Raw genomic sequence first — 139,739 nt, 5'->3', positions numbered from 1 at the left:
CTGAGCTAAGACATATCCCTATAGCCTCCCGCCTCCCTCCGGAACTCAGAGGAGTCCCAGAACGGGACTCCAAACCACACACCTTCCCTCTCACCCCTTTCTGACTCAGGAAAGGGAAGGTGTCCACCTTCACCTCCCAAATAGGAGGATTCCCCTTCTTAGCACGCTGCGCCCCTGGGGCGGAAGGGAAGCATTCATTACTTTGAGCTGTCTCTGACAAGCCTGCACAATAATTCTGAGGTGTCACTAGAAACCCAAATAAACTCGACTACGTTTTCATTCTGAATTTCTAATTGACTGTGAGGCTGTGAGGCGCTCCACCCACCTTCCCTCTGGGACGCCAAAATGAGCTCCAGATTTGTAATTCTTCCTGTAAGACTAGTCCTCTGTTCAGACACAAACAACAGCCTAGGAAGCTGTAACATAGAACAGAGGACATTTTTTTTCCACAGAACCTTTTAAGGAGAAAACTATTTTCTGTATGATTTGAACATGGAATGAAATAAACCTTGGTAGCAGGAATCAAAACCAGCCTCTAGTATTGGCTTGTAAATTACTTTTACCTACCTGTGAAGACTTCCCTCCTGAGCTGTAGAGGGGCAGGGTGGGAGTGTTGGAGCAGGGATCCCAGGCCTGCCCTATTCCTTTCTTGGCTAGGACACTTACTTGAGTGTCAGTTAACCTTTCTGAAACTCCATTTCTTCATTTATAGAATGGAAATAATATCTACCTCCAAAGGTTAGTGAGAGAATATGAGATATGGGGGTTCTGCCCTTTCAAGTTCTTGTTCTAGGCTCTCTCTCCAGACCCCTGATCTGCTCCTCTCTTCTCAACGAGGTAAGGGCCTGGTGTACACTGAGCAACTTAACAAGGGATGCAGCTACTGCTAAAACCAAGGACCGCCTGCTTTCTGGGGCTGCTGGAGACTACCAGCAGCAAGCTCTCCTCTTGCTCCCTGCAGCAGGCAAAGCAAACCTGGAGACACTGCTTCTGGCAGGCTCTAGTCCCAAGCTGCTGTTTCATTTCCAGTTTTTTCAATGGACACTTGGTGGGTAAGTCAGGGCCTTGTGAAACCTGAGGTCGCTAGACTGCTTTTTCGCTGCTCTATTCTCAGTGCCTTACATAAGAGATATTGATTGAATGAGTGAATGATTCAGCTCAGACAAGTGACTGTTTTTCTCTCATCATTAGGTTTTTCATCTCTAAAATGGAAATATAATAGTACCGATCCCATTTATAAATAAAAGGGATTGGACCACTTAAGTGACATAAGGAGTCTGGAACAGTATCTGGAATAGCAACATTCAGTTAATGTCATTTCCTTTGCCCATCCCCTTCCAGCTCTGTATGATTCTTTTTTTTTTTTTTCCTGTATGATTCTAACCAGCGTTCATGTTCATGATAATCTGTGCCTTTGCCTTACAGAACCTCAATTAATCAGTGTTAGGATATCTCCTATGACACACTTTCAGTTCCTTAACATTTTCCATGGAATTGAGTGTCTTTATTAGGAAACCAAGGAACAGGAAAAAGAAACAAACTATTTTTAAATTTTATTTTCCTAATATTAGGAGGAAATTTCCATGAGCCACAGCTCCATAAGTAAACTACACTAAAATGCAAGGAAAAATTATTAAGTTTTAAATCATGGTTCTCAAACTTTAAAATTTCTTCCCATTCTCTGGGAAGCTTTCAAAAATGCAGATTCATGGGTGTCAGCCCTAGATAGTTTGCTTCAGCTCATCTGAAGCAGGTCCAGGAGTCTGCATTTGTAATAAATACCCCAGGTGATCCTGCTGCCGATGCTACCGGGCCACACTTTGAAAGGCACAGTTTAGAAAGTGTGACCTTAAAATTCAATAAATAAACACGCATGTGCTTACTTCACTGTTGAGAAAGGGTGGGCAATGGAAGAAGCTTTTGACTTTGGAGGCCTGCAGACCCCAGTTGAAATTCTGCCATTTACTAGATCTAGGATATGTGCACACTACTTGATCTTTCTGAAATTTCACATTCCCTTGTGTAAAGTGGGATAATGGCTCATATATTTGTTATAAGAACTAAATGAGCTATTGCACATGAAGAATCTATAATAATAAAAGCGTAATATGCTAATTAGACCAGATGACCTTCCCGATGAAGCCGGGGCTTCGAGGGAAGCCTGGGTCCCAGGTGCCGGAGGGAAGCTGGTGCCGGCAGGCGGGGCGGGGGGGGGGGGGGGGGGGGGAGGAGAGTTGGGGGGGGAGGGGAGTTGGGGGGGGAGGAAGGCCTACTCTTGCACGAATTTCTTGCATTGGGCCTCTAGTCTATCATAAATGTTAATTCCCTTCACAGTCTCTACGGGCTCTCTAAAATGCTTACAGGTGTTTACTCCAACATCTTGATTTAAAGGAGAAAAGAAGTGAGAACCAGTCCCCAGCTTATCAGCTGCAGAGCCCAGATTTAGGAGGCTCTCATGCCAGTGCCTTGCTCCCTGCACCATACTGCTTCTCAGTCTTTATGCCGAGTACATTGATTCCTTTTCCTTTTGGATTATTCCTTTGAGTAAGAAGGTTTTATTTTCCAAATAGAGAGCAGAGAATGACTGCTAGTTGCCTAACTTATATCCATTCCTACATTCACTTTATAACAGAATTCTTATTTCCTTTGGGAAAGCAGTTCACCTAGCTAAAAAAAATCTCAATTTTCCAGGCTCCAGGCACCTAGGTATGGCCATGTGACAGAGTTCTGGTTAGTGAAATAAAAATAGAAATCTACCAGAGCTTGTGGGAAAGACATCATTTCCCCATAAAGAAGAGAGTCTCATCACCTTCTCACCTTCTTTCTGCCTGGAACACAGTTGCAATGCCTGGAGATGCAGCAGCTAACTTGTGAACTTAAGGATAATGAGGACCATAACTAGAAACAGCAGAAATAAAAACGGAGAGAGCCTGGGTCCTTGATAAACACCATGAACAGCTGTACCAGCTCTCAAGGTCTTACTCCTGGAGTTCTTACTATATGAGAAAAATAAATGTGGGTTGTTTTTTTTTTAACTTTAGACACTTCAATTCTAGTCATATGCTAACTATTGTAAATTTCATTTCTATCTTATTTTTTAACCCACAATATATCATTGATTTACACCATTATTATCTATTGCTAACTCTTGGTGCTCCTAACTGAATGCCAAATCACCTCAGAATTTAGTGGCTTAGAATAAAGACCATGTATTATTGCTCATGAGACTGTGGTAGGCTGGGCAGTTTTTCCTGGTCTAGGGTAATTTAAGTTTATCTCAGCTGAGTTCACATATGAGTCTGCAGTCAGGTGGCAGATCAACTGGGAGCTGAACAGATCTCTAACGGCCTAGAGCACTTCCTCTGTGTAGTTTTTCATTCTCAACAGGCTAATCTGGGCTTGTTAAAGTGATAGCTTGGGGTGGAGGGGCAAGATAATGAATGGAAGTTTACAACTGGCACAACATCATTTCTGCCACATCCCATTTGTTTGGGCATGAATTGGGTCAAGGCCAAATTCAAAGAGTGGGGAAATAACCCTAGCCGGTTTGGCTCAGTGGATAGAGCATTGGCCTGCGGACTGAATGATCTCAGGTTCAATTCCGGTCAAGGGCACATGCCTGGGTTATGATCCCTATCCCCAGTAGGGGGTGTGCAGTAGACAGCCGATCAATGATTCTCTTTCATCATTGGTGTTTCTATCTCTCTCTCTCCCTCTCCCTTCCTCTCTGAAATCAATAAAAATATATTTTTAAAAAAAAAGATTAGGGAAATAGACTCCATCTCTTGACAAAAAACACATTGCAAAGGGGAGTGGAGACCAAGAGAGTTACTAAATGTGGCCATTTTTGCAAACAATTTTTACTACTTTTTTTTTTTTTTAACCTCTGGACATTACATCTCAAATCACTTTCATTCTGCCTGAATATCTTTTTAAAAATGTTTTTATTGACTTTTAGAGAGAGAGGGGTAGAGATATAAACATTGATGAGAGGGAAACATCTTTGATTGGCTGCCTCCTGCACGCTCCCTACTGGGGATCAAGCCCAAAACTCAGGCATGTGCCCCCACCAGAGTCTTGAACTTTTTCTGGCAGTGAGTTAGGTACTGCAGATTAATTCAATCCTTTTGAGGCTTATTTTTAAAATCCTTTAGGGAAAGTCTAAAGTAGCCATTATTCTAAGACTAATTTTGCCTCACTTGTAAGGTATGGCCTTTCTGGTATCTCTGCTATCTCTGCTAAATGCTCTATATATTCAACAAGGTCTCTCTACTCTGGCTGAAGAGAATTCAGATGATTCCTGACCTAGTCTGAACTCTGAGAATTGTCTATTTTATACCTTCTCAGTTACTATTCTTTCCTCCAAAGTTGTGCTTGCTGGCTTTATGGGGTTTCACTCTAAGCATGCATAGATTAGTATTCAGCCAAAGACTCAAAAGGACTCCTATGCAGATTTATAAAACTCGGCATAGCTCCTTTTTCTCTAGAACTCTGCTTTCCAAATTCTAGCAGTTGCAGGCTCCCTGAGCACTAACCTCTACCTTCTTAACTCAGAAGAAATATTGAGCATTGTTATTCATTTGCATATCATCTTTTGTGAATGTCCATCAAAGTATTTTACTCTAGTCTCTTATTAATGATTTATAGGAATTATCTATTTAATCTGGACATGAGTTCTTTGCAGATGTGTGTATAGTAAATATTTTTGTTCTGTTACTTTATTATGTTATTTCCAAAGAACAGTACTTTTAAAAATATATTTTTATTGGTTTCAGAAAGGAGAGAGGGAGAGAGATATAGAAATAAAATGATGAGAGAGAATCATTGATCAGCTGCCTCCTGCATGCCCCACACTGGGGATCAAGCCCACAACTTGGGCATGTGCCCTGACCGGGAATTGAACTGTGACTTCCTGGTTTATAAGAAGATGCTCAAACACTGAGCCCTGCCAGCTGACCAAAGAACAGTAGTTTTATGTTTTATTTTATAGTTAGTTCTTTTTGTGTTCTGTCCAGAAAATATTTGTCTACTCTCAATCACAAAGATATCCTCCTACATAGTCTTCTAGCTGCTCTATAGTTTTAGCTTTTTCATTTAATTCTTAAAGCCGTCTTGAATTAACTCTTGTGTAAGATGTGAGGTATGAATCAGGGTTCAATTTTTTCCATACTGATATTCACTTGATCTAGCATGATTTGTTGAAAATCTTTTCTTTCTCCATTAAACTACATTGGTATCTTTGTCAAAAATGATTGACTCTATACTTGTAGGTTTATTTCTGGACTCTCTTTTCCTTTACATTGGTCTATGTATCTTAATGCCAATATCACTGACCTGATTACTATACTTTATGGTAAGTCTTAAAATCAGGTAGAGTAAGCCCTCCAACTTTGTTCTTCTTCTTTGCCTAGTCCATGACCCTTACCATTCTCAGTAAATTTTACTGATAGTTTGTCAATATCTATAAGAATTTTGGGAAAATTGAAAACATTATAACATTGATTATTCTAATCCATGAGCATGATCTATTTCTCCATCTATTCAGGTCTTTCATTTCTCTCAACAATGCTTTGTAGTTTTTAATTGGCAGAAGTCTTTCATAACGCTTGTTAATTTATATCTGGGTAAGTTTTTATGTTATTGTAATTGGAATTAATTTTCAAATTTTATTTTCTCATTGTTTGTTGTTTCCATTATGCTTTAATTTCAATTATTTTATTTTTCATTTGTAGAAGTTCTATTTGGATCTTTTCCAAATCTGCTTGGTCTCCCTTTATAGCTTATTTTTTTCCAACCTGTGTATTTTAATTGGTCCTTTTTTAAAAAAAACAACAACAACATAGCAATCAGTTATTTCATAGTCATGTTTGTATATAAAAATTCCAGCACTTCAATCCCTGTGGGTCTATTTCTGCTCTCTATTGTTTGTCATTTACAGCCCCTCTGTGTAAGTTCAGTTACTTCTTATTTAAAGCTGTGCATTTTCCTTGAGATTTTATTTGTGGAAATTTTTTAAGGTCTGAGACAAAGGTAGGGTTCTCTATCAATGATTTGCATTTATTCTTGTAACCTGTACCACCGCCCATCTCAGATTACTCTAACTTAAATTATCGGCTTGAGTTTTTTGGTTTTTAATTTGTTTATTGTTTAGAACACACAGGTAACATGATTTTGGGCTTCAAACTACATGAGGATAGATTGTGATTCCTGATTCGTAATGATGATATTATTCTCGCTTTCTTACTCAACACCTAGGTTTTTGAAATTCCCTGGTGGGTGATGGGATTAGTACTTACCTTGTTCACCATTTTACTGGAAATGCAGACCTTTGGAGTCTTATCCTTATGGAGGAGGTGTCCCTGATCTTTGTACTCTGTGGTTCTCTGTACTCTGTGAGGCCAGGCAACAGAAGCTCAAATTCATCTGGTTCAATAAATGTCCCCAGAGCCAACAGCCAACTGTGGAACTCCAGTTACCCTGCTGAGTTTCTTCTTTCACTTAGTATTTTGGCCTGAGAATCTCTTACTTTCTTGCCAGCTTATAAGTGCATTTAGAAAGATATATTTCCCCAGCAATTTTTAGATTTTTTTTCAATGGGAGTGTCAATCCACCAATTATGAAGAATGGCACTCCTACTACCTAACCTCCTCCATTCCCAGCCATCTTAAAAATCACTATCACACTGTCTGTGACAGCAGAATACCATTGTAACTGCGATAGGTATCAAATGGAACTAAAACAAAAGCTATTTGCCAAGAGAAATTCAGCTTCTGGCATTGTCTCTGCTGCTTTTCCAACATTAAGAACAACTCACAAGCTGTCTACCCCCGCTTGCCTCTGTCAAGCTGGTTTTCCCAAATGCTTGGGCTGCTTTAAGAAAATGTTTTGTTTTGTGTTTTGTATTGTTTTTGTTTTCTCTTAGACTTTTGTTATGAATGTCTCATTTTAAACACACTATGTATAAATACTCTATCTGCTTTGGGGACTTTATTTACTAATTTTTGATTAATTTTACAAATGCCTCATGGCTACTAGAAAGCAGATGTAGACTCCTTTTTGTACATGCAAACTTGTGGGTGTGTGTATGTGTAGGTATATTTAATCCTGGGAGTTAATCTTGGCTTAATTTTGACTGCTTGATGGCAAAGACAGACAGAGGTGCATTAAACTCTCCTCACAGCTTTCCGTGGAGACACATCCTGTGGCCTTTACCACCCTCCTCACATCATCATAGAACTAAAAAGTAATGCTGGCTTCCTTGGCCCTCTCAGCGCTGAGGGCTAGTAGGCTTGAGCCATCTTCTCTCTGACCCTGAAAAGTAGTCCCGCAGCTATAGGCTGTGGCTCTGTTTGCACTAGTCCTGCCCTCAGACAGTTGACCTTGACCCAGTCCCAGCCTTGCTCTCTGGGACTCATCCTCCAGTGGGCTGACAACTAGGTTCCTGCGGTGTTCCCCTATCTAGGCTGCGGCACTTGTGTCGGTGTTGTCTACAATTCCTCCATCTGGCCCAGCCTTCTTCTTATCATTCCCTTTCCCCCTTGCAAGACTGAATCTCTGGCCCAAACTGAGCCCAGTGGATGAGTGTTTGGTCTGTGCAGACCAGCCTCCTAAGGTGGTTGTTTCTGCTTTGGAAGCACCCTTGGCTGTTCTCTGTCTGTCTCAACGTCTTGTTCCTTGTTAGAATCTCCGGAGCTGACTGCCTGCGTGTCATCTGTCACTCTTTCTTTGGTTGCAGCCTGACTAGTCTCATTGTCTCACTATGGTCCTATACCCCTTCTCCTGTTGGTCTGCCCTATCCAGTTGCATTAGAGCCTAGCTTCCCCCTGGTCAGCCAGGAAGATTCCCTGTGGTCAAGGCAAATTGATGGTGTTCAATAGGTTGCCACTACCCTTTCCCCTTGGTTCAAATTTTTCTTTAATCACATGTTTTGAAAAAGTACAAATTAAAAAAAAAAAGGCCAGAAGACATGAAATGCATGCCCATTTGGCTTCTTTGTAGGAGACCTGCATAAGTTTAATTTTACACACACACACACACACACACACACACACACACACACACACACACTTCACATGCACATTTAGAACTATACATCCAAACATCTAAAACAACAGCATCCACATTTGATGAGAGCATTAAAACGAAACAAAGCAGCAGCACTGGGGAGAGCTTAATACAACTCTATATGGCAGACCCAGCAGTTAAAAAACAAGCAAGGATAACTACCAGAATTAAGCATGCACACACGCAGATACACACACACTCACTCACAGGTTCACATGCATGAACAGCAGAGCCTAGTTCTGTTTTCCAGTATCCATGGGGCATTTGCAAAACTGACCATAAATTAAGAAACCTGAAGAAATGATCCAAAGCAGAAACAGGAGAGGATAAGTCCTGTGTCCCTCATGTGTTTAAAGTTGGACATTCCTAACAAAAGTTCAAATGAAAACAAAACAAAAGAAAATATTCAAAAACACTTTTTAAAATTTCCTAAACAACCCAAGCATTTGGAAAAAATCAGCTTGAAAGAGGGAGGGAGAGAGACAGCCTGCGAGCATATTCTCACAGTTGGAGAAGTTGAGATAACACCAGAAGCTGCATTTCTCTTGTATTGTATTTCCAATAGCTTTTGTTTGAAATCCCTTTGATATTTATAGTGATTAGGACTGCAGGAAACTGCAAGGAAGAACTGACAGTGACTTTCAGTCTGTCTGTGTAGCAGGTGTGAAGGTGGAGATTGGGAAGGTGGAGGGGTCAGGGTGGATAGTGGGCGTTCCAGAGGATCAGGTCTCCCAACAGCTCTGGATCAAGGCTAGCAGGTAAAGCGAGCAGGCTCCCCACCGCCCCCAGTGCAGCCTCCACCCACCGAAATCAGGCAAGCACCAGCCTTGCATAAATCCTTCCCACCTACAGAGGAGGGGCAGAGGATCCCATCTCCATTTAATTATAGTGTCTTGGCCACAAGGAGCCTCTAAAAATTCTCTGGACCAAAGAGAGATGCCGACGGTCTCCTAATGGTCTTTTGCGGAGGAAATGGGAGCTCCTAGAGCACCGTCACATTACCGGAACTGGAAGTAGGAAAGAGTATGAACCTTAGCAGGCGTGGCATTCGCTGCCCCTTAGCTTGGTTGCCTGTGTCCCAGTTCCATCTGCATATCCGCTTTTTATTTTATTTTTTAAATATATTTTTATTGATTTCAGAGAGGAAGGGAGAGGGAAGGAGAGAGAGAGAGAGATAGAGAAACATCAATGAAGAGAAACAATCATTGATTGGCTGCTTCCTGCATGTCTCACATGAAGGGAGCCTGCAACCCGGGTATGTGCCCTGACTGGGAATAGAACCATGACCTCCTGGTTCATAGGTCGACCCTCAACCATTGAGCCATGCTGGCTGGGCTTCATATCCCACTTTTTAAACCAAATCTACAGGATCCAGGACAGCCCCACCCAGCTTGAAAGTTCCCAGAGGACCTGGGCCTCCCCTTTTCGTATCTCAGCATCCCCCTATGTGCCCAATGTTGTATTAAGGACATAATTGCACCCCCACCTCAAGGACAAGAACTTACATTTGATCTTATTAATTGAGAGTAGGCTGTTCATTCTGAGCTCCAAGGCAGGAGACCTGACTTCTAGTCTGGTCTCTGTCACTAAGTTGCTCTGTGGACCTTCTCTGGGCCTGTTTCCTTATTTTTAGCAAACATGGAGGGGTGTTTGGGAAGAACAGAGAGAGAGTTAAAGCTGCTTTCTAAATCTAATCCCCTATGTTGGTTGCCAGGGAGGAGGAACATTGCTTCTTGAAGCCTTAGGGTGATTGGAATTTTGAGGTTATAAGAGAAAGGAACCCAATTCAAAAGAACTTAAGCAAAAAAGAAAAAAAGAAAAGAAAAGTTGTGGTACATTTACACAGTGGAATACTATGCAGCTGTAAAAAAAGAAAGAACTCCTATCATTTGCAACAGCCTTGTATGGACCTGGAGAGTATTATGCTAAACAAAATAAGCCAATCAGAGAAAGATAAGTACCACATGACCTCATTCATATGTGGAATCTAATGAACAAAATAAACTGGTGAATAAAATAGAACCAGAGATATAGAAGCATGGAACAGACTGACGAAACTCAGAGGGAAGGTAGAGATCAGGGGTGGAAGGGAAGTAGTTAATCAGGAAACTTATATGCATTATGTGCATAACCTAAGGACACAGACAATAGAGTGGCAAAGGTCTGGGAGGGGCCGGTTTGGGGTGGAGAGGGTCAATGGGAAAGAAAATACAAACAAACAAAGGGGACATCTGTAATATTTTCAACAACAAAGATACATTTTTTAAAAAAGAAAGAAAGGAAGGAAGGAAAAGAAAAAGAAAGTAAGAAAGGAAATCGGCTGTCATAACAGAATAGGATGATGTCATTAGCTCTCTTACATATCTCTCTTCATCTCATCCTTTTCTCTATGTAACCCTGTTTTCTCCTTTAGACATCTTCTTGCATATGTTAGGGGATAGAGGGAATGGCCAGTGCCTTCTCCTGCCAGACATTCTTAAACAAAATCCTAGGGGTAGACTCTGATTGGGGTCAGGTGCCCATCCTTTGGGTCAGGGGTTCTCAACCGAGAAGCCACTGGCCTTTTGAGGAGGACAATTCAAACATCAGGGCATTGCTGATGTTTGAGACCCTTGGACATTAACTGCCAGAAGGGTTCCCCAATCATTGTGATTCAACAACAAAACTGCAGCTGACCCCCCATTTCAAGCACAAGGGCATGGGGTGCAATACCACCTTACGTGGAGAACCACTGCCTTGTATCACTTGTTGAAGCCAGGGTCCTGGGGCACTGGGACTAGCTAACCCTTGATCACCTGCGTTCTCCTGTGGTGCAGATCAGGATGGATAGAGCACTGTGTTTGGCAACCCCACCACACCCATATGGCACCAGTGGTTGAGGAGGAGTCATTTCCCAGAGGAACTATCACCAGGTTCCCATCACCAGAAGGGATGCTGCACCAACAAAGACCAACAGCTGTTGGTTGCAGTCCTCTACTTTCATCCCTGAGCAGATCATTGAGTGCTCCCTCCTCCCACCACCCAGCCTCCAGGCCTCAGCCACTCAGCATCCTAAATCTCAGGACTTCAGTTCAATAAACAATCCTCTTTAAGCTGGCATCAAGGCCCTCCTGATTCCTTGTGTTTTTTACCTCTCCACATGCACTCTGAACTTTGACAACCAAGAAGGCCAAGGTTTCCTACGTCCCCAGTCAGCACCAACAGTCATCTGGACTAAACTTGCTAGACAGAAGGAGAACCCTGGAGGGAGGTTTTGTGAACTGATTCTACCCAGGACAAGTGCTGTTTCCCACTCATGAGCTCATTGGAACTAGGTCACATGGTGCTTCCAGGAAAGAATAGAGGCCAAGAGCCCAGCCATCTTTGGAGTTCTGAGAAAGAGGGAAGGCAGGGCTGTTTCTTGAACAATCTCAATGCTTTCATAGCTCCATTTGCTGAGCTGAGCTGAGCTGATGAAGCATGAAGCTGCAGGAGTCTGGTTCTGGGAAACATCTCAGATGAGTCAAAAGCAAAGGCCAGGACACATTTTTAGGAGAGATTTCAGAGAACCTGAGCACTGAGTGAGTACTGCTCAGATAGGGACAGACCTGCCCCCCAAGTCATCACACCCAGCTCCCCAGAGGACAGTGCTAGACTCCTCCTTCAGGCCCCAGAATGTAACTCAAACTCCTTTTTCATTTCCAGTAAAATAGTACTTTTCAAAGAAATTTAACTGTGAAGCTAAAGTGAAGGGGAACAAAAATGCTGAAAGTCTACCAAACTTATAGAATCTGTGTGTCTCAGCTTCTGGAAGATTCTGCTCCACACTCTATATGAGAGTTCCATATTATTTTTGAGGTGGGTTCCTTGCTCTCAATTCCAACGAAAAGCCAGTGTGCAGTCGGGTCCCCTGTATACAATGCTTTCCCTCTCCTTGCTCTCATGGGCAGGGTTGCATAAGGAAGGGGAGGTGCCCAGGGAGGGGAAAACTATAGCATGAGATCTTTCCACTCAACTGTTCTTTCCTTCTTCAAACATGGGTAGGTCATTATGTCTCAGCTCAGCCCTTTTTCTTCTAGTTGCTCATAGTTTAGTGAGGGAGATGACCACATACAACGAATTACCTCTCATAGCATTGTAATCCCAATATAGCTGGACCATCTCCAAACCCCCTTATTATAATGTTTCATCAAAACAAACAATCGTCTAACTACCCCCCCCCCAAACACACACACAAAAAACCCCACAGAAAACAAAAAAAGTCTTTTTTAAAAATATATTTTATTGATTTTATTACAGAGAGGAAGGGAGAGGGATAGAGAGTTAGAAACATCTATTTGAGAGAAACATCCATCAGCTGCCTCCTGCATGCCCCCTACTGGGGATTTGCCCGCAACCAAGGTACATGCCCTTGGCCGGAATCGAACCCGGGACCCCTCAGTCCACAGGCCAACGCTCTATCCACTGAGCCAAACTGGTCAGGGCACAAAAAAAGTCTTAAAAGTTTTTATTGCAAAGAAAATGTTTAATGGTGCAGCAAGGACTACCCTTAAATCTCTCAAAATAAGACTCGTGCCACTCCATCCTCTTCCATCCTACTGAGGGCCCTCTGTCCTTTCTCACATATACCCAGCTAGCCTTCTCCCTCCGCTTCTCCCACTACCCAGGTCTCTAACCCCAAAGCCCTGAGGGTCTGGTGGGAGAATGCCAGGGCTTGGCAGGTTGCCAGACACGGCAGGAGGGCCCACTGCTCCTGTTTGTATGATCACGATGCAACAGAACAAGTGAGGTGGCGGTGGTTTTCCCTCTTACCACTCTGTCCATCCCCAAGCACTATTGTTCCTTGGGGTCTGTCCCAGATCTTCTCACTCTGACTCAATTCATACCTCTTTCTGGACAACCTCAAATGTTCCCCTGGCTTCCCCTGCCACAGACATGCTGAGGACTCCCAAATCCCTGTTTCCCCAGGAATTCAGCCTCCTAAGTGCCCAGGTCTTCCAATATGTAAACTACTTCTTGGGGGACCTAGAGCTTGAGAGGGACCTGTGGTCACCTACAAAGCTCTCTTTACGGCAGCAAAACCATGACTTTTATAAGTAGGTTATTGATGATGTAACTTGGAAATTACCCAGTGTCTTATTTGTTTGTTCTTTTTTGGTCTTTTCCTCTTCCTCTCCAGCAAGCTCCGGTCTGGTGGGGGTGGGGTGGATAGTGAATAGTCTTTTTGTGTTTCATAGGAGTGAGCAAGTGAGCTTGGGGTTCTCCAAAGCATTAATTTGTAAAGTTTGCAGACCCATTAAAGGATTTGGTTGAATTTTCTAAGAGACAGAGTTCTAGGTTAATTGGGTCACATTCCCCCCACATGTTCTTCCTGGTTGGCTAGGCCAAGGATTACTGCCCATTTCTGAACCAATCATAGTGTTAACTGAGTTGGAATTATGATAATTAATTTAGATCAATCATGGGCACTCCTAGGGCCCATCCAAACCATGAGTTTATCCCACCACAAGGGGACAGAGAGAATAGATCTTGAGTAGTGGCTTGCTTGCAAACATTTTTGGAACATGATCCATAGTAGGAAATTCATTTTATACTGTGACCCAGTATACACACACACACACACACACACACACACACACACACACACAGCTAGAACAAAACTTTCACAAAATAATATTTACCCCTTGCTCCTGATATTTACCCCAAACTCTGATATTTTGTAATCTTGGCTTCTTGACCAGGTAAAGCCCAATTCTATTTAAATTCTTTAAAATCCTGGACTGAATTCACTAGACGACTTCAAAACTGTGGGTCATGGCCCACAGCTTTAAAAATGCCACTCTTAAAGCCTGCATGAACTGCTTGTATTGTTTAAATAGTTGGTAAAATGTGTCATAAATTCTCCAGGAATTTAAAAGGGAAGTGTAGAAGGAAGTGGAACTGGGTTAATGGAGGGCAGAGGGTCGTTAAGAACATAGGGGTGGTGCTTGCCACTTGTGATTTAGAAGGAAGGCCCTGAGAGAAGAGATTTTTGAACTCCAAGGTGGGACTTCAGCTTCCAGCAGTAAGGCAGTCCTCAGAATTTGCCCCTGAATAGATCAGATTTGTGGCTATTAAGGACTTCCCTGGAGCGTCAGCATGGGCATGGGAACCAGCTGGGTGCCCGGAGATGTGTTGCTTTGTGGTTTTGGAGACCTAGAACTCAACTGCAACCTCTGACTAGACTTTTTAAACCCTTTATCAATCACAGTGAGCAGACAGATGCTTTTTGGTCATGCTAAGGCCAGGCTAGCCCAAGCACCTACTGTGTTCAGGACACATGTGTATGTGGAAGGTGTGTATGGGAGGAGTGAGGATGTGTATGTGGAAGGTGTGTGTGTGAGGAGTGGGGATAAATAGACCATGTGTCCGTTTATATGACATACACAGTTAAATAACATACACAAGTAAATAATATATTTTTGAGGCTACAGCCATATGATAAACACAAAATTCAGAGTAGTGGTTAGGGGGAGAGAGAGAAAGTTACAGGGAAGACACAGTTATGGGAACATTTTATTCTCTAATCTAAGGGGTGGCCAAACGGCTGTTTAATTATTCATTAAACATTAAAGAAGCAGTATATGCACACATATGCATCTACACACACCTATTGGTATGTATGACAAAAATATAATAAGGCATGGACTGTACGCTTAATGAGCTCACATACTCAAGTGGAAGACAGACATAATTACAACGAATATATTGTACAATGAGATCATAAGACATGTAAAGAAGCAACTTATTTGCTAGTTATATGACCTTGGGTAAGTCATTTTCTTTCTTGAAGCCCCAGGCTCTTCAGATACATTTTAGATGGCAGATAGAAAGATAAACACACACATATAGCACAGGTTTACTGTGAGAATCGATTGATATGAAATGCATGAGAAAATGTCTGATAAACTGTGAAACACTGTAAAAATGTGAGATATTGCTATCATTTTGGTTATCTTTGCAACTGTCTCTTTCTCCTGTGAAACTGCTGTCCCACACAGTTTTGTGCTCAAGTGGCAGTCTGAAGGAAGCAGGTTGCAAGTGACTGTAAATTATTCTCAGTCTAACATATTTTGTGTCTAGCACAATGAAGGAAAGAAATAAAGACAACGGCAACTACTGAGTCGCTTGTGATTGTCAGAATTGGGGGTGGGGAGGAGGACTGTGAACTAATGGGCTGTTGGTGGGGGGGGTGAGGGTTGTTAGAGCGGAGAGGAGAGTAACATGCTTCACCTTCCCTAGGGGCTCCTGGCAGGGGCTGCACCTCCCTAGTGTTCTGGCCTAAGTGGACACACATCCCTTCCCCCAGCTCTTGCCAGCCTAGGAAAGCACAGGGACACTCTGGCTTCTGATGCCGCCAGAGTAGGCTCTCCTTCAGGATTGCCATTCCCTGTGGGACACCTGACTCCAGCCCAGTTCTGCAGGCTCCTTGCTCAAGGTCCTGATTTCTGGTGCCTTGCCATCTCCATGTGACCAGTCCCACCTTAAGGTCTTGGAGGCTTATTCTCAGGAATAAGGTGAGAATTCGTTGTTAGGGCTTAGGGGTCCAGGTTAAAGGACCCTCTACATAAACTGACTTCTGAACTTCGGCTCTAAATATTGTCTCTCTGGGAGAGAGTATGTCCCTGAGCTGAGGGCAGATTGAGACAGGTTGGAGCCAAGTAGTTCATCAGTCAGAGTCCCAGCTGAACACCGAAATGGAGTAATTTGAAGAGCCTTTAGTAAAGTGATTGTTTTTAAAGGGATGCAGGATCTGGAGATACCACAAGAGAGAATGGAGAATCCCAAAGGGCGCATGCTGTTACCAGCCCAGGCCTGAACTACAGGGAGAGTTATGTGAAGGGAGCTGATTGACAGGAGATGAGCTTTTAAATGGAGGAATGTAGCCAGTCCTTGGAGATCCCACAGATAGGAACCCCAGCAAACAGGTACCCTGCCCCCACTCTCCTCCCTCCCTCCCATTCAGCCAGGTGGCCTCACCTAATTTGGAGCCAAAGGGCAAAGGAACCAACTGCTGTATCCAGGCTGATCAGGTGGCAGGGCACAGAGGCAGGTGCATCTGAAGGAGCAATTGAGCCACACAGCCTCATTGTGAAGGTGAGGGCCAGGCCGACAGGGACCAGCCTTGAGCAGCACAGCCTAACAGCCAAATGGGGAATCTCAGAGGTACCAGAGATGATACACAGTCAAGCAGTCCATTCAGGAAGACAACCTTCACACCACAGGAATTCAGAGACAGCCATTGGGAGGGAAGATCACGTCCCTGAGGGCTGAATTCAAATGTGTCTACACCAGGACAAGTCACATCTTTGCAGAGATACTTTTGGCATGCAAGCATCGAATTCATTTAGCAATTCCACTTGCAGCAGCAGGTTGAAATTTCACATCAACTACTTGCAAGGACATTTAGAAGTAAATCTGTAGCAGGCACTCCCTTATTTACTTTATTAAGCATCCTTGAGTGACCTCATGGAAAGATGGTTGTGCAACAATCAGAAGACCTCAGTGTTAGACTTCACTCGGCCTCTAACGCATTGGGTCCTTCAAACAACTCCCTTCCCCTCTCTGGGCCTTGATTTCCTTCTTGGTAATATGGGAGAGTTGGTTGTGATCTCTAAGATCCCTTCTGATTCTGTCATGCTAAGGCTTTAATATAAACTATCAGAACAAGTTTTGACAAATTGCTCTTGGCAATGACTTTTTTTGGTGGGTAGGAAACCAGACAACAAAGCAAAAATAAACAAGTGGGACAGCATCAAACTAAAAAAAAACATCTGCACAGCCAACAAAATGAAAATGCAACTACAGAATAGGAGAAAATATTTGCAAACCACGTATCTGATAAGGGGCTAATATCCACAATATATAAGGAACTCAAAGAACTCAATAGCAAAAAAAAAAAAAAGGAAAAGAAAAACCCAAATTTTAAAATAGGCAAAGGAGAATAGGTCTTTTTCCAAAGAAGATATAGAAATGGATAACAGGTACATGAAAAGATGTTCAACATTACCAATCATCAAGGAAATGCAAATTAAAAACCACAATGAGAATTCACCTTATCCCTATTAGAATGGTTATTATACAAAAGACAACTAGTATTGGAGAGGATGTAAAGAAAAGGGAAGCCTTGTACACTGTTGGCGGGAATGTAAATTGGTACAATCATTATGGAAAACAGTATGGAGGTTCCTTAAAAATTAAAAACAACTACCGTATGATCCAAAATAATGGGTCCATATCCAAAATAAATGAAATCAGTACCTTCAAGAGAGAGCTGCGCTCCCATATTGACTTCAGCATTATTCACAATAGCCAAGGCAGGGAAACAACCTAAGTGTCTGTTGATGGGTGAATGGATAAAGAAATTATGTTTACACAATGGAATATTATTCAGTCTTTAAAAAGAAGGTGATCCTGCAATTTGCAACAACATGGATGAACTTGAAGAACATTATGCTAAGTGGAAAAAGCCAAACAGAAAGAAAAATACTGTGTGATCTCATTCATATTGGGAATCTAAAGAAGTTGAATTCATAAAAATCATAGAATAGAATGATGGTTACCAGGGCAGACAGTGGGGAAAATGGGGACATGCTGGTCAAGGGTACAAAGTTGCAGTTATGTAGCATGAATAGTTCTAGAGATCTAATGTACAGCATGGTGATTATCATCGTACATAATAAAAAGGTAATATGCAAATTGCATCACTCCGCTACGCCCACGATTGGGCCGGCTGGAGGCGCGGGGGGGGGGGGGGGGGGGTGGGACTCAGGGTGGCCGATTGGCTGACGGGAGGAGCGGGGGGGGGGAGCGGGGACTCACCGGCCTAAACGGCCAGCGCTGCGGGAGGACCCATGGGGCCGGTGGAAGGTGCCGGTGGCGGAACTCGGGGTGGCCGATTGCGTGGCTGCCAGCATCAGTTTTCCACCACTACCAGTTTTCCTCTAGCCACCTGCCGATAGGAGCGCCTCCAGCCAGCGCCATCGGTCACCCCAAGTCCCGCCCCCAGCCTTCGGGAGGCGCTCCGATCGGCGGGTGGCCAGAGGCCAGAGATCGCGCTGGCGGGAGGCGCTCCTATCGGCAGGTGGCTAGAGGAAAACTGGTAGTGGCGGAAAACTGATGCTGGCAGCCAGGTGAAGGAAAGTCTATTGCACAAAACTTTGTGCAACGGGCTTCTAGTATATAATAAAAGGGTAAAATGCAAATCGACCGAATGATGGAACGACCAGCCCCTGCCCCACAGGGAGGGGGCCTAAGCCGTCAGTCAGACATCCCCTGAGGGCTCCTGGACTGCAAAAGGGTGCAGGCTGGGCTGAGGGACCCCCCGCACCCCCAGTGCACGAATGCCATTCAACGGTCCTCTAGTAGTTAATAATAGTGTATACTGGAAATTTGCTAAGAGAGTATATCTCAGGTGCTCTTACCACACACACACACACACACACACACACACACACACACACAAATGCCAATTATGTAGAGATGATGTTAAATTAGATTGACTGCAGTAATCATTTCACTATGTATATCAAAACATGTGTAGTGCTTGCTTCGGCAGCACATATACTAAAATTGGAACAATACAGAGAAGATTAGCATGGCCCCTGTGCAAGGATGACATGCAAATTCGTGAAGTGTTCCATATTTTTTACTCCGAGACCATGTGGATTCCAGCAACAGAGAGGAATCGACAGGACTACTCCAGCCATGGAGACAGAAGAGAAGCAGTCCAGAGATGGAAGACGCTGACTTGGTCTTCCCATACTAGCAGTTAGCAGCTGTGCATCACTGCAGGTTGCCCAGGACCAAACCAGAGAGAGTCCGACCTGCATTACCACCATTTGTCCACCATCCAGAACTGTAATGTCAGTGTTGACATGCACACATAAGAAACTGTTGGACATTGTAATTGGGTCTCAAAAGAACTGTTGGCCCAGAGAGAAACTCACTACAGACTGATTCATTTCCTGTCACCATAACCATTATTGCTTGTCTCATTTTCGGTCCTTAGAAGTGTATTTCTAATAGCACATGATCTCACTCATCTAGTGGAAATAATGAACAACATAGACTGATGAACAAGAACAGACCCAGAAACAAGGAGGCACGGATCAGACTGTCGGGCCTCAGAGGGAGGGTGGGGGGGTGGTAAAGGGGAGAGATCAACCAAAGAACTTGTGTGCAGGCATATGCGCCTAACCAGTGGTTGGGGACAACAGGGGGGTGGGGGCATGTGTGGGGAGGGGTGTGGGATGGGAATGGGGGCATGAGGACAAATATGTGATACCTTAATCAACAAAGAAATTTAAAAAAATAATAAAAAAACAATAAAAAACAACAAAAAACAAAACATGTGTATACCTTAAATATATACAATTTTTATGTTAAAAAAGAACCAGTCATGACATAATAGCACAGTCAAGTTGGCAGCCACTCTGTGATTCCATTTTGTAAGCTACAAAATTGTTTCTTTGAATTCTTTTTTAAATGGCTCCATTTCTCTGATGCAGCAAAGAGGCAAGAGAAAATCATTGCTTTCCAGTGGACTCGTGCCCAGGAAAACAAATCCAAGTGTACTGCTGCTAAAAAGAACCCAGGCTGCCACACTTCCTATTTATTTGGCTTTGGAGAATTGGACAGAGCAGAGCTGAGGAAGGTGTGCCACGGGGCACTGACTCATCACCTGAGAGGCTTACTTCTTCACGAGCCCTCTACAGGCCGGCAGTGGGTGTCTGTGTTTGGGGCGGGGGTGGGGTGGGGGGGTGGTGTGCCTACTCTCACACTTCCCCTTTAGTACATTTCCCCACAGAGGAAGGCGGCGTGATCACTTCCTCCTTACAACTCCTGCCCACAAAGTTCATTTCTTGTTTAGGTTAGAAGAGAAAACAAAACCAGCCTCTGAATGCACAGCCCTTGTTTGATTCCTGGCCTTAAATCTGACTTCTCCTAAAAGGAATGTTTTGTTTGCCTGTCCAACTCCTCCTTCTTCCTTTCTTAACTGGGACAGCCCCTTATACCTTCTTCCTTTAGAGATCTGCTCCCCACCTTCTATAGGAGTTGATTGGGGGGGGGGGGGGCGGGGGGAGAGGGGCGGGGCGGGGAGGGGGAATAGGCCGCCAATCACAGATTCCTGACCCCTGGCCACAAAGATGACGTAGGACCTCAGTCTGACCAATTGTAGACCCCACCCCCCAGCCTTGGAGACTGAATGAGGAACTGATAAAAGCTGGGCCCATCAGCTGAGACTTAAATCCAGTGAAGCAGGGGGAGGAGAGAGAAGCCTTCTCATTGCTCTGCTCAGCTGAGCTAAATGACATAAGCCAGGAGCTTCTGGTGGCCCTGCCTCATGGCGGCCACTAGGAGGACGGAGGAATTTGCTGCTCTGCCAGAGAAGTGAGTTTTTGCTGTCCCTGTCCAGTCATCTGTGGCAAGAACATGAGTATGTTCATTAGGCATGATCAGACTATTGCTTTTCCAATAATTCAACACAGGTTTATTGAGCACCTACAAAGTGACAGGTACTCTTCTAGATCCTGGGGATACAATAATGAAGAAAACCAACAACCAAAAATGACTTGTGACTTATAGAGTCATTCCCATACCAGGAAAATAGGACCACCATCCAGGCAACTGGCCAGGCCCCAAATCCCAGGAATCATTCTCTCACAACTGAGGCCTTTCAGCAGGGCTCCTCCTAAAGTCTCTCCAGGTCCCTGCCTCAGCCATAGCCCAGGATATCAGCCCTTCTCAGCTAAATCCCCACAATCCTGCACTAGCTGGTCCATGCGCCGCCAGCATTGCCACCACAGTCCATTTAGCCCACGGAAGTCACAGTGTTCTTTCCAAAACAATAATTAGTTCATATACCTTTTATCCTAACAGATCTGGCGAGAACAAAAATATAGACATTTGTACCTGTCCCAGTAATAAAATGAACGTTAGCTGCAGGAGGCGAGTTATGTGTTTGTGAGGCTCTCATTGTGTATATGAAGAGTTAATGCTGGTTTTCTGTTTTCTGACAGTGAAAAATGTCATAATGATATATCCAATTATATAATTTGCTGCCTCAAAAATAAAACTAAACCAAAAATAGTTCATGTTTCTCTCCTGCTTAAAATCCCCCAGTGGCTTCTCAGAACAACCAGACATAAAATTCCAGCCCCTTACTGTGGTCTACAAGAGGCCGGGTGGTAAGCAGCTCTGCCCAGCCTTCCTGGTTTTATCTCTTCACCCATTTACTCTTGCTCCAGCTCCTTTCTGCCACTTACACACACCAAGCAGCTTTGCACCTTGAGGCCTTTACATTTGCTGTTCCTCCTGCCTGGGATACTTTTCCCAGACCTGTGCAAGCCTCCCTGATTTAAAGAAAAAAAAAAAAAAAATGCATTTTTATTGATTTCAGAGAGGAAGGGAGAGGGGGAGGAGAGAGAGAGAAACATCAAAGATAAGAGAGAATCATTGATTGTCTGCCTCCTGCCCACCCTACACTGGGGCTCGAACCCACAATCTGGGCATGTGCCCTTGACCGGAATCGAACCTGGGACCCTTCAGTCTGCAGGCCGACACTCTATCCATTGAGAGAAACCGGCTACGGCGGCCTGCCTGATTTTCATTGTTCACAGGTAACAGGATGTTCAGTGGGGCTCTTCCTTGTTTGTGAATTCCAGCTAAAGCATGAGAGTTGTCCACCATGACACCAGAGTCCGCTCCTGGGGCCAATAAAAAAGTGTCAAAATGTCCCTACCAGCCTCCCCTACCCCTTCTTCCTAATTTTCATGAGATGACTAAGAAAAAGGGGAAGGGGGAGTTAGTCAAAATCATTTGCCTGGTGGGGAGTGCAGTGTTCATGGTGAGAGGTGACCTTCCCCTTAAGTCAACTAGTGGGGAGGTTCTGAAGATTCAGACATAGAGAGGTGGGTCCCTGAGGGAAGGGGAATTTGGCATGCTGTCCCCAAGTTGGGTATCACTTTCCAACTTGTCTTGGACTTATCTGACTAAGGTAGAGGAGGATTGACATCGTTATAAGATGGGGATAGAGCTAGGTAAGTAAATTCCTCCCGTTGCGTTGGCAAGAATGGGAGAATTTCTAGTTGGGCTACGTGGACATTACTGAAAGTAGTTGGGCTTGGGCCCACAGGTCCTCCAGAGGACTCACCAGCATTAGAATGCCTGCACAGAGAAGGTATCAGTGGCCAATATTAGCCAGAGAAGTAGTAACAGCCAACCTAGAAAGGATGACAGCCTTGGCCAGGTGAGTAAAGAAATGCTTGTCCAGTTTTTTCTCCTTCTGCCCACCCCAAAACACCAAATGGGCTGGGCCTTGAAGAAGGAAGGGGCGGGACGGGTATGTCAGAGCCTGATCACACTCCTTCCCCATCTGCATTTTTAACAGTCAGGGTCCCAGCTCAAGAATGTTCTGTGTGAGGACAGGGGAACAGGAAAAGAGACTTGGACAGTTTGAGATCGAGGTCTAAAACTAGGCTGGACTTTTAGTAACCAGGAACTCACAGAATCTTCTGGTGTCTGGCTGGGTGCGTGTGCTCTCGGAGTACCTTTCTCACCCTTTCCCCATCCTGCCCCAGAGTGCAGGTGGGCATCTGATCCCTGCAGGTCCTGCTGCCCAGGCTGCTGGGTCAGCTGCCTTCTGCTGCCTTTGGCAGATGAGGGGTTGGGAAGCAGGAGGAATAAATGAATCAAGACATTTTTCTTTCACCTTCTCGGCCTCCAGGGCAGCTTCTGGCTGTGGGCTCTTCCTCCTTTATGTCTTCAGGTCCAGCACAGTCTAATTGTTGTGGTTTGATCCCAGTCCCCGGGCTCTGGTAACACATCCTCTTCCATTTGCCCCTCTTTAGATACTATCTGGAGAGTCTTATTGTGCTCTGTTCAGTTTCTCAGCTTTCCCATCCCTGTGTAACTAATAGTCTGCATCCAATTCCCTCTGTTTGAAATACTCACAGTGCTTTTTGTCTTTTATATGCATCTTAACTAACATGCTTCCTCACAGGATGATAAGGGTCTATGTTCTTAAGGGACTATGCTATAAATATAAGTATAGCATAGTCAGGGATAGTATTTGTAAGAAATCAAATTGGTTTATATTTATATTACATTAGTATATTAATATTAATCAAGACATCTCAGTACAACAGTTTCAAACATCTCATTCCAAATGTCATCTCTTCAGGAGGGTAGGTCAGCATTTCCCTCCCCCAATCAAACCCCTTATTTTATTTTTGCCTTCTTTTAGCAATTTTCAATATCCGAATTCACCTTACCTATTTATGTGTTTGCATGTTTATTATCTATTTCCCCTTCCACTGGAATATAAGATCATTGAGAGCATTTACTCTGTCTTTTTTTGGTACCCCTCTGTGCTCAATAAATAACGACTGACTGACTGACCAGCATCAGGCCCGTGAGGAATGGAATGCACACCATCCAGCAGCTGGATGTCCCTTTGGTTGTCTAAGCGATGAGTGCACTTTTTCTGATTTCTGGGAAAATATAAGCAACCCTGGAATATGTGAAGGTGGAATTATTGAAGAATATTTGAGGAAGAGAAGGACTGGATTTAGTGCTAATTTCACATCCAGGAGATCAGGCTTGTAATTTAGGTTTAAAAAAACAACAACCATGTGAACCTATTTTATCATCATAAGTTGGAAAAGTCTGGAACATATTTTACAACCACATTATCAACAATTATTTAGTCAAATGTTCTCCCAAACTCATTTGCCTACTATCTTAACCACATGCCATTTATATAATTAGTTATCTAATATTCCTCTTTAAACCAACATACTTTAAAAAATTTTAAATATCTTCTTTAGCTTCAGATTGAATAAAAATAAATGTGAAGTTATGAATTTGGTGCTACCTATACCTGAATATTTCTAGCACACATGAAAATAAGTATGTAACTACTAGTGCCCCAGTGTATGGATTCATGCACATTGAAAGGAAATTAATTAGAAGGTGGCTGGTGAGGCGGGACTGGGTGAGAGGGGCGAGACACGCCCTGGAGCCAACCTTCCATGGTCCTTCCCTGGCCGGCTGCACCTGCGGTGGTGCCATGGCTCAAAGGGTGTCTGCAGAGTGAGTGGGGTCCCTCTGGCAGGTGAGATCCCTCGGCTTCGCCTGTGGGAATCGGTCCAAAACCAGCTCTCCAACATTCCGCGAAGGTCCCAGATTGCGAGAGGGCAGTTCTCAGGTGACGCACCCTGGAATTGGGCTCCCTCCTCTCTGGTTCCAGGGTGCGTCACTCAAGAACCTCCACTGCCAAGTCACTGCAGCTCGGCAGCTCCTGTATTGAGTGTCTGCCCCCTGGTGGTCAGTGTGTGTCATACCTACCAGCCGGTTAGACAGTCGCTTAGCCTTTTATATATATAGATTAAAGCAAAAGCACCTCAAACCAGAAGTGGTACCTGTATTATACATTAGGAAACATTGATTAGACATATCTATAAGTTATCCTGAATTATTTCTCATGAGATTTCTAAGATATTGCAATGCCCTCTACTCTGTAAGATATTAATTCTCTGTTCACTTTTATTTGGTTATAATTATTTCACAAATTTTGTTTCTCAGAAAGCGTACCTAATACTATAATTTGGAATCTTGATATTTCTCTTTTGTTCTCTGTCTGGTTGCAAAATTTTAAGATTATAATTCTAAATCGATAAGATTATTTATACATTATCCTCTAATTTTTAGTATTGCAAATGAGAATTTCAATGCTAGTCTGAATCTCCTTCTATATGAAAGTTTATAGGATTCTAACATCATTTGAAATGCAGAAATCTTACCTTTATGCCCTTGGGTGGATTTTTTTTACAACAATTCTGCCCAGGATTATTTATAATCCATAGGTAATACTCTTTCAGCTCAGGAAATTTTCTTTCATTATTTTTTTAATTGTTCACTTATATTCATTCTTTTTTCCTATTTTATGGCTCCTGTTATATAAATATCAGGACATTATATATACCACCCTCTCTTTTTTTATCTCATGAATCTATTATTTTGTCTGTGTTCTGAGAGGATCATATTAATTCTTATGAGTTTACCTGATAACTCACTAAATCAGTTTTTGAGAATATATATGCTGCAATTCCGTTTTATTTTGGGGTGCATAAACATCACATATTTCATTTTCAAGAATTGTTTCTTGTTCTCTTCATATTCCAGGTCATGCTTCTTTGCCCTCTGACATTTCACCAAAATACAAATTTGAACTTTTAAAAAGTTAGCTCCTGTTTTCTGCAATAATTCTTTTTAATACAAACCATTTGCTCTGATTGATCTGCTAGTTCCCTTTTTGAGACTGCTTAATCTCCTCAGATGACTGAGGAGGTTTGGCAAATCAAATATTTGTTGATATTTATAAATATGAAAGTTTATACTGAAAAGGATTGATAGCTCTTTAGAGTGCTGTTAGCAATTGCATAAGTCACCACAAGCTTCCCCCAGCATATCTCTGCCTCCAGTCCCTGCTGAGACAGTCATGTGGGTCGCAGGAGATCTGATCCCATCTCTCACCTTTTAAAATCATCCCAGGGAGATCCAAGATGGCGGCGTAGATAAACATCTGGGCTGCTGCTGTCCACAACAATTTCCAAAACTACAACTAAAAGACAGAACGTCTATCACCCAGAACCACGGGAAAGCTGGCTGAGAGGAACCTCTACAACTAGACTGAAAGAGATGGGCGCAATCAGGACACAAACACTGAAAAACTGAGGTACAGAGGAGCGCACGCGCAATACGAGCTGGCAGCGGAGCCCAGCTGGAGGCGGGCATTGCTTTCTTCGATCTGAAGAGAGACAAGGCCCCGATCTCTCTGAAATCCAGTTTCAGGGGAGAGACTGAGCTGTCTGCCATTGGGTCGGAGTGAGGGTGGCTACTAGCAGAGCTGCGTGGAGGTAGAATTGTTGGCTGCGCCGGGGTGCGAGACGGTGGGGACGCAGTTGCGGGATGTGGTTGGAGGCGGCTCACTGCCAGCCATTGCTGTTTGACATGCCCTAGCCTAGTGACGCCCTGAGACTCCACCCTGCACAATCTACAAACACACTCAAGCTCCTAGCAGCGGCTTTTGCATATGAATGGCCTTCTCTATTGCAGTTTAAACTAGTAAACTTGCAACCCGGTACAGACAGCTCCAAGGCCTCCAAGCTCCAAGCAGGGAGGAGAGGACAGCAGTCCTCGCTGTAGCTCCTGCAGGGTGGCCTCAGACAGCAGCTGAACTGCACCCCATTGGAGATCCAGAAGCCAATGCACCTAGTGGTCAGTGTGAGGCACCAGATTTCAACTCCTCACATCCATAAGTGACACATTCGGGAAGTGGACTCAGTGAGCACCAAAGCCCCACTCAAACAAGCCCTGTACCACAAGCGTGTCTCCAGCGCAGCAGTGCTTCCATTATAGACACAGCAGGTCCTCACAGCCAATTGGCCTGGAGGTCAATTCCTCCAGTGTACCAACAGCAATCAAAGCTTTTAACTACACCAAGACTTTCCACTCAGCCCACAAAGGGGTGTACCAAGAGCGACCATGTAGGGTGATTGGGGAAGCTGAGCTTCCAGCCCCTATAGGTCACTGACCACACAAAGCCACTCCATCAACACAGGGAGGCAGCCAAAATGTGGAGACACCGAAGTATGTCACGAATAGAAGAGATGGAGGAAAGTAAACTACTGGACAACACAGTGTTCAGAACCACATTTATAAGGTTACTCAAGAATCTTCTAAAAACCGCTGAGAAACTTGAAGAGACCTTCAAGGACCTTAATGAGAATACCAAAAAAAAAAAAATGGAAAAGGACCAGTCAGAAATTATGCATACACTGTCTGAAATAAAGAATATACAGAAACTCAACTGTAGATCACCGTACCCGAAGAGTCAAACCAAAGATCTGGAATATGAGGAAGCAAAAAACACCCAACCAGAGAGGCGGAAAGAAGGAAGAATCCAAAAGTGTGAAGATAGCGTAAGGAGCCTCTGGGACGGCTTCAAGCGTACCAACATCTGAATTTTTGGGGTGCCAGAAGAAGAGAGAGAGCAAGATACTGAAAACCTATCTGAAGAAATAATGACAGAAAACTTCCCCCACCTGGTGAAAGACTTACAAGTTCAGGAAGTGCAAGGAACCCCAAACAAGAGGAATCCAAAGAGGACCACACCAAGACACATCATAATTAAAATGCCAAGGGCAAAAGACAAAGAGAGAATCTTGAAAGCAGCAAGAGAAAAACAGTTAGTTACCTACAAGGGAGTACCCATACGACTGTCAGCTGATTTCTTAACAGAAACTATGCAGGCCAGAAGGGAGTGGCAAGAAATATTCAAAGTGATGAACAGCAAGAACCTACAACCAAGATTACTCTACCCAGCAAAGCTATCATTCAGAATTGAAGGTCAGACGAAGAGCTTCACAGACAAGAAAAAGCTAAAGGAGTTCATCACCACCAAACCAGGATTACATGAAATGCTGAAGGGTATTCTTTAAGAAGAGGAAGAAGAAAAAAAAGGTAAAGGTAAAAATTATGAACAACAAAAAGACATCAAATACATACCTACCAACAAGTGAATCTAAAAATCAAGTGAATAAAAAATCTGAAGAACAGAATGGACTGGTGAATATAATAGAATCAGGGACATAGAAAGGGAGGGGATGGACAATTATCAGGGGGAAGAGGGTCTGAGGGGTGCAGGAAGAGATTGGACAAAAATCTTACACCTATGGATGAAGACAGTGGCGGGGGGTAAGGGCATGGGGTGGGGAATCAGGTGGAGGGGAGCTATGGGGGGGGGGGAGAGGAACACCTGTGATAATCTGAACAATAAAGATTTATTAAAAGTAAAAAATAAAATAAAAAAATAAAATAAAATCATCCCAGGTGCTACACCAGTTTCAGGGTAAATTCCAAACACCTTCTCCTAGAGTTCAAGGCCAGTGTGCTCCCACCTCTGTGTATCATTCCATCCCCAAACCCCCACACACAGCCCTTTCCTGCTGCTGTATGTACTTGAATCCTTTTCTTTCTTTCTTTCTTTCTTTCTTTTTTCTTTCTTTCTTTCTTTCTTTCTTTCTTTCTTTCTTTCTTTATTCTCTCTCTCTCTCTCTCTCTCTCTCTCTCTCTCTCTCTCTCTCTCTCTCTCTCTCTCTCTCTTTCTGTGTGTTCTCAACCTCTTTAGGCCCTGTTTTCTGGTCATAGCAAACCTCGCATATTTGGGGTAGAGGAATTATTCCTTGTGTACAATTTACCTTGGGAGGGGCTGCCAATCACTGTCATGGGCACACAACACATGCAAGACCAATCAGAGTCCTTTCTAGGAACTAATGTAATCTCAGAGGGGAGAGGGAGTCTTCTCTCTTGGCCACTCTCTGGGGTGGTGGAGTAATGTAAGCCTGGAGCTATCTGGGAACAGCCCCTGCCACATTAAGGAATCTTGTCCTCAGTTGGAGGGAAGGAAGCCATATACAGACAAATGCAGAAGCAAGATGAGAGAGAGAGAGAGAGAGAGAGAGAGAGAGAGAGAGAGAGAGAGAGAAACGCAAAGGGACGATGTCACTTGAGTCTCTTGCATCTTGTCCTTCAACTTGGGTTCATGAGACAACACATTCCTTTTTCTTTCTTTCTTAATAATCTGACGTGTGTTTTCCTTATCTTACCTTATAATAGACAAATATGCAAATTGACCGCACCTTCGCTACGCCCAAGCCACACCCACCAACCAAGCCCACCAGGAAACCGTTGCAGGGACGTTGGGGTGTGGTAGAGCCCAAGGCCGGGAAAGCCTCGGGCGGAGGCTTTCCCGGCCTAGGGCACCAGCGGGGAGCCTGCACAGATCGCAGGCAACCACCTGGGGGTCGGCTCCTACGATCCTTAGCAGGGACGCTGGGTGCGGCCAAGCCCAAGGCCACCGCCCGGGGCCCAGCCCCAACCCTGAAAGAAGGCAGAAGGCGGTGGCCACAGCCAAGGCCTGGGTCCCCTGTGCCGGCAGAAAACTGGTGCAGGCAGCCAGGTGAATGAAGGTCTATTGCATGAATCTTCGTGCAAACGGGCTACTAGTTGACTAATATGCAGCTATACTGGATTCCGGCAGTTCCCCGAATTCCACACTGTCTCCTACTTGCACTCCCTACAGGTTCAAGCAACACAGTGCAAGCCCTATAAAATCCAGAGGGTGCAAGAAATCTGGGGTGGCTCTTGTCATTTTTCTTTAGGCACCACCACATGGCCACATCCAGGCTGGCCGGGAGGATTGCCCTGGACCTTCTCCTTCATGCTCTGTCTCCTCCACCCCGCCCCCCCCTCCTCAGTCCTTTGTGCCCTTCAAAGTTGGCCTCCTCCTGGGGCCTGGCTTTGATAGGGGTTGATAGGGAACATTGCTTTTGTTCTGATTCGATCTCGACAGGAGACCTTGAATGTTTCAGGCTTCAGACCTTGAGTGCCCACAATAAGGATTCAGCAAGGACCCAAAACCAGTCACACTGTAAAGATGAATTCCTTCTGGCATATCTTTCCTCCCTTATTATGTCTGAGAGCACTCCTCTATTTCCCGGCCTTGAGGTCCATTCAGGAGGTGAAGGCTTAGAGACCTTTTAGCCATTGTGTTTCAATAATGTGACAAGATCCGGGTGTTACACACACCAGGTGATTAGGTTCAGGGGAAAAGGTGAGGTCACAGATGAAGCAGAGTCTGCACTGGCCATCAACAAGAGAGCCAGGCTAGACCTAGGGTGGTTAGGGCTCTCCCAAGATGGGGCAGGGCATGAACAGCCCGGCAGAGGGGCCTATGTGGCTTGGGAAGTGACAGGAAAGCTGTGCACAGTGAAGGTCTTGAATGCCAGGCCCAGGATTTTAGTGGTCATTCTTGGAGTCTGAGCGGGGCTGGGGTTGGTACAGGGTCCCTTCTGGGAGGGCCATTGGTTATACCCTCTCTGGTGCACAAAGAGGACTGAGAAGTCAGGACATGAACATCAACACCCCTTCCTGAGGTTAAAAAATGGGGTCTCTCCTACTTTTGGCTCTCATAGACCCCCAGCCCACCTTGCCCCTATGTGACCCAGGGCCATGTGGGCTCTGATCAAAATGGATAGCTTCACTTCATGGCCTTGGAGCCTCATACTCTCCTTCCTCCACAGCTCCTGTCCATCCAGGCACCCCAGCCCCCGTCATTGCCTGGTCCTCAACAGTCCACCTCTTGGGCTTTCCAACCTATATCTGTCTTCATTCCGTGACTCATTAGAGAGATTTGTATCACTCCTCTATTTAGGAAGCCCCTAAGTGGAGGTTCTGGATATTTTTGGGGTCAATTTCCTTCCTACCTCAAGGACTGTTCGTGTAGATTCACTTGGCTGAGTTTCTGAGCCAGCCCAGCTGAATGGGAGGAAATATCCCGGCATGTCGTTGCCTGGTGATGCTGTTTCTTCTGCAGGGTCAAGGCAGGGAGTCACAGACTGGGAGCTGGGAAGGAGCGGATGGGCAGCTTTGCACGGTAGTTCCTTGAAAAGATCTTGGCACTGGAATGAGACAGACCCTGAGTCTGAAACCAGCCCCATCACTCCGCAGCTGTGTGACCTCCTGACCCTCAACCGTTTCTTTTTCATTTGTAAAGTGGAGATAGAAACGCCCACCTTACAGAGTTATGAGGAAAGGTAAATAGTGCTTCTAAGTCTGATGTATAATAACTGGGAGCTGATATTATGCTTATTTGATCCCAACCTTCTTGAGAGTAAAAAGCAGACTTGTCGAAAGTTGTGTGTTGAGACAGTCACAGTTCATCCTGTTTTCCACACTGGGGTTCTTCTGCCCACCCTCACACTGCCCCCTCCAAGTAGGAGAGAACAAGCAGGAGCAGATGAGCATGATGGGAAAATCTTCCTGTTTTCTGATCACCCCCAAGGACTACACAAGTGGCAGTGACAGGGTTAGTAAACCCTCCCCCCCGCCCCAGGCCATTTCCACATCAGTGGTGGAGAATAAAGGAACTAGAGGGGGAAAAATCAAACAAAAGAAAGCGCCTGGAAAAGATGTTTTTATGTTCACTTACATGGAAAAAAAAAAAATCAAAGTATACAGCATGAAATATAGGTATCTCAGAAAAATTCATCCTCATGAACCCATTTGTTCAATCGCAGTTATAATTCAAGAGTTGCCAAATGAAAATCATAAAATCAGGGTGGGGGTGGGGGAAAGGGCCACCAAGGGAAAGGTAGGAATTACGTGTTATTTCTTTTCTAGTTTCAGATAACTGGGAGTTTAAACTTTTCCAGCAAGTCAGAGTGATATAAACAGATGCCATACTAAAATATGATGGTAGCAAAAATATAAAACTCCTAAAGCATGAGGACAATATTTTAGAAAATAAAAACATTAAAATCTGATAATACCAGAAACTACAGATAGGATCATTTGAGCACTTCGGTATCTCTGTATGAACAGCAGTTGCAAATGATGGGTGTATATTAAAGAATAAAGCACTGGGTCTGCACATAACTTAAAGAGGGGTAATATTTCTAAACACCGACTTTGTAAGAAAACATGAAGGACATCTTACACTCAACAACAATGGTTGAAAAGAGGAAATCACTTTCTGAAGGATGCAGTCGGGAGCGTGCCACGGCCTTTTGTCTACAATGTGCTCTCGGCCGTGTTGGGATGTGTTCGCACTGCCTGGGGTTTCCTGCAGAGTCTAGCACCAATATGCGGATCAGATGTTTATCTTTGATCTGAGTTTGTTGATGTCTTCAGTTTTGAGTGTATTGAGGTATGTTTTCTTTGGTTGCTGTTGTGATAAATGTGTAATAACAAAACCCACCAATATTTACAACATTTAAACATTTTAGATTTCAGTGTCAACTCTTCACATAAGAAAAATTGGGGAACTCTTCAGGTCATGGGAAGGTCATTACTTCCTAGCGTCGGTCATGAAACTGTTTTCGATACAGAGAACAATTAGCCTACTCGCGCAGCTATATGCTTTCTGGTCCAGAATCTTCCCCGTGCTCAGCGGGGAGGCCAATCCCGTGACTGCCGTGTTGGCGGTTCGCCATGCTTCACAGTACTTATCCTCAAGACGCACTCCATGGGGGTTGGAGCCATGCCAAACAACCTTCTGGGGCCTGAAAAGTAATTTTGTCGTGTTATTTTTTTTCTTCTTCATGGCATATTTCAGTGAACAAATTGGCATAAGTCTAGCGAATTAAGTCAAACCCCCTGAGCCCTCCATGGTTTGACCCCACGTCATCTCTCCATCCTCAATGCTCTTTCTAATTACTAGTAGCTGAACACACCACGCTCCAACCACACCCAGCTCATACATGTTCTCAAATCATACCCTGTGCTATGTGAATCTGAACCTTCCCTCATGAAATCCCTTTGTCTAAACCAGCCTCTCTTTCATTCTCAGACCGGGGTTTCTTTCTCATCTTTCAAAGTCCATTAAATGCTTACTCGTACAGAAGCCTTCTTGATTCTCACCCCCAAGTAATGGTGAGTGCTTTGCCTGGACTCCTTCATCTTATCTGCTTCTCCATTTTACAACTGCGATGTTCTGGCGGGAATCACAGCTAATCTGTGTCTGTCTTCCCCTGTAGGCTGTGAGCCCTGTAAGGGTAGGGCCCATGTAGATACTGTGCCTGCCAGGCCTGGCATCAGGAGTGGCATAGAGTAGATGCTGAGGAAAGATTTGCTGAGTTGTTCTATTCTTAATAGCATACATAGTTTTCAAAGGATTTGAGTGCAGCTCACAGCGTAGGGTTGAAGGATCACCAAGAGTAGCATTGCTTACCACTTATTAAGTGCCTACTATATTCTAGATGTTCTCACACTTACCATTCCATTTTCCCAACAACTCTATGGGATAGATATGATTACCTTGCCCATTCAACAGGTGAGGCAGCTGAGGCTCAGAGAGCAGAAGGGCCTTGTGTTGAAGGTCCCATATTAAGGTCTTGGACCCGGCTCCAAAGCCAGGACTCTCTCCAGGGCCCTCAGCTACCTCCCTGAGGCTTTATGCTGGCAACACCCCAGAGGGACAGCTGACAAAAGCATCCCATGATTAGAATGTCTCCTAAAACTGTCTATCATACCATATACTTTGAGGCTTCCACCCCTACTTACCAAGAAGGATCTGTCATCACGTCTCGGCCATCAAAGGAGTATATTGGAACATGTGTACTGAACTGACCTCCATGGCCAGAAAAAATTGAGTCCCAATTATTGAAAAGTACTTGGCCCTATAGAGATAAAAATGTCACATTAGAATCATTATACAACAGCCTGCAAATGAACTAGTTATTTACTCATTCTTTTATTATTTTTTTTAATTTAAAGATTTTTTATTGGTTTTTTAGAGAGGGGGAGAGAGGAGAGAGAGAGAGAGAGAGACATCAATAGGCTGCCTCCTGCACACCCCCTACCAGGTATCGAGCCCGCTACCTGGCCATGTTCCCTGACTAGAAATCAAACTGGCAACCTTTCAGTGCAGGGGATGACACCCAACCAACTGAGCCACACCGGCCAGGGCTATTTGCTCATTCTTTAAGGCCAGATTCACCTCACACTGAAGTCAACCTCAATCACAAAGACAGAGTGGGGACTCAGGAAATATCTGTTGTTTGATTTTATCATCCATTCCTGAACCCTTTCAGTTTTACTATCTTATTTCTTGAACTAATTTTTCTTATGATATGTATACAAAGTCCCGCCCCATCAAAAGTGTGTTTTAGGTTTTTATCTTATTATTGTTTTAAAATATTTTATATGTATATGCTGAGCTTCAAATTTGTGCCAATCCACATTATGGAGATAAATCTCTTACTCCTTTTTCTGAAGGAGCCCTGTTACCTTCAGCTATTTTTATTGCAAGCATACAAAAAATTTGGTCCCAAATTGAAGTACTAGGGTCCCAAGGACCAGAGGGTCTCAAAGTACCTTTGAGATCTAGTGGGAGGTCAGGACTCAGGTTGTGTGTGAGCAATAACAGAGCTGTACCTCTGCAGCTTTGAAAGAGTCGACTACTTCCATGGTCAATTATACCACTGAAGGATCCTATGAGGCCCTGCCTTGCCTCCAAATGGGGGCAGAGAAATATCTTCCAGGCTTTGGCAGCTTAGATGTGCCAAAGACTCCGAACCAGGTTGCCTGAGAAGGTGTCTGCTCTGTGACCAGTGATTACCAGCTATTCTCTGATACCACTCAGCCGGTGCCCTACAGAAGGCATCTCAGGTGGAACCAAGAGCCCCAGATGTGGGGGGTCAAGGAAACTAATTCTAGATTGTAGTGACTTTGAGCAAACGTCTTTCTCCTGAGCCTCAGTTTCCTCATCTGACAAAAGAATAACTTCCTTTTTTATTGAAAGTACGGATTAAAATAATGAATGTAAAGTACTTTGTAAACATTAGAAAACTATGTAAGTGAAAGAGGCCATTATTCCTCCCTCCTGTCTGCTCCATGAGACATACCATCCAGGCAGGAAGGCTACTGTAAATATTAGAAAACTAAGGTCCTGAGGAAGAAAGTGACCCACCCAGAGTCACACAGCCAATCAGGGACAGGCTGGGCCTGGAACCAGCACACTTCGGATGATGTCAGAAGGTGGCAACTGCCTCCAGTCCCTGTGGAGACCAGTGCACCCAGAAGGCAATAGGGACAGCATTTATTTTTACCTTGAGATTTACTATTGGAAGGCTATATCTCTCTGCTTTCCTCACAACTGTGGAGAGATCTTGCAGATGGGTGGATAAGAATGCTCGGTAGGTGGACAACAGTCCTGCATCCCTGGCCTGCTGGAAGCACTGAAAATCAGCTCGAATGTCCCCAGAAAATGGCATGTTCAGAGCAATCAAGTGCAGCTGCAAAAAAAAAAAAAAAAAAAAAAAACGAGAGAGAGAGAGAGAGAGAGAGAAGACAGTACAGTTAAAGAGTGAAAGGCAATCCCCAAGTCCCATAACCATCCCATAATCATCTCATGTTCCTAATGAGATCGCAGACTTCTTAGAATGGAAGGCACACCTGAGGGCGTCTTATTCAATCTCTACCTGGGGCTCCTCAGGGTCCAATCTCTTCTCACTGTAGAGATTCTCTTTCGGGAATCCTACCACCCTGTCATCATTGCCATGGCTTGGCTAAAGACTCTAAGTCTAAATCTCCAGACCAGACCCACTGTGGTGTTTCATATCTTCATATCCTATTCCCTCCTGGAAGTCTCCACTCAGGTATCCTACAGGTGCCTCAGGTTCACTAGGCCCACGTGAACTCCTGCATGATGAAGACAGCATGATAGGGAACATGCTTCTGGTGTCTGCCAAACCTATACCTTGTTCTTTGCTAAAATGCCCCCACAACTCTTGTTTTAAAAAGTGATCTTAGGCCATGCAATCTTGGCTAGTTTTGATTTGTCTGGGAGTGGGCGATTGGCCCAAGATGACCCATGTAAACCATCTCTCTCAAGACTCTGAATTGAGTCAGAAAGTATTGGGCTCTGCAGCTGTAAGATCACATTGAACTAGGGCCAGGATCAGTGCATAGCCACCCAAAGTTGTGTGTAAGCTTTGAAGATATAATCTATGTCTGTGTGTTGGGGTGGGGGTGGAAGGCAGTTAGGAGGAAAGACCTTGGCAAAAGCTGGTCTGTAAAGATAGTGGAGCAGACTAATAGCAGGGACAAGAGTTTTCCTTTCTGCAAACGACCCTGAAAAGGAATCTCAGTTACCCAAGCGGAAACCTGGACATCATTCTTGAACTCCCTAATCCACACCTTCCCTTATTCAGTAGTCAATTAGCACATTCGCCCCTCCTGACTCCTTGTCTTTCCAATCTGCCCACTTTTCTAGGTTCACTGCTATGATCATAGTCCAGATAGTATAGTAGCTGCCTAACTGGTCTTAGGACCCCTGGTCTTGTCCCCTCTAATCCATTTCTACACTACACCCAAAGTAGTTTCTGAAATGCCAATCGTATAATACCCTTTTCTTGCTTAAGACTCTTCATTGTCCACTGGAGAAGGTCGAAGTCCTTAGCTTGGCTTACAGGCCCTTGATGATTAGCCCATGCCCTTTGCAGACTGAACATCTCTTGAACTCTACTCCTTCAGCCAGACTGAAATACTCAGAATTATGGAAATGTACAGCACTCCCCCTTGCCTCCGTCTGTTCCATATGCCCTCTGCCTGGAATTCCCACTCTTTCACCCACCTGGCTCTCTCCTGCCCTCAACTGCCTTTTAGGTCTTAGTTTAGAGGTCACCTCCTCTAAATAAGGCAGACTTCTTTGACCTTCCTCGCACCTCCCCCCCCCCCCCCGCCCGCCCCGGCCCAGCATCCTTTGATTGCCTCACCCAAACGACTTAGCACAATGTACTGTAATTACCTATTTTTCTGTTTGCCTCTCTTGCTAGTCTATTTGCACCTTGACAGTAGGACTGTGGGCCCAGCATGGGACCTAGCACATAGCAGATACACATTCAGCATTTGCAGAGTAAGTGCATGAATTGTACTTACTGCAGGCCTCCCATAATTGACACTTGAAACAGGTGTCAGTGGAGGTCGAAGCGGATGAGGCTATTATGTAAAAAAAAGAAAGAAAACAAACAGTTTTTACTATTTTCGTTTCATTCAATCTGTTCTTCAGAGTACATTGAGGTATAAGTGCAACGTTTCTGGAGAAGATACTTTAGTTTGTCATGGTCTTTGGGCCAGTCTTAACTGGGAATGAAAAAAAAAATAATTCTCAGAAAGGAAGGGAGTATTCTCAGTCTTTAAGAAAGAGCACTGAGCCGAAACCGGTTTGGCTCAGTGGATAGAGCGTCGGCCTGCGGACTCAAGGGTCCCGGGTTCGATTCCGGTCGGGGGCATGTGCCTTGGTTACGGGCACATCCCCAGTGGGGGGTGTGCAGGGGGCAGCTGATCGATGTTTCTCTCTCATCGATGTTTCTAACTCTCTATCCCTCTCTCTTCCTCTCTGTAAAAAATCAATAAAATATATTTTACAAAAAAAAAAAAAAAAAGAAAGAGCACTGAATCAGGGAAGCAGAAGGCCCGTGTTTGACAGCTGACCCATTCCCTTAATAGAGCAAGTCACCTCTTCAGAGCCTGTTTCCTCATCTGCAAAATGGGATGATAGTACCTGCCTCGAAGGTGGCTGTAGGGTCAAGAAATGGACAATGTAAGTTGCCGAGGAGTGCCAAATATTAAAGGGTTCTTTAAGATCACTTATGCCAATCATGATATCACAGATGAATAAACTGAGGCCAAGAGAGGGAAAGCCCCTTGCCCAGGAGGATTCAGCTATGACATGGACACAGATCTCCAGCCTTTGGGTCCAGATCTCCCTCCTCTCTGTAGTGAGAACATTCTGTGGGCACCTGGTCATTCCTGGGCTTCCACCAGATACCGAACCATGCAGCGCTGGCTGTGCAGAGTTTGGAGAGCTGGGTGCCGGGTACCAGCGGGGACTCAGTAAATGCTGAGCAAGATGCAAGGCAGGAAAACTACTCACGTTGTTGCTGGAAAGCGCAGGGGGTGGAGGGCTGTCAGCAGGAATGGGGATCAGTTCTCCCAGCTTTAAGAAAAAACAGTACATTGAAAATGAACCAACTAGAAACTGTTCACCTATTTTTTTTCCCACCTATTTTTAAAACAGAAAAATAACATTTACAGGAGTAGATGGTTACTTTTCAGGGGTACTTGAAGGCAATTTATTTAAGAAAGTTGAAGAATTACCTGTAATTTTTTCCAACCATCTCTGACACGAATGAAAAACTCGGTGCTGTCCCTCAGGTAGATGAACGTCCCTTCTGTCACCAGATGTGCGTTCTGCAGCATGTCGGCCATGCTGCTCAGGGCTGTAACCTGTCAGGTCGTTTAAAACCAAACACTGCAGTTATCCTGGGAGCAGTGGCACTTGGAAAGCTGGCCTCCTTGTCAAGTCCAATATAAGCCACCCCCCTCTAAGTCAATGAAAAGGCCTATTGCAGGCGTCCTCAAACTACGGCCCGCGGGCCACATGCGGCCCGCCGAGGACATTTATCTGGCCCGCCGGGTGTTTTTGCCGTTTTTTTTTTTTTTACTTCAAAATAAGATATGTACAGTGTGCATAGGAATTTGTTCATAGTTTTGTTTTTTTTAAAACTATAGTCTGGCCCTCCAACTGTCTGAGGGACAGTGAACTGGCCCTCTGTTTAAAAAGTTTGAGGACCCCTGGCCTATTGTGCCAGAGGGTGATACACAGCTTCCTCATAACCAAAGGACAATCTTTTTGATAAAACAAAAACATGAATTCCTTTGGAACACAACTCTAAATTGTAATAGATATGTTAAGACAAGAAGACAATAGGCTGCGGGTATAAAGACATTTAAAAACCATGGAGAGTTGCCTTTGTTGGGTGCTGGTATCAGCAAAGTGGTCGGTGAGTTTTGCCACTTCCATTTCTGTGAGCTGCTCAGTGGCGCTGACATGGCAACATGTATTGTCTCACCCTGCTGCTTACAGAGCTTCAAATTGGTTTCATTTGGAATAAGAAATGAAGCAAGCAAACAATTCTGCTTAGGTCTTGAATCTTTCTTGCCTCGCCAGGTAGTTACAACACTAAATACCCGGTAGAAAAGGAGGCTCTGTCATATCTCTGTCTAGAAAGCTGCCGAAGGGTCAGGCCGTCATCTCGGCATATCCAAGAGCAGACAGAGAAGCTGCAAATGTCTATTGAAAAGCACCAAGTCTCAAAGAAATATCAGCCAAGAGAGCTTTTACTTCTCATTTCAACTGAGTGGGATTATAAAAGATTAATTTTCACTTAGCCTTGAAGATAGTAACTGTGCCTCAAAATGGCTTAGAAATCCCCCAACGGCAGCAAATACCAACATTCCATTATCTGCGGGACTGTTCTTTCACCCGCAGCCCAATTTCCCAACTGAAAGCCCGCAAACATCACAGATCACAGAGCGTTGCTAGGACTCCTGGCATCCTGGGGAGGTACTGTGCCCTGTTGGTGCATCATCAGAGCCCCTGGGCACTCTACCTGCTCCAGTGACCTGCAGCGCAAGGAGCGCACAAGAGACAGCCTTTGGCGGAACAGCGGAGGCTGAGTTACCAGCACGGGGCCTGATGTGATACTGTTTACACTCTAGTGCTTCTGTTTTTGATGTCATATGATTGGTTCTACTTAGTTTAGTGAATTAAGGAACAAAAGGGTACAACTGAAATCATAGATGATTTTGTATTCAGAATCTCTTTACTTACAAAATCACCTAAAGAAATAATAAATACCCTCTGTTTGTGGGACTGCACCAATGCGACCATCAGGGAGGCCTCATTCCAACATAAAGGTGTCGCAGCCCCTACATACTGTAGCCCAAGTGCTAAGTAAACCCGTCCAAAGCAGAGGATGGGTACACACTGATCACTATACTGACCAGGTTTCTGGATCCGGGAAGCCCTGGCTGTCCTGGAGGGCCAGGTGGGCCTGGCAGGGCCACAGCTACGACAAAGCACAAAAGAGAAGTTAGAAAAAGTCACACTCTCTGAACAACACCTTGGTGTTAGCTGGTCATCAGGGGAGCAGAGCAAGCCCACTCGCAGTGCTGCAAAGCATGGGCGCTTGCCTCTGAACCTTGGGCACTCTGGGCCCAGCACCAGACTGAGCCACGTGGACTGGTTTGGGGAAGTGCTGGGCTCCTTCTCCTTCTCCTTCTCCTTTTCCTTCTCCTTCTCCTTCTCCTTCTCCTTCTCCTTCTCCTTCTCCTTCTCCTTCTCCTCCTGCTCCTCCTCCTCCTCCTCCTCCTCCTTCTTAATTTTTTTTACTGTCTAAAGTTTTACATATGTCTCCTTTCCCCCCAATTGACCTCCCCTGCCCCAGCCATGTCTACCCTGGGCAAGCCGCCACCGCCCCAGTGTCTGTGTCCATTTGGGCTTCTTGATGATAGACTGGATAAAGCCCTGCCCAGGACTTCTCCATTTTATAAGTGAATACACCCCCCTGGTTACTGTTGTCTGTATAAGTCAGTCTGGGTTGCGTTTTCTGTCACTCACATCCAAAAACTACTGAACAGAGGAAGCAGGCTCAGAAAGAGGAAGAGAAGATGCCAGGCTGCAGAAGGAAGGCAAGTAGGTGAAGTGACAGGAGAGTCTTGGGGCCAGGAGACATGGCCTTAGGTCCCCGATTTCAGCTGTGTGATCTTGGGGAAACAGCAAGCTCTCCAAACCCTAGTTTCCTTATCTGCGAAATGTAAGTGGGCATTTCTTCTTCACTGGGCTGCAATGAGAACTGAGGAAAATACAAACTAGACGCATGCTTTGCAAATTGTACAGCATTCAATTTGCCAGAGGTTCTTGCTTTTGAAGAGTCACAGTGCGCTTAATCAGATCAAGGCTATTGCCCTCTCCCCTAGAAAAATGCACTTGCACACACTCACAATTCTACATAAAATGTTAGTGGGATGACAGCTCCCTGAGGCGATCCTTGAATTCTCAAGGAGTTTATGGTTCCCCAACAAAACGGGCAAGCATAAAGAAATATTATGACAGCTATTCTTTTCCTCTCCTTCTACCTTTCCAATCCCCTATTCCCCCATCAAATCTGCAAGGCTCTTGCAGAGTTAAGGATGTTTTTACAAGTCCCAGTAAAATTACTGTATCAGATTTTCCAGGTAATTGCCAGTAAGTTTGCAGTTCTGACACAGGACTTGAAGATCCATACACAAGTGGCGAATGCCCAGTGGAAAGCAGGTCAGAGGACTGGGATTTAGCCATGCCTCTTACTAGTATTTGTGACCTTGAGCAAGTTTCTTAACCTCTCTGAGCTTCAGTGTCTTCATGCATGAAATGAGTTTTATAATAGTTTCCATTTCATATCCCTCCCAAGGATGCTGTGAAAATTAAGTGGGATAATGAATCTGGGAGTGTTTTGTAAACTGTGAATTGCTGTACATTATGTGAGGGACAATCTTTGTTCTATTGAGCAAGGAGTCCTGGGGCCCCTAGTGTAGGGCTACTATGGACAACAGATTCTCTGCATCCTGTACTCTCCCTGTAATGCACCCCCCCACCCGCCCCGGCCTCCTGCAATGCCTGCTCATCACTCAAGACACTGATGGTTTATCTATTCAGCACCTTCTTTCTTTGCAGGACCAGTACCTTCACCTTCTCTTGGAATCTTCCCCTTCATCTCTACAACCATTTGGTTCCAGAAGGAGCTGTCATATTCTCATGTGATCCTACCTCCTGGCCACAAGTTGGGCACCTGGCCCAAGTCAGGCCAATCAAAAGCCTTTCCCAAGACTTGCTCCATCCTAGGACTTTTCAAACAAAAACCGAGGAGAAAGGCCAAGATCTCTAGCTGATGGTAGAAGCTGTAAGCTGTCATAACCTTATTTCCTTCCCACCATGCAGAGGATGTGGTCTGTGGTGAAGAAGCATGAAGTGCGCATACAGAGAGAAGCTGAGACAAGAGACGCCAGAGGACCCTGGCAGGGCTTGGACCCCTGGTTCTGGTTGTACCTGAGGTCCTGCTGCACATCTGCCTCTCTCACACACTGACTGTTCACCTCTCCTTCACATGCTGTACGTTTCACTTCTGCTGGATCTAGTCTGAGTTACATTTCTGTCACTTGTAGCCCAAAGACCCAAGACTAAGTCAAAGCCCCAACCCCCAAGTCACCCACTATGTAAAGTTCTCCCTGGTGCCCAGACATTGCAGATATCTTCCCAGCTGTGCTTCCACCACACCTGGCTCATGCCAGCCCAAACCACAAAAAGTGATGCAGTCATGCTATTATTGTCGCTACTGTTATTTTCCCACCATGAACACAGCGGGAAGAACACAGGTTTCAGAGCTACACTGACCTGGGTCCTAAACATGTTGGTGCCACTTATTAGTTGTGTGACCTTGGAGAGGTTCCTAAATATCTCTGGATCTCACTTTTTTCATCTGCAAAATGGGGATGCTGATACTTTCCTTGAAGGGCTTTGTGAGATTTTAATAAAATAATGTAGTAGAGTGACTAGCAGAGTTCCTGGCATTTGGTAAATGGAGATTTTCTTCTGTTTCACCCATTTTTCATTTAAGGAAGTGAGGCACCAACAGGTGAAAGAATTTTTACATAGAGAGTTAGAATCAATGCTGGTCCTCAGGTTCTTTAAGGCCCAGGGATAGGCAAAGCAGTCAAGATGTTTCCACCCACACATGAAAAGATACCCAACATCAGTCGTTTTTAGGGAAATGCAAATCAGAACCACAATGAGTATCACTTCACACACACTAGGATGACTAGAAAAAAAAAGATAATAATAAGCATTGATGAAGAGGAGGAGATATTAAAACTTTTTAAAAATTCTTATCCAAAGATATGTTTACTCATTTGAGAGAGAGAGAGAGAGAGAGAGAGAGAGAGAAAGAGAGAGAGAGAGAGATATGTGAGAGAGAAACATCCATTGGTTGCCTCATGTACATGCATTGGGATCAAATCTGCAACCTAGGTATGTTCCTTGACTGGGAATCAAACCTGCAACCTTTTGGTGCTCCAACTAACTGAGCCACCCAGCCAGGGCTGAAATCGGAACCTCTGTACACTGCTGGAGGGAATGCAAAATGGTGCAGCCACTTTGGAAAACAGTCTGATAAGGTTCCTCAAAGAGTTAAACATGTATGACCCAACAATTCCACTCCTAGGTATATACCCAAGAGAACTGAAAACATACATCCACATAAAAACATGTACACATATGTTCATGCAATACTATTCATAACAGTCAAAGAGTAGAAACAACTCAAATATCCATCAACTTATGAATGGATAAACAAAATGTGTCACTGGAATGTTAAGTAGCCATAAAAAGGAATGAAATTCTGATACACACTGCAACGTGGGCCCTTGAAAGTGCTGTGTTAAGTGCTGTGAAAGTGGCCAAACACAAAAGGCCACATAATATGTGATTTCATTTATATGAAATGTCCAGAATAGGCAACTCTACAGATATAGAAAGTACATCATTGGTTGCCAGGTTTGGGGGTTGGGGGTAGAGGTGTGCTGCTAATTGGTACAGGGTTTCTTTTTGAGGTGATAAAACTGTACTTGAATTAGAGTGGTAATGGCTACATAACCTTGTGAATATATGAATTGTACACTTTAAATGGGTGAATTTTATAAATTATCTCAATTTTTTAAAAAAGGAAGGAAGACAAGAAAGAAGGAAGGAAGGAAGGAAGGAAAGAAGGAAGGAAGGAAGGAAAGAAGGAAGGAAAGAAGGAAGGAAAGAAGGAAGGAAGGAAGGAAGGAAGGAAGGAAGGAAGGAAGGAAGGAAGGAAGGAAGAAAGCTAGTTCCATTCGGGAAGCAGCCCTTTGTCAGTGTAGTTGACATGCCATCAGATGGGGTGACCCTGAGCACAATAGCAGCATACGTGTGGGCACAGTCACAGTACTAACCTGCTCCCAGGATAGCTGGAGGTCCTGGTGGCCCTGGGGGTCCCGGTGGCCCAGGAGAACCAGGTCTTCCAAAGCCAGGTGGCCCAGGTAGGCCAGGAACACCTGGGGGTCCCTGGGGCCCCACGATAGTCTCCCCTTTCTGACCCTGTGAAGGCAAGGGCACAGGAACAGAAGAGAGAAAGCACCATTAATCTCTAGAAATCCCCCCTATTCTTTTTAAGTGGACATTTGTAAGTAGTCAATAAATACTAGCTATTGTCATCATTATCCTCAATCTTGGGCACAACTCGAGTGGTGTACGCCCAGTCATTGTGTTTAATGACTCTCCAGAGTACCCCAGAGAGCCCCAAACTAGAAGATCATCTAGCCTAGCCTTTTCAGTTCACAGATAAAGAAGCTGAGACCTAGACTGAGGATAAGACTTTACCAAAGCAAACAGAAGCAAATCTGGAAGTGGAACCCTGGCACCCTGGCTTTGCTGAGTCTGCCCTCATGGCAAGCCCTGAGGGTCAGTGATCTCATCATACTCTTACTAGAGGCATAACTCGATTTCCTCTTCTGTGACCTGGAGAAACTTGTCAGCCCAAGAAGATCAAGCCCATCTAAGAGCTTCCTCTTTGATGAAATTTCCAAAGAATGAAATAGCCCCTCTGAAAAATGCCTCCCTCACCTTCCATTCTGTCTCCACTATCTGATGTGTTCTCTATTAACATCTCTTCATATTCAGCAGTTTCCCACCATCAACATGAACAAGGCAGCACAGTTAGAGACCTGGAAGTAACTTGAATGCTTATGGCCTTGGCCGGCTCCCTGACCTCCATGGGCCTCAGCCAAGTCCCCCTCAGTCAACAAGAGGCCGACGCCCAAGTCCCACCTCAGCTTGTGGCTAATGACTGACTCCTGACTCTCCAACTGCCCAGTCACATTGGGGGGTTTCAGGGAAAGTGGTGACTTGACAAGGAAGGTGGCGTGGAGGGGTCACTACTCACAGCCATGCCTGGACTTCCTGGCCGGCCTGGAGGGCCTGACACAGAGAAGTCGCTGATAGAGTCTCCTTTTTCTCCTTTAAACCCCCTGTCTCCATTCTCCCCCTGGAAGCAGAGAACATGCAAAGAACATTTAGTACGAGGAGGATGAACCGGTCTCTGACATACACCTGAGAACTTGGAAACACGGGCCCAAATTTAGGAGACGAATACTCACCTTCAAGCTGTTTATAAAATGTCTCAGGTAAGCCGGATCCATTGGAGGGCCTGGAAAAGAAACGCCTCATAAAATTTGCAATCTCAGAAATTTAAATAATCACGTTGGCACCCATGATTATTTCCTAGTGGAAGTGACTCTGCATTGGTTTAGCTAACAGAGTGGGCACTGGGCTTGGAGGCAGAAACAGTCCTGGCCTGGATCCCCACCCCAGGCACTGTGGGATCTTGGCACATCCCTTTAGGCCTCGTTTGGCATATGAAGCATGAATAATAGGAACTTCTGGTCTCTCCTGACAATGTTCTATCTTGGACATGTCACCCACGACTGGGTCTCTCTTGAACTCTGTGCAGCTTGCGGTCAGGGCGGTTATGTAATTAGTCTTACTTTCTGGCTCAGTTGGATTTCTCAGGGACAGCAATCCAAGGCAAGATCTAGCCCAAGAGTTGAAATACCTGGTGGTCCCTGGGCCCCCTGGTCGCCTTTTTCTCCTTTGGAGCCGGGAAGACCCCAGGTTCCTTTTTCTCCTTTAACACCTGCCACCAAATACACATACATTAAAAAAAAAAAAAAAGGAAAATTATCTTCATTTTATATAAAGCATTTTTGAGACAAGTTTTTCAAATTGAGCCCCTTTCGCAAAGTCCACTCAATGAACAAAGGCCTATTAAGAGTGTAAAATCCTTCGCTGACTGATGGTGAAGACAGAGGTAGACGCAGCAGACCTTGAAAGGCTCGGTCTCGGGGAGACAGACACAGTGAAGGCTAATGGGCGGCAGGATGGAATGTGCCATCATGAAGATACCAGCAGTGCATCATGGGAGCCCAGCAGAAGCTGGTTAACTCTCTCCCACAGCTTCACACACATGCCCGAGGCTCCACACCAAGTCAGGCCTGCAGCCTCACCTCGTCTATGCCTGTGCAGCACGGAGGTGTCAGGGGCTTACAGAGTTGAGAGATGCCAACTGTGTGACCCTCTACTCCCCGCAGGGCTTGTGAGAAGCACCCTTTCTGCAGAACTGGCATCACAGGCAACCCCTTCCCCAACTCTTTAGAAGGGAGAGAGGCATGAGCTCCTACTGGGAGTTCAGCATTTAGGAAGAGAAGTGACCCCTCCCCCAACCTCGATGAGTGGTGGACACTACATTGCTGAATTCCTGGTTCCCAAGAGGTCTGAGAGATCAACTGACCGACGCCCTTGAACCTAGAGACGGGCACACAGCGTAGATGAAGTTGGGGCTTAGTTTCCCAGTGCGGGGGTTGGGGGGGGTGTGTGGGAAGAATGTATCAGGGGCAGGATGCTGCCAGCTAGGGGTCAGTGGGAGAGGCAATCACACCCGGCAATGCCTCACTGATTGGGGAGGGGGGCTGAGGCCAGGACCTGGGAGTCACCACTGGACCACAGTGGGACCACAGACAGAGGCGCTGCCCCGAGAAGCAGACAACCAGCTCACCGCTGCCCATGTGGCTGCTCATCGAGGGAGCAGGAGTAGACCCACAAGTGAGAGGGAGGACAACTGGCTCACTGGGGCCGCATCCAGAAAAGTCTGCTCCCTCCCCCTCCAGAAGAACCCTGTGAGGAAGGGGAAGCACTGGGGATCTGAGAAAGTAAATCCACATCCACCCCGTCCTCCCCAAGGCCCACCTTGAAGCGGGAGGAAGGGAAAGCCTTGAACTGGATCTGAGCATGGAGTCTGAGAACAGCCTGGACTTTGTAACCAAAGTTACAACTAACTGCAAAATGGGGCCAGATATCACCAGGGAGACCACCACCTGTTGGGCTAAGGCTGACAGAGCCCAGCCAGAGGTCAGTATTGGAAAGAAAAAAAAAAAAAAAAGGCTTCCCCTGTTTAAGCTGCACGTGTTCAGACTTCTCAATCAAAAGGGGGACAGAGGGGTGTGTGGGGACAGAGGACCAGACTGAGTGCTCACCTGCGTGCTCAGTTTCCGGAACGTTCCCACTCCCTGTGTGATAGATGAGCTCCCACAGGCCTCGAACTTGCTAATCAAATGCTCAGAGCCAGGGCTTCTCACACTCTACTGTGCTGCACCCCAGCAGGGCGCTTGTTAAAATGCAGCTTTGACTCAGCAGGTCTGCAGGGAGGCCGAGGGTCCTGCATTTCTAACAAGCTCCTAGGAGATGAAGACGCTGCTGGTCCAAGAACACTTTGCAGCAGAGGTTTTCTGGGCTCCCATGGCCCTGCCCTGTACTAGCTCTTGCTATATCGCATTGTGGCGATTTTTATAATACTCTCACCTAACAGTGCCTGCAGGAATGGTGGAGGACTCACCTGTCTCAGCCCGGTGCATGGGACAGCAGCAAGCAAGGAGAAGGATTCAGTGGATGCTTTATGAATAAACTAACAAATGGACAAATGGAGTGCTTCCTGCTCACTAGGAGGCTCAGCCAAGATGTGTAGAATAAACAGATGGGTGACAAAACCAAACAGAAATGCCCCGTCCCACAGCCTTTGCTCAGCTGTGGGCCCCTCCTAACACATACTAGTTCAGCCAGTTCTTCCTGACCACCGAGTCTATGCCCATGGGCAGATAAAAACTACCCCAGCAGAGGCACGAGGGTCTGGAAATATCCCAGAGAGATGTAAGGTGAAGGAGGGAGTGCGTACCGTGAAAGGTGATGAGTTCTGAATTCCCAGGATGAGCGGTACCAACCTGGAGAGAGAAAGGCAAGGTCATACGTGTGAACCCTTGTCCTGGTGTTTGCATACACGGGTAGCCACTGTCCCCTGCTCTGGGGGCGTGTGTGGCAGGAGGAGCAACGTCATGGAGTCAGGCCTCCTTGGCCAAACAACTCCACAAAGGGGAAGCCCAAAGATTTAAGACACTAAATGGTAGCAGGGTTGGTGTGGCCAACCATGAGTATTGTTGGCATTCTTTTTTTTTTTTTTATCAATGGATTGATTCACATGAGAGGTCAAGCTAGTGATGTACCTAGCCATGAAGCTGGGATGTCATTAGTTTGGCTACTGCATACGATCAGGAATGAGCATCATGAACAGGAACTGAGGGTAGTGGTGATCAATAACAGGAGGGTTATCATTAGGTTGGGAGGGCCATTCTGGACTCCGTATTAAGTGCCTGGGGTCTGGAGTCCAAGCGGTTCCCAGTTCACTCCCAGATTCCTGCATTTCTTTACCTATTAAAACAGAGCCACTTGCCACCATGCTTTTAATAGTCTGTCTTCATCTTTTTTGCAGTTGATATGTGGAATCAGAAGGATCCCTCTGGCACCAGGATTCCCCTAAGCTTTTGGATGGAGGGTCACAAGCTGCTCAGGGGTCACTGATAGAAGATGGGGGAAGGGAAGGGAGGGGAATCTTCAAGGAAAAACATTTCTAGGTTAAGGATGAAGGCCCCAGCGCCAAGCTGATATCTTGTGGCTTCGCTGATGAAGTCCCTCCACTCCAGGCAGGAGCTGTGAACTGTGATGGTTGGAAAGGGGCTGTATTTCAAAGGGGCTTGCGAAATGCTGGGTGTGAAAGGGAGCATTTCTCTTCCAAGTGTCCATTTTGAGAGCTGGTCAAGGAATGTCGATGGCCCAGCCCCCGTGGTGCCCAGCAGCACGAAATAAAAAACACTCTGCAAACGTGCTCTGACCTCCTCTTTGGCTTCTTTTAAGTAACCTCTAGACCCCCACAGGCCATGTTTACTAAAAAGGGTCCTAGTCCAGGTCATGGTCATTGCAGTCGCATTCTTACAATACTCTCAAGTGTGCCAAGTGCTGTCCCATGGCTGGTCCATTAGAAACCTGGAATTGTGTTATCTGGGAGGCCCTCTGGGCACTAACTCAGTCCCCCCTTCTGTACCATCGGAGGTGGGATGCAGCCATCGCTCCAGAGGGTTCCTCCAACACTGATGTTTTATGTTTCTGTTCCGTCCATCAATGTAAACATGACCTGGGGTGCTGCTGTCCTCACACAGATCTGGGAGCCAGCAGGCCCCTTGGTCACCTTACACAGGCGGGTCCTGTCCTCTGCCTTCCAGGCCAGAGTTCCCAGGTCCTAGATTGCAGACTTGGATGCCTCAAAGTTTAGACAAGGACAACATCTAGGCAAACACACAGCCAAGCTGCATCATTTTAGAGCTTTTGATCCAAGCCTTATCACCACTTCAACAGGCATCGATTATGAACCCACTTTAAGGAACCTTTTAAAATTTTAATTAATTTCTTTAAGGAATCGTTCGAAATTGTAATTTGCAAGCTCCTGAGAATAGAGGCCATCCCTGTCTAGTTCACTCCTGTGTCCCCAGGGCCTAGTGGAGTACTTAGCATTCGGTAAGTACTCAGTTAATATCGGTTGAATGAGCGAGAGAATGATTACGCACAGTTCCGTGACTAATGTTCGTGCATAGAGGCCCACCTTCCTGGGTTTCCCCACAGAAATGGGATTCTCCTAATACTGCTGAGACCTCAGGGACAGTGCCACTGACTACCTGGGTGGCCAGTCACGTGTCCGATCCCCTGGGTCACAGTGCCTGCACCTGCTGCCTGGTGGTCGGGGGAAGTGAGTAATAGTTCCAGATCTGTCAGTCCTGTGACCTTGAACAAGTCAGTGAGCTTGTCTGAGGCAGTTTGCCTCCTCATTATAAAAGAGTGAGAGAACCCTGCCTCTCAGGTGCTGTGCTGTGTGGTAATATCACATCTGGGAAAGGACAGCACACGGTCAGTTAGAGGTTTTAGCCCAGAGTTCCCAATGCAAAGAGCACTGACTGAATTGTTTATTTTCTTGTTTATATTTTTAAGGTGCTTATTTCCCCCTATCATACTGCTCGAAGCATGAATCTAATATGGTCACGATAACAAAAGACACTGCTTTTTGATTGGGCTAAAGAAACACTGTCAGCCTGTGTACCCTTAGAAGACCCTGCATGTTTCATTGCCGCGGTCTGTTATCTAGAAGCTTCTGATCACTTAAAGGTCTATATGTAAGTGATATGAGACATCAAAGAGGACGCTGTTAGATAGAAAGGGCTCAAGACAAAGACCGATCATCTTCTCTGAGTTGCTTTCTGTGCAAAGCCTGCTCTTTACGACAGTGACCGTATGCTACTTACTGGCATCTTGCAGTGTGGCCGGACTGGTATGGGGAAGACAGCCTGTGGGAAGCGAGGACAAGAGAAGTGAGGCCATCGGGACATCTGACTTGGGCTTAGGTCAGTTTGGTGCCCACTGCCCCCCTGCAGGTCTCTCCCCCACCCCGCCCCCACTTACTCCTTTGATGTTAATCACTGCTCCCGGTGGTCCAGGGGGGCCTGGAGGACCAGGTAAGCCAGGGGGGCCCTGAGGAAGAAAGGCCATTCCTGAGTTCAGGTGGTTGTGAGTGCAGAGGAGGCTGCAGGATACTTTCCCCAGGTTTGGGGGACACAATGAGGAAAGCTGGTCCCGTCTACAGAGCACGTCTACATAGCTGACCTCATTGCATCTTCACAACAACCCATGGGGAAGATAGCAGAGCAACAAGTATTATCTCTGGTTTACATATGGATGATGAGGTCCAGGGCAGAGAAGTGACCTGCTCAAGGCCACACAGCAACTTATGGCAGAACTGAGATTCTGACTCCCAGGGCCATGCTCAGCTGATACTGAGTCCACCACCTCTCTATCAGCACATCTCTAGAGTGGAGCGACAAGTGAGGTGGGGGTGGGGGTTGGGGGAAAGGGTGGTCCTTCACGTGCTATGGCACCTCAGAGAGTGCCTCATAAATGCAAAAATAAATGCCAAACTCTGGCTGGGTAGCACAGTTATTTTCCAAGCCAGGTCATCCTGGCCTGAATACCATGCAGTGTTTGCTCCTCTCAGCCTGGATCCCAAGCAGGATGTCCCAGCAGGAGGGGCGAGGCTCCGACCCAGGCATGAGGCATCTAGCCCACTCTGAAGCTGCACTGATCTCCTAAGGGCAGGCATCAGTGTCTGCTTTTCCTAGTAGTCCCAGCAGGCTTGATGGCTAGGAGTTACTTCCCCAATGCTTCAGGAAAATTGTTTGTCTGGGTTTCTGGACATACTGAGCAGAGGCAGTGTGGTGCAAACAGAAGCAGCAACAGACTTAGAGCTGCATTTGCACCTTAGCTTGGTGACCTACAGTGAGTTACTTAACTTCCGCAGGCCCCTGTTTCCTCTTGTGCAAAACAAGGACCCCACCTAGTGTCTCTTAGGACAGTTATTGCCAAGACTGAGATAATATCCTTAAGAGCACATGGTACAGTGTCTGGTACACAGTAGGTGCTCAATAAACTTTGGCTTCCTTATTCTAGACCCTTGTTCTCTGCTGATGCCCCCAGTGTCTGCCATCCTGTGAGGCCCCACCTAAGTAGCTGATCTAGCTTTGTTATTCACTCACTAGCATTTACGGAGCCCCTGGGGATGTGCAAAGCCCCTGAGACCAGGTATCACCCAAATCAGAAGACCTGGGATTTGAAACCAGGTTTCCTGAGTATGTGCACATGGCAGTCTCCCACCTCCCTCTGGGGTCTGGACGAGGAAGCTTCTGCTCCATTTCACGAAGGGGCTTTGGTGGGAGGAACCCTGAGAGTGAGCTGGAGGCCAGAGCTGGGCTGGAGGACATTTGGAAGTGGCAGTGGAGGAAGAAGAAAAACATTCCTGAACATTATGTCCACAAGCCTTGCTCACTGGACCTGGCACTCACTCCCCTGGACACTGGCCTTGGGGCTCTGTCCCCAGCGTGGTGTGGGGCTGGAGTGAGGGCTGTGGCACTCACCGGCATCATGACCCCTCGGTCTCCTTTGGCACCCTTGAAGCCATTCAGTCCTGGGCGACCCTGAAACCCACAGAAGATGCCTTAGTAAAACCACTGCCCACCGGCCAGCCTGGCCCACGTGTCCTCTCTCACGTCCAGTCCAAGGAACACCAACACCTACAGGTCGTCCGGGGAGGCCAAATTCTCCTTTGTGTCCTGGCGGTCCTTTGGGCCCCTAGAGGCAAAACAAATACCAACCCGATCAGAAAAGAACAGAAACTCAAGGGCCAGGGAGATGGGGGGCACCCCACCTGCCATTGTGGGCAGTGGTGACGGTGAACCACCGACTGGAGGAAGGAGGGCAAGGAGCAAGTATGAGGTATCCACCTGCCTGGCTCCTTGTCTCCCAGCCTCTCTGTGCTCAGCTGGAAGCACATGCTCAACCCATCACCACCCCACACCCTCCTGGAAGCTCTACCCCACCCCAGTCTCTGCACCCAACCCTCTCAGACAGTCAGGCTGATGAAGGAACCCAGGTAGCCAGACGCCGGCCAGCTCAAAACGTGGACCTTTGCCCTAGGTCTTATGTCCCAGGGCTCTCCATGGCCCCCATTGGAATAATGCAGCCCTGCCTCTCCCCTCATCGCAGCCCGTCCTGATAACCTGCTCCAGTACCTGGTTTCTGCCTTGTTCCAACCTGCCCCTAAGGACCAGAACCTTGCCCTGGCACCCCAGTTCTCCTGCACCCCATTTATTCCAGGGCTGGCTTTCTATGTCCACATGCTTCCAGAGCCACCGCCCTGTTCTAATCTCCTTCAGGAACCTTCATGCCTTCTGACATACAGGGTGCACGCAATGCACCACCTCTTCCCAGAACAAGCTCTACCTCCAGGCCACGCCTTCCCACTCCTGTAGCCAGTTTGCCCTGTCTCCCAGGAGAATGACTGGCTTAAGCCTGGGGCCCATCTTCCTGTTGCCATTAACATAGATAGTCATGCCCTGGGAAATAGCAATTAAAGACTGAGTTGAAACAGGCCCTGCGTGTAAAGCACCCAGCCCAAGTTACTCTTAGGGAAAGAAAAGCAAGGACAGAGGAGTTAACAAGACACAGGACACCAGGGGGTATGTTCTAGTGCAGAGCCCCTCAAACGTCAATGTGCATCGGTGTCACCTGGGATCTTATGGAAATGCAGATCCTGTAGGTCTGGGATGGGGCCTGAAGCTCTGCCTTTCTACTGAGCTCCCAGCTGATACTGGCGCTGCTGGTCCATGGGCCATGATTAACAGGGCTCTGGTGAGTTTGTAAGGGAACTCTAAGCTACCCTAGTCACAAGGGCCACAGCTGGCCCACATGGCACCTTTATGCAAGTTAGAAGAAGAAGGTGCCCCCCTTAACTGTCTGTGCTTGGCAAGCTGTGCATAAGCTGGACTGTGGTGGGAACAACTTCCTTGGTCACCTGCTGCAGACTGTGGCCAGCATTGTTAACTATAGGTGTTTCCCATAGTATTGGATGTTAGTTAAGTGGTTAATCAGTAACACATGACTCTCCCAGTCTGCCTTGGCCTTTAGCTACCCCTCTCCAGAGCATCTATTCTGCCTGGTGTAAGGGACCAAGGCCTCAGAAGGCCCTGTGAAGAAATGCACTGTGGATGTTATGGGCTATTCATCAAGGACATGTGTCTGTTAGAGCAATATAAGTCCTTTCTCCCCAGGACTCAGATCCAGCTTCAACAACAACAAAAAACCAGCCTAAAAGGTCTCAGAAGAATGAAGGTATTTATTGGAGATAGTGGGGTGTAGTGGCCAAAACCTGGGTTCAGAGTCCAGCAGGCTGGGTTCAGATCCCTGTGATGCCACTTAGAAGCTGTGTGACAATGGGCAAATCACTTAACCTCTTTCACCTCCATTTCTGGGTCTATAAAATGGGGATTCTGATAATCACCTCTGAAGGTGGTGAGGATGAAATGAATGAGCTGTGAAGTATCAGTACAGCATCTGACACGTAGTGAATGTTCTACTAGTACACCGGAATTTTCTTTGTTTTGGGGGGAGGAAAAAAAGACAGGGAAGTTTAGGGTTCTGTACCAGTACCATCCTAGGGAACTGGTAGCTTAAAAACTGTTCAGCAGCCCAAATGGATTATAGATTCCTGGAGAAGTAAGGCAAGAAAGGTGCTACCCTGTCATCTAGTACTAACTCAATACTCTCCCTTACAGATGGGAAAAGGGAAGCCCAGACAGAGAAGAGGACTTGCTCAAGGCCTCACAGCAAATGAGCAGCAGATCCATGTCCAGAACCCATAAAGCCCACAGCGACTTTCTGGGTTCCTTTGAGGGGTTCCCTGGGCAGTGGCAATCTTTAGCTGGCAAGATCTGTGACGTAACTGTGAATGCTCACCACCATCCGGTTCTCCTCTCCTTCCTGGACACACGGCTAAGCCACATTTCTGAGGCCCCACCCACCCAGACAATTGGGTTCTGGCCAGTAGAATGTGCTAGAAGTGATGTTCCTCATCTCCCATGATCTCTTTCCACCTCCTCAGCCTTGGCCTACCAGCTGGAATATGTCAGTGTGGCCCTGAATCCACAAGATGGCAGAGTCCCAGATCACAAGCATCCTGGGTCCCTGAGTCACTTCTTGGAGGGAACATGCCCAACTAGGAACAACCACAGTGGACTTTATGCAGCTGTTGTGTTAAGCAACTGAGATTTTTATTTAATTGCCGTCAGCCTACCCTAACACACACACATTTTGTCACATCCTTTTTATTTTCACAACTGGAACAACTCAGTCTAATTAAACTAAAGTATAAGAAGTGCCTCAAACCCCAGTCCAGACCCAGCTGAGAGACACTCTGGCTTACCATTGGTCCTGGGGCTCCGTGTACTCCAGGTTCACCCTGAAATAGGGAGACACAGACTAGTCACTACAGGAACGTAGTTTGTGGCAGAAACAGAGATGGGATACCAAAGAGGATGTGTGCCTTCAGGGTCTGGTGACATAATTACCTTTTCCCCCCTCAGCCTTTCCAGAGGAATGTCTCCCGTCAGGATGGCGCCCGCCTCTCCCTTCTCGCCCTGCAATTCAGAGAATTTCAATGAAGTTGGACTCCTCCTCACTGCCTTATCCAGAGGCTCCCCAAGACCTCTCAGTCCCACTGCCATGATTTCTGTTGCCTTCATCCCAGCCCTCCAACCCCACTGCTTGGCTCAGACACGACCCTCACTAGAGGGCTGTAATAGCCTCCTAAGCGACTGACCGTTCTCTGCTCTATTCCCTCCCCTCCATGCACTCTCACAGGCTGGGACGCTGCTAGCCTTCCAGCTCACAGATCAACAGCCTCACTCTCCAGCAACCAGCCCAACAAGGTCCTCCCCACTCTTGCTGCACAGCATCCCCGGGAACCTCTGGCTCCTAATGTATTTGGTGGCTTGCTTTCCTAACAACTTGACTCGAGATCTGTTCCCACCAAGAATCCTTATTCCTGTTAAAACTTCTGAAATTGGGAAGGAGATGAAGGTATGAACACTAGAGGCTTCTCTCAACAAAGGGCCTTGTGTCTCCATGTGGAACGCAGGCTCCAAACTCAGGCTCCTGTGCAACTGGACCAGGCAAAGTTTCTCAGTTGTTAGGAAACAGGGGAGGTGGCAGGAACACAGCGTCCAGTCCTCAGCGGAGCCATCTACTAAACCAGAAGGCTTCCAAGAAGATATGTGTCCCGAGCAAAGGCCAGGCAGAGAAACCTTCTTTATCACTCCGAGGCTTTGGCCCCAGATTCCCATGCTGGCCCCGGGGGAGCTGGGCTGACCACGTTCAACTCTCCCTCCGATGGGCCAGAAGCAGCCAAAGCAAGCAGAGCAGCCTCTTCTCTCCGTCCCCCAAGCCCACACCTGATATTAGGATCTTACCACTCCGCAGGTGAGGAAAGGCAGTCCTGAGCACGCCAGCAGCAAGAAGAAGCAAGTACAAAAGCATTAGAGGCAGAGCAGGAGAAAGCGAGTTTTCTGTTAGGACGGGAGCAGAGCTGCCTGGGTGTCCAAGGTGGCAGGGGTTAGGGGAGGGTCCCTCTAGATCCATCTGACCTTATCCCATAGAAAACGGAGTATTTAAAGCAAGAGTTGCTCTTCCTTGACCAGGCCCCTTCCTAAGCCACAGCCTCCCTGGACCCATCCCATCTCCATAGCTTCTGGCAGCAAAATATCCCAAGACATCACCCCATGTGGCACCAAACTTGACCCCTTTTCCCTGCACACTGAACTCTCCACCTCTTGGAATTATGGTCCAACAGACACTGGAGGCTCCTCCTTGGGGCTGGTGTGGAATGGTGGTGGGAAGGAAGAAAGAGAGAAGCCTAACACTCCCTAGCCATCCCTCCTCTTAGAGACATCCCACCTCCTCGACTCCCCAAGGAAGGCTCAGGGGTTGCTCCCACTGGCTTTGCACGGACCTCCATTACAGCAATGACCGCACTTTCTATTGGCTCTTTGGATGTCTATTCCTCTTATCTTATTTCTATATCCCTAGTGCTCCATACAGGAATCTGGCTGGAATGGATAGAAGATGGACGAGTTCATAAATGGATGGATGAATAAATGCATCCACCCCAGAGTCTTTGCAGTCTGTTTATGGACGTCATTTCCACCCTTATCTATAAACACCAACTGGGAAGCTAATTCTCAGAGGCACATGTGTAGGGTACAAAGGCCAGTGCAGTACTCTGGAAATTCCCAGGACATGTTCTGCATATCAATATTTATTCCAAAGATTCTGGACCAAGACTGCCATTAATTATACATGCTTTCATCCAACAAGTCTTTCAATGTCATTTGTGTACCAGGCCCTGTGCTAAGAACTGGAGCTACAGAAAAAGAACTGGCTGACATCTGCCCTTAGGGAACGCACACTCCCATGGGGGTGCCCACCAGGCAGTTAGACAAAGCACAGCACATGTGATGACACATTCAAGGGAGTGTTGGTTGAGTCTTTTTCCAAACTCGGATGAAAATCCATTTCTCCACCCACAACCCACCTTCACTCTGGAGGAACCTTGAGATTACGAAAGTTAACAGCTGGAAGAGTGATTGCTAACAGATTTGGAGCTTTTTTGGGCGTGATGAAAATGTTCTGAAATTAAGTAGTGGTGATGGTTGCACAACCTTGTGAATATACTAAAAAAATGAATTTTACAATGTAAAGGGGTGGATTCTATGGCATGTGAATTATATTTAAAATTTTAAAAAAGTTAACAGCTACTTTCAAGCAATTTGAAATGTTTAGTAAATTCTGGAGCATGACCCCAGCCAGACATCTGGGCCCCTCTTACCTGCTCTCCTTTGAGTCCTGGAAATCCAGGCACACCGGTGTCACCTTTTGGTCCTCTAGGGCCCTAGAAGGAATCATTGAAGGGTATTTTGTTTGTTAAGATTGAAGAGCTTTATCCAAACGGAAGTATTTTTTTTTTCAAAAAGTAGAAGAATAGAGAGTGCCATTCTCCTGGTAGATAAAAAATCATGATATTTTCCTGGTCTAGAAATTGTGGTTTGGTGGAAAGAAGACAGCACTGAGCATTAGGAGGCCCGGGGGCCCTATGCCTCTTTGAGCTCTGGGTTTCTCCAAGGGGCACTATGGAAACAGCCCGTTCCTGCTGCCTCTGCCTCCGCATGGGTCCTCCAGGCCATCCTGCAGCCCACCCCACCCCACCATTCAGCTTCCATGACTCCTCTCCCTGCTCTGGCTCCCCATTACCTGTGGGATGGTATCCAGAAATCGTAGCTTGATACCCAAACCCATCCCAGCCAGCCTCAGTATCTGGTCTTTCACTCCCCCCGCCCCATACCACCGGGAGTGAGCCTTTTCCCTCACCCTCTCCACACTCCCTGCTGCCTTTGCACTTCTGCCCATGCCATTCCTTCTGCATGAATGCCCATCTACCCCTTTGCAGAGCCAAATTCTGCACACCCAAAGGTGACCTCTTCCCAACTCCAGCAGACACTTACTATCTGTGACTATGACTCATATAACCAGACATCTGCCCCCAAAAGCCTTTCAACACTATTGCTATTTGGCTTTTCACAAGTCCCTGTCTTGTCTCCTGCGTTAAAGGGTGAGGTACCCTGTAGAACACTTTCTACACAGAAATGCACTTTCACCTTTCGTGGTGGAAGCCCCAGAGTGTGGGGAACACAGATTTAATTATTGGATGTCTGGTCTATGCTTCCCCTCTTCCAGCCCCCATTGCCACCATCCTCTCTCTGTAGGAACTTGATCTACTGTATCAACTTGAAATGCTTGGCTCGCATAGGAAGCCAACATGCACAGGAAGCCAACCACTGGCTGGCTCTTGGGCAGAGAGAGATGAGTGACCCAACCCTCCATAAGATGGTCACAGTGCAGTCGAGGAAAAAAGACAAGGACACAAATAACTGTTACTCGAGGCAGAAAAGGACCACAGCAAAGGTGAAAATAAAGCCCCATGGGACTGACCGGAGGGGAGGATCCCTCCAGGTGGGGGCCAACCAGGAGAGGTTACATGAAGAAGATGGCACTAGAGCTTGGTCATGCAGATGGAGAAGAGCATTCCAGGTGGAAGGAACAGAATGAGCACAGCCAGGAGGCACAAAGGGAATACAGTTACTATGGTACTTACTGGAAACCCTGGCAGCCCAGGCATGCCCTCCGGGCCCTGTGACACAACAAAGACAAAGCAGGTGGTTTAGGGGCAGCATTTCCAGAGCCAGCAGGAGCGCTGCATCTCCAGGGCCCGCCCCCTCTCAGCACCTTCCAAAGACTGAAGCATGTTCCCGTATAGTGAGGCTCATGATCCATTTTTGCCGAAGAGGATGCTGAAGCCCAAGAGAGAATGGAACTGGGCAGTCACACAGCTGGTCAGTGGCAGAGCCAGGAACTGTGCACAGGTGCCCAGAGCCCTTGCTCCCGAGAGCCAGAACTGTCTGCACTGTAAGTGGCTGCCTCCTTCTCCGTGAAATCGCTCAGCATCTGAAAACTCTGGGGTGATGGATGCTTCACTGGACTTTGATAAACAGCCTCAGAACACAGGTTCCTAAACTGAGGAATGGGGCCAAAGGCTGTTCTGGGCTGTGTGAGGGTGGAAGTGGGGCATGTGGGTGAGACTCAGGTCTTTTCCCCAGGTAGGAGTGAGAATTTTAAAGGACCAGTCATTTGAAAGGCCCTGGGATGCAGTGAGTTTGTGGTTCACTCCACATGAGGCCAGGACTCTTCTTCCTGCCAGCCCTCATACCCATATACCTACTAAAGGCAGAGTATCCTATATAATAAAAGTGTAATATGCAAGTCGATTGAACGACTGAATGACCAGTCGGCGGGAGGCGGGGCCGGCGGGCAGGTGGCGCCAGGCCAGCCAAGGTGCATGCCAGCGAGCAGAGGGAGGGGATGGTGATGGGGGAAGGGGGGCGTGGCAGCGATGTGGGTGGGGTTGGGGGTGGCCCGTGGGGCGGCCTGCTCCTGGCCTGAGCTGTACCCTGATCAGCCAGCCCCGTTGCCTCCCACAGAGCTATCAGTTGGACATACCCTTAGGGCTCCCAGACTGTGAGAGAGTGCAGGCTGGGCTGAGGGACCCCCCGAGTGCATGAATTTTCATGCACCAGGCCTCTAGTATATGTATATGTATATGTATATGTATATGTATATGTATATGTATATGTATATGTATATGTACTAGTTTATGTACACACACACAGATATCCAGATAGCAACAAGTTTATCAATATACTGTATACACAGTGGGGTGGAAAAGCATGAGGGCACTGGTTGGACTTGAGTCTTCCCAGGGAGGGAATTGCCCTGAGCAGTAAAATCCTGATCCTCCATTAGGGATGAAGGGGCCCTGTGGGTCTGGACTTGCTGAAAAGGAGAAGGGTTGGGGAGGAAGGACGGTTCTAGGGGTGGGGGCAGGGCAATGCAGGCAGACAAGGCCCATCTTAGAATGGAGATGCCGAATCTTCAATTTTAGTCTGTGTTTTGCTTTAGTATCAACTCACTAACACCTAAACCTCCAATAGTTTGGGGAAAACCAAGACCTCTATGAACTGACTTTTGCTTGTTAGCTCCTTTGCTTTAGGGTTTGATTATTGGGGTGCTCTGGATGATTTTAGTAGAAATCAGGGAAAGGAGGCCCCATTGGATATAGCACAAAAGAGACAGCATAATGACCTGCTAACAGGTCACTCAGCAGCAGGAGATACCAGCTCTAGAGGAACCTCCCAGATGTTTGCAGAGGGCACTGAATGGTGGGGTTCAGGCCACCCTCACTGGGGACTGCAGGAGTGGGTGGCCCAGCAGACATGTGGACTGCACAGCTGTGGAAGTATAAGCCTCAATCTCCATGTCAGTTACACAGAGTGCCACAGTTTGCAAAGCAGTTTCATATCCACAGCCTCTTATAAGCTGCCCCCAAACTAGTGAGGTGTTATCAGAGAAAGGCTCAGAGGCTCAGAGTGGTGTGTAGCAGAGATGGGGCTGGAACCCCAAGGCTTCTACGGCTAGAGCTCTCCCCTCTGTCCCCAGCTGCCATGAGCAGATGCGGAAGACACAATGGGATTCATTGCACAGGCTGCAGGGGAGGCTTCCTTCCTCTTAAGTCCTATTGTGCCATGGACCGAGCCCGTGGACTTGCAGAAAAATAACGTAGCTTCTGTGTGTGTCCCTGGTGTCTCAAACGGGCCTAGAAAGACTACAGCAAGTCATGTTCCCTCCTCTTGTGTCCGTTTGCCCATTAGCACAGATAGGTTCTCTAATCTCTTCCTGTTCCATGAAATGAGATCACATAAATAAAAGCAGGCCCAAAGCGCTGCACAGACGTCAATCAGGTTATTATCTATGATTCTCTGATTTCCATTGCACACATTTGTGATGCACAGGACTGGAAGCTTCCTTTGCACTGGACAACACTCCCTGCGTGATCAAACTAATGCGATAGCAACTTCTCCGAAATGCAAACGTCTCTTTTCACGCTACTTTGATATAGTCTATCTCTGTGCTTCAGCTGCTAAAAGGGTTGCAAACCAACCTGACCTAATTTCAACAGGGATATCTGGGTAGGAACCTCGCTCTAGGGCCAGCTGTGGATACATACCGGAGGCCCAGTGAGCTCGGGAATGTCGGAGAGATTCATGAATCCATGGGTCATGTTGATCAAAGACTGGAAGGAGAAAAACCAGACAATGAGACAGAGGGTGGCACATGTTCCACCATGTTCCTGGCAGCGAGGCTTTAATTAAACTCAGCCAGCATGGCAGAACGCAGGCAGGCTGATGACACCCTAAACCCACTGCCAGTACACGCATCCCTCCCACTGCTTCTGAAACAGCTCGGAGCTGCCTTATCACTTTCCTCTTTCAATCAATCTTAAAATTGCACAACACATGAATGTCTTATCTCTTTTAAAAATTAAAAAAAATATAATATATATATATACACACACACACACACACACTAGAGGCCCGGTGCACAAAATTCGTGCACAGAGGGGGGTTGTCCCTCAGCCCAGCCTGTACCCTCTCCAATATGGGACCTCTCAAGGGATGTCCGACTGCCCGTTTAGGCCCGATCCCGGTGGAATCGGGCCTAAACGGGCAGTCGGACATTCCTCTCACCATCCAGAACTGCTGGCTCCCAACTGCTTGCCTGCCTGCCTTCCTGATTGCCCCTAACAGCTTCTGCCTGCCAGCCTGATCACCCCCTAACCACTCTGCTGCCAGCCTGTTTGTCCCCAACTTCCCTCCTCTGCCGGCCTGGTCACCCCTAACTGCCCTCTCCTGCAGGCCTGGTCCCTCTCAACTGCCCTCCCTTGCAGGCCTGGTCCCTCTCAACTGCCCTCCCTTGCAGGCTGGGTGCCTCCCAACTGCTCTCTCCTGCTGGCCATCTTGTGGTGGCCATCTTGTGTCCACATGGGGGCAGGATCTTTGACCACATGGGGGCAGCTATATTGTGTGTTGCAGTGATGATCAATCTGTATATTACTCTTTTCTTAGATAGGATAGAGGCCTGGTACAGGGGTGGGGGCCAGCTGGTTTGCCCTGAAGGGTGTCCCTGATCAGGGTGGGGTTCCCTTGGGGCGTGGGGCGGCCTGAGCGAGGGGCCTGTGGTGGTTTGCAGGCCGGCCACGCCCCCTGGCAACCCAAGCAGAGGCCCTGGTATCTGGAATTTATTTTCCTTCTACAATTGAAACTTTGCAGCCTGGAGCGGAGCCAAGCCTAGGGCTCCCTCCGAGGCCGGCAGCCATTTGTGTTGGGGTTATAATTGAAACTTTGTTGCCTTAAGCGGGTGGTCCTGGCCAGGGTGTGCGGAAAGCTTTGCTTCCCCTGTTGCCGGTGGCAACCCTGGCCTGCTCTCTCAAGCTCCATTCTGCCGCCATTTGTTTGAATTTGTTTACCTTCTATAATTGAAACTTTGTAGCTTGAGTGGAGGCTTAGGCCTGGCCAGGGCAGGCGGAAAGCTTGGCTTCCTCTGTTACCTAGGAAACCTTGCTCTCTGTGGCTGTAGCCATCTTGGTTTGGGTTAATTTGCATGCTTGCTCTGATTGGATGGTGGGTGTGGCTTGTGGGCGTGGCTTGTGGGTGTGTCGGAGGTATGGTCAATTTGCATATTTGTCTATTATTAGGTAGGGTATATGCCCACAGAAAGCTTGTAGTGTTGTTGGTGTGTATATGCGTACGTGTGTGTGCATATGTGTGTGTCCATGTAGTTATTTTATTTTTTATTTTTCAGTTACAGTTGACATACACTATTATATAATTTTAGGTGTACAACATAGTGATTAGACATTTATGTAACTTACAAAGTGATCACCCCAATAAGTCTAGCACCCGCCTGGCACCATACATAGTTATTACAATGTTATTGACTGTATTCCCCATGCTGCATTGACACATAGTTATTTTATATAATGGCATCAGGCTGTACGTATTCTTCTTCACCTTGCTTTTTTTACTTTTTCACTCAACCTTATAGCATGGAAATCTTTCCATGTGGAATTTGGGGGTATAGGCATTTTTAGTTTTAACAGATCGCCAAAGAGCTATCTAAAGGGGTCATACAATTTACATTTCCACAAAAGCATGTGGGAGTATCTATTTCATCACACCCTTACCCACATTTGATATTTTAAATCATATATATATAATACGTTTTTACTTTAGTCATCTTTTTTTCTAATTATTTGGGATGTTTTGACTTTCTGTCGATTACCATATAACATAATTTCTCTCAGAAGGGCCATGATTTTTAACAAATGTGATATCCTAATAGTAAATGGACCGTGATCTGGTCCCAGCCCACAGCCCAGTCTTCTTTACAAATTTCCATCACTCTCTACCTACTCCCATGTCTTGGACACACACATGTATTCCTATTCCGTGTTTTGCCTCATAGTTTCCCTGCCACCTGAATTCTGGAAGTCCTGTCCTCCATGCTTATGTAGTAAAATCATTCTTATCTTTTAAATCCCTGCACAAAGACACTTCCTCCAGAGAGTCTTCCTTGATTTATCATATCCCAAACCATCTTTCCTCCCTTGTGTCCCCACTTATGTTCCTTTGCTTCTCTGTTACAGCCATTCTCATGACTGCCAATGCTGCCAACCAGCAGACAGTGTTCTGGAAGCACCAGGTGAGAGAATAGTGGTTCCAGGGTAGAAACAGACAGGAGGGGCACGCTGGCAGGGGGAAACTCCAATGCCAGATGCTGGCCAGGTGCCCCTTGGATAACCAGCAACCCTGAAGTTGTGGACAAATCTTCTTTCCTTTAGCAAAGGCAGAAAATAGCCATGTTCTGACCCGGATGATACTCACACTAGGCAAGACCTCGATGCGCCCTGGTGGTCCCCTGGGCCCAGGAGGTCCCACAATGCTGGCTCCATCCATCCCTCTTTCACCCTGGATACAATGGTGAGAGCGGAGAAACAATTCACTGTGCATGGGTAACGCTCCCAGACCGCCAGGACAGTCCTCACACCCCACCTCAGACCTGTGACCTCACCTTGAGCCCCGGGTCTCCTTTTTCTCCTTTGAGACCCTGGAAAAACAAAGAAACAAAGATCTTTGTGTGTGTGTGTGTGTGTTTTATGTTTTTTTTTTTTTCTTTTTCTATTTACTTTGCTCACTTTCTATCTATCCTTGGATCTTGCCATCTCTCCATATTCACTAACATGGATTTTGTCTCAGGCAAGGGGAGCAAAAGATGAGGGGCAAATTCCCCATCCCAGAGTCAGAAGGAATACCCCTCAGAGGGTGAGGAGACCAGAGTCCTCTCCCAGCATGGGCGGGGCGGGGGCCGGGGGAGGGTCCTCTTGACCCTGAGTCTCAGAGCCGGCATCTGGAGGATGGGAAGGTCAGACTTCTCCTGGACTGAGTGCTCAGCTCTAGGTCCCATGTGATAAAGATAATGAGGATCCTAAGGTTGGTCCTCTTTACAGCAGGTATCATAGCAGAGGATAGACAACACTCCGGCCTCCCTGGGACTAGGTGTATCAGGGAGGGGCACCTTCAAGCACTGGCTTTGAAATGGGTCAAAGTGTGAGTATTGAATGGGGCAGCAAGAAGGAGGCAATGAAGCAGAGATGCTGGATGGTGAGGGACTGCAAAGAGAGGAGGGGGGGGGGGAGAGAGAGATTCCCCACAGGATGTTTTGTGCAAAACTTCTGTACTGTTCCTCAAAGAAACACTTGGTAAAGAGCACCTAGGCTCCCATTGCACAGCTGGGAGCTGGAGGCACAGAGAGGGTGAGTTATTGAGAGTAGCAGAGCCAGTCCCCTCACTCCAACATGACAGGCCTCCAAATGAAGTTTTCAAAAGCCCACCTTGCCCAGCCAGTGTGGCTCAATGGTTGAGCGTTGACCTATGAACCTGGAGGTCACAGTTTGATTCCTGCTCAGGGCACATACCTGGGTTTTGGGCTCGATCCCCAGTAGGGGGCATGCTGGAGGCAACCAATCAATGATGTTTCTATCTCTCTCCCTCTCCCTTCCTCTCTGAAATCAATAAACATATATTTAAAAGTACTTCAACCTACATTTGGTCCTGAGATTCTGGGTTCATGCCGTAGCCTGATGTTTCCAGAGCCTTCAATATACTATGGAAGGAAGAAGAATGAGAATATCAGGCCCAATTCCTGAGCACCTACTAGCGCCAGGTGTGGTTTTGGGAGCTGGCGCTTGGTGAGAATCACCACAGCCCCTGCCCTCAAACCGGGGTTCAATCTACTGGTCTTCCCAGTAATCCTTAGGGCATATTGTTCTTCAACCACAGATAGGGTGAAAGTACCTCAAATTCAGGTTCCATTGTACACTCAGGGCCTGGGGGCCCTGGGGGTCCAGGAGGCCCTGGGGGTCCCATGATCCCAGGAGTGCCAACTTGTCCATTTTTCCCTGGGGGTCCTGGTGAGCCTCTGTTGCCGGGGTCACCCTGTAGGGAAGAGGACAGGCTGACTACCCAGCCCTGGGTTATACACAGAAGGAACGACACAGACCCTGAGTCAGAAAATCATTCTTCAAGCTTAATTAGGCTGATGGATCTGATGGTTACTGCTTAATGGTACAAAAACAGCTGTCTGGCTAATTGACATTGTGCGCGATAGGCTGAGCACACGTGTGTGGAAGGGCGAGGATGGAGAAACACCGCAGGTGACTCACTCCCCTCCAGTGCCAGCTGTCCTGTCTTCCCCTGCAGTCCCTCTGAGATGTTTCTCTCTGCCCCACAGTCCGATCACAGTAAACCCAGAGAAAGGGAAGGAAGGAGGGAAAGCTGTTCTTTTTCTTTTTACCTTTTCACCGACTGAGCCATTAGGCCCTCTTGCTCCCTGGAAAACAAACAAACAAGACAGAGTCAACAGGTTAATTGATATCTCTCTCATTAGGTGTGTTCAGAAGAGAATTTAGAACTATGGACTCTTAAGTCACAGGATATTAAAATGGGACTCTTCCTCTCCCGGTTTGGGCCGATGTCTCAAAGCTGGGTGCATTATGAGAGTTGTCAGTTGCAGGCAAGTCATGCTGAAGGCTTGTGCGACCCATTTTTCACGATCAGCTCATCACCTACCTCAAGAGTAAGAAGGAGTTGAAGTTTAACCACGGGAGATCACAGAGGAAGAATTCCCATGGCGAGCCGTCAGTGCACTGGGCTGTCCCTTTCCCCACCCCTCCCAGATGCAAGTAAAGGGGCACTTCCCCTGCTCGAAGCCAAAGGAAGGGGCTTCGAGAACTTGCTATGTATTCACTAGACTTTTGGAGATATGTAGAAGGATGACTGACTCTCTTTGGGGGAAAAAATCTAAAGAACAAAAGCTGGCTGAAATGGCCCCAGAATGGGGGGGTGAGGTGTTGCACTAAGCAGGCTGCATGTCCACTCCCAGGAGACACTGTCCTACATTAGGGGACTGCAGTTGGGAATCATGAGGAAACCTTAAAAGCACCCTCAAGGGAAGGAGCCAGCAATTGCAGGGCCCCACAGAAGGCCCTGACACCTGATTATGATGCCCTTCGCCCCAGTCCCATTTCCCTGAGCTAGATTCCCTTTCTACACCCATTCCATAGAAATGGCAGAGTGGATAGTTCCAAAAGTCATGCTCAAAAATCAGAGGGCGAGTCACACTGAATCTGAAACAGTGAAGAATGCCGAAGGGAAAACAGGTGGAAAGCCAAAGCCAGAAGCTCCAGTCAGAGAGAGAAACCAGGGGAGAAAAGTATCGGCAAACTGGTGGTGGAAGCCAGGAGGAGGGTGTGGCTCTGACTGGGACATGGTTGAAATTCTGGAGCAAGGCACAGCCAAGGAGCCCTGCCCATCTCCCCTCGCCTCCCACTTCCACTGCCAGTCCAAGAACAATAAGAGTTATTTCCTGGAACAAAAAGATAGGGCAGAGGCCCAGGGGCTAGGGAACCCTGAGAAATCTAGGGGCACCCCAAACTCATAAGATCAGCTGCTGAGGTACCTGCCTGATGGCACATCCTACTCCTCCCATCCCCTTCCTGAAACCCGGATGTCCCAATAGTAGCTACTGCCCAACAACCCAACAATCTGTAAAAACACACACAGAAAACAGACCAAGAGGGAGTCCAATTTTGAAAGCAAACCCACAAACAAAAACACCACACATCTGAGGGAAGGCAACAATGCCAACAATGGAATGTATGCCCGAGGGAACAGAGTTAAGAACACAATCCAATCAGTACGTGAAGGATCTGATATATATTCTCAGGGAGGAAAGGGAGGATAGTACAGTCGTGAAACAAGCCACTATGAAGTAAGAACAGTGGTTATGGAAAAGAATCAAGTAGAGATCTTGGAAATAAAAATACATAACTGTTGGAAGAAAGAACAGGACAGAAGGTCTGAATGACAGAAGAGACACACCTGGAGGGAGAACTACATAAAGAATCAGGTTACAGAGGCCCCGCGTGTGGAGAGACAGTATTTGGGCCCATTCCACCAGCTCACAGATTCGGGGGCCACCACTTTGGAATATGAGCAGATCAGGCTGGGGACGGACGAGCTCTTCCTATTGGGATTTACATGAACAGGTAGAGTGAAAAGTGGGAGCCCCAAGGAAAAGGGTCAGCAAAGACCTCAGACTCCCCAAACGGTGGCGGTAGAGCTGTACTTGGTTCCTCCCTGAGAGAACTGTGCTAGGCTCTGCACTGCCTTGGAATTCCAACCAGCACGACTGCAAGTGTAGTGGCGACGAGGAAGTATGGAGAGATCAGCTGCACAACAGAAACCCGGGGACGGAAAGAACCAGGCGCAGGAAGGAGTGCTGCATGTGGCAAAAGCGTGGTTTAGAATCATTAGTCATATCAGCTCATTATGATGACTGGATTTGCTAAGGTCGTTATTAGACTTCCTCACACAGGAACATCAAAAAAATGAATAAATTCATGGATTTTTTTTTTTCTGTTGTGGTTTCTGAGACAGCACAGCTTAGTGCCTGTGGGTGCCTGTTGGTTTTGCTCACGGTGTTTGTTAATAACGATAACTTCAACACGCTACAGTGACAAGGGACTGCGGTTTATTTAGTTTCATGGAGGCCTACAATCCTGATTTTGTACCAAACATGGCTGATGATGAAATAAGGTATAAAAGGGGAACTCAGGCCAGTATTAGAATGTTTAATTGAAATATGTTGTTACAAGCTCTAAACCCATGACTGGATCCTAGTCAAGAGCAGCGGGCTGCTCAGGGTCGGGAGCAGTAAGTAACCTGCTCTTTATTATACAAGACTCAAAGAATTGCTCAGAGCCAAGTTGGGATTACGTGGCGAAAGGTAAGGTAATGATGATTTACTTACACTTCCCTTACACTGTGGAAAAGATAATGCAAACACTGACATTTCAGCAGCTCAGTGAGATTACTCAAGGCCACTTTCTCGGAGCTTCATGTTCCTCAGCAATTCTGGGCACTGAAGAAAATGTCAAAGCACAAACTCTTTTCCACCTGGTTGTCCTAGTATCTTTGGAGACTGAAGAAGACAATGAATGATTCAGATTATGAAAGAAATGCCCTCGCCGGTTTTGCTCAGTGGCTAGAGCATCAGCCCGAAGACTGAAGGGTCCCAGGCTCAATCCCTGATCCTGGTAGGGGCATGTGGGGGAGGCAACCAATCGATGTGTCTCTCTCACATCGATGTTTCTCTCTCTCTGTCTCTCCCCCTCCCCTTCACTCTCTAAAATATCAACGGGGAAAAATATATCCTCAGGTGAGGGTTAACAACAACAAAACACAGATTATAAAAGAAGGGAAAGAATGACTCTGTTAATCGTAGGTAGATGCTGAAGACCTGGACAGCAGAATCTGCAGCGCCAAAAGCAGAAAGGCATTTTCCAGAGGCCCATCTCCAGCAAGTTCTTCAGTATACTTTCCAGAAGCATCTGTATCTGAGAAAGCAGGCTGTTCCTCATCTACTCCTTCCTGGGCCAAAGATCTCAGAATCAGTTGATCTTAATTTGGGGAAAATAAATTAAGAAATACTCCTATTGTGGAAGTCAACATAGAATTACCTATTTGATAAATTCCTAACGACCATCCACATTTTGAGAACAACCCCACATCTGAAAATGATTATATATTATATTTTCTTCCGGCCCAATAAACTGGACCTTATTCTTTGGGGGAAAACCCCACTTCAGGCAACTTGTCCTGAAAATGACAACAGAGGCCAATTTCCTCATAAGCACGAGGAAAGACCTTTCTCAGGTGTCCATGGGAGGCATTGCCTGGGCAAGAAATGAGTCCCTTGTCATTGGAAGTGTGCAAGCTGAAGAACAGATATTGTGGAGGCTCCAAGGTATCATTGGGCCCAGCTGGCTTGGCTCAGTGGTTGAGTATCGACCTGTGAACCAGGAGATTCCGATTCGATTCCCAGTCAGGGGACAGGCCTGGGTTGCAGGCTCGATCCCCAGTGGGAGGCGTGCAGGAAGCAGCCTATCAATGATTCTCTCTCATCATTGATGTTTCTATCTCTCTTTCCCTCTCCCTTCCTCTCCAAAATCAATAAAGATATATATATGCATCATTGGATCTTTTGTTTTATTATATCCCTGAAGTTATTCTAATTATTCTTTTCTTTAGCATGATTTTATTATTTTACATCCAGACCATGCTCCTTGGTTTACCTTTTGGTTTTTTGGTTGTTGTTTTTTTAAGGTAAATGTCATGTGTAAGTTTCCCCTTGAGCTCCCGGATGCAAATTTGCAAGTCCTTCTTGAGTTTGCTTCTGCTTTTACTTCACCAGGAAGCATCATATACATACACAGTGTGACAAAATTAGGACTTGTAGCAAACTTCAGGGGGAAACGTGATTTGTCTTCAACAATTATATCTGAGCAAGCCTGCTGCTCCGGGCACGGCTGCTTCCCTGAGCAGCTGCTGAGCGCGCCTGCGATGTGTGTGTGCGCGGGATGTATGTGTGCGGATATGGGCGTGGGTATTTTTAAGTGCCAGACAAGTGTGTGGGGGTTGTGTGGGGGGAGGAAGCTGGTAAGAACAGGGAAGATGAGTGTAGGTCTGTGATGTTTCCTGCAAAATTTAATTTCTTATGAAAGAGTCGGTACATGTAAAATGAGTTCTATAAAGCCTGGCAATTATTTCTTCTTTTTTTTCTGAGAAATGAGCTTTCCACGAAAATCCAGTTACTGGTTCAATTAAAATAAACACACTTGAAAACTGACAGAAACTGGAAATTCAGCTCAGTGAGGGTGGTTGTATCGAGCAGTCAGGTAGGGTATATAGAAGCCCTTGGACCCCTCCCAGCTGGGAGAGACCCTCCCTCTTCCAAACCCCAGAAAAACTCAAGGCTGTGCCACTAGGAGGCTGATCTTGTCTTTATTGCCCTCCTTTGTGGGACATGGCTGATCTCATCCACCAGCCTGGGAACACTGGGGGAGCAGGAACCCCACCCACAGTGCAACTAGGGGCTTACGGAGAAGGAAGAGAGTGAAGGCATGCAAGACTCTGGGAAGATGAAAATGGCGCCTGAAAGAAGTTGCATCCATTCATCAAAGGCTAACAAAGGCCTGTGCTAGGTTTTAAGGATTCACAGACAATACTGGGACTCTGTCAGGGTGAGGGTGGGAGTGGACAGATAAGCTAACAGCGATAGTGTCATTGGCTAAGCGGGGTCCCAGCAGAATAAATACTGTGCAAATGGGAAGTGGAGAAAGGAGGGGTGCTTTCTGCTGGGAAGGAATCTGGGAGAGCTTCCCAGAGGACATATCTGAATGGGGCCTGGGAGAACGAGGGAGGGAAAGACACCTGAGACAGAGAAAACCACGGGCAAAGTCCAGGAGGCTGTGGGGGAAGAGCATTTCAGTAAGGCTGGCTGACCTGGAGGCCATCTGAGGGCGGGTTGGGGGTGGAGTGAGAAAGGCAGGTCGGGAAGGGACTCGAGGGTTCTGCACATAGTTACGTTTTTTTCCTGGGGGCAGTGGGGAGACAATGATATTTTCTTCTCGGAGAGGGCAGTGACTGAGGGGACCCCACTGGTCCGGGCAGGTGGGTGGGGCTGGATTGTGGGTGGGAACTTGGGGCACCAGTGAGGAGCCTGATGCCACTGTGCGCATAAGGAGAGATGACCGTGAGGCCAGGATGGACAGAGCGGCGAGAGATGTGGACATCAGATTGGCCAGTCCTGGTGCCGGACAGATCATGGCCGGAAAGGGAGAGGAAGGGAGTTAGAGCAGACTCTGTTTCTGAGTCCGTGTAACTGGCACCTGGTAGTGCCCTTCACTGAAGCTGGGGACGTGCAGGAGTGGGCAGGGCGGATGCTGAGTTCAGGACTGGCATAAAGAGCCCCGGATGGAGACAGCAGCAGAGAGGACCAGGAGGGGGTTAGAGAGGGTCTTTCACAGAAGATGCAAGGTCAGATTTAGAGGTCAGAGAGGGGCAGTGTGGGCCTGGTGGCTGCCAGGTGTTAGAACCCTCCCACCTTCCTCTTACCTTCTCCCCTTTTGTCCCGGGACTGCCGGAGGCTCCGTCAAGTCCAGGCTGTCCCTTGGGGCCCTGGAGAACATCAGTGACAATCAGCCCACAACATCCTTGATAAGAATCAAATACAGAGTCTTCCTACATAAGGAGGCCAGGGTTGGGAGGACCCAGCAGGTGAGGCTGGTGGCTCCAGGGCGTGTGCCTGGTCTATGGCGGGATGCCTGTCCTGGCCAGCAGAGGCTGAGCACCTATGGACGAGGGTCCAGTGTTTGCTTCTGTGGAGGAATCAGGGGCAGGGTGGGACTAGATGGTCTCTGAGGGGCTCCCATCCCGGGCCCAGCACTGACGTCCTATGATTCCAGGATCCCATGTGAGTCTGCGTTTCCTACACTGACTAAATAAAGCAGCAAAACAATGTGTAGGATGATGTTTTTCTCAGCTGCTGCTTCTTCTGAGTCTTAGCAGTGACTTGCTGAGGATTTTTGTTTACAAACATTAGCTGGCTGCTCACTCCCCGTGGTGAGCTTAGACAGCACTGGGGTCTGCGGTCTGCATGCCCCTCCCTGGCTGAAGGAAGACCTGTGGCCACAAGGAGGGGAGATGACTTCAGCAGCTCACCCGGGGCCCAGGTTCACCGGCAGCTCCGTTCTCTCCAGGAGATCCAGGGGGTCCCATGAAAACATCAGTTCCCGGTTTTCCTGGAGACCCAGGTAAGCCAGGTGGGCCCGGGGGGCCCGGGGGACCCTACAAAATAGACAGTCTGTTAAGAAACATCAGAGGAGGGGATAAATATATACTGAGCACATATGTTCTCTCCATTCTCTCCATTGCTTACAACAACCCTACGAGTAGAGACTGGTGTGCCCACTTAGCAGGTGAGGAAACTGAGGCTCAGTGAGATGATATAACTTGCTGAAGGGGTCAGAGCTAATTCGTAGAAGAGCTGGGATTTGAATCCAGGTCTTGCTGAGCCCATTTTATCATGTTTTCTCCTCAGGTGTATGCACACAATAAAAACCCAAATCACTGGAATCCTCAGAGATGCTCTGGTTAACTCACTTTTCTGATTAATCAAGAGGCCAGTCAAACACTGCCTGTTGTGCTAGCTCTTATTGTTAAAAAGCCTCCTGCAATGTGCTAGTCTCTTTAGCCTCTGTCTGGGTCGGCCGACCCCATCAGCCTGGAAGACTTAAGCAGCGAATCCTAAATCCTTCCCACCCGGTCATGGCGCATGGGCAGAGGGCAGCCGAGTGGAGCCATCTGTGTGGGGGTTCAGCTCAGGTGCCCCAAGGAAGAGAGGGCGCTGAGGTTGAGGGCAGGGACAATGGTGTCAACTGTGGCTGTTGAAGGGAGGTGCTCCCTGGGGGGCAACTTAGGGACAGATCAGTGGGGGTCCAGCCATGGGCAGGAGGCCAGAGAAGCAGGAAACCCTAGAGGGAGAAGAGGAGTGGAGAGGAGGGAGGGGGTGGCCTCTGGGTAGGGAGGGTTTCAAGAAGAATCTGGAAGCCAAAGTGAGAAATGCTGCCTAGCGGAAAGGCCAGTAGGTCTCTGTAATGTAAAGGGTGGGGTGGGGGGAGAGCCAATCTGTGGGGGTGAAGGCCATGGACACACCTGCTGGAGAAGGCTGCCAGGGGAAGGAGGCAAGTAGGGAGGTAGGGTTCTGAATGTAAACCTAGGCTCATGCTCACTTAACAAAACTACCGACGTGGGGAAATGTATACACAGATATACAATATAATGAGCTCCCGGGAGCCCACCGCCAGCCTCAACAATTATTGATGGTGGCCAATCTGTTCCGTCTGGTGTCCGCCCTCTCTCCCCTCCCTTCCCCCCCCCTTCCTCCTTCCCTCCCTCCCTCCATGGGGAAGGCCACCCAGGCACCAGGCCGTGTCACCCCTCACACTCACTCTTAACAGCTCCTCACTGTGCCCCAGGTCACCAGAGCCAGAGCCGATTTCCGAGCCCCAGCCCAGGCCAGAGCCCTCCGCCTCTGCTCCCACCTGCGGAGAAAAAAAATTCTCACAACTTGGTTTCCACTGCCACTCCCCAAGGACAGCCACGTCACCGAAAGTTTTCCCACATTCCGCAGCTCTGTTAACTTCTGCACCCGCCTTTCCTTCCAGCCCTTTCTCCCACTCTGCAGCTACCCTCCTCCCTCACCACCTCCCAGCTGTGCACCAACACGCAATTGTCCTCAAACATACTACATGCTTTCACATCTTTGCCCCAACCTCCTTTCCTGCTTTTCAAATCCCTACTCATCCTCCAAGGCCCGTTCAGTGATCACCTCCCCCACCCCATTTTCAGACAGAATTTCTCTCTCTCCTGTGTTTCCACCAGCCTCTGTTGAGGTCTCGATTTCATGCCAGGACCACCTGACTTGAAGTTCAGTTGTGTGCGGTCCATCAGCCACTCTAGACTAGGACTCTTCTGGGTCAGCCCAATCCTGAGATACCTCTGGATGCCCAGTGAGTTCTGGCACCAAGAAGGCATTCAGCACATACCTGTTGAATGCCATCAGTTCCTCCAAAGAACAAAATAAAATCCCCTAAACACCCTTCTGGTATCTACCTAACATCAAGCCACTGCTATGTCACCGGCACCCAGCAGATAACAGGTTCTATTTGCCAAACGACCTGAGAACTGGATTGACCTCATGGGTACCACTGTGGGATTTGCTGTTCAACTTATGGATCATGTATGAAAAGGGGTGGTTATGGACAGTACAGGAAACAAAAGTAGAAAGTCCAGACACTAAAACTCATCTCTACTCAACTCCTGGGAGCTATGACCTTGAGCAAACCCTTAACCCTCTCTGAGCCTCATTTGCACAAATTTGTTGAGCATATACTATATGCCAGGTAAAGTTTTCCATGTATTAACTTATGTCATCCTCACAACAATTCAAGGTGTAGGTACTATGATACCCACTTTATTCAGAGAGAGAGAGAGAGAGAGAGAGAGAGAGAGAGAGAGAGAGAGAGAGAGAATTTGCTACAGTTTTGTTGTACAACCAGGTTTAGATGCCTCTCTCACTCACTGCCCTTGGGTAACTCTGAGATTTAAAATTATCCTAAAGACTTTCCAGAGTGGATGCTCTCTTGACTGTCCTTACTGTGCCTTTAAACCATTTGCTCAGGAATCAGGGAATCCATTTCCATGCATTGCAGATTCCTGCACTCAAGGGTGGTCAATCTTCATTAGTAATATGCCAGGATGAAGTATTGCGTGTTTGTGTCTCCTTTTCTCCTTTCTCTCTCACCCTCACAAGTACCCAACCCACATTCCCACCCCCACCCACACACACATACCTCTCTTCTTAGAGCTTTTACAAATCCCACTGGAAAAGTCATAACGGGATGGTGGAAACAACCCTCTTGGTTCTACCACTTTGCGGCAACAACTGCTAACATTTAGGGAGGGTATTTCCTTCCAGGGTTTTTGCATGTGTCTATTTTTAAATAGTTAAGACCACACAATATGCTCAAGTTTATAACCAGCTTTTTTTCCACTTAACATTGTGTGGTATTTTCCCCCATCATAAAGTACTCTGAATAAATATAATTTTAATAGCTGCATATGTTCTGTTATTGGAATATATGTTAATTCAACTAACCATGGTTAGCTGGTTAAACCATGTCCCATTTTTGTTTTCTACTATGGACAACACATTGGAATCCTTGTACGTATCAAATGCTCCTTTACGATGGATTCTTAGAAGTTTCTGGGTCAACAATATGCAGTTTCATGGTTGCTAATATGTGCTGACAAGCAACTTCCCAGAAGTAATAAACCCAGCAGCACTCCCACCAGCATAGCTGACCTCACCACGCCCTCACCACGTGCCAACTGCTCAAAGCAGAAAACACGGCGGGCCTAAGGACAACTGACCCAGTTTCGTCAACATCTCAATGGCTAAGAGAAGAGAGGGAGACAGCCACAGACGAAAAGAGACTTAAGAGACACGGCAACCGAGCGTCACCTGTAGACCTTGTGTGGACCCAGGTTCAAACAAACGTCAGTAAGAAGATTGTTTTAAACTCCGGTATTAGACAGCAGGAAAGAACCATTGTGAAATGGATAATGGCATGGTGGGTAAGGAAAAAGCAAAAGGTCCAGATCAACCTACTAGCAATACACATGAACATGTTGATGAGTTAAATGAGACGATGTTTGGGATTTGTTTTCAAATACTCCAGCCTCCTCCCTGCTCTGCTCCAAAAGGTGGGGGTAGGAGGTGGAACGCATGAAGCACAATTGGTGCGATGACTTGACCTCCCAGCCACCCTCTTTCACAGGCAGAGATTGCGGCCCAAAGAAAAGAAAGGATGTGCGTGAGGTTACACAGGTGCAGCCAGAAACTCCTGTTGGAAGGGACGTGATCCCCTCCCCACGCACCCATCTTTGATGCTTCCATTCCCTCTGCAGCCCCGGCCCCAGGCCCCGTCTTTCAGGCTCCCCACCTCCAGTGTGGGGATCTCCTGACGTTTGAGATGGGCCTTTGCATCTTTGGTGAGCTCTGCCTGTCAGAAAGCTCTCACGTCAATGTAAGGGACACATGGGACACGAAGCCAGGTGCCCTAGATTTGTACCTCTTGCTTTTTCCTCTACAAACTTCCGCTTCCTTGTGTGTTCCCCAGGCTGGAGGCCCCTCGAGATCCCAAACTGGGCAGTTTGCAAACCAAAAGGAAAGCGCACCTCTGAGAGAGGCAGGGACAGGCTCCTCCCAGGATTTCAGCCTTTCCTTCTCTCCTCTGTAAACCTTCCCGCCTCTACACCACTTACCGAAGTGACCGGAGGGACCGCTGTTGCAGGAGTCACCGTGGGTATGGGCAGCGGGGGCCCCTCGGGGGGAGCGCTGCCCGACTCCTCCGCGTCCACCCTGGACAGGGGCTCCTCCGTTGTGGCTGCTGCCAAGTCGTCTTCACTAGGACCCTGGAAGCAAAACCCACACAAGGAATCGATGTGATGCAATGTGCACACTGCTGCCTGCCTGGGAGTTTGGGTGACTGTCATTTCTATGGGACTAGCCCAACTTCAAAACCCTTTCTTACTGACCACTGTCATTCTCCCTGACACATCCACAGAAGCACGTACTCCCCTTCTGAAAGATGCATCTCCTCTAAGCCCCCGTGCCCAGTGATGGGGCAGCCCCTGACCCCTCCTCCCAACAACCCCTTCCTGCTCTGGCCATTCGCCCTGAGAGGGTTCTTCCTGTTCAAGCTAAGAGGTAGCAGGGTTGAGACAGATATCTGCTCCCCTGACCCCTCTGCCATGCTCCCTCCATGGAAGGAGCTGAAGTTAGTGCCCCCCGCCCCCCGCCCCCCATTGGCGCTCTGACAAGCTGGATGGGCATTTGCGCCTGGGAAGGAGGTAGCTGCTGCTGTCTCAGGATGCTGACCTCTCTGCCTCCTGTGAGCCACAGAGGATGCAGGGGGGCACTTACAAACGTGACCGCTTGCTCAGGGGCTGCTGTGCGTGTGCCAGGAGGGGGGCCATGGGTGGGAACCTTGCTGGCCTCCTCTTCCTCTTCCTCGTCCTCGCAGGTGCTGAGGGGCATTTCTGCAGCAGCTGCTGCTGTTGTCAAACTCCCTTCACTGACTGGACCCTGAAACAAAATTGGCGCGAGGGACCTGCCACTTCGTCCTCACCTCTGGATGGTGGTGCGTGACCGCAGGGAGAACACTGCCAGGCCATCAGGTAATTGGCCTGGCCACAGCGCCCTTTCCCTTGCTCATCTGAGACCTCGCAGATGGTCCCTTCCATCTCCCAGGGTCCCTCCAGCGCACTGAGCCTGCACACCCCCACTCACTGGACAGTCACCACCTCCACAGCCCTGCTGGGTAAGTTCTGGTTTCCACCGAGTCAAGACTTGGCAGAACTGGGACCGGGTGCCTAGCAGTCTCACCTTGTGATCAGGGCTTAACCTTAAAGAAGTGTGTGTGTGGGGGGGGGGGGGGGGGGGAGGGTGGGGGGGGCGCGGGGGATGAGGGATGAGGGTCAAGAGAGGAAGGAGAAGAAGAGGAAGGAAAAGAAGGTGACAGTGATCCTTTGGTTCATTAAAATCGACCATGTAACTGCCCAGTGGTGAGCAGAGCTGTCAGCTGGTGAGGCCGTAGCCTCCCCCCTGTAGAGTTTCAACGGCTGAGGTTAGGCCAGAGGTGAAAGGCTGGGAGCAAATGCGTGGAATGATTTCAAAGGCCAGTGCTGTGGGTGTGTGATGGCCTGACATCTCCCTCTAATAACTCACTCAGCAAATACGCATCAAGTACCCGCCATGTGCAGGGACGAAGACAGATCGATGAACAAGATGTATATAATCCCTGCCTCTTGCAGCCTGGGAGGGAGCCGGAAGTGAACTAGTCACCAAGTTTATTGTTCGTTACAGTGATGACGAGACCTTCCGAGGAGAAGTGCGGTACTATGAACGTGTCTGTGGGGAGACTTCATGAATCTGGGCGGGCATCTCCCAGACAAAGTGGTGTTTAAGCTGAACTCTGATGGATAGGCAGGAACTAAGGAGGGGAGGAGGGAGGAAAAGGTTCTGGGCAGAGAGTAGACGGTATGGGAAGATTCTGAGGTAAGAAGGGGGCCGTGGAAAAGCTATAAGGTCAGCAAGGCTGAAAGGTTGAAAGCTGGGAAGGGAGGGGTCCAAGAGCTTGTCTGTGAGGCTGGCCAGGCCAGACCCTGCTAGCCTTGTAGGCCAGCGGGGGTAGCAGTGTCTGCAGGATGGCTGACCCCACAAGGAGGAATCAGGGAGGCTGATGGAGTTGGCCAGGCTGGAGCCTCTGCCATTGCCTGGGCGAGAACTGGGAGGCTCAGTCCAGGGTAGTGGTCAGCAAACTCATTAGTCAACAGAGCCAAATATCAACAGTACAACGATTGAAATTTCTTTTGAGAGCCAAATTTTTTAAACTTAAACTTCTTCTAACGCCACTTCTTCAAAATAGAATCGCCTAGGCCATGGTATTTTGTGGAAGAGCCACACTCAAGGGGCTAAAGAGCCGCATGTGGCTCGCGAGCCGCAGTTTGCCGACCACAGGTCCAGGGCAAGGTCCTGGCACTGGAGAAGGGTTGAAGGGGTGGGTCCACCATGTGTTTAGGTAAAAAAATCTTGTGGTTGATGGGATGTGGGAGGGAAGAAAGAGGGAAAAGAATCTGGATTAGGATTGGATACGATGCTCCCATTCATTTGAGCTGGGAACTCAGGAGGAGCAGAAATGAGTTCAGGTTTAAGTCTGCTGAGCTTGAAGAACTTGCAGGATACTTATTCTAGGGACATTCTAGGGACAGGCTTGCCAAGTGTCCTGAAACACTTGCGTCCTGACTTTAGGAGCTAGGATCAGAGTCCCCATGACCCCCAAGGAGAGGGCTGAGAAGTCCTGGCTGTGCTCTTGGACCCTGTGGGGCCTGCCTGCACCCCAACCCTCCACCACCCTCTGACAGCCTGTGTGCATGCTCAGAAACAGGCCATGGCTGAGCCCTGTCACCTCTCCTACTCAGAGCCCAGCAGGACCTGACCTCTGCTGGTGGAGGCGGTGACCCTGTACCAGCCCTGGGACTCACCCCCATGTACCTGACTCACCCCCCTAGCTGGCTCCCCAAGTACCTGCAGGGGTTTCACTACACACTCCCTCAGGAGAGAGTATCTGGTCAGGAAGGTGCCCCCAACCCATTCAGGCTCCTCTGGATTTGCTGAACAGAATGAAGACTGGCCCTTTGAGAGAGCAACATCTGCTCCCAGCCATGACTTCAACTTTCCAGCACCTTACCGGACTGACCCCTTCCTCAGGCTCCTGCGTGGACATGAAGGGGGCCGGTTCCCCGGTGGGCACTGTGCTGGCCTCTGCTTCCCCGTCAGTGCTGGTGGGCATCTCGGCCTCCTCCCCTGATATTGCTGCCGAACCTTCTTCAGTATCTGGACTCTGAATAGAAGACATCACGGGGACCAGGTCAGTGATCCACAGCCCTCTGGCTGGAGGGAACAGCCAGCCAGGATCCCTCCTGCATGTGAGTCCTGTTGCTTCAAAGCATTTGCACATCCCAGACCTCACCTGACACCACTGCCCTGACTGGGGCACCCACACAGAAACCTTGACCTGCACACCGACCAAGGTGTGAGCACCCTGGCCAGTATGGTGCCTGTGTGTCCATCCCGCTCCTCCCTGCCAACCTCAATGGCTGGCACTCATCAGCTGCCATCTACCTTCCACTACTCCTGAGAGTGAAGCTACCACTGAGCGCCCAAATCGTGGTGCTGGGACAAAACCCAGTTCCGGATGCACAGCTTCCTAGAGGGAGGGGCTATCTGGCCTCACTGACCACTTGCTCTCCTCACTCTCCTAGCCCAGTGCCTCGTTGCCCTCCCCAAGGTCACCAATAGTCCCTCTGGCAGACCCAGCTCACGCCCTGCTCTCCCATCCTTTACTCAGTGGGAATCCTGGCAGGATCTCACATTGTTAACCAAACCCAGAGCGAGCCAACACCACCCTCTCCTGGAAGGAGACACAGCCACCGAACCATACTCTACCTCCAGGCTGGCTTCCCCCATCCTTTCTCCACTCAGGCTCAGGTGACCTTTCTAAAACCTACTCTGACTACATCACCTCCTTCTTTAATACCCTCAGCAACTTCCCATTTCTGCTGAACACGCCCGGGCTCATTCTCATGGCTTCCTCAGACTCAGAGGCCCCTTCAGCCACGTTTCCCGGCCTTTCCTCGCTCACGCCTGACCCAGAAGGTCTTGGTATGCTCGTGCTGACGCCTCCAGGCCTTTGCTCCTGCTGGTCCTCCTCCTGGGACACCTGCCTCACTCGTATCTGCTGGGCCACCTCTAAGCATCCCCTTGGTCCCACTTTCAGCATCCTCTCCCCAGGAAGGCTTCGAGTCTGGGTTCTGGCCCCTTTTGGGTGCTGCCAGAGCCCCGTGTGCTTCTCCTACTGCACCTCTTACCCTCTGTCCCCAGGAAGCAGTCTATCCTATTTACCTGGTGCCCAGCCCAGCGCAGCACCCACCATCTGCTGAACGAGTCAACAGACGACTCAGCCTCCAAATCACTGTCTCCTCAAACGTGGTCCCACAGGCTGTCACTCCACATTTTGACAGTGACTGCTTCCACTGAGATGCCCACCAACCCCCAGAAAGAGGTGAAGTGGAGCATGCACTCCAAGCTACTTACTGGGGTGGCCCCTTCCCCAGGGTCCTGGGTGGACATGGAGAGGGCCGGGCCCCCGGTGGGCACACCGCCCCCCTCTGCTTCCCCTGCAGTGCTGACGGTCACTTCGGCTTCCCAGGCAGTGCTGATGGTCACGTCGGCTTCTCTGGCTGCTACTGTTGTTGCCAAATCTTCTTCAGTGTGTGGACTCTGAAACAAGACATCGCGAGGGACCACGTCACTGGGCCCACAGCTCTGATCAATGTGCCTGTGGCCGGAGAGAACAGACTGTCCGCACCTCTCTATCAACTTGCATTTCTGCAGCCTCTTTCCCTCCGAGCACTTTCTTACCTGGACCTCACCCCAGCCCCACGATAGCCCCAGAAGCACAGCCTCCCAGGGACAGAAGAGCCTGCACAGCACCTGTCTGCACGCACCAGTGGCTGGGAGATCCCTGCCTCCTGAGCCAGCCTGCTCCAGCTCCGACACCTCTATCTGGACGCATCTGCCTCCCTGCGACCTTCCCACGTGCCCATCCAGAAGCCATAGGAATAAGAGCCTTTGCCCATGACAGTGCTTCGAGACCTGCAGGCAATTCCTCCCTCCTCATCTTCTCAGCCTTGACACCTGCTTCCTCTCTTTCTCCGTGACTTAGTTTCCTTCAGGGTGCACACCCTTCCCGGAAGGTTACACGGCAGATGCAGGAAATGGAAGTAGAGCAGCTTTGACTGCTGGTGCTACCAAACTGACTATGTTTGATCTCAGTTTCCCAAGGTGGTGGTTGTTTTTAATTGGGGATTGTTTTGTTTTGTTTGCAAAAGTGTAGTTCTTTTGGATACTGAAAGCTTATCAAAGTTAGATAGATTTCCTTGCTGCAGAATTTCTCAGAGCCTATAAGGAAGAAATTAGTGGAGCATTTCCTAAATTTATTTGACAACAGAACCTTTTTTTCATATAACATATCAAGTCCTTGCAGAATTATTGTAAAAAAAAACACCACAAAACCACACATACAAAAAAAGGAGAGAAGATGAAGTTACAGATTTTACTAGTAAAATGAGACTCTTTCTGACACAACTTCAGCTAAAGTCCCAAAGGGCTTTATAATTAAGTACAACTAACTAATTAATTGTACAAGTTAAGTACAATTCCACCGTCATCGGGTGCCTTCCACATGCTAAAAGAAGGAACCAGGCCACTTATGTGGGATGCGCTGAGAGACCATGAAGTGAAATTAGCCTCCCCTCCTGCCTCCGGGCTACATAAGAAAAGGAAAATACCTCATATTGGGAGAGTAAGAATTCCTTTGGAGAGAATTTTAAGTGGTTTCCCCCCCTTTCTTCTGCTCACTACAAACCATTTGGTGAGCTGGATACGTATTCCATGGAATTTGGGAGACAAAGGGACTGCTTTTTTTATATTACACTGAACTGGGCTTTGAAAATAGGCTGTTATCAGACAGTGACTTGGAGAGTATGAGCATATCTGATTTTCATCCTAGGACAGTGGAAAGGATGAGCTGACCCTGTGGGCCATTGTGAGAAAAATACATTGGTTTAACTTTGGTATCCAACTGTGTCCAGCATCTTACAAGTTGGCTTTGCGGGTATAAAAGCCAATTACCCAACCACAGAGTGGACATGCATGTAGCTAATCTGATGCTGTCATGCAAGGGTTCAAAGAACAGAAGAGGCTGTGCATCTTCCCAACTGGGCGGGAGGGAGGCAGGTGCCATGGTGAGGACCCAGCACTCATCCCAGGCAGGTGTGAGGACCAGCTGTGTCCCCCTCCCTCTCGCCCTGGTGCATCCTGGAGGGCCTCTGGAGCCCTGGGGCTCCTGCTGCCCCTGTCCCAGCAGGAGGGAGGCAGTCTCTGCCATATTCAACTAAAACCCCAGTGGCCCCCTCGGGTGCCCAATACAAGTCACCATCAAGTCTAAAATACCACTGACATAGCAAGTGGAATTTACTATTCACTCACCTCTCCAGTGACATGAAGGAAGGCCCCATCCCCCGAGCCAGGATCTGTAATGGGGACCCGGTTCATAGTATGGACTTCCTCCAGAGTGTCATTCAGGATGTCACCAGACCCTGGGGAAGCAGGCGTTCTGTAATTAATAACTGCACTTTGTGGTTTTGAAAAAGAAGAGCTCCCTCTTCACCGACTGACTTGAAAAGATGCCCAGGATACAGGATTAAGAGAAAATAAGAAAAAATCCAAGGCAGTATTACATGTGCCCGAGGCCTGCGCCTGCGATCGGCCTGCATTCTCTGCCCTTTTTTCAGAGGGGTAACCATTTCAGACCGAAGTTACAGCCAACATTGGAGCACCGAGATTTAGGTACCAGGTCAAAAATCAGCCCACACGCCCCCAGCAGGGGCTGGCTGAACAAACGGAAGGCAGTATTACATGTGGTTTCTATCACAGTTTCTGCCACAACTGCAGGGCTGGAACCCAGCTTTGGCGAGTCGGTTAGCCTGTGCCTCAGGTTCCTCATCTGTAAACTGGGGATAATTCCCATCTCGTTATGTGCTACAAGGATGAAATACATTAATACAAGAAAAGCATCAAGGACAGCACCTGGCATAGAGTTAACAATGGATAAATGTTCGTTCATTGTCAGTGTGGTTCTATATTTGTAAAGGAAAAACAATTACATATGAGTATTCATGTTTTATCAACATTATATAGTTAATATAGTCATTATATAACACGTATAATATGTAGACATATATATGGATATGTGTGTGTGTGTGTGTAGATAAACAACACACACTTGGCTAAACCTCAATATTTAATATTGGTTTCCTCCTGAAAAAACTACTATTTTTTTGGTTCATGCAATTCTTCATTGATTAAACTGTTACCACAAGTACACATTTCTTTTGCAATTTAAAAAACACATGGAGTCCTAAAGCAAAGGAAAAGAAATTATATAACATAAATACATGTGTGTTACAGGCTGGACCTGGGGCTAAGCATGTCTCATTCCTTCCCTCATTTAATTTTCCCACTAGCCTATCTCAACTACCTACAAGGACTTTCCCACCACCTCGAAGCTGGTGGGCAGAGTCAGGACAGAACCCCACATTCTCAGTCTCCCCACTATCAATGCACTCCGTGTGTCTCCTGCTCTGACCCACACGTTAGCACCTTATTTATGAACCCCATTCTGCAGAGGAGAAGCAGGCCCCACAGAGAGGGAGTGGCTGGAAGAAGCCCTTGAAGCCAGGTCAATCTGTCCCATGCCCATACATTTGCACACATGCTGTGTTCATGCATGCCCCACAGTATGAACAGTGTGTATGTGTGTGGAGGGGAGGGGGCAGGTAGGTGCTGCATTATTCAAGGCATCCTTTGCACAGGCACATCCTGTAACTCTCATGCATCCTTCCAGCTGCTACCACCAGGGGGTACTGTGCAAGCAGCTAGCCAGACCCCAGGCCTCAGAGTCCCCATCTCTTGGAGGATGGAGGTGAGGGTAGTGTGTGCCCTGGGGCAAGATGGTGTCAGGGAAATTTGAATAAAACTATTGGGTGGCTTCCCCTAGCCTGGGACCAGGCTCTCCGGGTTCAGGCCCATTTCCTTCACCATCTGAACATTCTACCCAACAAGAACGGGAACATTTCAGCCAGTCCCGTTGCTTTTGTTTGGCCTTTTGTTTGCCAGAGAAGGAGTCTGGCTGATCACGGGGAACAGGCAAGTTGTGCTTGGATCTGGGTCCCCGTCTGGATTTGGCTCCCACCTCCTTTGAACTTACCCCTCCGTCTAGAAGAGGCCCTCACCCCAGGGCCCCACAGTCTCTGCCGCCTCCTTTCCTGTCCTCAGAAATCCCAATTCCACCCAGGAGAACAGCACTGCAGTCCATGCACCACTTCCACATCCTCTCATCACGGAGGATTGTGGACAGACAGTTAGAGAATCTGAAGCTTGGAAAAGTTAAGCAACTTGCCCAGGCCCGGCAGCCAAAAGGTGGCTGAGAGGGCCTCCGTCCAAACTGTCTGCTCCCGGCCAGCCCCGCAGTCTTTCCACAGCAACACCCTGACTCCTTGGCTGTGTTATGACTTTATTAAATTATCAGACAATTTTTTTCTATTCAGTACTGCATACCTTCTCTCACCCACAGACTTCCCAAGTTTAGTTATTAAAATAACATCCATTTACTGATGGCAGAAGTAAAAAGAACAATGATATGTAAGATTGTAAAAGACATGTAAACCACTGAACTACAAACAAAAAAGTTAAAACCACCCACAATCCTACCACCCAGAAAATATTACTCATAGCATTTTGTTGTATATTATTCTAGCACACCCACATGTACGTACACACACATGGTTTTATATGGATAGATGTAAATATAACTAACGTATTCAAAACTAGGGTCATAGCACACATACAGTTTTGAAAGGTGCTTTTTAGTGGAGTACACCTTGAGCATGTCCCTGGGCCATTCAATCTTCTGCGTCACCAAGTTCAGGGCTGCACATATGAATGAAATATAATTTGCTCAACCAGTCCCTCAACTGTGGGCATCTGGGTCGTTTTTAGACCTTGTACCTAGATCTCAGTGCTCTGGCGTCGGCTCTAACTTTGGTCTGAAACAGTTATCCCTCTGATAAAGGGCAGAACACGCAGGCCGATCTCAGGCCTTGAGCACACGACTAGCTGCTGCCTGGGGATCACGTCAGAAGTTGTGTTTTTGCCAGTGCTCCTTTGTATCGCTGGGCAGGGACCGAAGTCCTGGAGGGGGAATCCAAGAGGCCGGACTGCCCCAGGGCCTGCTGCTGACCTCCTGGGCCTGCCCCTCTCTGGTCATCAGTTGGTTTTCCCACATGTGCCACACAGGAGTTTAGATGGCCCGACCCTCTGAGAATCAGGGAGTCTGTGGCCAAGGCTGGGAGGAGCGGGGATTCCGGAGTGAGGCCTGGGCACTGGCTCTGGCTCACACTCATGAGCTGTGTGACTGTGGGCACGTCACTTACCTTCCAAGCACTGGCTTTTCCATCTGCAAAATACTGGCTGATAATAGCAACTCGGAGATGTGTGGTTGGGCTTGGGGATGACATATGTAAACACTTGGCCCACAGTAGGTACTTAATAAGCAGCAACAGTGATTACAAGCTTTTCTGCTAAACCCCAGATCCTTCTGGAGGGGTAGTCTGGGGATTGAAAGTCCAGCTATACAATATTAAAAGCCATCTCTGCCATTTACAAGCCATGGAGCCTCAGCTGGGTGACTTGATTTCCCCACCTTGTTTGTCAAAGGCAGAAGGTTAAATGAGGTGCTCTACGTTCCACACGTCACCCAGGTGGGCGCACAGTCATCACTCAATAGAAAATGACCATATGCGAAGGCACCCCCAGGACTTGCCTTGCTCAGTGCTGCTGTTCAGGATGGCACTCAGGTTGGTGGTTTCCAGGGTCCCCTCAGGTATAGGCTCCCCAGAAAGTTCCGAATCCTCAGAGGGAAAGGTTGGAGTTGGAGGCGTGTTAATGGGTTCAACTTTTGCTTCTTTAGGCTGAAGGAAGAAAAAAAAAAATAGACCCAAAAACATTTACTTGGCAGGAAAGCAGGAAAAAAGGGCAGTGAATAATATCCCTGGAGAAAATAATACATCCACAAAGTTCTGAGTAAACCCAGAAGAAAGCTTAGACCTGCCTATTGTGTACCTGGGCCATCACTGACCCTGCCAGGCCCTGAAAAAGGTGCATGTAGGAGTCACTTAATTCTGTTCTGTTTACAGCAAGGCTCTGCCAGACTTGACTGAAGCTCTCTGAGCACAGAGACCACATTTCTGTATCCCAGGCTGGGAGAGAGGAGGTGGTCAATAAAGATCTATTAGATCAGGGAATGAATGAGTAAATGAACACACAAGTGAATGAAGTAGGCTGCATTCAGTGAACGCTGTATAAATCCAATCCCAGATGTGCACTGGTCATGAATGCCTCTGAAAATAAGAGATGGGTGTGGCTCCCTTTTTTGGACACTTCAGCTTCTGTGTAGTTTTTCCAAAGCCAGTTAATTCCTCAACCAACTAGGAAAGAAAGGAACAAACAAAAAAACCCCAATAGTGGGAAACATAGAGCAGTTCAGAGATCTAGGCAGAAAACTTGTTTGGCAGGGGTCGGGGGGTCAGCAAAGGTCATGACATCACGCCCAGACCCAGGCTCTGGAGAGACAGGGCTTGCCAGTGTTCAAATAGTCTCATCCCTTTCTGAGCTCAAGGGGCTGGGGGATGAAAGGAAGGATCCGGCTGACCATAATTGGACCTGTGATGTGAACCAGAAACAATTAAGACACTAAGACTTCTGGATTAATTTATGACTGCAGCCATCACTTACCTATCCTGACTAATAACAGAAAATTATTTCCTTAATGTCAGAATCTAGTGTATAAACAATGAATCTCTGGTCCATCAGAACAAGGAGGGTTTTTATGGATCTAATAGTTCTTAGAATCTAATGGTTCAGTTCTGACGATCAATCTTGGGTCAAATCTCAGCTCTCCACCTATTTGCTTTGTTATATTGGGCAAGTCATATAACCTCACTGAGCCTCATTTCCTCCTCTGTGAAATGGGGCCAATGATAACTACTTACAGGGTATAAAGTGCATGGAGGTGCTCAGAACAGGGCCATAGTATGAGCCCATCAATGTGTCAATATCACTAGAATCCTAAAGTTTGAGAAAGAACAATACCTCAATAGTGATTTTCTCTGGTATTAAAGATGTTTGTTTTATCGTTTTAGTTACCTGCAGTTGTGGGTTTTAAAAATAATGAATATGAAATATTTGTGTGCTAAAAGAAGAGTATCGTTTGTTGTATTGTAAAATCTCCAGAACAATAAATGAGGTGGGGCTAGAAGTCTTCCAGGAGTTGGGCCTTGAAGAATGAAAACAGCTTCTAAAACCAAGGATGGAAGAAGGCATTGAAATGACAAAGGACACAGCATTGTCTGGGTCTGACAACCTGTGCTTGGTGAGGATTCCAGGACAGAAGCAGGGGGACAGAGCCAGGAAGCAGAGAGAGGGATGGGGGCTGAATCTTTGGTGAGAAGTCTTGCCTTGGGCCTGGGCCATCTGTGGGGTGTTAGGCTGGGGCGTGGCACAGGCAGGTGTGTACTTGGAGAGTTCACCCTAGTGCCAATGAGAGCACGGGTTTGGGGAGTTGAGGTTAGGCCAGGAGACCAGGAAGCTGCACTGAAGAAGCCCAGTGAGGCAGGAACCAGGGTGGCATTGTGGGAGCAGAGAGCAGGGACCACCCCAGGAGGGGCTGTGAAGGCCTTTAGGACTCCCCCATTCCTCCCAGCTGCTTGGTGACCTAGCAGGGGAGTAAGGACCCTGTCGTAGGCAGTTCCTCTCCTCTTCCTGCCGGCATCCCCTGATGGTCTCTGGAAATCCTGACTCCAGCCTGGAGCAAGGCCGGTGGCTGGAAGTGAAGTCACTTTACCCGGGACTTGGGCTTTGAGACGAGGCAGGTAGGGCAGGTGAGGATGCAGGAAACGCAGGACAATAAACGAGGTGAGGGTGGGCTGAGCTCTGTAACTCAAGGTGGCAAAGGTTGAGTTACAGGAAATCACCGACTCCAGTCTGTCAACCAAAAACCTCCTTTGGAATCTCCTAAGAAGGGGGCCACAAATCCCCGCTCAAGGGCAGAGCGTGAATCTGGGGAGCTGACCCTTGGTGGTTGGTTTTCGGGGGTTAGTGTGGATGGAGACCAGTGTGGTCGGTGACAAAATAGGAATGCCGAATCTTAAGACTTTTTTATTAAAAGTGTGGTGATTTGCTGAGGCCACACTCATATTCAACACATATTTCCCGAGGCCTTACTATGTGCCAGGTCCTTGGCTAATCCCTAGGGATATGGAAATAAATAACTAAGATAGGGTGGCTGTCCTCAAACTGTTGAGCTACGGGGACACACAGACCCAGACCCAGACCCAGACACAACAAACGGCGACTGAATGTGACACATGGGAGAGCAGAAGTGAGAGCCAAGTGCGGGGAGGGAAGTTGGCCATGGCCTCGTGCGGACGGGGTCCTGAAGGACAAGTAGGAACTGGCCAGGCACAGAGGGGGCGGAAAGGGCTCTTTGCAGACAGAACCCAGGAGTGAAGGTGCGGACGAGGGGAAAGTGCTGGGTGTGTTTGGAGAACTGTGAGAATTTGGGTGTGGCTGGAAGAGAGATCTTGGCTGTGGGTCAGAATCACCTGCAAAGCTTTTGGTAAGTACAGCTTCTTGGACCGCACTTCAGACCTTCTGAGTTTGACTATCAGCCTAGGCAAGAGTTTTCTTAAAGACCTCCCCATCTCACTGTCTCTCACCACCCCCACCCCCCTCCAGAACACACACACAACTTGGATGCACAGCCAGGGCTGAGGACTACAGGGATATTAATTCTAACTCGGCATAAGATAGAACTTTCCAGAAATGGAAAGCTGTGTCAGCAGAAGCTGACTTAGCAGGGGGAAGAATGGGGTAGCAGGGACTCCTGCCTTAAATGGGGAAGGAGGTGAGGAGGGGCTGGCTGTTTAAGGCCATGATTCAGTTCTCAGGTCATGGCTTGTGTCTTGAAGGGTGGCAGTTGGAAAGGGTGAGGACAGGGATGTAATATTCATTCCCAGAGAGAAGCCAGACAGAGAGGGAGGGGAACGTCTGAGAGCGAGAGGGAAATTCCCCCAACTTGGAGGGGGGCAGCCATGGAGTCCCTCCAGGAGATGGTGAAAGGGGAAGTCCCAGCTCAGGGTGACATGACCGAGGGCATTCTGGTCCCTCCCCGGAGGACTCGCCCTGCCACCTCCTCCCTGGCAGTCTTGGACAAAACGCTACACTCTTCTTCTCCGCCTCAGTGCATCCTCTGGGGAATGAATGGAAAAACCCGGCCCTGCAAAGGCGGCTGGCGGGAGGGAGTGCTCTGCAGGAGCACAGGGGGTTCTGAGACCCAGGACATGCTCTCAGACTGAGCCTCAGGACCGCAGCTCCAGGACCTCCAGGCCCAGTGCCACAACTCTCTTAAGGACTAAGGGCAGCCACAAGGGTTTGGCATGGGGAGGGGATCCCAAGAGAAACGGGCCCCTCTAACACATCACCTCAACCCTCACAAATAGCCTCTAGTCCAGGGGTCCTCAAACTTTTTAAACAGGGGGCCAGTTCACTGTCCCTCAGACCATTGGAAGGCCGGACTATAGTTTAAAAAAAACTATGAACAAATTCCTATGCACACTGCACATATCTTATTTTGAAGTAAAAAAACAAAACGGCAAAAACACCCGCATGTGGCCCGCGGGCCGTAGTTTGAGGACACCAGCTCTAGTCAATAGGAGCATCCACAAAGTTCCCTGAGAGCTGCCTGTGCCAGGACCAGCCCGTGAGTTTCTCACGGGTCAATTCATCCTACTCTCTCACTAACCCTGTGAAGCCGCCCGCGCCATTCTAACCGAGGAGGAAACTGAGGCTCAGGAGGTGAAGTCACTGGCTCCCGGTCAGCAACCAGTGTTAGGTGGCAGAGTTGAACTCACACTTGGTGGGACTCCAATCTATACCGGTTCCCTTAAAACCACTGAGGAGAGTGGGGTTGGGGAATCTGGGAAGGAAAGTGTTTGGGGTGCCCCAGAGACCACCGAGCCCATCAAATGCCTTTTCCACCTCTCCAGACACTTTGGGGATTTATTCTGTTCTCATTCCCTGCTGCAATGCACACCCACATCTGCCCTTCACTGCCTACCCAGGCCCAGGACAGGAGGCCCAGCTAGCGTCCTGACTCCACCACCCTGTGACCCTGGCAAAGCCACCCTGTCCTTCTGAGCATCCACCTCCCTTGCAGGGTTGTTGCAAGGATTCAATTAAGCCATACAGACAAAGCACCAGCCACACAGCGGGTGTTGAAAAATGCTGGTCCTCTTCCCTCCCCTACCATTTCTCTACTTCTGTCCAAAGCTGCCCATCTCCAATGCCCCCTCCGTTAGAAAAATCTCCCTGACCAGGCCCTCCCCCCTGATCATCTCATGCTTCAAAGCCTGCTCCCCTCTCCCAGGGCCACCTTGGGTTACTGGCATCTTTGCCTGAGTTGGCCTTACTCCTAGCTGTGAACTGGTGCACTTTGGGGGGCGCGGGGGGTGGGGAGAGGGCAGCATCAGGCTAGAAGGCCCAAGAGACCACCATTCTGTGCCCTGGACATGCTGATGCAGTGGCCAAGGGCTGATGGGCACACAGGATTGCAACACTGCTCAGAGCCGAGGTGGCCACTTTGGACCCTTGACTTCCTGCATCAAAGCTGCCCAAGAACTGGCACCATCACCCAGGCCAGCAGCTCAAAGGCATGGCTTGAACCCTGGCTGAGACATAGCCTCAGCTCTGCCCATGCACCTGAGAGCCAGTTTTGTTCCGCTTGCTGGGCCTCAGCTTGCCCAGCTGTAGAAAGGGCATCTTTAAGAGGTGACCGTTAAATCCCTCCAGCACTAATAGACTATGGTCCCGTCCTACCCCGCTTACACACCTCTGTCGCCAGAGGTCTATAATGTATAGCCTCTTCCTTCTTTCTATCTCTCGGCTCTTCGATCAGAGATGAGTTTATAGAGGGAGCCAGACCAGTTGAGATGGCTGGGCTTCTGTGTTCAGTGACTCAGACACTGCAGGCTGTTTTCATTACAGCGGGCTCCTTGGTGTCTCCCCCGTCTGACTCAGTGCTTTCGACACCACTTCCTCGTCTGGGACACAGGGCGCATTCCCAGGAGGGTGGAGGCCTGGCCTCTGGGAGGATGGCTGACTTCGCCATGGGGTCTGAAGTTAGCTCCTGGGAGGACTTAGCAACTTGCAAGAGTGGGGGCCCTGACTTCCTTCTCATAGCCAGAGTCCCCAGTGAGCAGATGTTACAATAGCCACCATTCAGGGACACATCCTTCATGCCACACATGGGTCTGAGACCTGGCCTTGCACGATCTCATCTAACCCTCCCAACAACCCCACCAGGTAGGCTTGTTGTTTTATGGACGAGGAGCTGAGGCTCAGAGAGGCTGAGCAAGTTCCCCAAGGTCACAGAGCTGGGAGGCAGCAGAGCACAATGTTTGCCTCTGGACGGCCTTCTCATGCCGCAGCACAGGTAGCACTCCTGTCACTGATGCTCCCATGCACTGGGGTTTTGCAAAATGCCCTGTTGGCCAGTACCCTCCTGCTCTCCGCAGATGAGCTGACGGTGGAAGTCACCGATCTGAGAACCAAGTGGTCAGACCCAGGCACTCTCCAGTAACTCTCGGGCCCCTAAAAGCTGACCCAGATGACCTGGTGGCACCCCAGAACTCACCGGGGCTTGAGTGTAGGTGTCGGCTTCTAAGATCTCAGCGACCCCGTCTGTCTCCTGAAGCCCGCTGGCCTCTCCGGATGCCTGTGTGGAGGCAAATGACACCAGGTAGAGGGCGCAGGTTACAACTGGAAAGTCGGGGAAACTGCCTCCTCCGATGGAGGACCGTGTGTGTGTGTGTGTGTGTGCGTGTGTGTGTGTGTGTGTATCAGAGAGGGACACAGACAGAGACAGGGAGCGTGAAATCGAGGAGAGCACGTGCATGGTACACATGCTTGGTTATTCTTTTTGTTTCCTTCCACATTTTATTGCTCAAACAAACAAAAAAACCACAGCAATCAATTTACAGTCTCTCTAACATACCTACTTGCATTTTGTCCAGGTTCCCTTCAATCTCCCTCAAAAGGCACTCGCAATCTGCGCGGCTGTCACGGGAATTTTACATTGGGAGCAGTTACATTGGACGCATGCCTTCCTGTTGCCACCTCATCTTCATAATTAGCCATCTAATGGCAGTCAAGGAGCCTGGGTGCTGTAGACTCTTGCCTTGTGCCTACTTTTTCAATATTTTTCAGTAGTCACAGCAATGCATAGATGGAGGCCCACGGACACGTGTGGCTTCCCTCCTCTCAGCTCACCGACATGCTGGGCCTGGACCCCGGCCTCGAGGAGTGCAGACATGCTCACAGAGCCAACCCCCACCTGGGAGGCTTTCCAGCTAAGCGGCAGCCGTCTCTACTACCTGAATGAAATCAACTCGTGTTTTGTTGGAGGGTTGATACCACCCAAAGAGGAACAGACATTCTAGGGCTCTGCCACGCTCTGTGTCATGCTATGGACATCCTGCATCATGTATGGCTTCTGCCTGGAAGGCCTTTTCCTCTTCCTCTCACCACCACTCGCCTGTCATTGGTCAGGCACTGACTCCTCCCTGACCTGCTCTGGCTCCTCCTCCCTCACCTTCCTGCACTGTCACTGGAGTTGGGTGGTAGGTGTGGTTTATCCCTTTACCTCCGGCATCCCCCCAGGTCTGTCACCTGGCAGGTGCTCGGTATCCCCGTGAAGGCAGGGATGAAGGAACAGAGGGAGGAAGGGGGAAAGGACCTATCTTTTTCCTCCCCTGCCCACCACCCCACTTCCATCTCAGGAACTGATTCGTTTGCCAAGCATAAACGCTAAATTTAGGCTCCCTCTTAGAGGAATTTACACCCAGGGTGTCTTAGAGTTTTAGCTTCGATTTTAGAATCCTGACACCCTTTCTTGGCAGGAAGTCTGGAAACCAGGCCACTGGCTGCCTCAGCTGCAGAAACACCTAACACCTTAGGAAAAAAAACACAACCCCCCACAAACACCAAAGAGATGGCTGAAGCTCTTACAAATAATAAAATAAAGCCCAAAAGCCCAAAATAGGACTTGAGGCAGCACTTGCCAAGATGAGAGATTTTAGAGGCTCCATGACGTTGGGGATGAAGAATTGCCTGGGCACCCAGCCTTTCCCTGGCAGATGGGTTGTTGGGGCTGCAGGGCCCACTGTGGGGGCAGGGGGGGGAGGGAGGGTTAGGGGGGAGCTCACCGAGGATTCCTCAGCTTCACATCGCTTCTCAGGAGCCCTGGAGTCGGGGTGGATGGTGAGCTGCTGTATGGAGCCCTGGGGAAAAGCAGAGAGGTCAGAAGCCACCGCTTGCACGTTTATAGTACAACCATTAGTGGAAATACGATTGTTTTTGTAACGGAGAGGAACCAGTGACAGGGTGGTGCTGGCTGTGACAAGCAAACCAAGCCACCCCTAGGCCCGCGCTCATTTTTGGGGGGGAGTGCCTTTGCTTGAGCCAATGTAATTTGAGCCCCACTGTCTGGGGACCCCCTTGGGGAGTATTGTGTTCAAAGCACAGACTAACACAGCGGCCTCCTAGCTGCTCCCAGGTCTCCAACTTGTCCGGGGCTGGCCCTAAATGCACGTCTCCCTCTCCAGACCGGTCTTTCCCCTGCGGCCGGAAGCTTGTCGGCTGGAAGCCTCGCCCCAAGAAGAGCTGCCAGCCCGCCTCCCTCCCTCCACACTTTCCTCCTCTCCCCACGCCTGACACCTCATTCTCCACAACCCACCCAGAGCGAGGGTTTAAAAACTGTTCGTTGGATTTTAACTTCTTAGAAATCTCAGTCTTCCGGCACACCACAGATAAACCCAAACTCCACCCCACGGTACGGTCTCGTGTCAGTAAGCCCGAAGTCAGTCCACGTGCTGCCTAAATAACGTAGGGGTTTTCTCTAGAATGGCTTGTTCATAATAGCTCATTCTGACGGTAAAGTCCGTTTTCTGATATTTTTTCAGGGCACATTGTCCAAAAGGAGAGAGAGAAGCTCTCTCCCTCAGGCATTCCGGCTTGTTGCACCCTCTGCAGAAATCACTGCATCGGCCACCCTCTCCAAAGACACACATCACCGAAGGCTCCAACAAACCCTCCTCTTTTCAAAAATGAACAAAGTGCTTTCCCACAGGCCATCTCGGTTGACTTGACAACCCCATGACGTGGGTTGTCTTCTCCCCACTTCCAGATAAGAGAACACAGAGAGGCTCAGAGGACCCAGGACTGTCTAACCCAGTGGTCGGCAAACTCATTAGTCAACAGAGCCAAATATCAACAGGACAACGATTGAAATTTCTTTTGAGAGCCAAATTTTTTAAACTTAATCTTCTTCTAATGCCACTTCTTCAAAATAGACTCGCCCAGGCCGAAAACCGACTTCTGCTCATGGGCCACGAAGTTTCAATCACACTGTACGTGCGCGCCCGCACGTGGTATTTTGTGGAAGAGCCACCCTCAAGGGGCCAAAGAGCCGCATGTGGCTCGCGAGCCGCAGTTTGCCGACCACTGGTCTAACGCATCAGGCGACACTGAAAACTCAGGACTGGGATCCAGGTATGGGGTTCCAGCCTAGCGTTTTTCCCACCGTGCATGCAGGCCTCTTTGAGGACTCAAGGATAAAATAATAACAAGTATATCCGCTCATGTTAGCCACACAGTGTCCAGCGACCTCCCTGGGTTTGGACTCACGATGAATTTCTCCAGCTTCCTGGCCCCGGCACTGCCCACGAAGAGCCCTGCTCTGGGCTCGAACACCAAGGCCCGGGAGGAGCGCTGGAAGTGGGCGCGGCTGTGCTCCTCGCAGTCCATCAGGAGGGTCACTTCCTCGCCCTCGACGATCACATCAAACCGGTTCCACCTGTGGGTCATGACGGGCACGGAGAAGGCGGCAGCCTCCCGGGACACGGAGGAGCCGGGCTCTGTGTAGTAGAGGATGACCCGCTGGTGGCCGTCCTCCACGGCCGAGAGCTGCAGGCCCAGGTGGATGACCGTCTGGTAGGTATCCGTGATGGCAAAGAGCATGCCGCCTCGGTCGCTGCTGGGCTTCACGGTGACGCTGATGGCAAAGTCCCGGAAGAAGGTGGGCGGGATGAGGACGCTGGCCGGGCGGCCCACGTTGGCGCCAGGCCCGAAGCTGTAGGCCGGGAAGCCACCGTAGCCTGTGACAAAGGACACGGATGGCGACAGCGGGAGGCCAATGATCTCCATGAGGTCCACGTGGGCCTGGGAAGCCGGTTCTGCAGGGAGGGAGAGAGAGGCCACGTTTCACACATATGTTCAACTATGCTTGGAAGCGAGGAAGGAACCGCAGAGGTCACCTGAGACGACCTGAGGCGTGTTAACCTGCACCGTACAGAATAACCGCCGCTAGCCAGGCGTGGCCAGTGAGCTCTGAAGGGTGGTTGCCCCCCTGAGATGTCTCATAGTGTAAAATACCAATTTCCAGGACTTCGGTTAGGCAAAGGAATGCAAAACACTTCATTAATAGTGTTTACATTGATTACATGTTGAAATGATAATGGGGGGAAATACTGGGTAAAATAGATACACTTTTAAATTTTTTAAAAGAATAATATGAGAAACAAGCATGTGCTCCCCCCACACTCTCCTGGCTTAAGAAAGAAAATACCAATTCAGCCGCAGCTCCCGTGAACTCTCCAGTCCTCTTCCCCTGCCATGTCCCGAGGCAGCCGCTGGGGGGACGTGGAGTGCACCATTCCCACGCTGACTCTGAGTGTTCATTAGGTGAGGATGTGTCTCTAACACAACGTGGGACCACTGCATGTCTCTAAACGCCATATACATGTCGGCAAGCCGCGTGTACTCTTCTGGCACGTTTTTCCTCTAATCGACACTGTGTTTTTGAGGTTTGTCTTTGTTGATGAACAGGGCTCTGTGACCTATGTTTTAATGACAGTACTCTACGGTGCAAATAGCCATAATGGATTTCTGTGGATGGAAAGTGAGGTTTCCATCATATTACAAACATGACTGCTATGGACTTTCTTATACATGTCTCCTCGTGTGTGTTTACCTGCACAGGCAATTCCACCATCTGGGGGTAGGATTATTGGATGATAAGGGGATATACACTCACAACTTCACTGAATGTTGCTAAAATGTTCCCTGAAAGCCCTCACTGGTTGCTCAGTGGTTAGAGCGTCGGCTGCAGATTGATGGGTCCCGGGTTTGATTCCGGTCAGGGCACATACCTGGATTGCAGGCTCAATCCCTGGACCCTGTTGGGGTGTGTATGGGAGGCAACCAATTGATGCATCTCTCTTACATTGATGTTTCTCTCCCTCTCTTTCTGTCTCTCTCCCTCCCTTCCACTCTCTCTAAAAATCAATGGGGGGAAAAATATCCTGGGGTGAGGATTAAAACATAAATAAATAATAAATAAAATGTTCCCTGAAGCAACTATGCCATTTTTTATTGAGACATAATTGACATACAGCATTGTGCATCTTTAAGGTGTATATAATGTGTTGACTTGATACATTTATGTAGTGCAATATGATTTCTACCTTAGCTTTAGCTAACACCTAAGGCAGTGGTCGGCAAACTCATTAGTCAACAGAGCCAAATATAAACAGTACAACGATTGAAATTTCTTTTGAGAGCCAAATTTTTTAAACTTAAACTTCTTCTAATGCCACTTCTTCAAAATAGACTCGCCCAGGTCGTGGTATTTTGTGGAAGAGCCACACTGAAGGGGCCAAAGAGCCGCATGTGGCTAGCGAGCCGCAGTTTGCCGACCACGGACCTAGGGCATGTCAGGTAATCATCACTCCTTTTTTGTGGTGAGAACATTTAAGATGCACCTGTACCGTTTTACATGCCCACCAGCAGTGCGTTCTTGCCAACATTTAGGGGAGGCAGAGAGATGTGATTTGGGCGAGGCCCATGGGGCTTTCCAGCTACAGAAATCACGTTGATTTCTTATTCCTCTCCAGTGCCTCATGCTGTTGCAGGTCCTCCTTCTACCTTGAGTGCTTTCCCTCTGTCACCCACCCTACCCAGCCCCACGCCACTCAGTTATTTTGCCAGGATACCTCCGTTCATCAAGACTCAGCCTGATCTCACCTCCCTTGAAACACCTTGTCTCACCTCCTACACCTACACCCGCTCCTCCCCTTCCTGACGCTGTACTGGATGTCCCCTCAGTGCACACTGGGTCCCCCACCATAACCCCCAGCACACTGCATTTCACTCTTGGGGGACGTGTCTCTCTCACCATTGGACCATGAAGACAAGGCCCACACCATGCATCTCGGCCCAGTGCTGATGAATGAATGAATGAAGTCCAACCCGCTCCTCTTACAGAAGGTGTAAGTGAGGTTCAAAGAAGGAAGGGGTTTGCTGGCTACGAACTCGGACCTGATTCTCAATCCAAAGCTTTTTCTCTCCAGTTTGCAACATGCATTAAAACCGAGATTGATTAACGTATGACAGACTTCAACAAAAGGCATAAACAAAATGATTGATGAATCTGGTTAAATTTAACTACATAGAAATTTTTAAAATTCTGGAGAGCAAAATAAAAATCCCCACAATGTAAAATAAAATCCCCAAATTGGACAAAAATATTTGCTACATATATTACAAACCACAAAGTAATTATCCAGATACACAAAGCCAACGAGTAAGCAGGAGGGCAACAACCCAAGAGAAAAAATGGGCAAAGAATAAGAAATTCTCTCCACAGCAAAAGAAGTAAAAATGGCTCTTAAACACAGGAAAAGACAGACAGCCTCACTCAGAATGAGAGAAACGTAAGATAGACTACAAAGATATACCCTTTCCCTATCAGCTCGGTGAAGCTAGAATACTGGCTAACGTGGTATTGGCAAGGGCTGGAGGAAACAGGCCATCTCATGCCATGCTGGGGGGAGAGAAATTGGCGTAACATCTGTGGGAGGCACTTTGCCGATATTTATCCAAATCACCAAGTGCACAGGTACTCTCCGATCCAGTAATTACACCTCTATGAATGTTTTCACAGATAAAGTTACATGTGTGAAATGTGAAGCATGATCAAGAATATTCATTGCAACGTGGTTAAATAAAGAACAAGTTTTTTATTTATTTATCCCTACAATGAAATACAATGCAGCCTTTAAAAAGCTGCGATCCCAGCTTGGCTGAAGTGGCTCAGTGATTGAGCATCGACCCATGAACCAGGAGTCACGGTTTGATTCCCGGTCAGGACCTGAGGTTGTGGACTCTATCCCCAGTGGGGGGTGGGCAGGAGGCAGCCGATCAATGACCTCTCTCATCATTGATGTTCCTAAATCTCTCTCCCTCTCCCTTCCTCTCTAAAATCAATAAAAATGTATTTTAAAAAAAGGTGTGATTCCAGCTATGGGCAGGTGGCTCCATTGGCTGGAGCATCATCCCATACAACGAAAGGATGAGGGTTCGATTTCCGATCAGGGCATGTACCCAGGTTGGGCTTGATCCCCCATTGGGGAGTGTATGGGAAGCAACCAATCAATGTTTCTCTCTCTCTTTCTCTCTCTCTCCCTTCCTCTCTCTAAAATCAATAAACATATTCTCAGGTGAGGATTAAAAAGAAAAAGGCGTGATTCCTTAGTTATTAACATGAAACAATCCACAGGATGTATTAGGTAAACAAGGTACAAGATAGAATCATTATCAGAGTTTTCTTTTCACTGGCTACTCTTTTCTACTTTTCGTACATGGTGTGAAAAATATAGACGCTGACATATTTTTTAAAGACATTCACTCCTTCCATCCCCCTTTACACATTACAAACCCTTCTCTTCTTGCTTTTACTCACTCAGATATAGCCCATCTCTGTATAAGTGGGTGGGGGAGGGGGATGAGGAGGGAGGAGAGAGAGTGAAAAGAAATAGAAATAAAAGCAAACACCCCATTGAGATGTCTTTTCTCCCTCCACAGTTTAAAGATAAAAACAAAACAAAACCGGGAGCCCCTGCTGACAGCCCGCTTTCTTCTGCCTTTGACCGGTGAAAGCTTTTCCTCCTGTTCCCCTCTCTCTCCTACTGAGAACAGGAGGGGGAGCTCCTCTGCGGGGAGGCTCCAGGCTTGGGGGATGTGAGGTTCCACCAGGAGCAAATGGGCCAGAGCCTCTCACACGGTCATTTATTTGCAGGTGGTATCCAGGGTGTCCCAGGGACAGGTGGGGGTTTAGGGGGGCAGGGGCAGGGGCTGAAACATTCCCACTGGGACGCCTGCTTAAGTAATACAGCCCAGGCTTCCACGTGGCAATTCTGGGAATTATTGGTCTCAGACAGATTCTGCTTAAAAAAAAAACAACCCAAATCTATCCTGGTTTAATAGACAGAGAGACAGTGGTCAGGAGGAGAGCTCCATCACCGGGAGACGCAGCCAGGAAGCAGCAGATGGGGCATCTGAAGGCTGGACAGAGGGAGGTGTGGTTCTGCTTGGGGGGACGTGCAGCCACAGGTCTCCTGAGCTGGTGCCCCTGCCGCCCAGGCCTGACATGCACGGGGAGACTTAGTGTGCAGGCACCAGCTGCAAGGTCTTATTTCCACTGGGTCGGCCACAGGGGGAGCCAAGACACAAGTCTAGAGGAAGCCCAAGTCAGCGCAGCCCTGCTCTCAGCAGCCCCCACCTCCCTCCACACACATTGTCCCATGGCATTGTCCAGTGGCGGGGAGCAACCCCTGGCCTGGAGTGACCTGTGCTTAGGGCTGCACCTGGGCCTGCTGGCTCATTTACCCTTGGCCTCTGGCAGAAGGGCCACCTGCTCAGGCAGCCACCGGGGAGGGGAGGGAAGAGGAGCCAGAGCCAAGACAAACAGGCCTAGCAATTTGGTCCATAGGCTTGTCCTTGAATGGCTCCCTGCTGGGCGGGAGGGGGTGTGTGTGTGGGGGGGTGGAGGTCACAGCTGGTGGGAAGATAGCCTACCATCCTGGAGGGGCAGACTGGAGGGGGGCATGCTGATGGGGGGCTGATCATAGAACTCTGGCCTCAGGAACCTCGGGGCCCTTCACGGGAAGGCACCACCCTTCTCCCCAGATAATAGTACCTACCTCAGAGGACATTGTGCAACTTGAGTAAAATAATATGCCTAAAATGCATAGCTCATGGGAAGTGCCAGGCAGAGACTGAAGCCCTGATAAAGGTTAGTGAGGTCAGGCCGGAGGTCCCACGTCTAACAAGGACCTCACTGCATGCTCCAGGCTCCCTGACTCCTCCAGGACGCCCGGACCACGGGCCCAGGAGGCTCCCAAGGATGCACACAGCCATGGGGCAACAAGGGGGTCCAGGCAGGGAGGCAGGGCTCTTCAGGGGAGTCTCGGCTCTTCCATCGACTCTATCTGTGCTCTTTGGCAAACTGCTTCCCCTCCCTGGCCTCAGTTTCCCCATCTGTGTATCAAGGAGTCATACAAGATAGACTCTCAGGGCTGTATCCACTCAGACATAGTCTATGTGTTTTCAGTGTCTTTAAAACACCTCCTGGGGCTGAATCTGACCTCAGTCTCAATCTCATGCCATTAATGGGTAGGGATAACTTTATTTGCAATGGGGTTCTTCAACATACTTTTCCAACTCATTAATTTGATAACATTTATAAAGCCCCCACATCGTGCCTTGTGTGGTGCTGGGATATGGAGCTGAACCTAGAATGCAGGTGGTGAGGAAGCTCATGGTCCAGGGATCCAGGTAGCAGTCATCTACTCACAAGTTCCAAAGCCTTCACGGATGAGGTTGAAATGCCATTCGAGACACCCTCTGTTCATCTCCTCATCCTCCCCCTTCCCCTGTGTCTGTCTATGCTCACGCTGTTTCTTCTATTAGTAACAGCCTTCCCCCACGTTCTCACATTCTCACAGCTGATTCTTTCCAGGCTCACTTAGCTGCACCCCAAGACACCCGAGTCCCACCCCTGCCCTACACACAGAGCCACAGGCATGATCCCCATCAGGGCTTGGTACAAAGCAGGCACTCAGCAAAGTGGCCGAAGGAAAGGGGACAGACAGATGCCACGGGGCTTCATTCCCCTAAAGACTTCGGTTCCAGAGCAGCTCTCTGGGGCGGCCCCTCCCAAGGGCACAGGGAGAGGCATGAGACCGCTTCAGAGATGGACCAGGAAGGGGAAAATCTGAGCAGTCACCGCAGGGTGCGACTTTCCTCCTAGGGGTCCAAAGCCAGTTTCCACGGAAACTAGGACAAAATCCTAGCAATAAAGAAACAAACAAGGCAGGGTTCGGGTTCTCCTTCCACATAGACAACAGCGACCCGCCCAAAGGAGGTGAAAAACTGCTGGGAGCACCCCCCCTCTTTTCCTCCTCTATGGACTCCAAGATATCTGGCGCCTCTCCTCCCCAGTTGGGGCTCAGTTTCTCATTCTGTGTAACGGGCTGATTCAGCTTGTCCATCTGGGGAGTCCTGGGCTTTGGAGGCTGACCTCCTAGGGAACTCTATCTGGCTTTGCAAAGCTCCAGCTCACAGATGACATCCGGGACCCAAACCCAGTACTCCCGCATGTTAGCATTTAAGGCCAGAAGGGGCTAAGAAGCGTTCCTCTGGCTCTGGGTCAACAAGGACTGCGGAGAAGCCAGACAACCAGAACCTGAGGGGCTGAGGACATCCCAGGACTGTGCATGGCAGTGGCCCCTGGCGGCCATATGGAGAACTGCACCTTTAAGAAAACCAAGGAAGGGTGGCAGCTTGGAGGGATACTTAGTCTGTGCCTGGGGAAACTTAGGAGATGGGGGGGGGGGGGGGGGGGGCTGCAACAGAGTTAGAGAGAGAGAGGTGTGGAGTGCAAGTCTGAGGTCACGCGGGGCCAAGTCAGGACTAGAATCCAGATGCCTGCCTCCCATCCTGTCCTTTTCCTACACCAGCTGCCTGGGAAAACAAAAGACGCCGCTCCTCCCCACGTCTCGCATTCCCACCTGTGGCTGTGACAACCCACAGGACACTTCAGTCAGCTTTCATAGGGGCACGCTGACTACTTCGAACTGGCTGGTGTATTCCCTGGGGGCAGCATCAGGAGGCCCAGAGGACCCCATGCTGCTATGGCCAGGGGCTGGAGCCAACAGACTAAGGGTACACAGGCAAAGTTGGGGTGACTGCCCTGGGGACCCCAGCAGGGCTACTCTGGCCTGGGTTTCCCTAAACTCAGTCCCTGCATAGAGAAGAGGTTCCCACTGCCTCTTTTGCTGCCAGCAGCATGAGCGAGGGAGCCGCAGAGAACCCACCTCCGTGTCCCTCCTCCTCGCTCCTCCTCAGGCTGTCCTGCCTGGGAGAGGACATTGTTGCACCTTCTCAGGACTGTTCTTTCCCTTCCCTTTGGCTACCCCTACAGGGAGGTGGCCCCTGAGACTCTAGTTGTACCAAAGTCAGACCTCCTGGCCCATGTCTCCCCTTCCTCCCACCTCCCTGGAGAGTTCAGCAAGTCTCAGACTCTATACACAAAGAGCAGCTCACCATCTAAAAAGGAGTTTCCTCTGCCATACACCCACGGAAAGGCCATCCGCTTTATGCTTGCACATCTCCACTGCTGGGGAGCTTACTCCCCCCACAGCAACGCTGACCCCTGCTGGACAGATCTGTCTTCGGAGCTCTTTCTCCTGGTGAGCTCAGGCATTATCTCCCTGCAGCTCCCACCTTCCGGGCTGGGCCTAGCTCTGCCTTCAGGGATCGTACACAAGTCAGCCTCAACTTCCACATCACGGTCTCTCAGATATTGCACAGCGCGGTGGGCCAGCCTGAGAGGCATAGTCCCTCTCTTCTCTGAGCCTCAGGTTCCTCATCTTTGAAACGAGAGGCTTGGAGAAGATGGTTTCCAAAGGCCCTTGATAGGTCGGAGGGCCTCCAATTCTGCATTTTCCTCATCTCCCGTCTAATTTCTCTAACCACCCTTAACTGTGGTTCCTTCAGCCCATAGCCTCAGGCCTGGAAGGAATGACTCCAACAGCGATCAGGACAAAGCCAGCCCTCCCACTTGGCTTTGGACAGAGCAGTCTGGCCGGAGGCAGGGAGTGATGTGCCCAGGAAAATGTCACAGCTCCGCCTAGAAGGAGACATCACCCCACCCAGGCTGGAGTCCCCAGCGGCTCTCGGCTCTCTCTACCTGACTCCCTTCCCGAGGAAAGTGAACACCACAGATTTTATGCTTCATGGGGTCCGTCTGCACCCAGTAAAGCTGCAAGAAGTTCTTAGAAAAACCTACCACCAATGCATTTCTTAGAAAAAGAACCGTTTCCCTGCCAGGGAAAAAATCCTGGATCGACCTAGAAGGGAGACCTGGGCTTGCCAACAATGAAAGACCTCATTTTTCCAAACTACAGAAGAGTATTTTTCTACATGTAAACCTAGACCGCCTCCTTCCCTTTTCCGGTTTTCATATATAGCATAGGAATTTCCCTGCTCAATGAACTTACTGTGTGAGCTCCCCTCTCATCTCTCTCTCTCTCTCTCTCTCTCTCTCTCTCTCTCTCTCTCTCTCTCTCGCCTCTGGCCTAAACTGAGAATAGGATGTTTTTGAAAGGAGCTGGAGGTGGGCAGAGCCTGGCAAGGTGTGGGCCCCGCAGTTGGCTGCCCTGCCCAGCAGCTGGAAGAGCTGGGCCCAGCTGAGAGCCCCAGTAGGAAGGTCCCCACCCAACACCCTCTCCGGTTTCCAAAGCATCCTTTCACCTGTTCCTTCCTCCAGGAGGAGGACAAGGCAGGGATCATGCTCTCGTTTCACAGAGGAAAGAATCAAGCCCCAGAGAGGGGAAGTAACTCACTCGAGGCCCCAGGGCAGGAGCCAGCACTGAAGACCCAACACTGGGCTCTGCCCATTACAGCCCACTGCCTCCCAGGCTTCCCTTGTGACCTGGGAGAGAAGGGGCTGCCCATCTCTGGGTCCCCCTAGTTCCTGTCCATCCCTCCATGCCAACACCCTCACTTCAGTCTGGTGGTCAGTCCCCTTCCTTGTCTGTTATGATTAGAGATGGGCTACTGGGCATGGACCTTGCAGGCCCATCTCTCAGTCCCCAGCCAAGGGTGACCTATGGCTGAATGACAAGAAGCAATGAATCCGCAGCCAAGATGACTGTGGGCTTGCTGTGCGACAGGCACCGCCCAAAGAGCTTTCTGCTAATCATTTCATCTTCACTACTGATTCTCTATGAGGCAGATCATGTCATTATCCCCATTTTACAGGTTGGAAAATTGAGGCTCAGAGAAGTTAATTTCCGCTCCAAGGTCATGAGGATGATAAGCCATTGGAGTCTGGATTCAAATCTCAATCGGTAGTAGAGCCTGGTGTGCACATTCCAGCCCCGGCCACACATCAGAGTGCCCCGGGGAGCTTTTACAAAGTCAAAGTTCCGCTCCTCCCTGCCTGGCCCTATGGACGCAGAGTCTTCCAGGGCCGGGCCTGGGTGAGTTTGATGCCCTCTCCAGTTGGCAGCCACCGGTAAGGGTTAACCCCTCGGGCTTTGGTGTCAGACAGACCTAGGCTTGAGTCCTGGGTCTGACACTAACTGTGTATGGCCTTGAACATGCCACTTCAGTTCTCTGTGCAGTGAGCTCACAGCATCGTTGGGAGAATGGACAACGCAACGAGGGCCGTGCCCAGAACACTCAGGGCCCAGTGTGAGTCCTGGCCAACTGGACCGGCTGGCTGTGGGCCAGGCACACGCACACCCTTGCCAGTTCCCCTCACAGCCACGGAAAGAACTAATAATATCATTAGATAAGGAGTCCCGGCGACTAGGGAACTGCGGAGGTCAGCCTGGAGAGAGTGTGGTATGACACCCTCATTCTGAGACCCAGGTCTGCTCGCCACCACCCCCTAATTGGCTCCCGTGCAAGTCACACAAGCCTCAGGAAGCGTGCGTGGGTCTTGCTGTCTTGCTGAGGTGAGGGTCTTCAGAGCCCTCCTTTGCCCCCTGCCCAAACCTCTGTTCTGAGGACCTGGGTCTGGAACCATCTCGGGGACCATGCGCACTGCCCCACGTGGCATGGCTAAAGCCGGCAGGTGTGGGCAGACGTGAGCAGCCACGGGCATCTGGGAAGAGCGTTGTAGTCAACTGCTCTGGATTTATGGGCCTTCCTTTTCCATCTGGGGAACAAGGACTCTTTGAGTGTGACGAGGGCCTTGAATCCTGAGGATGACATCAGCTGGAATGAGTCATTCCTCGGCAGGCGGCTCTGGAGGGCTGGCCAGGGCTCAGCGAGGAAAAGGGGCCTGGGGGAAAAGGGGCCTGTCAGGGGCACACGAGGGGCACCAGACAGGAACACTCGATGACCTGATGGAAGAGGGCACCCGACAACTCGCGGCTCCCGAAAACCGCCAGGCTGGGCACTGGGAGGGGGCAGGGAACCTGGACAGGCAGGGTGAGTGCAGACACTGGACCAGAGGGTGTCAAACTGCATTCCCCAGGGCCAGGCGGAGGGACAGCGAGGGGGCCACGGGCAAGAGGAGGGGAGGCTGAGGAGAAGGCCTGCCCCTGAGCCCCCTAACACACACTCACACACAGATTCACACTCGTAAAAGCACACTCACGGAATACTTTTGCCTATTCACAACACACGCTCACACATTCACACATAACACACAGAAACACACATCTTCACCCACACCAGTGGTCGGCAAACTCTTTAGTCAACAGAGCCAAATATCAACAGTACAACGATTGAAATTTCTTTTGAGAACCAAATTTTTAAAACTTAAACTTCTTCTAACGCCACTTCTTCAAAATAGACTCGCCCAGGCCGTGGTATTTTGTGGAAGAGCCACACTCAAGAGGCCAAAGAGCCGCATGTGGCTCGCGAGCCACAATTTGCCGACCGCGGACCCACACTCATCCCACACTCATGCACACTGACACCTTCACATGCTCATACTCACACTTACACACACACGTTCATGCATGGATACTTTCTCAAGCTCTCACACGTTCATGCACACTTACCTGCCCTCATATGCACACTCACACCAAATAATTCAGACTTAGTTTGTTTAATATATTGGGTTCCGATTACAGCCTCATGCGAAGAAACAAACCTGCAGTTAAAATCAACCCACTGAACCCCTTCCATGTAACGGATGCTGAACTGGGGGCACCGCGGGGAAGACGTTTGCCTAGGGGCCCACAGAGAGTCTGCAGCCCCCTCTTTCTTCCCTAGATGCCTCTTTAATGGTCTGGAGAGCGTTGATCGCACTTCCTACACACAGGGTTTCCGTCTCTCTGATGTGGGTACATTTTCTATATTTTCTTTCTTGTCAGTAAAAAACCTCTGAATATCAAATTTGGCTCATGTCTTCACCAAGTGTTGAATTCAATTAACTCATTTTCTTAGAAGCAGTGCTACAAGTGGCTGATCAATAAATATGAACAGCTGACCTGGACAGGCGATACCTGGGGCTTGGCACAGAATCTGGCACAGGTAGGTGCCCAATAGATGTTAATTTTATGAATGTATGAGTAAACGCATACGAGTAGCTCCTGTGTATTGAGCCCTTACTGTGTCCAGGGCACCAAGTGGTTTCAACCCTGGCTGCACGGATCAGGGGATGTTTAAACACACTGATGCCAGGCCCACCCCGAGAGATGCTGAGTCAGCTGGTCCAGGAGTGGCGTGGGCATGGCGAGTCTGCCCAGCTCCCTAGGTGACGCTAATTCACAGCCTTCATTCTTTACTACAACCCTAGTCTTACTGTTCCCAACCTACAGATGAGGGAACAGAGGCACAGAGAAGTTGAGTAGCCTGCCCACAGGAACACAGCTATTGGGTCCCAGAACTGGTGATTGAAACCCTCATCTGTCTGATGCAACAAGGTGAGTCTCTCTCTGCTCCTCTCCAGGAATGTCACCTCGACCCAAGGCTGACCCACTCCAGGGAACACACCCTGACCATTGCAGCCCTCCCTGACCTTGGGCACATCTGCCTCTCTATTCCCATTGTCTTGACCACCTCACTCAGCACCGTGCTTTAGCTATCAGGAACAGGGCTCTACTGCCCCAAGAGATAGTCTCCCATGGCCTTCATCTTCTGAGCAGGGCTGGGGGCTCAGGTCGTGCTGGCTACCTGGCAGCCACTGCTCTCATTTTGGCAGACCTGACATATTTTCAGAGCTGGGAAAAGGATCTCCCAGCAGCATGCTGTTGGGGAGACTCAGCCAGCTCTAGTTTCAAATCCCAGCTCAGCATAGAAAAGCTGTGCAACTTTGGACAAGACACTTCACCTATCTTGAGTCTCAGTTTCTGTATCTGTAAGATAGGAATAATGCCACCTACTTCTGGAGAGAGTTTTGAAAATAACCTGAGACAGTAGACAAAATACTGAGCAGAGGGCCTAGCAAAAGCATCCAGTTAATAAAGCATAGTGGCTGTGGTTATTGTGGTTATTATCAATGACAAATGTTTTTTCCTCTCCCCTGAACTATTGTCTATAATTGCCATGAATGGTAGTTTCAGGTAATTTTCCCTCTCAGTCTCAGTTTTCTCACCTGCAAAATGGACTAATACAACCTCCTTCACTAGGTTGCAGTGAGGGTCAAATGTGAAAATGCTTCCTCAGGTGTGTGCCTGCCCAGGTGTAAGAAACAACATGGACAGGGGGCTCCCAACAGGTGCCTGAGGCCGAGAGTGCTTTTTGTTTTTCTCAGATTAGTGAAATTTGAACAGACTGAAGTGCTATAATGTGGCCAATATAACTTCATACACAGAATTTCCTGTCCCAGCCTGGCAATGGCTTTGGTAAAATGAGGCCAACCCGAGGAGCTGAAACCTGGAAAACTGGAAGCAGCAGCAACTAAACTCTGGTAACAATTGCCCATATTGACTATAGTGGTTTGAATGATGGCCTTCCAAAAGCCATGTCCATTGAACCTGTTAATGTGACCTTATTTGGAAGAAGAGTCTTTTGCTGATATGACTACATCAAGGATCTTGAGTGAAGAGATAACCCTGGATTACCCAGGTAGGTACTCCAATGAGAAGTCCTTGAAAGAGACACACAGGGCAGATTTGACAGAGGAAGAAAAGAGACCTTGTGACGATGGAGGCAGAGGCTGGAGTGATGCAGCCCTGAGCCAAGGAATGCTGACAGCCACCAGGTCCTGGAAGAGGCAAAGAGGACTCTCCTCTTGAACCTGCTGACACCTTGACTTTGGGCTTCTGGCCCCCAAGACTTCACAAGAATAAATTTCTTCTGTTTTAAGCCAATAGTTTGTGGTAATTAGTTGCAGCAGCCAAAAATCGAATACATTCACTGAAAGTTTATTATTTGCCAAGTAGGACCTAGATTGGGTCATTTAATACTCACAAGAACCCAGTGAGGAAGGTGCTCTTATCTCTATAAACGAGGAGCTTGAGCCCTGGCTGGTTTGTCTCAGTGGACAGAGCATTGGTCCGCAGGCTGAAGGGTCGCAGGTTTGATTCCAGTCAAGGGCACATACCTCAGTTTCAGGCTCAATCCCTGGCCTTGGTAGGGATGCATGCGGGAGGCAACCAGTCGATGTGTCTCTTTTCATGCTGATGTTTCTGTCTCTGTCTTTCCCTCTCCCTTCCGCCCTCTCTAAAAATCAATGGGAAAATATCTGCGGGTGAGGATTAACAAAAAAGAAATAAACAAGGAGACTGAGCTGCAGAGATATTAGGCCACACAGCTAGTAAGTGGCAGAGATAAGATTTGGACCCGGACAGCCTGAGTTCAGGCTCCTTAGCCCATCTCCCCTTGAACCTGCTTAACCAGGATACCAGTGGTTCCCAAATATGGTTCCTGGACCAGCAGCATCGGTATCACCTGGGAAGTGACCAGAGATACAAACTCATGGGCTCTACTCCAGACCTACTAAGTCAGAAACTATGCAGTGAGGGCCAGCACCTGGCTAAAGCCCTCCGGGTGATGATACTCACTCATTGTCATCTGCCCTGCACCGCGCTGCTGCGGGTAGGCGGACAGCAGGAACGGAGGCCAGCTATGGGGAATCGTGGAGCAGGAGACAAAAACAGGCAGAGAGCAGCAGGGCCGAGACTCTGGCACAGGACTGGGCAGAGTCAAACCTAGGCAGGGCCCCAGCCAAGATAGGGCTTCCTCCTAATCATAGCACAGCACATGAGGGACATCCCAGCCCTACTGATGGGAGGCTGAGTCCCCTGGTTAGTAGATGCCACTAACAACAGGAGGGCCCTAGGGCCGGGGGTGAGGCAACCACGCAGCCCCACACTGGAGGATGCAGAGAGGCTTGGGAGCGCTAGGCCACAGTCTGGGCATGCCGGGCGAGGGTTCTAAAGCTTGCGTTCTCAAGGGAGCTGGTCCCCAGGGAAAGCCTGTCCTAACTGGGAGGAGCCCATGCCTTCCAGGAGGGCAGCGACAGCGACTTCCCTGGTCTCCCCAGCTCTCCTGGCCCCACTAGGCTTAAGGTGCCTGAAGACTTCCAGAGAAATCCACTCCAGCCACATGAGAAGCTGGGCCTCAGAGGGACTCCTTCTAGATGCCTACACATGAGTCACCATGTTGCCCAAGAAACCCTCCCTGGCTGAGATTCCCAGGAAGTTCCTTTCCTCCCTACTCTGTTATCTGTTTACTCGAATGTGTCTCCCACAGGATTGTGAGCCCTCCAGGTAAGGATGCATCACCTTCTATTTCATCTCTTTATCTTCCAACTTCTACCCCCTCCTCCCTGCTCTGTTATCTGTTTACTCGCTTGTGTCTCCCACAGGATTGTGAGCCCTCCAGGTAAGGATGCATCACCTTCTATTTCATCTCTATATCTCCCAACTTCCATCCCCTCCCCTCTAGCAAAGGGCCTTGCTGGGGTGAGCAAAAACTGAGCACTGATGGATGGATGGATGAATGAATGAATGAATAATGCACATGTGAATGAATGAGCTTACTAGATTCTGGACAAGAGTGATCATATGCTTATCTTATTATATAGTATTTATTATCATCAATCACAAAGAATTCTAACGAATGCTAGCTATTGTCATAGTAATCCCACCAGCACCATTTAGCTTAATAGGCATTTAATAGCCTCGTTCTTATCTGACCCCCCTGATTAAGGTACAGTGGAACCTCGGTTCTTGAACTTATTTTGTTCTGGAAAGCTGTTCAAGGAGCTATCTGTTTGGAAACCAAATCATTTTTTCCCCATTAGAAATAATGTAAATTGAATTAATCCTAAATGATTCCCTGTTTTAAACTTTCTTGTATACAGTACATGTCTAATGTATTGTTTAATCTTTAAACACTTTAAAAACAAAAAGGACATGAAATGTATAGTAAAAAAATAAAAATTTTTGTACTTACCTGTAATGTTGAGAGCTATTTGAATATGGAGAGGAGGGATGGAGGGATGAAGGGATAGAGGGGTGGAGGGATGGTGGGATGGAAGGATGGAGGAATGTTATTGTTGGGAAGGGGAGTCCCTTTCCATAAAAATATTGGGTAGCTGTTCTTTTGGGGCTCTTTCTCGCTCTAGTTTCTTTGTTCCACTAGAACTTGCTTCAGGCTCCCTGGGCCTCTGTCTCACTAAAAATCTATCCAATGATGTTTGGTTTTGTCTGCGTTTTAACACTTGCCTGAAATGAAACACTATATTGTCAGTGACAAGTTTATCGCATGGCTTGCTACTTCTTTGTCAGGGTGATATTTGTCCACAAATACTTACAGCACAACATCTAGAGATGTTAACAACGCAAGGCTTAGCAGTAAACTGACTCATACTTGCGCATTCTTTCCTTTGTTTGTTACCTGGGAGACTCATGACTCATCATCCAGGTATCAGCATGAAAGGGTTGTCGGGTCGAGAACCGAAGATTTGCTCGACAACCGAGACATATCTTTCTGTGAGCAACTTGGCTGAGAACCAAATTATTTGAGATGGGAGACATTTGAGAACTGAGGTTTGACTGTGTAATGGAGTAGAGGCACCTGAAAGTCCGTTTCACGCCACGTCGCTGTTAGGAAAGACCTACATTAGTACCTGCTCACACTAACTGAAAGAAATCCTAAGAGGGTTTTGCTTTTACGAAAAAAGGCGAAAACAGCCCCCAGTACTTGCTTTGCAGCAAGCGCTATGGAAGCAGTGCTCACCCAAGCGGCACTGCCAAGCTCCTTCCCTGGGCAACTACACTCAGCATCTCAGGATCAAGCTTCCGTAGCTTGGAACTGTGTCTGTGACCATCTGTACATTATCTCGGTTTATTTCGTGCACCCGCCCGTTAGTTAGCAAGATGTGTCCTACGGTAATTGCTTCTACACTGTACACCATTTCGGCTTATGAAAGGTTTCATAGGAATGCCCTACTTTTCAGACAGTGAGGGAAACCTGTATGTATAACCTCACAGAGGCTTGATGCTAACTTCTCTGAGGCTGAGATCTTTCTCCATCCTTCTGGCTGACCCTTAAGCAGAAGGGCTTTGATTGACCAGCCTTCTGCAAAAGGCCTACCCTTGGCTCTCACCCACCGACTGTGCTCGTAAACACACTGGCCTCTTAGACTTCAGGCTCAATTCCAGCTGCGTCCACCTTCCCCCTCCCTGAAACAAGGATCTGGGTGGGGAATGTGAACACCATATGCTTCCCCTTCTCCATTATCTACTGTGAAGGTTCTTGAGATTTGGCTGGAGGCCTCAGGGAGGCTGCTCATAGCCTGTCTGGGTGTTAGAGTTGAGCTGGGGCCACTGGGCAAGATCTGATGGGATGGGACAGTCCAGTCCTGGAGGTTCCAGGAACAGAACAATGCAATTCCTGCTCCTCATGCATTCCCCTTCCATGGGGTGGGAGGGCCATCATGGTGGGAGGACCTTGGAAGCGTAATTCTGGCAATTTTTTAAGTCTAAGTGAGGCATGTCCTTGGGTGTTTCTTGCATTCTTTGGCATGGTTGACAACCACATGGTCAATAAAATCTCTTGAAGAGCTGCTAACCACATGCCTCAATTCACCCATAATTTACATTATCCCAGCCCCAGAGAATGCAGCCACAAGAGGAGAGAGAATCCCTGAAGGGAAGGCAGAGTGGACCTCTCCATCTTTCACTCTATTCTGGTCCCAGCTGAGGGTCCGGACTTGATCACAACCAGCATCCAATGGCTGATCTTGTCTGGATGTGACCCTCGGCTGGACTCTGGAAGATTAAGAGGACTCAGACTCTGGTTCTCGAGTAGCTCTCAGCCTAGTAGGCAGGACAGGACACCAACACATACAGCCTGATACAGGAGGCCTGAACTGAAGGGCACTTACAATGGGCCTGGAGGGCTTTGCACAGGTGAACATGGTGGAGCTGGCAGAGCACAAGCAAACCCAAGGGGCTGGAGGAGAGGAGGTGGGAAAGCTAGGGGGAGGTGAGTGATCCCGGGGGATGGAGCAATGGGACCTAGATAACCTCCAGAATTGGAACAGAAAGAAGTATGAATCTACGTAAATACAGATTTAGAAGTGTTAAACCCATATGCATTCGCTCATTTAATCTCAATTTGAGAAGGTGCGGACTATTGCTTTCCCATGTTGCAAATGAGTGGACTGACACTGAAAGAGATCAAGGCCACAGAGCTGGTGACTGAGATGGTTGGGACTCACATGTGGGTCATCTGAGGTCCCTCCCAGCTCTTTCTACTCTTAATCACTTTTTCACTCAGAGACTGGAGTCAGGGTGTGGAGAGCCTCGACTGTCAAGCCAAGGAGACTAAAATGTATCCAACAGACAACAGGCGCCTCGGCAGGTTTCTGAGGAAGGCTGCAGCTGACCATTTTAGGAGGCATCACCACCTCACCTCGAGCTGCTGCCCCTGGCAGTCGGGCCCCTTCCTTCCCCTTGCCAAGGAGAGGGTGGGATTGGCGACCTGGAATGTGGAGCGAAGGCGGCAGTTTGGCAACAGCAGGACACATACTTTCCTGCAGCCTCTCAGCGCTTGGAATGCTATGCCCTGGGCAGAATCAAGCTGCCCTGGGAACAGCCCAGGGCGTCCCAACAGATGAGCTCCTGTGACTTCAGTCTGGACAGAGAAGCAGCCCGGGGACAGGATGAGCTCATGGCTTCAGCAGGCACCGTGAAATCTCGCCTACACTGACCAAGGCTGACGGAGGCCTGGAGACTCGGGGTGACCTTCAGAGCTGGGAAGGACCTCAGGAAGTACCCAGTCCAATGTCCCCAAAATGAGAAAACGGAGGCCCAGTCTGACGATGTGACTCGCTCGAGTGCCTATGTTATGTCGTGTCCCCATAGCTATCTACTGTCCAGACCACTCTCACCCACTATTCTACAGAAGTCGAGGAGTGGGCAAGTGCTTGGTACACAGCAGGGGCCCAATATGGGAATGAGTGCATTTGAGTCTATAGTGGGGGCCTGTGGTCCACACATATAGGGTGGGGCAAAAGTAGGTTTACAATTGTGAGTACGTGAAACACAGTTTATTCTTGTATCGTTGCATACACACAACCTACTTTTGCCCCACCCTGTATAAATGACTTGGATGCTGTTGAGCAGGGGAACAGATGGCATAAAAAATGTGTCCTACAGCTGTTACCAAACACAGTGCTTCTTTCTACCAATTTTCCTACTCAATTGTGCAGAGACCTGCTCTCTGCAGGATGTTGGAGCCCTGTTTGGCTCTGAAATGGGATTTGAGTTTAAGGAACAGCCAGGACAGATGGTGACCCTGAAGTCACATTTTGCAACAGGCTAACTCTTGTTTAATCTAGATGAAAGCACTTGACAGTCTCCAAATGTTTGCTGGAGGAGGAGCGTGTGCTCCAGAGTCATGGACCTTCTAGAATGAGTACCCAGGAGATGCCTCTAACTGGAGACCTGAAACTGAGGGTGACTTCCAGGGGACGTGAGGAGGATGAGCCTCACTCAGCAGGTGCAGGAGAAGGATGTGGGATTCAGCATCACAGAGACCTTCATGCAAGTCCTTGCTACACCACTTACTAGCCGGTGACCTTGGACCAGTTCTTTAGCTTCTCTGAGCCTTACTTTCCTTACCTGGACACAGAGATGACAATGCCCAGCTCTCAGGGCGGTGGTGCAGGGTAATGTCAGGTGCCGAGCAGATGGTGTTCATCCGTTCATAATTCATTCACAAATAATATCACGCACAACCAACATGTGCCTGGAGAATAGGATAGGTGTGTCCCCTGCCTTCATGGCATGTATGGTCTAATACTGAGCTCCTTGTCCCTGGCTGGGCTGGAGAGTTGCGGGGAGGGGGAGTGGAGAGGGAGTTTCGAAGACTGATGCCTCGCTCCCAGCCCAATCAGAATCTCTGCGCATGAGGCCCAGGCCTCTGCATGTTTTAACAGCTTCCAGGGATGCTCTGTGCAGCAGGATGGGCCCGTGGTCTAGGGGAGAGCTCTCAGCCCCCGAATGCCTGCTGTCTCTGCTCTGCTCTGCTCGCTCCTCCAGCATTACCTGCCAAACGCCTCACGCAGCCCAGGAGGGAGGACCTCTACTACCCCCGTCCAGATGAGGACACCAAATTGCTCTTTGGGGGCAATTTTCTGAAGTCACACAGCCAATAAAATAAAGAATTGGAATTTGAAGTCCATCTGATGTTTCCAAAGCTCAGCTCTAAACACACACATAAGAAACCCTCACCATAGGTAAATTTCTCCCCCTGTCGTTCCTCCCACATCCCTGAGATAGGAAAAGACCGCAACACATCTAGGTCAAGCAGCACTCGGGAACGTCAGGGTGGTGCGATGCCACCCACCTGGACATGGGAAGACCCAGTTCTAGACCCAGTTCTTCTACATTTTAGGTGTGACTCTCATCATGTCCCTCTTTTCTCTGAGCCTCCATCTTCCCATCTGTAATTCAGGAGAGCTAGAAAAGATGGTCCTGAGAGTCCAGCGTTGTCTGGTTCCTCGGGGTTCCCAGCCAGGGGCTTTGATGGAACTGAGGTGTTCGGGGGATCTTTAAGCCTTGTTACAAGGGGGCCCTAAGCCCCAGCTATTCAAGGCTCATGAATGGTAAACTGTACCTTCTCTCACAAGGAGCCACTATGCTGCACAGACCACACTGGGTAGGAGGCTGCCTCCAAAGGGCGATTCTTAGAAAACTTGAACTTGAGTGGGACCAGCCAGTCTCCCACATGCATATGCATGAGCAGCATTTTTCACATTCCACCCAACCTCCCTATGCTAATGCAGCCCCACATACTTATTCCTGGAAAGGTAAATGCAGATTGCCAGAGGAAAGCTTTTTCATTAGCACACACACATCTATTCAGTCAACTAGCATTTATTGAGCACCTGCTGTATGGAAGGCACTGTTCTAGGTGCTGGGGACCCAGCAGTGACAGAGCTTTTCCCCTCATAGAGTGGACACTTCTAGTACAAGAGCTTTGGAGAGCAATCTCCATCTTGTCAATGGCAAAAAACCAACCAACCAAATAACAACAACAAAAAACATTAATAGCCCCTTAAACACACAAGTGCATTAGGTATTTGTAGACAGAGAAAATGCTTATACAAGAATGGATTCTACACCCGTGGCAATAATTTTGAGCCTCCCCTACAAATTGGGGACCTCAAATATAAACATAACATAATCTCCACTGAAGCATCCTACTATCTGAGAGGACCCTATACCTGAGGGCCTGAGTCTAGCCAAAGAGCCCCCCAGAGCTTGGAAATGTAATTAAAACCTCCTGCTTTATCTTTGAAAGCACTTAAGTTGTGCACTTCACACTATAATATATGTGTGCTATTTTTTTAAATATAAAAATGTTCTAAATTATTCCCCACTTGTAGAGAGCACCTGGAAAGGCACATGGGCATTTCTTTAAATTGTCAGCTGAACCCAAGGCGACAGGCAAAGCCACGCCCTGGGAACACGCTTTGCCAAAAAGGCAAGAGTGTTATCAGCTTGACCTTCATTTCAGCCCAGGTGTCAGGTAGTGGGTTTTGATATGTAAATCCAGTCAAGCACCAGGAATGCTTGGGCCTACTCAAGAATGCAAATGATCTCCTTTGTCTTGACTTTTGGTGAAACTTCCTGGTATTTGGGGGTATAAAATAAACATGCTGCATGGGCTCTGGGTCACTGTCTCTCCATCAGAAGAGGGCAGCGGTCCACCTGGCCCCAGCTTTTCTTTCTATCTCTGTGTCTTGTCTCTTTCTTTTATTTCTCAATCCCCAGCCGCATCTATTCAGGAATTGGACCCGCTCTCTAGCCGCGCTGGACACGGAAAAGAGAGAAAATAGTTACACCCACTTGTTACTGGACTCCCCATAGCCCTACCCCAAATTACCAACCACTGAGTAAAATGGATACAGGAAATAAAGAATGTGGCTTTGCAGGGAGTACTACACCACCCATATCCCAGCACTTCTAAGAAATTGCTCCCCTATGTCAAGACATACAAAAACTTCCCAGCTGAGTTGTTCCCCACAAGACCTCGTTTCTGTTCCTTGGTGGGAGAATTTTGCACTGTGTTTATGGATACGCTGCTCCCTGGAATACAGAGATCCAGAGAGACAAATATCTAAAGAGATAATATCAGATCCAGACAAGCCTTAGAGCTGCTCCAACCTCTTCACCGCGCAGACAGGAAGAAGCTTTTCAAAGCCAAGGCTAACTGGAGTTGAACTGCAGAGGGCAATTCTTAGAATCCTTTCCCCATGTGACCTTCATGACCTCTCAGCCAGGCAGCTGTGATGGCCTGGGAGGCTCTGGGTGGCTGAGGTAGGATCAGGGACTGCGTTGGCTCAGGGCTCTCTACAGATAAGGAAACTGAGGCTAGATGAGGATTAGTAAATCATTCCAGGTCACCAGCAAATAAATGCGAAGCCTAGAACCAAACCAGCTCTGACCCAAAGCCCAGCCACTCCACCGCCATGCCGCAAAGCCTGCATTTCCCTATTCTGTGTGCACTTCAGCAGGGACCTGGGTGACGCGAAGGTTCTGATGCAGCAGGTCTGGGGCAGGACCTGGGACCGGCATTTCTAACTGACTCCTGAGGGATGCCAATGCTGCTGGGGCAGGGACCACACTTTAAGTAGCAAGTCCTTAAAGGAGAAAAGGCAAAAGAGGATTTCAAGACAACAGGAAAAGTATTCCAGACTGTGGGAGGCACTAGCAAAGGCTGGGAGAAGAGGATATACTCGTTAAATTCAGAGACCAGCAAGGAATCGGCGTGGCTAAAGCCAGAGCGTGGGCAGAGATGTGAGGGGAGAAGAGGCCTCGAGCTCCAGCCCAGAGAGTGGGATTTGTTGCCCTGGAACAGAAAGCACAGGAGGGCTTTATGAGGGGACATGGCATGATGGGACCTGCGTTTTGAAGAGCACTCTTCAGTGAGAAGATGTGCTAGAGACGGAGAGAGGGGAAGTCCTATTGGCAAGGGAGTTGCTATGACAATCCATTAGTGAGCATGACACAGGTGGGGCAATGGGTTGGAAGTGACAGACGGATGCCATAGACACAGCTGGAGCAGAATCTGTTTCTTTGAAACAAAGCTACAGTACTCTTTCCAGGTGCTAAGCATTTCTCAGCCACCCCATTGCAGTAGAGCAACAGTGCAGAGATGACAAAAGCTGATGGCAGAGACAATTCCAATGGCATCTCAGAATTGTGGACTCTTAGAAATAGGGCCCACCAACCCCGTCTCCCAGTCCAGCCACAGTCCCATGGCGAGCCAGCATTTCCTTTCTTTGCAGATTAAGTATCTGAGTACAAGAGTGGAAGTGACTTGGTCAAGCTCTCATAGCCGAGCCCAGAACCAAGGAATCCTATCTGTGGTTTACCAACCTAGGTGAGTGCTGTGCATTTTAGAGAATCCCCCCGCAGAGAAAGTAAAGACCGCAGCTGTAATCTGGTATCAGCCACACTTGCAAATAGTAGACACACAAAGCCATTCTATTAAACTGGAAGCTCATAGTCTAAAAGGGGGGAGGGTAGCCCCTGAAATGGAGCCATCTACTCTAGACAGTTAAGCCTGAAAGTAAAATTAGAAAATGTGTCACATGGAAAAACTCCGCAGTGAGAAATGGTGTATTTTCCTTCCTTTTTCTTTCTGTGGGAGAATGAGCAATTTGGCATTTTAACTAGACACACACACACACACACACACACACACACACACACACACAACATCTGTAGTCTGTTTTGTACCAAATACACACAGTTTTGAGTCCTGACTCGTGGAATGGGATGTCAGTGCAGGATCTGAACAGGGCTGAGCATTGCTAAACTGAATTACTTCTCCCAACTGTCACCAAGTTTGGCCAATCCGAACTCAGAATGTTCATGCCGACCGTGCTTTTACAGTTTACTTGGTCCCGTCTCTTCATTTCCCAGATGGAGAAGCTGAGGCCCAAAGAGAGACAGAGATTTGCCCAAGATAAAAGAAGACCAGGGGAATGTCAAAGCTGCACCTCCACCGGGTTATTCATTCCCTGCCAGGGCCAGGCACAGTGCTGGGTGCTGGGGATATATGGAAAAATAACCCCATTCTGGACTCTTGGGGTGGCCCACCCCATATTCCAGCCACTCAGAGCTGGGTGGTTTGAGATCAGGCTGTGAGGAAGGATATTCTGTGAGATGAGGCCACAGCAGCACATTGGTGGTCTTCAGAGGGTCTCAAACGTCAAGCTAAGGTGTGTTACAATCATTTTCTATGGTTGCTATCACAAATGGCCACAAATTTAGTCACTTCCATCAACACAAATTTATTACCTTATGATTCTGCAGGTTAGAAGTGCAACACAGGTCTTCCTGTGCTCCTTTCTGGAAGCTTTAAGGGAAAAATCCATTTTCTTGCCTTTTCCAGCTTCTAGAGGCCGCCCACATTCCTTGGCTTGTGGCCCCTTTCTCTATCTTCAGCACCAGCAAAGAAGGCTGCTCAAGTCCTTCTCACACTGCATCACCCTAACTTCCTCTTCTGTGTCCCTCTTCCCACTTTTAAAGACTCTTGTGATCACACTGGGCATACCTGGGTAATCTGAGATCCTTATCCTTTTTTATGTTGAGCTGATTATCAATATTAAGTCCATCTGCAATCCCAATTCCCTTTTGCCATGTAATCTAATATAGTCAAGGCTCTGGGGATTAGGATGTAGACACCTTTGAAGGTCTGCTACTCTGTTTACTACAGGTGGTAAGCATGGGAAGATGACAAAGAGTTCTAAGAAGGGGTGGCATCATCAGAGTTGGTTTTACAGAGCTGCTCAAACTTCAATGTGCACGTGAATCACCAGGGATCTTGTTAAAATGCCGATTCTGATTTATTGGGTCTGTGGGTGGGAGTGGAGATTCTGCATTTCTACTAAGCTCCCAGGTAGTGCTGATACTGCCGGTTGATGGACCACATTTGAGTAGCAAAAAGCTAGGAGATTGCCATGGCTGCCATATGGGGGATGGGTTAGAGGGTGGTAAGAATGGAAGCTGGAGGACAAGACTGTGTACTGAAAATAAAGACAGAACTCACTACCACTAAGACTGTGTGGCTGGAAGGGGAGAAGCAGCTGGGTGATCCACCTTCAGATGGAGTTCTGTGCGTGATATTGTTGAAACTGCATGAATTTAGGTTCCATTTGTCATCAGCTTTTGAACTCCGTTCTACAGGATGGAATGGTTATAACTTTCCAACACCGGAAAAGCATACCTCCCTTTTTCTTTCATGACCTGCTATCCCTGACATGTATGTTATATCCAGCCCTGCTCTCACCCCCCTCTGACCTCTCCACCATCCATGGCAGTGATGGCTGCGGGTGGTCTTCCAGCAGGGCGGAGGCGCACAGACTTTGCTGTGGTCAAGAGTTCATAATGCTGGGTTTTCACTAAGATCTCCACAGTCTCAGGCTCTGAATGATTCATTCATTAATGTATTCAAATGCTCATTGTGTCCTTTCCAGGCCATGTCAGATGTTGAGGAAGCATGGATAAATAAAACAGGGTTCCTGCCCTCAAGGAATCCACAGTGATGCGGGAGCAGGGAAGGAAGGACGTATTGAACTGGTCACCAAGTACAGGCCTGATCCTTATCCCGTTACTCCTCATAGTAGGAATGATTGTCCCATTATAGATGGGAAGATAAGGAAAAGAGAGGTAACTGGCCCCAGGTCACTCAATGGGAAGTAGCAGAGCCGAGATTTGAACCCAGGAGACCTGGGATCCCAGAGCTCATGTGCATGAACTACACCTCCTGAAGCTCCCTCTGGGGCCCAGTGCCAGCCCTGCCAATCACCTGAGTTACAACCACGAGCAGGGACTTCCCTCTTTGGGACTCAGGTTGCTACCTTTGAAAGGAAGTTATTGGCCTGCATTGGTTCCTCACCCCTGGCTGCCCTTTAAAAGGCATACCAGGAGCTTTAAAGGCTTGCTGTCACCGAAGACGGATCAATTCAGAATCCTGGGATTGGGGGAGGACTGAGCATCAGGTCCCTTTTGAATCCCAAGGTGACTCTAGGGTGCAGTCAGGATTGAGAACCACCAAGGTCCTTGTGACCTAAGCTCTTGCATTCTAATTTCCTGAAAAACCTCCTCTTCTTCTCTCTCTCTCTGTTTTAATATATTTTTATTGATTTCAGAGAGGAAGGGATAAGGAGAGAGAGAAAGAGAGAGAAATTGCCTGCCTTCTGCACACCCCACAATGGGGATTGCGCCTGCAACCCAGGCATATGCTCTGATCAGGAATCAAACCGTGCCCTCCCGGTTTATAGGTCGACGCTCAACCACTGAGCCATGCCAGCCACACGAAACCGACTCTTCTTATAGCCCTCACCACAAGGCATATGCAAAATGGATGAATAAAATGGGGGCGGGGAGGAGAGAAGGGAGGAAGGAAGCCCTGGCTCCTCTCAACTAAGGAGAGTTTGGAGCAGTAACGCTGGCGCTGTGCTTCTAGCTGTTATTTTCTCCTTTCAAATTAGAGCAATAGCAGCAGTGGACAGAGACCCAGGGAGGTGGGCGTTCCCAGGTGCTGTCGCCGGGAGTGGAAGTTACCGTCACCTTTCCAAAGAATGCAATGATAAGCCTTCACAGTGGGCACGCGGGGGACCCAATGATTTCTTTTAGGAATTGGGGCTAGGAAATAATCACAGAAATGGTCACAGACAGACCTACAAGAATAGGACCATTACAATAGTATTTCTGTAACAGTCCTCAACTGGAAACAGCCTGAAGCCCTAAAAGGGGACTAGTTTAATCATGGGACATCCACATAATGAAATACTATTTCAAATACAAAGGATGTTAGGGAAGAATATTTAGTATTCCGGGGGAAGTGCCTAGATCAGTGGTTCTCAACCTTCTAATGCCGCGACCCTTCAATACAGTTCCTCATGTTGTGGTGACCCCCAACCATAAAATTATTAATTTTGCAAAATGACAGTTATGAAGTAGCAACGAAAATAATTTTATGGTTGGGGATCACCACAATATGAGGAACTGTATTAAAGGGTCACGACATTAGAAAGGTTGAGAACCACTGGCCTAGATGGTTGTTAAAGGGGAGGTGGGGGAGGCAGCAACAATGTACAGAATGAATTATTATAATACACATGCATATTTAGGCATGGAAAAGAAACTTGAAGGATAGCCCACCAAATATTAGCAGGGTTTATCTCTGAGTCATGAGATAACATGATCTTTATAAACTCCTTTTTCTCTCCTATGTTTTTACAATGACTATTATTACCAAAATTTTTAAATATTGTTGAAAAAAAAAATCTCCTCTTTCAAAGCTTGCTTACCTCCCTTCCTGCCCCCATCCACCAGTGGAAATAGGCGTACTTTGGTACAGTGCAGAGGCTTGCCTGCACCTGCATTAGGACACTCAGGATAAACTCCTTAGCATGCAAGCCAGCTCTCTACTACTGGTGGCTAGTCCCTCCAGAGTGGGCACTGGGTCCAATGCAGCTCTTAAGCCACCCCACCACTCACCCCAGGAGACCTCAGAGAGTGTAGGCAGCCAGGAACTCTAGGAAGAGGACTAAAATCTACAATAGGACCCCAAACACACATGGCAGACAGATTTGAAGATTTCAACAGATGTGCACTTTGGGAGGAAGCTAGTTACATAAGGCCTCCTGGTGGTGGAAGGGGCTTTTATGCTGGGCCCCACTTGCATCTCTCAGTGATGGGCTGAGTGACTCCTGGAGAGACCTAAGACAGGGCTGCTCCCTGCAAGCAAGATACTAGCCAAGCTCCCCAAACCCTGGAGGGGACTCCCCCAGTACCTGAGATCAGGGGTCCTGGTCACTTGGGAGAGACACCAGGACTCTCAGAACAGTTTTCTGTCCCGTCCAGTCCTTCAAGTCACCCATGGCATGCAAACAAGTGTGGAATGATTTGAATTGGATTCAATTGTGTTGGGTTAAGTTGAAAGAATTGAGTTGAGTTCTGCTGGGGATAAGGGTTGGGTTGTACTCACTAGGTGACCTTGATCTCATGTCTCCTCATTAGATCCTTCCCAGGAAGAAGTCTGGACCTTCTCCCAGGTTCTGTTCTAACCCAACACTTTTCTCTCTGACGTTGGAGTGGAGCAGAGGAAGGTGATCAGTCAGCAAACCTGGCTCCTCCCAACATTTCTGACTCATCTCAGCTGCCCTGTGTCTATAGCAATAGCTCAGACCCCACAGCCTGCTGCTCTGACTTAGAAGCTTTAACTGCTCATTTGTTCTCTTCACTGCACCTGAATGTCTTCAACTGAATCTTATTGTAAGAGCGCCTCCCTTTTAATAACCCTCACCTGTCACTACCACTACGCCACTCCCAGTATCCAAGCATCTTAGCAGGAGATTATGTGATAAATCAATCTATACTGAATAATGTATGGCTTAATAAAGGAGGTAGGGGTGAGTTCCCTTACCAGATTTTAAAACATTGCAAAGCAACAATTATCAAGACCATGTGGATTTTAAAAACAACAACACATACGCATGGGAAAGCAAAGTTTCTATCATTAAAAGAAAAAAATTTACATGATAACCAGAAACAACAAAATGATGGCTAACCAGCTCATATTTTAATTAGTATTTGGGGGAATCCAGTGTACTACTTTGGAAGTTACACCACAATCTATAGTCCATTTTAAATGGATCAAGCTGTAGACACTAAAAGGAAGTGGGAAAGCAAGATCATCCACTTAGCTGGCAGAGAAAATATAAATATACAATTTTTTACAAAACAGAGGCTATCAGGAATAAGTGGGGATAAACTAGAAAAACTGTTTATACAATTAGATGGGATGAAAAAAAAAGTAAAAGGTAAAGTAACAGCAGCATAAACTCACGCTAGTTGTGAAGGTAATTAAAGGAAATAAAAACTAAAAGCTCAATAATGTACCCTGACTACACAGTCATGGTCGCCCCAGAGCTGGCAGAGCTGTAATAGTCGGGATGACTTACATACCGCAGAGGACGTGGTAAATTGGAGAACTCTCTCTAGACCACAGGCGAGACCTACCCATTCATTCCCTCTTTGATTCACTGAGAGAGTGTGCTGAGCACCCACTCAGCCAGGCCCTGTGCTGGGTCCTGGGATTCAGAGTTGGACAAGGCCCAGTCCCTGCCTCACAGAACTTCCCATGCGGTAGGGGAGACAGACAAGTAACTAAGGCCACAATCTAGTCTGAAAAGCCCTGTGACTGGGAGATGGGTGAATACAGTATTAGTCCTGAGGAGAGACCCAACATGCCTGGCGGAGCAGGAGGGCTTCCCAGAAAGGAAACCTAAAGGATGAACTGGGTTTGCCAGGTGGACAAGGTGAAGGCATTCTCAAAAAAGGACCAGCCTGTGCAAAGACACAGAGGTGGGACATCGCGTACCTCATTCAGAAATCTACAGTGGTTTGGTGTGAGCCCAAGGGCTCCGTGTGAGTGGCCAGACCACAAAGGGCCTGCTGGGGTACGGAGCATGACTCCATCCTAGGTATAATGAGAACCCAGCAAGAGCAATTAAACTAGGGAGTGGCATGATTAAATGTGTTTCTAAGAAAAATCCATCTAACTACATAAGAACTATCCAACTAGTTTGGGAGAATCTAGTCAAATAAAATAACCCAAAAAGAAAACAAAGGTCATTTATCTGGAGATGTTCCTAGCAGTATGGTTTACTATAGTAACAGAATAATGAAAGCCTAATATGCAAATTGTTCTACCGGCAGTTCAACCTGGAGCTCGACCGCACGCTATGACATGCACTGACCACCAGGGGGTGGCGCGGAACATGGAGGGCATTGGCGATGCGGCGCTGGCAGCAGGTGGCAGTGGAGGTGCTACCAGCCCCAATGGGCCCCGGCGAGAGTGGGACCACGGCGGGATGGTGGAGCAGGTGAGTGGGTGGCACCAGACCAAGACAGGTGCGAGAGGGGGCCTGATAGCCCTGAGGATGGCGACCTGCGGTAGAGGCGGGGGGCAGGGCCACCGCCTGGCTCCCCGTGGGTTCGCACAGGAGCCAGTCTGCAAGGCCGGCCGGGAGAGAGTGCGCTGCCCACCCAGCTTCTGTGTGGCACCACTGGGCAGCCCAGAGGCCCACGCTGCGCCTGGCCCACAGCATCCGGCCGTGCTCACTGCATCTCCGTGTGGGGATTCGCGTATTATGACTCAGGCAGAGGGGCATGTGGGGGGGCTCAGGGGCCCAGATGCTGCCCAGGGCCCAGAGGTCAGCTGGGACCTGCCCTTCCATGCCAGACACTAACACTTTGATTGCTGGCCAGGCCTAGGGACCGCACCTGTGCACAAATTTTGTGCACTGGGCCTCTAGTAGTAACAAAATGGCCAAAGTCCAAGTGACCAACTCTGGACAAATGAGGCATGACCCACACCGCAAGGTGCTCCCATGGGAAATGGAGATGAATAAACATATTGATAGTACAGAGGGGGACAGTGGCTGGGGCCTGGAGAGAGAGAGAGGAAGGGCTGTAGGGATGTAGTGATAAGAAAACTCCACTGGAGAGATCCAGGGAAGGCACCCTGGAAGAGGTACCATTTAGGCTGGAGGTGGGATTAGACCTTCAAGAGAAAGGGAATGTGAGAAAGCGTGCTCTAGACGGAGATTAGTTCACACCTGTACAAAGTCAAGAGACTGCAAATTCTAACCATACATGGGAGCTGTGAGTGGTTTGGTGTGCCAGTGATTTTCAGCATTCACTTTGCTGCAAAACACACAAATGGGTGTGAGGCTACCACAGGCATCCCCAACTCCAGACAAAACAAAACAAAAAATCAGCCAGTAATTAAAACACTACAATCATTTCTATTCATCACAACTTCTAACGGTATGTGAGCAACAGTAACTCATTACCAGTCCTGGTATAGGCAAGGCAGGGGGCCAGTGCTGCAAAATCCCAGTTGTGACTCTTCCTTCTTTCTCACTCAGGAAAGCACATGAGACTGCCAGTGAGCAAGAGCGAGATAATTAGAGGGAAAACTCGAACCTGCTCTGATGAGTTTTAGGTATTTCTTCAAAGAAGACCTACGAACAGCAAACAAGCACATGAAATGATGCTCAACGTCTTTAGTTATTGGGGAAATGCAAATCCAAACCCCCAGATACGACTTCACACCCACTAAGATGGCTTTAATTTAAAAATGGAAAATTACAAGTGTTGGCAAGAATATGGAAAAATCAGAACCCCTGTACACTACTGGTGAGACTGTAAAATGGTGCAGCCACTGTGGAAAATAGTATGGGAGTGCCTCAAAAACTTAAGCATGGAATTACTTTATGACCCAGCAATTCCCCTTCTAGCTACACACACAAAAGAATTGAAAACAAGTATTCAAACAAATCCTTGCATACAGATATTCGTAATAACACTATTCACAATAGCCAAAAGGTGAAACTACCCCAAATATCCCTATGAGTGGAAGATGAACAAAACAATTGTGGTATATCCATACAATGGAATATTATTCAACCATAAAAAAGAATGAAGTACTGACTCATGCTACAATATGATGAACCTCAAAAGCATTATGCTAACTAAGAGAAGGCCAGGCACAAAAGGTCATGTATTATATAATTCCTTGTATGCAAAATGTCCAGAATAGGCAAATCCATAGAAACAGAAAGCAGTTTAGTGGTTCGCAGGGGTTGGTGAGGTGTGAATGGGAGGAATAGGGAATGGCTGCTTAATGGAATTAAGGTTTTTTTTCAGAGTGATGAAAATTTTTAGAAGTAGATAAAAACAAGGGCTGCAAAACACTGTAAATGTATTAAATGCCACTGAATTGCACAGGTGAAGATGGCTAATTTTATGTTATGTGAATTTTACCTCAAAAAAGTAAATCAAGCCCTGACCGGTTTGGCTCAGTGGATAGAGCGTCGGCCTGCGGACTGAAGAGTCCCGGGTTCGATTCTGGTCGAGGGCATGTACCTTGGTTGCAGGCACATCCCCATTGGGGGGTGTGCAGGAGGCAGCTGATCGATGTTTCTTTCTCATTGATGTTTCTAACTCTCTATCCCTCCCCCTTCCTCTCTGTAAAAAATCAATAAAATATATTTTTTAAAAAAAGTAAATCAGGATATCTAAATGTCTAATAAATACATGGAAAGGTAATCAACTTAGTAATCAGGAAAATATAAATGAAGGCTACAGTAAGATTCTAATAGGTACCCATTAGAAAGGCTTGAATTAAGCCCAGAGACAAGGCCAAGTGCTGGTGAGGATGCTAAAAAATGGGGACTCTCATACCAGGTTGGTGGCTGTGTACCTGTGAACAACCAGGTGACAAACGTGCTGTCTGTTCATGCATTGTCTATTTGGTTGGAGGATTTGCATACCCTGTTACTCAGCATTCCGCTCTTAGACACAGAATCAACAGAAATATGTGCACATGTGCACCAAGAGACATATACAAGAATGTTCACAGACACACTACTCTATCACCCCCAAATGGGAAAAGTATTATTGAAGACAAATGGATAGACAATATACATGATATTAATGCAGTGGAATATTATACAGCCATGAAGATGGATTGGCTACAGCCACATGCAACAGCATAAATGAATCTCAAAAACTTAACATTCAGTTTAAAAAGGCAGACACCAAAGAAGACATCCTACATGTATAAAGTTCAAAATCAAGTAAAATGGAACTTTAGAATTTGGGGATACACGTTTAGGTACTAAGGTTATTTTTAAAAAGTAAGGAATTGATCACATTGATAGTCAAAGTGATAGTTGTCTCTGAGGGGAGGGAGGGAATCACATAGCCAAAGGACACAAAGGAGCTTCCGGGAGCTATGCTATTTCTTCCCCCGGGTTATGTGATGTTTGTACTGTGAGCAATCACTGAACTGTACTTTTAATTTATTCTCATCCGAGAATATGTGTATGGTTTGAAAGGAGAGGAGAGGAGAGGAGAGGAGAGAAACATCAATGTGAAAGAGGAACGTCGATAGGTTCACAATCAAACACTTTAAAGAAAAGTAAATAACTTGCACATATCAGCATTTTATCTGGAACAAATTACTTGCGGCACTACCTTCCCTGTCCCCACAACAACCTCATCATCTAAAACAGCGGGTATTCCAATGACACTGCAACTTTACTACTCAGCCATGACCCCTTAGGGACACAAGGATGGAGCTGAGGGCCAGGGTCCCTTTGACAAGGGTCTCTTTAAACAGGGTGGGCCGGAAACCCTGAGGGGCTGAGGAGCCTTGGGCCTTTGGACTCACTTTCCTCATCTGAAGAACAGAGACAACAACAGCCTCTGTCCCCACCCCATGGAGCCATTGTGAGGACTGGATGAATGAAGCATGAATGCGTTCACAGCTCTGCCTGAGCATATGAAGTGGTCTATAGGTGTTAGACTAATTGAACTGCATGCAAAATTTGGTTTGCAGGAGGATATTTCATGTATCTAGACCAGTGGTCGGCAAACTCATTAGTCAACAGAGCGGCAAACCGCAGCTCGCGAGCTGCATGTGGCTCGTGAGCCGCGGTTTGCCGACCACTGATCTAGACGATTCTGAGTCGCAAAGGGACACCAAATACCCATCATTGCAAATGGCCCTACCCAGGCCCCTTTCAGCTCCTGAGGGCTTCCCGTCACTCCCTTTTTACATTATGGATGAGAACAGGACTTCCTCTGTGTTAGAAACCACAGCCCTGACCTGTCTTCCAGGGACCCAGCCTACAAGCACCGGAGGAGGCAAGAAGCACCCAAGTGTCTCCCCCAGAACCTTCTTCCTTTTGGGGGCGAGGGTTGCAGCCAAGTTCACCAAGGATCACAGAACCCGAAGCTGCCCTCTGCTGCTGAGTTGGCAGTAACCTATATCACATGCAAAATTGCAATGTTCCCACATGGGCCACGGTGCTGAGACGCCAAAACTGTGCTCCAGCTGCCCTTTGATCTGCAAGAAATGCCAGGCTGGACGCTCTGGCAGGAAAAGCTGTCATCGCCTTTGGGTCTCCCTCCCAAGGAAACAATGGTCCGGGCTGTCCCCGGCTTCCTCCAGCACACAAAGAGTTAACCACGGCCACCCACTCAATCCCCACTTCCCTTCATGGAGACACCTCTATCCAGACTGTGTTCTAACCTCCTAAATCCAAAAGGGGTCAGAGACTACCGTTGGAGAGCACAGCTCTCCCACAAAACTGCATGGAGACAGGGCGGAGCAAGGCACGACTGGAGCCTGCAAATCTGGGCTCCGCTCTGCCATTGGACTGGCCACTTCCCAAGCCTCTCTCATCCTCAGTGTCCTCTTCTGTAGGAATGCCTGCATTGCTTTCTAACACAGCTATTGCAAGCGTCAAGCCACAATATCTATCACTTATTTTCTGCCTGGTATGCGCCAGCGTGTGGAAAGCATATTATTTCTAATATCTCTCTTAATCTTCACAGCAGCCCTAGGAGGTTAGGTGATTTAATTATCCCCTCCCTCCCCCGCCCCTTTTTTTTTGAATGAGGAAACTGAAGCCCAGAGAGGTGAAATTAATCGCCCAAAGTCACCTAATGAGGCACAATTCAACCCCACGCTGCTTGGCACAACCTAACTGAAATATGTTTTAACTAATCCCCCACTATTCATCCCACCGCCTCTGAGTCCAGGTAGGGAAAGTGAGCTGAGCCTTGGGAAAACAGAATGGACCAGATCCCCTGGCTCCCAGCCCCTAGCTCTTCCCATCACCCATGGAACCACTGCCCCATGGATGTGACTCCCTAGGTAACTCAGCGCCAAGTTAGGCATCAGAGCAATTCAGTCCCGTTATTTCTTTCGAGGCAACGGAGCCAGGTGTCTCTGCTGGCGGTCATGCTTCCGCACCTGTGTACAGGGCGGGCACCGGACCTGCCCTGACAATGAGCTGGGCAGCACGCACGACCTGGGCGCGGACACTGGGTGCAGCTAACTGTCCCCGCGGAGCCTCTGGTGCCCTCCTGTGCTTCCAATGGCCAAGACTGGAGGGGCCACGCCTAACTTTGACATCTTGGATGCCCAGAGAGCGCTCCATCCGCCCCAGCTGCCCAGGACTCCCATCCGCCCCAGGAACCCCCTGTACTGCCCTGGGAAGCCGCGGCAGGACCGCCAGTGCGCACGGAGCGGCGAGGACTCCCTTTTATGTCCAGGAATGAGGCGCGCACTGCAGCCGCGCCCGCCGCCAACACCAGCTTCCCCAGGGCGCGGAGGCAGCGGGTGCCACCCTCCGGCCGGGTAGCTTACCTGTCTCCGCGCGGGTCCGGACAGCAGCGGAGAGAAGCGCGGAGACCCAAAGCAGCCACAGCAGGAACCAGCTCTGCTCGTTCCTCCTGCAAGAAGTGGCCGAGTGAGAGGAGGCTAGACGGGCTGGAGGGGCGCGGGCCCTGGGGGCGCGAGTCTTACCTTCGCTCCATCTCGCGGGTCTGCCGAGCCCCGAAGGCGCTAAGCGACCGAGCTCCGCTGAGGCGACGGGGCGCTGCGCGCGGGCCGCCGCTCGCCCTTCCTGCAGGGAACAAAGGCGGCGCTGGCAGCGGCCACGGCGGGCAGGCTCTCGGCTGCGGCCCGCGCCCTGAGTCACCCGCGCTCTGAAACCCGACTCCGCCGCGCCCAGCGCTCCCTCGCGCGCCGCGCCGCGCCCCACCTCGGGCAGCGGTGGCGCACTCCCACCCCAGGACCTCCCCACGCCCCTTTTCCCCCTCGACAGACTAGCGCTTCCCGGCCGCCAGTGCCACCCCCAGCGGCATTAAGTAACCTTCGGGAAAAGCCCGGAGTCCCAGGGAAAAGCCCGGAGTCCCAGCTCGTCTGGGAAAGCGGACGCGGCTCTCTCCCACCCTCACGTCTGTCCCTGTCCGAGCTGCTCCACGGACAAAGCACTCTCCATTCGCGGGTCGGTGGAATCCTCTCAATGGCCCAAGGAGGCTGGGATCACTGTGATTTGGGCTCGGAGAGGTGGCGCCAATGTCCCAAGATCACACAGCTGGACTGAGCTCTTGGCTGCTGGGCCCCACCCTGCATGTGTGACCCCCGGAACCCGCTTGAATGCTCCTGTGTGATCCAGTGTGGGTGGTATAATTGATACACATAACTAAATGCAGCAAAGCCAATCCTAATAAAAATTGTAAATATATCTAATATTCCAATGTTTTCCTCTCTATACCTTGCCTGTACCCCCACCCCCAAGAATAACCTCACAGGAGGGCAAAGGTTTATATTGGTTTAGTTCCCTGCCTAAAATAGTCCCTGATGGTGGGAGATGCCAATACATTGGATGAACAAAGGGACACAGTCCTATGTAAGACACCACTCCAGGGGCCTTTCTTCCTGAAATGCACTAAGCAGCCACAGAGGGCTTTGGCTCTGTGGTCAGTTCCTGCTTTTCATCTGACACCCCTTCCTGGAGGGAGAGTCACCACCTGCCAAGTGAAAGGCAATTTGAATTAGCCCTGCAGAGGAGACGGGATGGGCATAGAGATGGTGGCTCACATTTATTGAGCACTGGTTATGTCCCAGGCCCGGTGTTAGAGGCTCTGCCTGTGTTGTCTCATTTAATCCCCACAACAGCCCCGGGAAGGTGGCACTGCAGTGATCCTCATTTCACAGAAGAGGACGCTGAGGTTTAAAATGTGCTCAGACGAGCGCATGTCAGGTGTCACCACCCACGCTCTTTGCCACTCATCCTACCCGTTCACGAACAAGAGGATTAGACCCACTCCCTGCCCCCAAGAACAGAATTGCACTGGAGACACAGAACGCTGAGGCATGAAATGGTTAATGCCAACCCAGGCAGTGAGGACTGGACAGGCGCTCTGGCCTGGGGGTTAGGAGTCTGGATTCCAGTCCAGTGCTGACGCTGGCTGTAGAGTGAAGTTGGGCAAATCCTGTCCTTGTCTGGTTTTTTTATTTCTTCTCCTACCTAATGGACGTGCTGATCCTGACGTGGCCGGTCGTTGAGAGTCTCTATGAGGTAACTTGCATGCCACAGTGCTCTGTTGCCTGTGAACTGCTGTGCGGATGTGAGCGGTCGGGTCTGGGATTAATGCAAGCAGTCTTCGGGAAAGGAAGAAATCAATGTGGCCTGGAGAAGGCAGAAGAGGCTTCAAAATGGGAGTGAAGTTAAGCCAAGTGCTGGGGTCTGCTGAGAGCTTGTGGGGCCAAGAGGGAAGGGGAAGGCAGTACTCAGAGGAACACACACCCAAGTAGTAAATGGATAGGAACTCCTTGGCTGGAGAGGAGACCAGTGGGTAGGGAGGTGCTGGAGGGCTAAGACCTTGAAAGGCAGGCTCATTGATGGGTATGCACGTGGCCACGAAGGCCATGTGAAATCATTGGCGTTCCCTGGGCATTTTGGAATCCCACATAACATTTACTGTGGGCAAAGCCATCTCCCTTCTGTCTCCATCTTATTGATAAAGGAACAGACCCAGAGAGAACATGCAATGTACCAAGTCATCTACCCAGTGAGTGTCAGATGGACAAGGTCTCAGAGCAAAGGAGGGAGACACATAGGAGAAGGGGGAACGGGCAAGGTCTTCAGATGTTGCCGAGTTCACATAGAGTCAGAAGACCCTCAAGGTGGTGAATTCCTTGTCATTGTAGAGACAGGCCCTTTAACAAATAAGAGGTCATAGGGAAGGTAGGAATTACGAGCGTGGGCTGGGTGGTCACACTGAATCCTTATGAGCTATGCTATCTAATAAAAGAGTAATATGCAAATTAACCATCACTCCAACACACAAGATGGCTGCCCCCATGTGGTCAAAGATGGCTCCCCCATGTGGACACAAGATGGCCACCACAAGATGGCCAGCAAGGGAGGGCAGTTGGGTGGGACCAGGCCTGCAAGGGAGGGCAGTTGGGGGCGATCAAGCCTACAGAGGAGGGCAGTTAGGGGTGACCAGGTCGGCAGAGGAGGGAAGTTGGGGGTGACCGGGCATGCAGGGAAGGGCAGTTGGGAGGGACCTAGGCCTGCAGGGGAGAGCAGTTGGGGGGGACCAGGCCTGCAGGGAAGGCAGTTAGGCGTGACCAGGCCTGCAGGGGAGGGCAGTTAGGGGCAAATAGGCTGGCAGGGGAGCAGTTAAGACATCAATCAGGCTGGCAGGGGAGTGGTTAGGGGGTGATCAGGCTGGCAGGCAGAAGCAGTTAGGGGCAATCATGAAGGCAGGCAAGTGAGCAGTTGGGAGCCTGCAGTCCTGGATTTTGAGAGGGATGTCTGACTGCCCGTTTAGGTAGGATTGGGCCTAAACGGGCAGTTGGACATCCCTCGAGGGGTCCCAGATTGGAGAGGGTGCAGGTTGGGCTGAGGGACACACACTCCCGTGCACGAATTTTTGTGCACCGGGCCTCTAGTATAAAATGAAGGGAAATCTGTAAAATGAAGATGACAATGGTTCCTTCCTCCCAGGTTATTGGGAGGATGTAAGGTGCTACTGAGCTATAACGCATTTATCAGAGTGTCTGGTGCAAGACAATGCTCAATGGGTGTTCCTTCTGTTATTGTGATATTCTGCGATGGTGATATTCTGGCAGGGACATGACTGGCAAGAGAAAGGCAAGACCCCAGCCCTGTCCCTCGAGGGGTTGAGGCACCAGCAGCCAAAGCAGCCCTAGAGCTAGGATGGCCTCACGTGGAACTTACACACAGGCACAGGACATTCTAACAAAATTGTCCACTTCAGGTGCCTTTGTTAATCTGTTCATACTCTCTGTGAGTATGAATTCTCTCCCATTTGCAGCCTTCTGTGCTGCATCTACTTTATTTTATTATGAATTACTGGTCATAGGGAATTTGCCTTCTTAACCTTTTGCACTTGGATGTCGAGTGTGACTCGACACGGTTAGCATTAAATCCCGAGTAGAAGAAAAAAGCAAGCGTGTGCAAAGGGTTAATTCTGTATTTGCCTGTTGCATATAAAGTAGCCTATCAACTGGGAATATAATGACATTCTTAGAACTATATTTCTATGTTGCTTAGAAAGAGCCACATCAACCACAATTATATAATAGTTCTACAACTGTGTTTGACAGTTAAAACCAGAGATTGTGAACTGGTGGCCATGGATTCACTTTGGCCTATTGATATGTTTTGTTCAGCTTGCCGGGTGACAAGCCCCATATTAAATTGTTAGCAATATTTGATAATGAAGCTCTTTTACATCTAGATTTCTGGCTTTTTGAAAAACCTGGCAACATGGGACCTATGTTCCCTGTGACAACAATCGGTTGGCATTAAAAAGGAGCTGCTGCCTTCAGTTAAAGCAATGGCCTTCAATTTGCCATTGTCCGCACCACTCCTTATTGGTCCCCAACACCACAATTAGCCATTGGTCCCAAATGGCTAAGAATCATTTGCCATTTATCATCACACATGCATTCTGCCTTTTCTTACAGATATATATATATATATATATATATATATATATATATATAGAGATAGAGAGAGAGAGAGAGAGAGAGAGAGAGAGAGAGAGAGAAGTAGAATAGATTGAGTGCTCATGTCTGTTAAAAATGGGTAAAAACTAGATCCGTGGTCGGCAAACTGCGGCTCACGAGCCACATGCGGCTCTTTGGCCCCTTGAGTGTGGCTCTTCCACAAAATACCACGGCCTGGGCCAGTCTATTTTGAAGAAGTGGCGTTAGAAGAAGTTTAAGTTTAAAAAATTTGGTTCTCAAAAGAAATTTCAATCGTACTGTTGATATTTGGCTCTGTTGACTAATGAGTTTGCGACCACTGAACTAGATGATAGATAGATAGATAGATAGACAGACAGACAGATAGATAGATAGATAGATAGATAGATAGATAGATGAGCTGGAGAGCCATGTTTTAAGAAAGAGTAAAGGACACATTTTTACATGTTTAATATACAAATAAAGCATATATATCTTGAAAAAAAATGAAACTAAGATGCCATTATGAAACTAACCTGGTCCCCCTCATTAGTATGTTATCTGAAGGATGAAGGCATAGCTTTGTTTTGATTGGTGGGCTTAATTGTGGTCTAGTTCATCAGTCCAAGATACGTATGCATAAGGCCGCAGGCTCTGGCAGGGAGATCCTGTGAGCACATTTCGTATTTTGTTGGTTCGCTGTAAGTTTCTGGTAACACCCAATTCACTGAAATCTAAAGATGAAAGTCCCCCAAGCACATTTCTCCCCTATAAAGTAGTGGAAATAGATGCACATTAATATTGTTTATTTTGTACCAACTTCACCTGGGAAGTAAGGTCATGTTCACAGGCAGTAATGCTCTCATTTTGGAGTTCGGCCTGGAGATGTTAACTGTGACCTCAGACTGATGGAGGCCAGAGAGTGTGTCCGGCCTGTAAGCTGGAGGGGCTCCAAATGGTCCCAGTGCAGGTGTGGGCGGGATGGGGGCAAGACGCCAAACCAGGCATTTTGCCTTCAGCCAGACTGTGTTTTGACGGTTTAAGCGATTTCCTTCCATTCAATATGAAGCTGTAGAAATAGCCAAGAGGAAGCTTCGTGTCATAGCCAAGCTGGTCTAAACTGTTTACCATGGCTTCAGTACCGTTTGTGAGATCGGCACGTGTGGAGACATGGGGATCGTCTGTCCCCTCCCAGGACTCAGCTGAATTAGTGGGCTATTCCATTTTCCTACAATTCATCCAAATATCCTAGAAAACTCAGTCTCCAAAAGCATTCTCCAGGCAGGCTCAAGCAGCTGGAAGGGGCACACAAATGAGTGAGAAGCATTCCAGATTTTGGTTGGGGAACAAGTTACCAGGCACACGGTGCACGTCTTTCCAAACTGTGTCTTTGGTACAGCTACCGGTAGTTATAGCTGTTCTGCTTTTTCTGCTCTTGAAATCAGATGAGGATTCAAGCTTTGGGTGCCTCCTGAGAAGCACCCTCTGGTCTGCTCTCACCCACACTCCTTTTTAAAAAATGTATATTTTTATTGATTTCAGAGAGGAAGGGAGAGGGAGAGAGAGAGAAACATCAATGATGAGAGAGAATCATTGATTGGCTGCCTCCTGCACGCCCCCTACTGGGGATCGAGCCCTCAACCCAGGCATGTGCCCTTGACCTTCAGTCCGCAGGCCTACACTCTATCCACTAGCTAAACCAACTAGGGCTCAGCCACACTTCTTGACTTAACAACTCTCCAGGCTAAAGTGAAAGCCCCAATGACTTTGGATGAGCTAAACCGCCTTGCTCTGTCTCCCAGAACCAGATGCCCAGAGAGAGACAAACAGTCGTCCATGGCTGAGGCCTGTAGTTTTTACAGGGCCCTGCTCTGGGGCAGGCTGGTCATGTGCTTTGCATTTCTCCACACTGGAAACAGATGGATGTGACCCATTTACGGCTTTTGCATCACAGTGGACAATGGAACTAGCCACCGTGGGAATGGGGTGAGGGTGGGCTGAGGACCCTGAGTTAAGCCAAAAGGCCTTAAGCGAATAGTTTCCACATTCTCTGAAACACAGCCTATGTCAGATGAGCAGCTTGGTTCTCCAACCCGATGCAAACTTCCCTGCGACTATGTGTGAGCAAGTCAGATTCTAATGTGCTGAGGCACAAGAATAGGTGACACCCAGGAGGCCAAGGCAGGCCCAGGCTTGAGGGATGGGATCTGTGACACTGGTTGGTGGGACAACCGGCCACCCTTTGACTACCTCCCGACCACTAAAGTCAGTCACAAACTGAATGATCTGATCCCTTCTTCCTCCTCTAATAGTTTTACCAGACTCTTAACAACCATCACATCAACATATTACTTTAAATTATTGAAATGATACGACTTTTAGGAAAATGTGATCTACCCCTGCCTCTTCATGGACAGTGCCTCCCTCTCTTGCTTTATGCTTTTCCTGCTTCCTGGGTTTTGTAACTCAGTGTTCTCACAGGCAGAGCCCTCTGTAGGACCTTAGGGCCACCAAGGAGAAGGCCACCCTTTCAAACACTCCAGCTCGGCCAGGGTTTCCAATGTTTGTTTTTAATTGATTTTAGAGAGAGGAAGGAAGAGGAGGAGGAGGAGGAGGAGGAGGAGGAGGAGGAGGAGGAGGAGGAGGGGAAGGGGAGAGAGATTGGTTGCCTCCCATGAGAAGTCACAGAAGTATTATGGGACCTCTGTGGGAGGTGCAAGTTTAAGGTGAGTCCAGGGAAATCCTCACACGCACATTTCATCACCTCAACATTTGTGATTCACAAATAATATTTTCCAAGAAGGACTATTGTTGAGGTGGGTGCCTTGCTGTTTGGTTGGGGTCAGTCCTTCAGACCCCCAATTCTAATAGCTGCCTGTGGTCTGTGAATAGAGAAGAAAGATCAGAGCTGACATTGGCAGACAGGACCGAGCCTGAGAAGGAACAGCATTCTAGAAGTAGCCAGCGACTCAGATGCAGAGCCATGACACTAGAGGCGGGGGTAGACCTCCAGAAGAGCTCTCAGCCTGTGGCTGTTCTGTGAAGGAGCAGGTACCCCCTCCACGTCAGAAATTCCTGAAAGCAGGCGAGTATTAAGCCCAAGGAAATGGCTGATGGCTAGACTTCAAGACAAGCTTAAATTGTGCTTTGTGGATTCTCTTTAGGAGAACTCAGAGGTGTAAAAAGGACTCTCAGAAAAGACGCTCATCAAAATCAAATAAAAAGTAACTTAATTTTTTTTTAAATTCAAAAGGTCAAGTTTTAATGGCTTTGAAAATTATCAGAACAGCTCTTTGCCCAAATTGTTACATACCTGTGTTACAAGGGATTTTTTTGAAGTCAAATTTCCTTTTATGCTTGTGAACCTCATGAAATGGAACACCTACCTTCTTCAAAAGATACTTTGAGGCCATAAAAATGTTCATACACTTTGACTCAATAATCCCCTTCTGGGAAGCTAGCCTAAGAAAATACCCTGGAATATGGAAAAAGCCATATGCAGAAAAATAGTCATCAAAGAGCTGCTCAGTGAAAAACTGGATGCAGCCCAAATATTCAAAAAGGGGAGGGAGGATAGTAAGATAAATTATGGTATAAGCCTTAAAGAAATATTCTATACCCATTAAAAACGGCAGGTATGAAGTTTATGAAGGAGCACAGAAAATGCTTGTGATGAAGTACTGGGTGAAAAAAAAAGTCTGGGAAAAATTTTGCACATACATGATTTATAAAAACAGGAAGGAAACATAAAAGCATGGTCGTCCAAGTAGAAGGCTTATGGATTTTAACCTTGTTTTCAAATTTCTCTAATATTATATTTCTACTTTTCAAATGTATTTATTGACTTGAAAGAGAGAAACATTGATTTGCTGTTCCATTTATTTCTGCATTCATTGGTTGTCTCTTCTACGTGCCTTGACCTGGGATCAAACCCACAACCTTGGCGTATTGGGATGATGCTCTAACCAACTGAGCTACTCGGCTAGGGCCTATATCTATTTTTTTTTTTAAGTTCAATCCTGGATTCTGAGATAGCTGTGAGGGAGAATAGTAAGAAGTTAGGAAAATTCCTTGGCAAGTGGAATGGGGAAACTGAGACAGATAGCGGAACAAACTGGCCCAGCAATGTACAGCCAGATACAAAAGGTCACAAGAGCAGAAAGTCCCAGAAAACCCCGGGTACAAAAGTGACCCAGGTTTCACCCTCGAGATGGCCTTTCCTCCCCTGGAATATCAGTGGTCATGCAGTTTAGACATCCCCGACCTTTCCTCCCTAAAGACAACATGTAGGTTTCAGTTGTATTTCAGCTCCAGGCCCAGAAAAGCAGCAAAACCAGGTGAGTGATGCCAGGACCATCTGCAATGACCCCCTGCCCTGGTGCTGAGGGTAGAGGCCATGACCATGAAAGGGCATCTGGAAAAGCTGGTGAATATTCTATTGAGATCCTTCCCTAAGACCTCTCCTAAATTTCCTGCCTTTAAAGCATTCAAAACAAAGATCCCTGCATACTCTCCCTCCCAGGAGCATGCCTGCACCTTCCCATTCTCTCTCTTCTTCCCCACAGGCATGCATCTCCCAAATTCTAAGGGTCCCCACAAAGACTTGCAACCAGGGGAGCAATGGGCAGTAGCAGCAATGGATTCTGCTAACCACCGGAACCTATGCCCAAGCCCCCTTTTCTCTGACTCTCCAGGGAACTGATAGCAGCTAATCTCTCTCCTGTTGCTTCTATCCTAGGCCCTTCCTTGTTTGACTGTCCTCGGCTTTAATAAACACACTCTCAAAATCACCTGGACTCATGTTGTGAAATTGTTCCTGCATGAAGTCAAGAAACCACACACTACCGGTCGGCCCTCCTGACCCTGGTCGGCCCTTCTGACCCTGGTAACCCTACCAAGCTTGCCCCCTGTTGAAGGGTCTGTGGGCCACAGCCAGGCTGGGCCCAATTCACCGTCTTTCTTCAGAAGGCTCTGGAGGAAGACCAGGCAACCTCAGAAGTAGGCAAAGTAGCCCACAGGTGCAGGCAGAGCTCGGAGAGCTTCAGACCTTTCATAGATCTGCCCCCAGCATCATCATTAACCCTACATTCCTGTAGTGAACGACAGGTACCTAAATTAAAACATTTTATCTGCTGTCAACTAACATTGCAGGCCTGCATTCTGAGAACTCATGATGCAACAAATAGACACAGATGCTCAGTCAGAAGTGATTTATGTCTCAGATTCATAACTTTCTCACTGTGACCCCTGAAGGACAGTCACCACCTGGGCCTCTGTTTCCATATGTGGGCAATGAAAAAAATGATCATACTTACCTTGCTTCTTATAGAAATGAGTAGGGCCATCATACACAAATTTCTTTCAGAAGTTTTAAGATGTGTTATACAACTATTTTGGGTGACAATGAATTTCCATAAACAAGGAAGGCAAGGTAAATTCACATTTATAAACTAATGATTATTAAGTGCTTCCTAAGTAATTCCACCAATTTGAATGAGAGCCTTTAGGAGGCTGATACCATTATCAGTGCCATTGTATAGATCCAGAGACTGAGATCCAGAGACTTTAAGTAACAGGTAGCAAATGGCAGAAGCAGGATGTCAAATCTTGATAATTTAGCACCAGCAGGTAAGTGCTTAAACTGCCCAGTGCATCAGGATGATCTGAAGAGCTGGATAAAAGGCGAATTGCTGGGCCCCACCCAGAGTTTGTGATTCAATAGGTGTGGGTGATTTTGACTTCCAGCAAGTTTCCAGCAGCAAGATCTGGGGAGGAGGGATAAGGGCTGTCCTGTCCCTGCCCTTTAGCTAAAGAGGTGAGGGACCTCAGGACTGAAGAAGGTCGTGAACTGTTTATAAGGCCAGGCACAGGGGTCCAGGTGAGAGGGACAGACAGGAGCCAAATTCAAGAACCATCCCAAGGCACAGAGGGAGCCTGGGCCTCCAGGGGACTGACCCTCTGTATTCCCAGTTCTTGGGATGAGGGTGCTGGGGAAGGACTCCTGGATGCCTGATAGAGGAATGAGCTGCCTTCAGAAGGAGAGGGCTCCCAAGACTGTGGGGTAGCAAGCAGAAAACAAGCCTGACAGTTGAGTGTCCTTGGGAAAGTCACTTTACCCCTCTGACCGGCAGTGTGTCCTCTACAAAGTGAAGACAGTAATACCTGTTTCATAGGGTTATTAAGCAGATGGATGGAGGCTGGCCCGGGGAAGGCCTTTAACAAATAGGCATTCCCTTCTATTCAGCCCCCCTCCTATGAGAACCTCAGGCTGCAGCTGTCTCTATATTCTAAGCAAAGGTCTCACTCCAAAGGAGATATTCAAGATTCA

General features: G+C 48.3%; 1 protein-coding gene, 1 long non-coding RNA gene and 1 other non-coding gene across 3 annotated transcripts; 1 reads left to right on the top strand and 2 right to left on the bottom strand.

The window, feature by feature from the left end:
- Positions 1-18,624: 18,624 nt before the first annotated feature.
- LOC129151802 (U6 spliceosomal RNA) lies at positions 18,625-18,731 on the top strand. Its single transcript, XR_008558435.1, has one exon. It is a non-coding gene; the product is annotated as a U6 spliceosomal RNA (small nuclear RNA).
- Positions 18,732-31,105: 12,374 nt separating this feature from the next.
- On the bottom strand, positions 31,106-129,518 carry COL15A1 (collagen type XV alpha 1 chain). The gene is made up of 40 exons (XM_028145945.2): positions 129,428-129,518; positions 129,269-129,354; positions 94,382-94,929; positions 92,902-92,976; positions 91,332-91,412; positions 85,404-85,551; positions 82,010-82,119; positions 80,054-80,239; positions 78,648-78,800; positions 76,322-76,483; positions 75,661-75,810; positions 72,783-72,875; positions 71,494-71,619; positions 70,888-70,950; positions 65,225-65,260; positions 64,726-64,866; positions 64,475-64,534; positions 63,443-63,478; positions 63,256-63,339; positions 60,540-60,605; positions 58,074-58,109; positions 56,751-56,813; positions 54,436-54,504; positions 54,291-54,326; positions 51,608-51,661; positions 51,448-51,507; positions 49,943-50,011; positions 49,786-49,827; positions 47,337-47,382; positions 45,165-45,245; positions 44,710-44,759; positions 44,496-44,597; positions 43,507-43,651; positions 39,499-39,563; positions 37,810-37,938; positions 37,586-37,648; positions 36,589-36,648; positions 34,758-34,943; positions 33,211-33,326; positions 31,106-32,210 (listed from the first exon to the last, which is right to left on the bottom strand). Exons 1-40 carry the CDS (start codon positions 129,436-129,438, stop codon positions 31,997-31,999), a joined length of 4,101 nt encoding a protein of 1,366 aa, XP_028001746.2. The 5' UTR covers positions 129,439-129,518; the 3' UTR covers positions 31,106-31,996.
- Positions 129,519-131,022: 1,504 nt separating this feature from the next.
- On the bottom strand, positions 131,023-134,214 carry LOC114231651 (uncharacterized). Its single transcript, XR_003617629.2, has 3 exons — positions 133,948-134,214; positions 131,479-131,629; positions 131,023-131,099 (listed from the first exon to the last, which is right to left on the bottom strand). It is a non-coding gene; the product is annotated as an uncharacterized LOC114231651 (long non-coding RNA).
- Between the last annotated feature and the right edge of the window lie 5,525 nt (positions 134,215-139,739).

This window comes from Eptesicus fuscus, chromosome 15 (genome assembly GCF_027574615.1).
Source record: "Eptesicus fuscus isolate TK198812 chromosome 15, DD_ASM_mEF_20220401, whole genome shotgun sequence".
NCBI lineage: Eukaryota > Metazoa > Chordata > Mammalia > Chiroptera > Vespertilionidae > Eptesicus > Eptesicus fuscus.
The sequence above is the reverse complement of the archived record's forward strand: the minus strand, read 5'-3'. Positions and strand labels throughout refer to the sequence as shown.

Excerpts from the sequence above, each read along its gene's own strand:
- COL15A1 (XM_028145945.2), bottom strand. Across the intron at positions 51,662-54,290 it reads ACGGAGCCCCAGGACCAATG|GGGCCCAAAGGACCGCCAGG; the intron begins GTAAGCCAGAGT and ends TTTTGCCTCTAG. Across the intron at positions 32,211-33,210 it reads GTGATGACAGATCCTTCTTG|GCCCCAGAAGGTTGTTTGGC; the intron begins GTAAGTAGGGGT and ends ATTACTTTTCAG.